Source organism: Bidens hawaiensis, unplaced genomic scaffold (genome assembly GCF_021521415.1).
Source record: "Bidens hawaiensis isolate Kalapana, Puna unplaced genomic scaffold, B.hawaiensis_p1.1 tig00014658_1, whole genome shotgun sequence".
Taxonomy (NCBI): Eukaryota; Viridiplantae; Streptophyta; class Magnoliopsida; order Asterales; family Asteraceae; genus Bidens; species Bidens hawaiensis.
In genome coordinates this window covers 416,786-553,778 of record NW_027492282.1, presented here as the reverse complement: position 1 = coordinate 553,778, position 136,993 = coordinate 416,786, and the positions used below count along the sequence as shown (strand labels likewise).

General features: G+C 37.6%; 5 protein-coding genes and 2 pseudogenes across 7 annotated transcripts; 1 reads left to right on the top strand and 6 right to left on the bottom strand.

Annotated features, from left to right (window-relative positions):
* Nucleotides 1–15,656: 15,656 nt before the first annotated feature.
* On the bottom strand, nucleotides 15,657–18,047 carry LOC143547211 (pentatricopeptide repeat-containing protein At3g63370, chloroplastic-like). The gene has a single exon (XM_077038694.1). It carries the CDS (start codon nucleotides 18,041–18,043, stop codon nucleotides 15,692–15,694), a length of 2,352 nt encoding a protein of 783 aa, XP_076894809.1. The 5' UTR covers nucleotides 18,044–18,047; the 3' UTR covers nucleotides 15,657–15,691.
* Nucleotides 18,048–20,293: 2,246 nt separating this feature from the next.
* Nucleotides 20,294–39,675, bottom strand: LOC143547227 (protein SPIRRIG-like; annotated as a pseudogene). Its single transcript, XR_013137738.1, has 19 exons — nucleotides 39,267–39,675; nucleotides 38,363–38,432; nucleotides 38,192–38,277; nucleotides 37,558–37,693; nucleotides 37,416–37,472; nucleotides 37,195–37,350; nucleotides 36,918–37,109; nucleotides 36,755–36,820; nucleotides 36,409–36,523; nucleotides 34,642–35,668; nucleotides 33,590–34,247; nucleotides 32,600–32,702; nucleotides 30,812–31,869; nucleotides 28,600–30,220; nucleotides 24,525–27,476; nucleotides 23,575–23,868; nucleotides 22,727–23,033; nucleotides 21,632–21,777; nucleotides 20,294–21,569 (listed from the first exon to the last, which is right to left on the bottom strand). The product of XR_013137738.1 is annotated as a protein SPIRRIG-like (transcript).
* A 2,552-nt stretch (nucleotides 39,676–42,227) lies between these two features.
* LOC143547210 (putative protein phosphatase 2C 51) lies at nucleotides 42,228–54,905 on the bottom strand. Its single transcript, XM_077038693.1, has 6 exons — nucleotides 54,593–54,905; nucleotides 44,225–44,411; nucleotides 43,470–43,576; nucleotides 43,272–43,382; nucleotides 42,996–43,152; nucleotides 42,228–42,646 (listed from the first exon to the last, which is right to left on the bottom strand). Exons 1-6 carry the CDS (start codon nucleotides 54,879–54,881, stop codon nucleotides 42,334–42,336), a joined length of 1,164 nt encoding a protein of 387 aa, XP_076894808.1. The 5' UTR covers nucleotides 54,882–54,905; the 3' UTR covers nucleotides 42,228–42,333.
* A 3,214-nt stretch (nucleotides 54,906–58,119) lies between these two features.
* On the bottom strand, nucleotides 58,120–64,387 carry LOC143547226 (ETO1-like protein 1). Its single transcript, XM_077038708.1, has 7 exons — nucleotides 64,366–64,387; nucleotides 63,745–63,899; nucleotides 62,262–63,057; nucleotides 61,115–62,037; nucleotides 60,254–60,545; nucleotides 59,017–59,326; nucleotides 58,120–58,375 (listed from the first exon to the last, which is right to left on the bottom strand). Exons 2-7 carry the CDS (start codon nucleotides 63,867–63,869, stop codon nucleotides 58,155–58,157), a joined length of 2,667 nt encoding a protein of 888 aa, XP_076894823.1. The 5' UTR covers nucleotides 63,870–63,899; nucleotides 64,366–64,387; the 3' UTR covers nucleotides 58,120–58,154.
* Nucleotides 64,388–66,922: 2,535 nt separating this feature from the next.
* Nucleotides 66,923–73,659, bottom strand: LOC143547209 (protein TIFY 4B-like; annotated as a pseudogene). Its single transcript, XR_013137736.1, has 8 exons — nucleotides 73,316–73,659; nucleotides 73,010–73,131; nucleotides 71,564–71,654; nucleotides 71,355–71,493; nucleotides 69,995–70,060; nucleotides 69,039–69,099; nucleotides 68,775–68,956; nucleotides 66,923–67,232 (listed from the first exon to the last, which is right to left on the bottom strand). The product of XR_013137736.1 is annotated as a protein TIFY 4B-like (transcript).
* Nucleotides 73,660–76,655: 2,996 nt separating this feature from the next.
* On the top strand, nucleotides 76,656–78,146 carry LOC143547208 (protein LIFEGUARD 2-like). Its single transcript, XM_077038692.1, has 4 exons — nucleotides 76,656–77,040; nucleotides 77,286–77,399; nucleotides 77,671–77,828; nucleotides 77,940–78,146. Exons 1-4 carry the CDS (start codon nucleotides 76,782–76,784, stop codon nucleotides 78,144–78,146), a joined length of 738 nt encoding a protein of 245 aa, XP_076894807.1. The 5' UTR covers nucleotides 76,656–76,781.
* Nucleotides 78,147–78,837: 691 nt separating this feature from the next.
* LOC143547225 (protein NETWORKED 1D-like) lies at nucleotides 78,838–92,220 on the bottom strand. Its single transcript, XM_077038707.1, has 5 exons — nucleotides 91,821–92,220; nucleotides 89,163–89,824; nucleotides 87,450–88,683; nucleotides 80,925–82,675; nucleotides 78,838–79,948 (listed from the first exon to the last, which is right to left on the bottom strand). The coding sequence occupies exons 1-5, from the start codon at nucleotides 91,921–91,923 to the stop codon at nucleotides 78,992–78,994; spliced, it is 4,707 nt and encodes a 1,568-aa protein (XP_076894822.1). The 5' UTR covers nucleotides 91,924–92,220; the 3' UTR covers nucleotides 78,838–78,991.
* Nucleotides 92,221–136,993: the final 44,773 nt, after the last annotated feature.

Sequence of the window (136,993 nt, the reverse complement as noted above, 5' to 3'; positions counted from 1 at the left end):
ATAAGGGTAAAGTTTTGCCATCCTACTAAGTGCAAGTGACGGTTCTACCCGCACAATCACGAAAGAGGAAGCAAAACTTCACACCTATTATCAACCACGTTCAAAGGTTAACTTATCCTCAAAGGATGAGGAAAACCTACACGCAGGTCAGATAAGGGTAAAGGTTTTCCATCCTACTAAGTGCAAGTGACGGTTCTACCCACACAATCACGAAAGAGGAAGCAAAACTTCACACCTATTATCAACCACGTTCAAAGGTTAACTTATCCTCAAAAGATGAGGAAAACCTACACGCAGGTCAGATGAAGGTTAAAGTTTAGCCATCCTACTAAGTGCAAGTGACGGTTCTACCCGCACAATCACGAAAGAGGAAGCAAAACTTTAACCCATTATCAACCACGTTCAACAGGTTAACTTATTCTAAACACTTGGAAAATTGCTAATCTAAACTAAGTATGCAAGTCATAAGTTTATAAAGCAAGGAACCCAAAGAAGGAAATAACAATCTCATACGCAAAAAGATTAATATTTCACAAATGAATTATTACAAGAATGGCCGGGTAACTACCCGCCTACGAAAAGAAAAATAAATACATCCGTACAAGACTATCCTAGCAATGGGAAGGGATCTTCAGGATCAAGCCTCAGGGCCGCCTCCACTTGGACCCGCTCCATCAGAAGAACGAGGCGGTTCGAGGAAGGCTTTAAGGACAGCTAACCCATCATCAGCAGCAGCTACTTGGTTCACCTTCTCCACCACTGGATACGGGAAGGCGGCGTATTGATTTACTGCCTGGTCATATATGGCTTCAGTATCAACATTGTATAAAGGGAAGTTGGAAGGCGGGAAGCCTTTCTCAACGAACCCTAGACCAAGCAGGAAGCCAGCCCGTTCCCCATCCTCGTGAGAAGCATTGAGGGCTGCACTCATAGCATCGTCGTAGGATGTCTCTGAGAAGACCCGATGCACAACCTACAAAGAAAATACAAGTGTCAAACACCTTTTCTATGTACAAAGGAAAGCGTGAAGACGTAAAGCTAAAATACCTGAGGCAACGCTTCTCGAAGAAGCCATTCCTTGGCAACCAGGGCTTGGGTGCAGGCGCGTTCGGCTTCGCTTTTATTGAGGTTGGCAAGTTGCACTTCCTTTGCAGCAGCCTCTTCAACGCCCTTAAGCTTCCGCTCGGTATGGTCAAGCACGCCCCTCTGGTCCAGGATCTCTTGGAGCTTCTTGGCATCTTCCATGGCCAAGGCATCATGAGCACGTTGGAGAGCCTCTAATTTGGCCTTGAGCTCCTCGTTCTCCACGCGTAAAGGCTCAGCAACGGCCTCAGCCTTGGTGGCCCTCTCAGTTGCGTTCCTCGCAGTCTCCTTAGCCAGCCGAAGCTGTTCGTTAACAGCTTGGGCACCCTTGGAGCGGGCCTCGAGTCGCGCTTGAACTTCAACCTCGAGGGCCTTGAAGGCCTTCTCCTTCTCCGCAGCAGCTGCGGTCAATCGTTGGTTCTCCTCCCGAAGAGCCCGCGCCTGAGATACGTCCTTGGCGCGAGCTGCTTTCAACTTGTCGTTTTCACGACAAAGCAGCTCGACGCGCGGCTGCATCCGGGCTTGGAGAACCCGAAGCTCATTGGTTAGTCTACCCTCCTGGTAGCTAGCCATGGCTTCCCCCAACGCACCATGGGGAGCAGCTTGGCGAGCCCATTCCACGCACTCCACAGGGGTACGAAGGGTTGTTCCTCGGCGTATGTTCCATCGCGGAACATACACTTCATTGGAATCCGACACTGCAAAAAACAAAAAAGCAGTTAGGAAAAAGATGATAAAAGTAAAAAAGGGGCCAAAGGAACCCTACGCACCTGTAGGGTCTATAACAGGCCGATAGCCGCCGAACCCATCACCTGAACCCAAAGGAAACCCATCCAAAAGGTCAGGCAGATGGGAAGGTGGCAAGGATTGGCGAGTACTCCCATGCGTACCTGATGAGCCGGCCGTCGGTGCCGGTGGTGGGGGCATGGTGGCAGCCGCCGCAGTCGCTGCCGCAGAATCCGCAGCAATCGTAACCGCCGGCTCGGTGAAGGACGCCGTAAAAATCGCACTCACGGCCGGCGGTGGCGTAAACTCGGCTGGAACAGTCGGCTCAGAGTGAGCAACTGAACCAGCGGGACCAGGCGCAGGCGCCTGGGTCGACGCCTCAGGTAGGCTGACCAAGCCTACCGTCATCGGCTGAGAGGTACTACTCGGTACTTCACCCTGGAATGCGTCAACATCCACGCCTGCACAAGAAGATAAGTGTTTAAATAAATTTAGTAAAATCTACAAAGATAAGGATGTTTGTACTTACGGGTTTTCTTGAGCCTGAACGTACGGACGGGCGGGGACAAGCCCGATGGGGCCGATCTCTTGACACCGGTCACCGTCGTCGTTGGTTCTCCGGAGGTAACAGTCGTAGCCTTCGGAGCAGTGGTCTTCTCACCACCGGGGTTCCCCGCCACCTCTTCACTATCTGACTCGGTGTCATATAGAAGCACCGGATCAGCTGTGGAGGCCACCTTCTCCTTCCATTTCCCGCCGGCAGCCTTCTTCTTCCGCACCAGCGGAGGACCATCTGCGGATTCCTCAGAAGAAGACAGGATGTAAGGAAATCCAGCAGCAGGTACAGCATTGAGGGGTTGAGGATAGAATATCGCCTTACCTGGCCGCCGGTGGCTCAGGATCTCTTGGCCCGGCGGATAGACCTCCACAAACCGATCCGCCGTTTGCTCCAGGATGGGCAACTCATTCTCGTCTAAAGCACGAGTGCCCACCCGCACGGGACCGTCAGCTTCCCGCGGGTACAGGAGCGACTCCAAGTCATTCCCCTCTGAAAGAAAAGAAACAGTTAGAAGACAAACTAATATCAGCAAGAAAGACAAGACATACCATAAGGAATAGAGTTCAAACCGTATTCGAGAAGGATGGGAAACCGGGACGCATCCTTCCATACCCGGCTCATCCCCAGCATCACCATCCCGGACTCCGCAAACCGTTAAACCGGAGATTGGACCCGGGATATCTTCGCGAACCATTCCGCCTCCTGGTAACTGGAAGCGTGAAGGCTCGGAAGCGCTTGACCCTTCTTAAACTTCATGGCAATGGGGATGGCGCGGGCAGAGATGTAGAAGAACTCCCGCTTCCACGATCGGAGACTGCGCTCGGTCACGCAGATCTTCAAACCCTTAATACGGGTTGTCAGGGTGTACCACCCCTGGACGCACCTCCAAGTATAGAAGGTCATCAGGCGGTCCACGTAGGGCTCAATACCCAGAATCCGGCACACCCACTCGAAGTGTCGGACCTTGGCAATCGCCATCGGATGCACCTCGGTCAGGTGCACACCGTGCCTCTCCAGGACACGGTACATAAACTTTGTCAATGGGAACCTAAGGTTCCCATAAACAAAGAATGCAGCATATACCCCGATCTTGCCACTGGGGGCATCGTACACAGTCTGGTGGGATTCAGGAAACTCAGGCTCAAGAGACTCAAGCATGAATTTCCTGACAATATACTGGTACTGATCGACAGGTAGAGCACACTGGCACTCGCCAGCAGTACTCCTATCGTCGGCTACAGCTTCAGCATCATGAGAAGACATTTTGCAGAAAGAAGAAAGTGATTTCGGGAAAATGCTTGCCTGAAAAGGGGAGTATTTGCCGGAAATCACTAAGAAGAAGAAGAAAGGTGAAAGTGTGGATTACAAAGAGGCCTCTCCCCCTTTATATATTAATCGCAATTAATGCGGTGAATTTAATGCGGAGGAGAGAGAAATCAAGGTGCAATGAAACTATGACACGTGGCAAAAAGCAGGCTGGCAACAGCTGTTGACAGGACGTATGCCAGTAATTTCGCGGCCACGCGCCCGAAAAATCGCGCCCACGCGCCGTAAAAAGCGTCTGGAATGACCATATAATGTCACGTCACCATAACTTCCTGCACGTCCTGACACAGTCAGAAGAAACTGTCGCACGACGTTTCAGAGGTTTGGACTGTTCCTATCTTTCCACCAACCTTTCGAATTTCAAAATTCAAAATTTAAAAATATTAAAAAGTAAGCGGGAAAATACCCCCTTACCTTGGCGAACAAGTAAACCGTAAGACGGATGCGGGTACAGTGTAAAGGCAAAACCCTTCACATACCTAGCACCCGCAGGGAATTGAAGCCAAGAAAACCTTGGCGAACAAGTAACCGTAAGACGGATGCGGGTACAGTGTTAAGGCAAAACCCTTCACATACCTAGCACCCGCAGGGAATTGAAGCCAAGAAAACCTTGGCGAACAAGTAACCGTAAGACGGATGCGGGTACAGTGTTAAGGCAAAACCCTTCACATACCTAGCACCCGCAGGGAATTGAAGCCAAGTACCTCGGCAACCAAGTAACTATAAGACGGGTGCGGGTACAGTGTAAAGGCAAAACCCTTCACATACCTAGCACCCGCAGGGAATTGACGCTAGGAATACCTTGGAAGTAAAGTAACCGTAAGACGAGCGCAGGTACAGTGTTAAGGCAAAACCCTTCACATACCTAGCGCTCCGCTGGGAATTGAAACCAAGAAGGATCTTCTGGGCAATGCTTGCGGAAACGGAAATAACATCCCCGCATAGCGGGAACGTCGAGAACTACGTTGTTTGAAGCTCCAGGATGGAATTGGTGGTTTTAACATAATTGATCACTATGTTCAAAACTACCAAAACCTCATGGAGAATCCACACAAGTGGGACTCAACGCTCCTGACTTGCGAGGAGGTTACAGCCTACCCGCATCATACCCAAAGACCAAGCAGGAAACTCGGGAATTTCTGCAAGTGACAAGGACTTCCGCGGGAAGAATCCCCATGGAAAACCTTAAAAAAAAAAAAAAAAAAAAAACCCCTTTTCAAAACCCTCTGCTTAAAGTCCAAAAGTTCACCTCACTTTATTAAACACTCATGAGAAGAACATTGGACTGGGGGGACTTGAAGAGGTAGGTCCCAGCAGAGCCTAGTTGGACCCGCAAGACTCACCTTGAAGAGGGACGTCTGCGCAGAAACCAACTGGATCCGCAGGACCAACCATGCTCAGAGACGTGACGTCCTTACGCGCAGTACGCAAGCTGGTCCCGCAGGAAATGCCTCCCGATGGTGAAGGACTCCGCCTGTCCCCGCAGCCTCGGATACAAGCCATCAGGGAAGGCCACCCGCGCAGCAGGGCTACACGCACAAGACACTTAGCTCTCAATCACTCAGTGTCACCTGAAGGAATGAGCGAAGCCGGGAACTATCCCGCACAAGGGCGGGAGGGGGAATACTCCCGCCCAAATAAGTCAGTCCGTACGATACAGGAAGATCTTCTGTACTGTACCTGACGAGGTATGGGAAAAAGATCTGACTAAAGATACGACAGCTTATTGACAACAGTATGGCGAGCAGCATGCTCCTGCACTGTATGTCACTATTAGCCGCTGCCTACTCACCAACTACTGCCATACCACGTGCGTAGCCGTCAGTTGGTGGAACAGGAATAGTATACAGCAGGCCTGGTCGCTATCAGCCGCTACCTACCCACCAACTACCAGCAGGGCACGTGCGTAGGCTACTGTTGGTGGAACAGGAACACTGTTGCAGCCGGCCATACCTCCTTGGAAACCTACCTTCGGCTATAAATACCACAAATGGTATGACCATCTCATCTTATCATATCTTACTACATTACCATCATATTATACCTGATATCTGCTCTAGCAATCTCTTAATATACTTTTATATTTAAAGAGCAATCTAGTCTGATTCTCACGCCGGAGGGTGGTCACAAGGAGGAACCCCCCCTTCTCAGTGACGAGCTCACGGTGTCTGTTTTGCAGGTTATCAGAAGAACCATCTTCCAAGGGTCTAACCCCTCGTGGGAAACATCTATCTAACCCCCAGGTTACCAGTAATCTGCCCGGGGTCCGGTTAGTGTTTCTTCAAACATGAATTGGGGTTCCTTGAGTTCTAAGTAACCCATAAGCAATAGCCAATCTTTCACTATGACCTTTATAACATCTCTCCGTTATCTTTCTCAATATTATACCCTCCTACCCTCTCCAAAACATCAATAATTTCACTTAATTTCATGTAAATCTCTCCCGATTCCTAAATGATTGATAAAATTTATTGAATATTTTGAAATGGTGCAATTTATAAATATCAAATGTAAAATAAATATGCTTTTTGTTTATTATAAAACCTTTTTAAGTTTTCAGAATGTTATATACTCTCTAATTATTTTGAATGAATTATTAGTATTACAAATAAGAAATTGCATGTAATTTATGCCTTTTACAAATAAGAGTAGTAAAAAATTCTTTGAAAAATTGTTTTGAATACATAAACGTTTGTCTTCCATGCCACTCAAACGTCAAATGGGGAAGTAAAATCTTTATCAGAATGAAAATTGTAGGTTCTCATCGTTCACTTCTTACTCAAGGATTCTTTATTTCGGTTATTGTTACTCGTCATTCTTGCTCAAAGATTTTATTATTATTATTTTTTTGGTTTTGGTTAACATCCATTAATTTGATGTTTGCATATAAATATATTACATGATAAATGGTTTATAAAAATTGTAATCGTAATAAATATTTGGTTGTTGAAGACTTGAGCTTTGTCCAAAAGATTTCCCGGATTTTTCTATGACATGTAAAACATCGATCTCTGCCGTGCCGTCCTTGTTTTAAAACAAGCATTGTTTATAAAGTAAAGTACTTGTATTGCCTTTTTTTTTTGTTTTCTCAAAACTCATTTAACATTAATTTTATTTTGATTTAAGTAACATAAAATAAAATATACATCAATCCTAGTTAGTTTGGATGTTTTGATGTATTGAGTATAGTCTCTTGCCAGGCTTGTAGCTTTTTTTTCCATCAATAAAATGGTTGTTAAAAAAAGTCACTAAATATTAAACATGCTTTATAATTCTTCGACTTAATTCAAATTAGAAAATAATAATAATGATAATGATAATATAATCGCAATATATATTTCATTTAAACAACTTATGTTTTAAAGACTTCAACATTTGTATGAAAATTTCACAAGATTGAAACACACACGAAGCAATAGATTGAAAAAGAATTCTAAGCAACTTTAGTGTAAAATCATATCCCAAATTTCTCTATATTTCATTTTGTTTAATAATTTCTTAACCATTATATTTCCATCATGAACATTGAACATGAACCCGAACACGAATCCCGTGGGATCCGATGAACATGTTTGGGCGGGATATACACCGAAAGATCCAAATATACACATATAGAGTAGTTTTATTTTATTATTAGTTCAAATGGTTTTATGTTTTTATTTTAATTGAAGTAGTTTTATGTTTTTTTATTGGATTTTAAAAAATATAATTTGAGTTAACTGGTAACGAGGCTTAAATGTAATTGGACTTTAGAAAATGTGGATTATAGAAACGGAAAAGGATAAAAATAAAAATTCAATGTGTATATTGGTGAAAAGTTCTTAGAAAATTAATAAAAACTCAGTGTGATTTACCATGTGACTTTCTCAATTAAAAAACGTGTTTCAGAAACTTACATGTCACTCAGGCAATCAATAGCTTTTATACACATCTTTCTTCCGTATTTTCATTTTCATGTGTCTTTCACTTTAGTTTTAACTTTTAAGGATCACAAATCTCTTTCTCTTCTATATCCAACAATTTCTATCTATCATAAATTCATAATACTATTGAATGTTTAAATAATATTTTAATAATTTTTGAAAACGTGTTTCAGAGGCCTGCATTCCCGTCAGTCAGGTAGCTTTTGTACAAATCCTTTCTTCCTTGTCATTTTCATATACCTTTCTTTCTCTTTCTTCTTTTTCAAACATTACAAATCCTCTCTTTATATATGGGATATGATCTCATACACCACTCTCACATGTATATACGGCTCGTATAGACCTATACGGCCGTATATGGTACGAATGACTGACAATGGGACAAAAAAACAGCTTTTTGCAGTCTATACGACCGTATAGACCTATACGAGCCATATAGACATTAAATGGCTCGTATTGGTCCCTAACAAACCTTAAAACCTATACGGTCGTATAAGGCTATACGACCGTATAGAAAACATTTCCAAAAAAATTCAGATTGTCTTTTGACCACTATTAATCACTGCCGGAAAACAACTATACGAGCCGTATAGTGCTATACGACCCATATAGACAGATTTTCAGTGGTGCTACACAACACATGAAAGGGTCGAAAAGAACATTTAAAATTGCTAAAAAAATATGATGCAAGTCAGACAATATATCAAAAAGAAATTCAAAAAATGTCTATACGGCCGTATAGGCATATACGACCCGTATATGGCTATACGAGGCACTAACATGACCGATAACATCAGACACAAACTGACATGATTCAGGTGCTATACGATCGTATAGCCCTATACGAGCCGTATAGGAAAAAAAATGGTGTAAGGATCATAGGTGGTGTGGGAGGATCCTAAGCATTATATATACATCATGGTGTAACCTTCTTCCTTCTCCCATCTTTACCCATCTATAATACATAATCATTTTTCTTCTTCTTTCATATTTCATTGATATGAGGTGGTTAAGTTCGTCGTGCTAGAAGGAATCGGGTAAACCATGGCGTTTGATTTCAATATTATTCATCAGCTTCCCCTTCCACTTCTCTATGATGTCTTTCTCCGCTTCAGATCATATCTTAGGTATTTCCTTTTTAAAATAATAAATAAACATTGTTTGAATGTTTGAATGTTATTACACTATTTTGTTCTTGAAATTATTGGACCATCGTAAGGTTTTGTTTATCATAATAGAAATAAAAATTAATAAAAAATTTGATTTTGTTAGAAACTATGTATGACTGTCTTGACTTCAAATCTATTATGTTAGATGAGTAAAATTAAATACAAAAGGAGACAAAAATAAGGAGTGTAAGAAAGATTTGTAACCACACAAAAACCTTTTAAAAATAAAAGAAAATCAGAACTTAAAATATAAATAAAACGAAAAATTTTTAAAAACTAAAATGTTTTAGACATCATTCTCGTTCAAAAAAATGTAAAAAAATTACAAAAAGACACAATGACGAAAATGAACAAAAGACACAATTATAACTAAAAAAAGACACAATAGATCGCAACATATAACACAATGCCGAACAAAATAATATAACACAATATAAAAAAAAATGGCACAATGTCAAGGGAAAAATTGTAACATCCTAAAATTTATAATGTTGAATAAAGAAAGTTACGTTTAGTGATTTCCGCGTTATTAATTAATTAATATCGAGTAAAGAACGATCATGGATTTAGATTAATTGAGATGGGTTAAATGAGAATGGGCTTTAGGTCCATGGGGTTTATGGGATATAAATATCCCCTAAACCAACCTAAAACCCTAAACCCTCATTTCATTTCCATCATAATCTCTACACACTCCAAAACACACACACACCACACACCGCCATATACGGCCGGCGGCCGAGGGAGAGAAACGAGCAAGATCCGAGAGAGAGTAAACGATTAGTTGTGATTAAACAAGTTAAACGAGATCCAAACGAGCACAAAAGGTATGTTCTTGACCTTTAAAGTTTATGTTTTATTGAATGTCCTTAAGCTTAAAGATCCAAGCTTTATAGTATATACGGGATATATATACGAACGAAATGGTTAGGGAACGTTAGTGGGTGATGTCAAACCATAACAAGGGTATTAAAATCGCCAAAATGCTTGATAAAAACCAAACCCGTAGCTGAACTGGGCAACTTCGCCTGCAAACTGGTAACTTCGCCTGCAAAGCTTAACTTCGCCTTCAAAGCTTAACTTCGCCTACGGCCAAGTTCGCCTAGCTGGTAACTTCGCCTAAGGTTTAACTTCGCCTAAAGCTAAGTTCGCCTAAGGTTTAACTTCGCCTAAAGCTAAGTTCGCCTAAGGTTTAACTTCGCCTAAAGTCAAGTTCGATTAGAAAATAAATTAAAAACCTAATGGAAAATGTGTTAAGACAGTTAATGTAAATAAAATTTTTCCAAGCTGACCTGGCAGCTCGACCCCAGCCAGGGGCTCTGCCCCTTGGACCCTGCTAGGGACTGCCGCCCCTAGACCCCGCTGCCAGGGGCGCTGCCCCTGGACCCCCGTTCGTTGTGGGTTGTATAAAGATAGAAATACAAAATGAGTAGCAGTAGTTAATTGATACATGTAAATATTATACAGTTAGCCGTGCACAGCTCAAGAAAGGAATAACGATTAACGGAGAGCGTAACAGGATTCAGGTGAGTTTCTAGCCCCATTTATGTGTTATGTTTTCGGGGCTGTGTGCATACTCGATGTGTTGTTAATACATTTATCCTAAGTGATAAGTGTATGCCATATGTGATATATGTGATGGATATGAATGATTGCTTGTCGGTACGCGAACGATCTTCGGATATTGCGCGTACTGTCAGGTCAAAAATAAAGGTACGAATATTATATATCGAAGATGTATAAACATTACAAATGAATACTTGTCGGGGCGTGAACGATCTTCGGATATTGCACGTATCGACAAGAGGTATGGTTGTTAAATGAATGATGTAAAGAACGCCTAGAGTGTTCTTATGCTATAATGTAATTATTGTATATGTGAAGTATGTGTATACAGGTACACGAATGGTATGTGAGTTCTACGTTCGACATAGTAAGTTAGGATGGCAAATCCCTCTAGCTTTTGTCGGACATAGACTCGGCTGGTGATGGCGTAGTTAAGGACTGCGGGCCTTATACGTAATGTAGATGATAGATCTAAACGTAGATAGGGACGGTGGGCCTTATACGTGTTACAGATAATAGACGACAACGTAGTTAATGACTGCGGGCCTTATACGTAAAGTAGATGATAGATGTAAACGTAGATAGGGACGGTGGGCCTTATACGTGTTACAGATAATAGACGACAACGTAGTTAAGGACTGCTGACCTTATACGTATTATAGATAGGCATCAGCATAGGAAAGGACTGTGGACTTTATACGTGCTGTATTTGTATTGTGGTAGCATAGGGGAGGACTGCGGACCTCGTACGTGCTATGGTTTAGGTTGCAACATAGGGAAGGACTGTGGACCTTGTACGTGTTGTGGATGTAGGATGGTATAGGGAAGGACTGCGGACCTTGCACGTACCATAAATGGAGAACATAGGTAAGGACTGCGGACCTTTTACGTGTTCACGACCTTGAGTACAGGTATAGACGGCGGACTATGAACGTACTCTCGGTAGACTGAGGTTAGTGATTGTAGATATGTATGTATGTATGGTAGTAAGTATTTATGTAGAACAGAAGGGTAACTAGTTAGGTATGGATATGTATCTTCGGATATGTATGTATGTGTATGTATTGTATGGCGTCCGATTAACTAGAACTCACTCAGCGTAGCTGACTTTTAGTATGCACGCAGTTGAGTAGAATGAGACAACTAGCTTGAGCGGGCACATGGTGGGCAAATAGGAGACTGACATTTGAAGACTCAAGATGTTTTAATGTAATTGACGTTTATTTTGAAAGACAAGAATGTTTAATTAAGGCAAGTTTGGATTGTTGTAACGTTTCATGAAAGTTTTTATATTCCGCGAAAGTTTTAATGAACTCTGATTTGTAAGAACTGTGTTTATGAGTAAATCCGACGCTAAAGTAAGGCTACCGGGTTCGGGGCCTTACAAAAATACACAAACAATGACGAAAACAAACACAAAACACAATTATAAACAAAAAAGACACGACTTTTTTCACTCACCAACGTGTGTTTTTTTAGAATGAGAAAGACGGTGGAAACATTTTTGTGTTTTTAGTTTTTTCGTTTTTTTTATTAAATTTTAAGTTATGATTTTTTTTAATTTTTTTTTTCAATTCTTTTGAGGGTTTTTTTGTATAACTACAAATCCTTCTTATTTTTGTTCCCTTTATAGAATAATTTGACCTATTTTAGATTACCTTTTATGTATTGCTTAGATTACCTCAATTGATTTGGGGAAATGTATATATTTGTTGTTTTTGGGAAAACGAATCTGATTTTTGGAAAATGTATGGAGAATATACTAAAGGCTGTTTATGGATCCCTAGGGCATTTGTTGTTCATGCTTTATTGAATCGTATAACTTTGTTCGATCATAATTTATTAACTGAATATTATCATTGGGTTTTGTTTTTGCTGTTGTGCATCATCATCATAGACTCTTATACTTGTTTATGATGTTTTGCTTAGTGACTACTTCATTCAACTTTCATGTCTATTGTGAAGAAGAAAATGAGCGCTTCTGTCAACGGGTGAACTAGTTTTTATGCATTTTGCATTGGGTTTTGTTTTTGTTGTTGTGCATCATCATCATAGACTCTTATACTTGTTTATGATGTTTTGCTTAGTGACTACTTCATTCAACTTTCATGTCTATTGTGAAGAAGAAAATGAGCGCTTCTGTCAACGGGTGAACTAGTTTTTATGCATGTTGCATTCTAATGTGATTATGAACTATGCAAAACTAGCTCACCTATTAGGAGTCTAGCAAGGAATGAAGATGACGGTTTAGCAGAAATAGAAAGTGGATGGTACAGATGAAAACAATGGCGGTGGTGGTTTTTAATCAACGGTTATACATAGGGGTGGCAAAACAAACCTAAATAGGTTGTTTTGGGTCAATATGGATAATTTTTAAAATTGGAATGGGTTAGGATGAATCAAAAGAATTTTCCAATGAGGTCAAGATGGGTTGTGGAAATGCTAGTGACTTTTGGTTATGAGTTAGAATGGGTTTGTTCATGGGTTAGAATGGACTAAAACAAACTTCATTTAACTTTGTTTTAAACAAAACCCACGAAACCGAATAGAAACGGAGAAATCGAAACCGAAATCATTGAAACCGCATAGATACCAAAACCAACCGAAATGAAAAAAAAACGAACCGAAAAAAACCCGACAAAAATCGAACCTGAACAGATACAAAACTGTTTTTTTATGAACGAGGATGACGAGGGAAACATTTTAGTTATTTTACATTTTGCGTTTTTGATTTATATTTTGAGTTATTATTTGTTTGTTAATTTTTTTGAATATTTTTTTGAGGGGTTTTTGAAACTCTTTGTATTTTAACATACACTTTGGTCAAGATGAGTTAGTTTTACGCATCTTGACTCATACCCATCATAACCCTCTATTTTAAAATTTCATCGTGACCTATACTCATACTAACTCATACCCATTCTAACCCATCACCAAAACCTAATCCAACCCACTCACATTGCCACCTCTAGTTATACATATGCAAAACCCTAGATTTGATGATGAAACAAAACATCATAAACAACAATGGAACCAACCAACATACATGTTCTTTGGATTAGTGTGAAATTGTGGTTTAAAAAAAACCCAAAAGTTGAGGTAAAACAAAACAAAACTTTAATCACAAAATCAACCTTTAGCAAAGCATGTTATTGATCTCCTGTGAAGAGGAAGAGTTGAAGCAGAACCAACAGCAGGGAGAATAATATACGAAATCGCCATTTGATTCAATATTGATAAGGGATATAAATACAATATAGTGAGCTAAGGTAAATGTGAGAATTAAGTCAATACAATTAATTGCAATATATGCCAAGCATATTGTATGGAAAATAATCTCTCTAATTGTTTGACTGTGCATGATTTTCTCCATCTTGAATATTTGGCTTAGTTATATATTTGATACCTAAAGCTTGGTGTTCACATGCAGCAACGAGCAGCTTGGAATGAACTGTGTCAAAGCGAGTTGTAGAGAGACGTAGTGTGAGAATGTCGTATGTACAACAGACGGTACTTAACTCGTAGACCAAAACTGATAGGAATAGTATCTTGTAGGTGGCGCATATATTATAGGCTCTAACAGTTATGAATTCGTTGCTAAGGCCGGTTTTCATGTATATACCGAACCGGGTATAGGGTATTAAAAAAATGGGTATTCGGGTATAGAAAAAAAAACCCAACAAATTTTCTAAATATTTGTTAAACGCGTGCATTTTTTCCCAAACAAAAAGAGGGTCTTCTTGGGTTTTGGTTGCAAATCCAAAGCAAAACATATTTTTTCAATTGAAGTTTAAGTACCTCCCGCATTCAGGTATGGGTTTAAAGCAGCCGAACAAGTAATAATGGGTTCAAAATACGTTTTAAACGTTTCTTTCATTGGCTTTATCATTTTAACAAAAAATGGACCTCTCTATTTCAAATATTCAAGTTTCGTTGCCATTATAAAAAGTTGTAACTTGTGGGATAATAAAGTTTGATAAAAACGAACCCCAATTTGTTAACTAGCTAGATGACGGGAATGGTGTAACCTTGATTTCGGTTCCAATCAACGCATGGAATGTAATCAAACTTCTTTTTGTTTTAAAGCGCTTTCAAACATATTGCAAGTCGAGTTCCATCAAGTTGGTACATCCCAATTCGCACGTAAACAACGCATACCCGACTCTTTACAATGCTTTCTATATCTTACATATATTGCACGTCTTGCTAGTCATAAAAAAATCTCTTGTTTAAACTCTTTTGTTACATCCACAATTTGACTTAGTGTGTCTTGCACGACTAATTGTTTTTGGTGTTAGTTCGTTGGTTCTCATTGAACAAGAGATGGTGTACCGGATATGGTAAAATGGTCTTCTGCTGAAGTCAAACATAAAGATTAAACGGTTAAACGTGAGATCATTTTGGACTCCCTATCCTCCCAAAACCTACAACGTCATTCCCATGTTTTGTTTTTCTAATAATCTCAACCTTCACTTGTTGCCCGGGATTAATCCCAAGTCAGGAAATGTTTACAAACAACCACAACTTTGAACGTATTTTCCTCCGGCATAATTAGTAGTGATATGATATGGTTCTTGAAGACATTTCCATTAGCCGCTAGTTTAGTGTTTGTGTCTTTGTTGAATCATGTATCAATTAATTCGGCCTTGAAATCCAACTTTGATACAAAATACTAACAAATTATAAAGTTTTAAGTTGAACATATGAAACATGATAATCGATCATTTGCGAATGATATATAAAAGTTAGACATATATGTATATATGATCTAAAGGAATATAAACATTGAACTTTATCATAATAATAAGTCATAAAATCGAGGGATCCCTTACGAGCTAACGTCCAAAGAGACAATATATGAGAGATGAGTAAAATGAGTAGCAATTGTGCAAAATGTGTGTTATCTTTGTTTCTTGAATAATGGATCTTAATCATACAAATTTTGACATATTGAATGGTGTTAAGCCCAAACTTTACAAATGCAACAAACCAGTCTCAACTTTCAACATATTTTCCTCAGCAAGTTTTTCACTAGCCGGTTAAACTCTGTTAATTTTCGTTAACGTGGACGCTTACGTGAAAAATAGAAAAATTTAATAAAAATAATAATAAATGCATCGCACCACCACCACCGACCTCCACGACTGTCGGCCCTCCACCACCTGCCAGCTAAGATCACTAAGATCACTGGTGATGGTGACGCTTGCTGATGACATGGTTTTGAAACCCCGAAGAAGACGACCAGTTCAGGGTTTTGAAAACCTCGATCAAAAGTCAAAATCTCCCTCAACACAAATACCTCTTTCTTTATATCAGGAATAGGATTACAAAAAAACGTTTCACCACATGTCTTTACAAGAGCATACTCCAAACCCAAAATGATGGAATCTATTAGTATCTCTAACAATAATTTCCCTATCAAAATACTTAGAAACAAGCTTACTAAAAGTGTGACAATCATCACAAACACGAAGATTCTTTGTAACATAAATTGGGGTTCTTTGATATCTAAGTAACCCATAAGCAATAGCCAATCTTTCACTATGACCATTTAACATCTCTCCTTTATCTTTCTCAATATTATACCCTCCTACCCTCTTCAAGACATCATTAATTTCATCTAATTTCATGTAAATCTCACCCGATTCCGGATGAGACTTATCTCTAACTATAAAAACATGAATCTTGTTCCCGATCTCAATCCAACTACAACCGGGATCTTTCTTCAAACCCCTTTGTCTCATTTTCTTTCTTGTGTGATCAAAATCATCCTTCTGGTCACATAAAGCATAGAAATTTGATACGAGAACATAATTCTTTATATCGTATGGATCTAAATCAAGAAGCTTTTTGGCTGCAAAATTGCCTAAAGTAATGTTACGATGTATCTTACATGCAGCAAGAAGCGACCGCCAAATGGAAGTGTTTTGGTTAATAATTTTCATGTTTTTAATAAACAAGATTGCGTCTTTTAATCTATTTGCACGACCAAGAAGATCAACCATACAAGTATAATGTTCGGGCCACGGATCTAGACCATAATCATCCACCATTAGTTTGAATAAAGCTTTACCTTCATCAACCAACAATGAATGACTACAAGCATAAAGAATTGCCAAGAAACTTACATGATCCGGACAAATATTCTCAACCAACATTCGATTAAATAAATCAACGGCTTCTTTCCCAAATCCATGCATCCCGTATGCGTTGATCATGCTAGTCCACAAGACCAAATCTTTGACCTCGTTCGACTTAAACATGTTAAACGAACTCTTTAAACATCCGCACGAAGAATACATATCTACAAGAGAGCTTGAAATTGGACCTTGAAAAACAAACCGTTTTCTAATTATATACCCGTGAATTTCTTTTCCTTTTCTTAATGCTGATAAGCTCGAGGCAGCTGAGAGTAAGGCAAGTAACAAAACTGAATCAGGCTCGGTTTTTGTTTCCTTCATGGAAGTAAAAACATCAAATGCTTCACTTGCAAGCCCGTTTTGTACAAGACAACACATTATACTTGTCCAAGAAACAACATTCTTTACCTTAATAAGTTCAAAAACATGAACCGCATAATCTATACATCCGCATTTCCCATATGTGTTAACGAGTGAATTCTCAACAGCAAGATCTTGTACCCTTTTTCGTATTATACGCGCATGGATTTCTCTCACAACCGAATTGGACTTCAATTCACCACAAGCTTGCAGAATGCTTGCAAGCAGTACCGAATCAGTTTCTATTCTGTTTATTTGAGCTTGGCGAAATGACGATAACGCCCTCGAATAATATCCGTTTTGGGCATACCCTGAAATAATGGTCGTCCAGGAAATATTATCTTTATATTTGATGCTTTCGAAAAGGGCCTCTGCATAGTTCATTTTACCACATTTTGTATACATATCAACGAGTGTATTACAAACCTGCAAATCAGAGATCATCATTCTTTTCATGGAGTATGCGTGAATTTCCAGACCGTTTAACAAAATCCTCAAACGACTGACTGCAGATATGATGCTTAAAATTGAATAAAGGTCAGGTTTTTGTCCCGCTTTTTGCATTTGGTGAAATAGATCCACAGCATCGTCATAAAGACCGTTTTGAACGAATCCGGATAATAAAGAGTTCCAAATAATACTTTCTTTTCCATCCATAGAATAAAAGATACTTTCAGCTTCTCTCATTTTGCCACATTTTGTGTACATAACAATCAATGCATTCGTCACATGTGTATCTTGATAAAGACCTGATTTTAAAAGAAAAGCATGAAGCTCCTTGCCAAATATCAGATACAATGACTCATCACAAGCGTTAAGAGTGGCAACGAAAGTATACACGTTTGGCAGAACATTATATGTCTGCATTTCTCTAAACAATTTTAACGCCTCTAAAGACAACCCCGAAGCAGAATAAGCTGAAATAATCGAATTCCATGATACCACATCAGTTCTTTCATCCAGTTTCTCAAACAACAATTTTGCCAAATTCGAATCCTTGCACTTTGCATACATTCCCATTAACGAATTAATAACATACACGTTACAAACAAACCTTAATTTAACAGCCATGGCATGAACTTGAGCCCCGTACCAACGGTCTTCAACCTCACCACAAGATTTCAAAACCGACGCGAAGGTACTCACATCGGGTCGAGTTCCCGACATGTTCATATCTATAAACAACTGCATTGCTTCAAAAGGGTGTCCATTTGTGATATAAGCTCCAATCAAAGCATTCCAAGTGAAAACGGTTCTTTCAGGCATTTCATCGAACACCTAGTGTGCATCCAACAAGGACCCGGATTTCCCATAAGCTAACACGAGCTTAGTGGTTAAAAACTTTGTGTCAACATCGTGGCAAGATTTGATGAGATGGGTATGAATTTGTTTGACTTGTGGTAAAGATTGTTTGGTGACACACCGCTCAAGAACTGAGGCATATGCATGTGTTTGTTGGTCGGTTGTAAGTGAAACGAAAGCTTGATTGATCGTCAATGGCGGGTTCATCTTTACAAGAGAATTAATTGAGTATAAGATTGGGGTTTATCATCATCAGTCATCACTGTAAATGGGTCTTAACTTGTGATATATGTCAATAATAATAAGTGGAGGGGTTTGTTTGCAAATATTTCCTTGTGTTTATATCGATACAGAAGAACAAGAGGGCAACTAATCGCGACAGAGAAACTGAGATGTTTGGTTGGTCATTGGTGGCCAATAGTGGTTGGCGTAGGTGTTTTTCGTCAAAAGTGATTTTATGTGATTGTATATGTTAATTGTGATGAATTTGTTTTAAGATTTTGTGATAGAGTGTGCAAGTAAGCTTTATACTCACAGTTGTGACATTATGTGTGTGAATGGAAGTGTTTTATATGGGTTACGCGAGAATTTTGCTAAATGTGTATGCTTGTGTGTTAGACATGTGGTATAGTCGTGATAAGTGTTCATGAGTTATATTATGGATGAATTAACTGAAAGATTTTTCTTGAAAGTCGAAATATTTTTGAGTAAGTACTCAGTTGACTATCAGTATATAAATGTTTTTTTCCTGTCCAGTTCAGCCGTTTGGGCTAGATAAAACAAGGTCTTGTAATATAAAAAAAGACATTAAAAATATCATATAACAAAAAAAGTACGTGAAACGTCATAAAAATGTAATTAAAATATAATATATCTAAAGTTGTTATTTATGAGTTTTCGTTTTTTGAATATAAACATAACATCATCTACTTTGACATTCTTAAGCAAGTCTCTCTCAATGGAACAAATACAAATGTCATTTAAGTTCTTATCACCCATCCGAACTAATCATGCAATCTAACCTTTGGCGTCTTTAATTAATTACATAATATATGTGAGCTTTTCTTTTTTAGTGACCAACATAAATAATATTAAAACTTCTAGCAAGACACTAGAAACCCCAAAATACAAAACGTTTAGCGGTTTAAAAATAAATTAATCTAACCACGTAAACAAACTAAAAAACAAAGTTCATAGATAACATAATCTATTGATATAATTGCAATAAACAAAGGGATCCCATAAACAAATTACATAAAAAATGAAGTGTATCTCAATTTGGTGCATAGAAGCAATAAGTATGTGTACACGGGATTAATGAGTTAATGGTGTATTGTCAATTGTCAACCTTTTCTGATTCCTTCGTATTCACTATTCACAGTTAGCTTGGTTAACTGATAGTCATAAGAAGACAAATTTAAATTTATAATGTGTGCGTATTAAATAAAAAACTTGGACTTTTATATAATATGGGCGCATTAGGTTGTCTTCTTATACTTCAATAACCAGTGTGGTGCTGGGAATTTTAGTCAAACGGGTTACATGACGTGCAAGATTAAGTAATGGGTTTTAAGGAGTGGATAATTATAAACAGTTAAATATGATTAGATTTAATTGTTAGTTATAACTATTATGTTCTATTATTTAGTAATCATAATTGTAGTCTAACGTGATAGGTTGGACTATAAACACGTGTTTTTGGTCTTTGAGATTGTAATTGAGTTTTGTGAACTTTCTCAAAATAAACGTTTTGTGTGTTTCGACCATTAACGTCCGGAGTTCATTTTTGTTCATGATAATACCTAGTACCAATTGCTTTATGAGGCACTAAACAAGACAACTACAATGTCAGTTACCACCAATGCACCATCGCTGGCCGGAGAGGCAGTGAACAAGACAACTACATCTTAGTTTGATCGCCCGTAATCAGAGACCCTAGATTGGACTGGAGACAACGGTTGACCGCTTTAGTTTGACCAAATGAACAATACATGTATGTTAGTTTGCAACACATCTCCCTCCATTGCACAAAAACTATACATGATATTCAAATTATATAATCTAAGCTTTAATTAACCCCTTCTTTCTGTATACACACACGCACGCGTGTTTATCAAAACAAATACAATAAACAACAACGTATCATGTGTTCCGATAAGCCCGTCTCATTTTTCAAGTACTCCCGGGCCAGTTCGTTTTTCACTAGGGTTAACGGGGAAGACAAAAACATTTCCATATACCTAAATTACCCCCGTCTAAAAGAACTTCTCATACTATCATCGGGCAACGTCCACGATATCAAATGACCACCCGAATCACCACTCAAAAGTTGCTTCAAATCACTCGTGAGGTGAAGGGCGGTAACTGAATGCTTGTGACCCCGCAACACCTTCCGTAGGACCAACGTGTACTCAGGCACATCACCTAGCCCTAGCCCCAACCCTAGCCCAACCGGTGGCACATTTTCACTCGAGTTATGAACCATTTGCCAAACCTTAACCGCACCACTTTGGTGACCCGACACGTACCAGTTCGTTTCCATCCAATCTGAAAACGTACACGTGGTCACCGACACTATGAAATCAGATGGAAGTTGTGATGCATTCACAACCGATAAACAGTCACCGTTTATACTCCAAACCGCTAACATAATCCCCGCACCCGTCACGATCTCACCCGTTAATTCGTTCATATAAATAGCCGAAACCGGACAAGTGAACATGGGTAACTGTCTGATAAACACCAACGAGCTGAGGTCCCATAACACCACACTGCAGCCATCGGAACCGCTTATTATAACCATGTACCGTTGACAAATATGAAGACACGTGATTTTAGCCGAGTGAGCCGAGAGTGATTTTTCCAACTGTAATGTACGCGGTGCGCGGGGCCCGTTGTAGCTACCGACCCGCCACACACAAACCAACCCATCATCCGCACCGGTTACCAAAACCTGACCATCATGGCTCGCACTCGCACACTGGATCTGATTCCCACCATGTAGATTTTCGTGTGTCAACAGGAGTTTATCTTGATCGTAGCTCAAGTATCTTAAACTACGGTCCGGAAAACCCCATGCAACGTAAGTTGCGGCGTATGGTCGGGGTTTTAACAAATTATTGGGGCCCACCATAAGAATTTTGTCGTTAGATGTCGCGATTTGCATGATTGAAGATGCACTTTTGCGAATCTCGTGTGGCACGAGATAGTTGGAATATTTGAGTGGGTTTATTGGGAACCTTTTGTTCATTCGCCTTTTCGGGTGGGCCCGTTGGAATAACTGTTTTGGGGTTTGACCGAAGTGGTTAATTTGGGCTAAAATGGAAGCTTTCATGGCGGGATTGGTGACTGCGTCTATGTCTACGCTTCCTTCGTATGTGTAATGGTAGAAGACGTTAACCGCTTCCTCTGCCGCCTGTCAAAATAAGTAATTTTGGATAACTGATTATTGTAATTTGTAAATATGTTGATATGTACCTTTCCACGTTGTTTGTAACCAAAAATGAGGTCGATCCAGTGATGCAAATTGACTGAAACGTAATCGGATTCAAGAGCTTCTCTATGTTTTTTATGAACTCTCGAGCACTACCGTTGGCCCATGGTGGTAATATAACGTCTCCAACCTGTGTTTGAAAAACATATTAGCAAGTTGTAACGGTTCGATTTGGGGTCAATGATGGGTCAAATGGTTTGAATGTCTTAACCTGATAGTAACTCGGTTTCACTATTTGTTGTGAATTCTACTATGCATGTTGAAATTTAGGGACAAGAATGAAACATATATGAAATTTGGTAACTACTTAAGTGACTAGATTTTGAAGTAAAAAAGACACTAAATAATAACAAAGTTCCATAGTTGTTCCATTTAATGAAAAAATCACAAAATGGAACAATATTGAAACTTGAGTGTTTTTTATAGTTGAAAACAAGTAGAGGTGTGCACGAAACCGCAATAACCAAACAGTAACTGAAATAACCGATGCAACCAAACCGAAATAAACAAACCCAATTAAAGACAGACGTTTTGGTTTTACGTTTTTTTAAACCAACTTTTCGGTTTAGTTTTGCCATCAACCAAAAACCAAAAAAACCGAACCGATTGGAACCGAAAACATTTTAAGTAATTAATGAGAAAGTAATATATAGTATAGCCCACAAATTTATTATCCAAAAATGTAATAATCAATTAGTTATTAATTAACAAAATAAAATTAGGCCCAAGTTTCATGCTCATACTCAATACTTTGGGCCGTTTTTTCAGCCCAAAATTTTCAAGCCCAAAAACCAAGTGAATTTACTGGAACAAAATTGAAACTTGACGACTAATTCACGATTTTATCCTTATTTTAATATGTAGTTTTGATAACCATATTTAACACATTAACTATTCTTAACAATGTATAAATATACAAAGATATTCAGAGGTAAACCTAGCCCAGCTTGTTTTGACCCATAATAAAAAACACATGTTTGACCCAGAAACTCTTTTGACAACTTACTCTAAACAGTTGAAAATTAAAGAAACAAATTTTAAAAGAAATTGACGAACACGAACGAAAAAAGTCAACAGACCTTTTCTCCTGATTGTTTCTCTCCAAGGTCAAGATCAAATCTGTTTTCCAAGAATTCTGGCATATAAAAGAATTCTGGAATAAGTTCTTTAACATCGGATGTGTTGCCTCTTCCAGCAGCACTTGACCATGTGTCCCCTACACTGTTGAAGAGGCGGTCAGCATGGTCAAACTGGCCGCCCTGCAGTTTTTGATTCTCAGTGCTAAATGGTGGCAACCTTAAAAGATAAAAAAGAACAATCCCGGCACTAGAATAGTGAGAACCATAGTGAAATTTTGGGATCTCAGGATCGTCCCAGCTCTCAAACCTGCCATAAAACACAAAAGATAAAAAAGTAAAATTAGCCCACGCTAAGATGAACGGCCCAAGCCCTAGCCCTACCTGGTTCGGCTCGAGCATTTCACAAGCCGAGCTCAAGCTCAACATTTCAGCATTTCAAGTTAACGAGCCAAGCCTGAGCCCAACCTGGCTCGGCTCGGTTCGACTTGTTTACAACCATATTCTCAAATTAACAGAAGTTCCCAACTTTCTAAAAAAGGTATAAACTAAAGCCGGAAAAATGGGCAGGGCAGGGTGGGCCAGGAGTATTATGGTACAGGTGCTACTGGGTTGATCCGGAACACTTTGTGTACAAACTTTTGATAAATAATTAGTCTGTAACATTTGATCACAAAAACTATATTATTTCAATAACAACCTAACACTCTGGATAAAATGAGTTAGGAGGTTTATATTCAGTTATTAACCTAACTAAACTTATTTACCTCATTAGTGATAAAACACAACCAGAATCAACCCATTCATTAGTAAACGGATCTACATTAGTATATATAAATGATGAATTCAACCTTCTTTTGAACTCTTCTTCTCCCTCTTCTGTTTGACAACCCATGGACTTGTTAAGTTTACGGAACGACTTTTCATTCGTTAAGTCGAGATTTTTACTCTCATAATCTGCCAAAACCCAAGGGAAGACCGGATACTGTGTAAGATCACTATATCCACGACCAGCAAGCGTGTTGAGATGCATCAGGTATTGGAAATTACTAATTTCTCCAATTTGCCACCTCTTGGAGAAAGATTTGGCCATAATCTTAAATGCATATTCTTGTTTCATTGATCCTGAAATTGTGGTATCCAACCTGATTTTAAAAGAACAAAGAGTTTCAGTAACTTCTTAACCCATTATGTAAAACCAGGTCAATTCGGGCCATATAATGGGTAAACCCGACCTGAGTCCTGGCCCACTTGATCGATAACCTTAAGCATTTGGAACCACTTAAATGTCATAATAAAAACAGGATAATCGTTCTTGTAATATTTTTTTGTAATAATAATTCATATTTCTTATTATTTACGGAAAATAAATAACAAGGTGCTGGCACGTTAACCTGACCCACTATTACTTGCCCTAAAAGTTTACACGTTTTACCAAACCACCCATGTTGCCACCTATTATTAAGATGTGATTTTAAGTAATTTATATAAAAAAATTATAAATGATGTCGCCATTATAAATGATGTCGCCCAAACTTTTTTTTAGCCTATAATACTCAATTATTCATTAACTGATAAAACAAGGCCCACAATTTCAAGCCCAAATGGTTAAACCAGAAAAACTAAAACCGAACCAAACCCTGTCTAAAAACTGAAACCGAACAGTAAACAAAAACCCAAAAAAAGAAAAAAAAAAATCATCATTTAAACAAAATTTGACTCAGTAAACCAACCCAACCCACATGTAATACTACCTCTATAGAAAAAAATAAATTAATTCAAAGGCAGATAAACGACATACATGCTGTTTCTAGGAAGATTCATGGCCAACAAATTCTTAAAAATTTCTTCCCGCTCTTTCTTGTGAAAAACCAGAAGATCATTACACCCATCCATACTAAATATCTCAACTGCAACGGGACGTAACTGATAATCACGTTTCAGCAATTCATGAACACTATTAAGCTTCCACATCCTCCACAAATGAGGAATATTCCCACTATTACTCACCTTTTCCTTCCCCCATGCGCCACCATTGTAGGCCCACGCCCTCCCCTCACTGTGTGATTTTACCATCATACCCCAACATGGTGTTGACTTTGACTGTGAGTCAATGGAGAAATCTTTTGTTACACCTAACGCTTGATCGATAACCGAAAGGTCATCTTCGGTTTCCTTCTCGCATATGCAACCCGATTCATCAATGTAGAAATTCTCGATGACATATAAACAAAGCTCACCGATAAGAAATATCCCGTCATGTTTATCAAGACCCACGACCCGTTCACAATTATATTTGAATTTTATTTTCTCGGTTGGTAATAAATAAGGACGGATCAAATACTCCCCATTGTTACTTGATTCCTTATCCACTTTATCCTCGATTGCCCTAATTTCATCAAATCTTGTTGAAGGATTCAAGATTGACTTCCTTGGAGAGTTTAATGTTGATCTTTCTTGAATACTTTCCGACATCGGTGCGGTTAGTGAGCTGGACTGGATACTGAATTCAGCAGCCGAGTGAAGACTGCCTTCATTAATGCTACTATCGCAATCATTAATATTATTCCATCCCACTTTCAAACCATCCGATACCTTAAATATCAGTTCGTCATACATCGGTTCGTTTAACAAAAGATTAGCAAACGGGTCCAGGTCGTGGACAGGATTTGGATCGATAACATTGGTTTCGATTTTCTCCTTCACGAATTCGAAATTTCCGCTTAGAATATGCTGAACCATGTTAACTTTCAATTTGCAACGTTCCAACTTCTTCCGCATTCGATATGGGCCTTCTATTGGGCAAAGCTGCCATTCAGGCTCATTGTTTGTAACCGATTTGGGTAACGAGAATATACCTTGTTCATGCATAAGTTGTTGAAGATGCGTTTGCCACTCGCTCTCGGCGTGTAGGACCCACCCGTATTTATCTTGACGAACGACTCGTAACTCGGTCGACATCACGTCACGAACCGATTCCAATGCCACTCGCCTCTCGTTAACCTGCTCCCAATGTCGTTGATCCAATGTCATCGACTCCCGTAATTTTCGCCCGATTTCCTTCTTACGTCGACCTTCCAGTCCTTTTATTCTAACTCCTGGAAACTTAATTGAACCCACAACAATCTGGACCCACATGATCGCAGCACATTGTTCCAAAGTTTTGTTAACAAGTAGTTCTGATACATAAAGCCATTCAAAAAACGCAGATACGTTTCCGGTAAGCAGAAGGTCAAACCCACCGTGTAAAACATCCAAAACCGGGCCATGATTTGGTTTTGAAACGAGCAGGTCTTCAACTGCAGCCCGCCGGTGCACCAGAAGATGCTTAAGGATGTCCACAGCTAAGTTCCGTGCACTTGGTCTTTGATCGTGCAAAAGCGAGATTAAGTTTATACAGAGACAGGAAGTTAAATCGGTGTCACGGTTACACGGGCAGAATATTATTCTGATATGAGCTACTAATAACCGTAAAACCGCACATATGTCCATCACACTGTCTTTTTGTGAATCATTAACAATCAATCTCTTTTTCGGTTCCATTTGCAACCCTAATCGTGACAGAAACTCGTCTTCCCTAATTGATATTAAAAAAGACGGAAGAAAACAGTACATTATAACCCGGTTCATGTTTTTGAAAATCGTGTACAAGTAACCCTCGAGTTGCTTTGTTCCTCTCCCGATTGACAAAATCCCTTTGCCAGCTGGCGGTGCCTGTTCAATTCTACCGTCTTTATTCGCCAGTTGTAACATCGAAAGCAAAAACTCGAGTGTTTTCAATACCGCAGATGGTTGAGGAAACGCGCCCATATACATACGGTCAACTATCAAATAACATAATGCGTCTAGATTCAACGACCAACGCATTTTATCAAGTTTTTTCTCGTCTTCTTCGTCATCGCGCAAAAGCCGTCTTTCTAGAAAGTTCATGAGCTTAGTAAGACACAAGCCTTGGAAAACGAGTACGGAATCAGGTTCGACATACAACGGGACGGTATCCAAAACAGTTTCAATAAACGGTGTTGCCTTTATCTGCTGGGTTAAAAGATCCGCAAGAACTTCCGCCGTGAAATCTAGAATGGCGGTTGCCACCACATAACACGGGCCGCCACCGTACCCAGAATCATCCACATCAAGAAGCAGTTTTGGGTTGACAGTAGCAACTGAGTTTGCTGGAATTTGGGATACGGGTTTCCATTCGGGAGTTGACCCGAACTCGCTGAAAGACACGGAAGATACCACGGAAGGCGATGCAGCGGATCCTAGCCAAGATGTGAAACTGAGAACTTGTGATGGAGAGGGTACTGACTGAAACCGAGAGCCTGAGCGCTCGGATAATATTGGGGAATCATAAATGCTTAAAGACGGAGAACGCGGTGAACCTGTTGGGTGTACCTTAATGGGAGCGATTTTGAGGTCATGGAAATTGAATTCCTTAAATTGATTACTGTTAGATGGCGGGCCAACTTCTTCGGTAGAATTTTGTGATTCGGGTGGGGACAAGATGGGGTTATTGTCAGTTTTGGTGGTATCGAGGTTGTCTGGATCAACAGGGGTGTCTTCAGAACTTGCACTTCCTTGAACTGCAGGAAAGCTTGTGATACTTATGGAGGGTTTAACAGGTTCTTCTAGATCAAATGGCATGCTGGAAAATGTGTTCTCTGAACCACTACTGTTGTCATCTGCATCATTTATGTTTTTGTCTTCCGTCTTTGCTGACAGTTCTTTTGTCATCATCACAGCATGAGCAGACCTACAATGTTATTCATGCATTTAAGGCATTAACCAAGGTTTAAAATTTTTGCAAAAAGTACTAAATATTTGCTCGTCACCAACCAGCCCAGAAATAATAATAATAATACAGATTATAAAAATAACCAAATAACATATATTATGTTTTGATAAAAACTATTATATATATATATATGTATGTATATATGTATATATATATATGTATGTATATATATATGTATATAGGGGAAGGATCAAGAGAAAACTCCTCCTTAGAGAGAAAACTTAAAAACTCCTATAGAATTATTTTTAATTAAAATAAAAAAACTATTTTCAATTTTTTTTCTTTCATTCTTCTTAAATTTTGTTACTCTTCACCGGGGGAAAAAAAGTCGATGTAATGCACATATGTAATAAATATTGTGCAAGATTGTTGTATTACATATGTGCAATAGTGTGTATTTTATATGTTCAATAGTGTTTACTTGCATATATTCAATAGTGTGTATTATATATGTGCAATAGTGTTGTATTACATATACGCACTAGTGTGCATTCGATGTGTGCAATAGTCTTATATTGCATATATAAAATAGTGTGTATCAAGTATGTGTAACAGTGTTGTATTCTATGCAATACAACACTCTTGCATATATGAAATACACCCTATTGCGCATATGCACTACACCGATAAGGTTTTTTTTTTAACAATATCAGCATATAAAAAGAATGAAAGAAAAAAAATTACAAAATATTTTTTTTTTAAAGTTAAAAATAATTTTTTAGGAGTTTTTAAGTTTTCACTATAAGAGGAATTATCCATTATGTTATATACTAAAATTATAATCAAACTATATAATCAAACTATATGTATAAACAACTTTATATGAATATCAACTAATCAATATATAAAAAACAAGCCAAGCCGAATCGAACTCGAGCTTAATAAACTACTCATGAGCCAAGCTCGAGCTTTAGAGGTAGAGCTTGAAACAACCCGAGCTTGAGCTTTAGAAATAGAGCTTGAAACAAGCTGAGCCCAAGCTCTAGTAAGCTAAACAAGCCAGACTTGGCTCCGCTCGTTTACAGGCTAGAACTTTTCCAATTAAGAAAACCAACAACCACCAAGAAAGATAAAGTAGAACCTGGCACAAGAGAAATAAAGATCCACACAGCTCTCAATAAACTCAACCCGTCTACAAACAGCAGAAAACGGAGGACACATTTTCACCAGGTCAACCATGAACCTAATAACAGAAGCTGTAGCCGCCGGAGCCGAAGCTTCACCGCCCATAAGACGTGTGGCATAAGTTTTATGCATCAAAGCTTCACCCTGAAGATCACCAGTCATATCAGTATATCCATCCACAAGCTCCGCTACAATGCCACCATCAACTTGAGTCAGAATCGACAACCTATCAAATGTCGATTTTGCCATTGCAACAACAGAATCCAGAAGTTCTAAAAACTTAAGTTCCACATTATTTCCATCATTTGGTATTAGCGCGTGAAAGTCAAGCATGCGGACTTCTGGTAACCTTGGATACACGGGCTTTCCGAATACCAAACAAAATAAAACATAATAAATATCGGGAGTATCATAAAAACTCGGGAGCACTCGCATTAACCCTTGATATCCACCACTTGTTCTAAATTTGTAAGCAAATGTAGGAGATGATGATGTAAGACAAACACCAAGAAGAGTCATGATCCATCTCATACTTGTGGGATGAACACCTTCATCAAGAAAACAAGTTATTAACTTCGATGAAACAATCTTATGCCATTGTTCAAGCAACTCTTCGGATGTAATTGTGACCAAAAGATCGATTAGCATCTCGAGCAACATGTTTCTAACAATAACATGCTTCCCCATTGACTCTCTCATTATTTGAATCCGCGAGGTCGGTTTTGGTGGGTCGAAAGTCATGATCACAAACCGAACGACGTGTTCAAGCTCAAAAATGACGAAACCGTTCCCCAAGATAACTCCTAGAAGCACAACCAGCTTTTCCAACACGGGAACCTCAACATCACCTCGTTGTAGGGTTACAAGTAGATGTTGCACAAGGTTTATTCTTCTCAAAAGTGTAAGATTATGATTTCGGTACCAATGCATCGAGACAAGATTTTCAAGAAACCCGAGAAGTGCAATTTGGATTGGGATTTCGGCTGCTACCCAAACGGTCCAGTCTAATAGCACGTGTTCAACCATATCTGGATTTGAAAGAACCATGCAATTTGATGTTTCAGTTGGCATGTCATTATCGAGCTCTGAAATAAGATTAAAAGTGTCTTTTTGCATGGCGAAATCATCCATATCTTCTTGAGAACTAGCTGAAAACACATCATCACGAAACTTAGGAAAAGTCAACTCGTCAAAGGCGGGTTCATTCTCGGTCAACGGAGGAGAAATAATATTCTGAACTTCTTCCAACTTTTTAGGTTCGGGAAACGAGGCCTCACAAGCAGCGATTTGAAAAAATATATCAAGTGAACGCGTGTCAAATATTGACATTCTTGAATGCAGAAAGAGGGCTAGTAAGTGATAGCCCCTGAATGCTTGCATGTCTCTAATGTTTTGTGGGTTTTGATTGAGTGCGCATGCGAGCAGCATAAGTGCTGTATGTAGCATGCCACTGGTTTCTGCTACTTCAATTAGAGCTAAAACAACAGCTATTCCACCAATCGGACGCAAGGTTTCACCGATTGTACAATGCTTACATACATAAACATCACCATGTAGACGTCCAAAGCGCGGTATCCCTGAAGAAAGGTTATTTATAAACTTTAGAAACCGCATACAGAGAATATAACAGAAGTATTATTATAAGGGAATTCTAGACAGTTGTTATCAGTCAAAAATTCATAACTAAAAGGTCAAAATTTCCTTTACTTATATGATATAGATTTATTATCAGTCACAAATAGAAGTGTAAACAAGCCAAGCTGCCCTTGAGCTACTCAAGATCGGCTCGCTAAAAGCTTAAAACGAGCCAAGCTTAAAAGAGCTCGAGCCCATGAGCTACTCACCCCTATGTATATATAAAATAATAAATGAGCCCAAGCCTAAGCTTCACTTATCAAGCTCCAGCTAGATTGCAAGCCTATTATTTATATAATTATTATTTAATATATTAAACATATACTTACATAAAAATAATAATTATGTATAGTTATGATAAAAATAACTAAATAATATATAATACTACATATAAATATTACAGTTCAAAAATATATGCAAAATAATTATAATTATAATATAAATTAAATTACAAATAATAAACGAGCCGAACTCAAGCTTTAGAAACAGAACTCGAGCTCATTTACACCTTTAGTAAGAAAAAATAGACAAACCTCCAATAGGGGAAGCAGCAGCTGACACATTGTCAACTAAATTGAGCATTGACAAAGTTCCAGAAGCCGGAAACGCTTCTGTAGACGTTCCATCAAATGCAAATATAAGTTTTCTTCCGGACAGCTGTAATGACAGGTACCCTAATCTCTCAAAATCCCAAACGATTCCACTCCGATCAGTCTTAGTGTTACCTAGCTTATTACCACTCTCACCCCTTTGACTAGTCAATGCCAAATCCGTTTCCAAAGAATCCAAAATGGCCATACTAACCCCGCGACACGCCTGGTTAGGAACAAACTGCAAAATATTCTGGTCTTGAAAAAGACCCCTATACCCTCGGCCCAAAATATACATGAAATAAATCGAGCCAGGTGTCAATACTTCTTCAAAAAGATAACAAGATCGTAGGGTCCACGACATGTCACTGGCACGCGAGCACGTTATTGGTGTCCCAATAATTACTTGTAGACTTTTGCCCATGGGAGATGGAGAATAACCTAATCTCCCTGTGTGTCGAAGCTTTCCATTAAGATAGACGTACGCGACACTCGCTTGGAATAACCCCGCCAAAGCATTCGGTTTGCTATGAACCACTGCAAGATGATGCCATTGATCTTCGGTCAAATCCAACCCAGAAAAAGTCAAAGATGAAGAGTTACTCGTTGCAAGGGTCAAACTTCCATCCTCTTGAAGGCGAAGTTCGGCATAGAACGCATCACCGCCGTCTGTAGCACCGACCGAAAATAGGGGTAGGGTTTGTGGGCCCTTGGTGGTGGTGGTCGGGTTCGGTTTTAAGAAATTGCGAAACTGGAACCAACAAATGAATGAATAACCTGCAGCTGGGGGCCACGAGCGCTCGCCTAATGACACATGGATCGATGCGTATCCGATTTTTCTCATATCCAATTCTACAAAGGGTGCAAGAGCGACGGTTTCTGAAGTCGTGTCTTGTTTAATAACAATCTTTTCCATCATGTTAACAAGAATGTGACCAGGATTTCTTTGTCTCGCTTGAAGAAGACATCTTATGATTGTTCTAAGTTCTGATGCTGATAACCTGAAAACAATTTCAAAACTTTTGTTTTATGAAAATTACCTAAAAAACCGGTTTTCGTATGTCACGTCAAAGGTCAACATGGTTAAAAGTTACTAGGGGTTAACAGGCCAAGCTGTTCGTGAGCTACTCAAGACTGGCTCGTTAAAAGCTTGAATCGAGCCGAGCTTAAGTGAGCCCGAGCCTAAAAATAAAACGCATATGGCTTTTAAATGTGCAAAAACTATAAACCTGTGCCGGGGCTTCACTTATTGAAATATTTATTATATATAAACTGATGATAAAAATAATTAAACAATGTATATTATTTTATATAAAAATTATAACTAACAAATAAAAGAATTATTATAAATGTATATGCATTAACTTAGAAATAATAACCGAGCCGGACCTTTAAATGAGAGATTGAAACGAGCTGAGCTCAAGCTCGAGCTCTCAAAAGTAAAACAAGCTGAGCCCAAGCTCGTTTCACCCCTAAAAGTTACCAACAGGTTGGTTGCTACAATATCATTTTAATCAGTTATGGTCAGATCACCTCAAATCATAATTGTTTGAAATTTGTTTCCTTTCAATCAACATGATAAAACCTTGAGAATATTTTCTGACCTAAAAAGGTAAGTTAGCCTTTTTTATGGATTTAGCCGTTAATAAAAGTTTCACTACATAAGACTCTTGTTTCGTGTGAAAAAGATGAGCAATTTTGATAAAACTTCAAAAGAAGATAAAGTTTAACCTGTAAGCCCCGAGTATTTCAACAATCTTTAAAGCAGGGGAAAGTACAGGGGATGAACCCGAAAGGAAGGGATATATTGTCTCCAGAAGAAGTTCCACACGGCCTGAACAAAAACACACATCGCAAAATAAGTAAGAGTTGATTCAAAAAGGAGCTGGAAAATTTTGACCCGCTTATGAGTTATGAACAGGGTATTTTTTTATATCCGACACGTCAATATGGCTAAAACAAGATTATTATAAAAAGAAACAGACCAAATCTTTTTATTCAAAGCAAATAAAGATGCTCCCTTTGTCCCAAAATAAACAGGATTTAAGATATGTGCAACTTATGCATTTTTAGTTAATAGACTGTCAGTTTTACCCTTAATGCTTCACAGATACCACTGCAATGCAACATTTACGATGAAGTTTTACTCCGCCATTTGGCAACCTAGGAGTGTAAACGAGCCAAGCCACTCTTGAGCTACTTGAGATCGGCTCGTTAAAAGCTTGAATTAAGCCGAACAAACGAGCCCGATCCGATATATAAGATTTTTAATAAACAAGCCCAAGTCTGAGCTTCACTTATCAATCTCGAGCTGGCTCGCGAGCCTAAACTAGCCTATTTTTTTTATTTAATATATTAAATATACATTTATATAATTATAATTATTATTATTGTATATATATATGATAAAAATAACTAAATAATATATATGTTATATTAAATATATAGTTAAGATATATATATATATATATATATATATATATATATATATATATATATATATATATATATATATATATATATATATATAATAACTAGAATGTAAATAAACTAATTAAAAAAAATATGCGATACTCAAGGTTTGGAAAATTACTCACAAAATAGAGCTTGAAACGAATCAAGCTCAAGATCGAACTCTCATAAGTTAAACGAGCCATGCTCAAGCCTAGTTGAACTTTAGCTCGGATTGGCTCGTTAACATATGTAAAGAAAGTTGGTTACCTGCAGATGTGAGGTTTTCTTGATTAAACAGGCTCGCATAAGCAAGCTCTTCAATAAACTTCAACAACTCAAGCTGCAATTTTGGAGAAAATAGTAACAGCAAACGAATTAAAACCCTAAGTGCCCCAGCATTATACACTCTTTCCTTCTCAACAGAAAACGAGCCGGATTGAGTAACTATAGGAAAACTAGCTGATAAGTTCCTGACAACATTCGTTTCCGGGGTCGAAAAAGGCGGGAGCACAATCTCGAGTGCGAGTTCAAGAAACAACTGCATTACTTGCCTTTCACACTCCACACTAATCAAACCCGACTCTGATAACAGATCATAAAAACTGTGAGATGAGACAACAGAGTTTAGCTTTTCCCTGTTAACAGGATTATTGCACACGCCAGCTGTCGTTACTCGCAGTAAGTATGTGAAAACTTTCATGCAAAGAGACGAGCGGAATCTATGAAGTGTTGTTAATAGAAGAGAGAACCCGGTGGCTTCACCGAATACTCTTTGAGCACATCTGTTGGCTCCTAATACACGCCATACTGCTCCAAAAAGATCACATTTTGCATCGTCTTGAAGATCATATTGAGATCCTGAAGAACTAGTGACCATCCCGCTTTTTGATATTTCAACCAGTGTGCTCAGTTCCTCGGAATGAACCTAATGAGCATATATTTGGAAGTAAATTATGGACATCTTTAAAGTTTTGAGGGTTTTTGTAAAAAAGTAATCATAATAACTTTACGGGGTTTTCTCTGCAGAAAAACAGTTACCTGAAAAAACATATATATTAAATTGAACTTTTATGTAAGTTTTTAGGGTTTTTATCAAAAAAATAATCTTAATAAGTTTACATGCTTTTCTCTGCAGAAAACCATGGTTACCTGAAAATAATATTATATTGGACCAGAAGTAGTTACTTTTTATTCCATTAACCTTTAATAGTACAGGCATAAGGGTGTTTCATGAACTGATGAAAGACTAGTAATGATAATTGAAGCTTAAAATCAAACATTAAAAACAAAACAATAATCAAATATAAAACTTAACTAACCTGAGCAGAATCTTCAACAATCAAGCACGATAACACGCGCAAAACACCGGGACGGTGAATATCCGACACCAAAAACGAAAGAGCCGTGTTTACACCATTAGCCATACGAAACGTCACTTGATTATATTCTGCTTTCTTCAACAAATAAAACAAACAATCCCACATAATGGATATCGTGCCTTCATTTTCAAAAGGCGATAACTTCCCGGACCCAGTTTCCAGTTTCCACATAATGAATGTTTCTTAAACCCACTCGAGTTTGACTTCCTTTCTGGATCATCAATGTTATTATTGTCATCAATGGGACCCACTAAAAACCTGTGTTGTTTGAGATCACCTAACAAAACTTCCAACACACCAACTTCACGTAACACTTTTTTGTAATGTTGATCAAATGATAATAATTTTATGTAGAATGATAAAATAGTGTGCTTTAATTCAGACGTGATTTGTTGTTGTAACAAGCAGCAAAGAGCAAGTAATTCTTGTTCAGGTATGCAGTTAACAACCGTCACTGCGTATTCAAGAATTTTAAGGATAATTTCTTGTAAAGAAGGTAAAAACCCGCCCATATTTAGGATCAATAACGGCACGGTTCTCAACTGCTGACACAGCATGTAGTTCTCAAGATGACTTGAAAATATTTTGAACATTCGGTTTAACACTTCAGCTTGCAGCTCTCGACAATCAGCTTTTAAACAAATGTCTTGTAATACTTGGATGGCGTCGATGTCTTTGACTTTGTAACTGTCTTTTTCCCAACCGTGGTCAGAAGACGAGGTTTGACTTTTGCGGTTATTCTTTGACTTGGTCAACGCAGTGTCAGTTGGGCCTGTTTGAGATAGACTGACTAGAACATCCAGCAACCTGGAGAGAGTGGGTGAGAGAGCTTGTGATGTCGTGGCATATGTTGCTGAGTCAGCAGTTTCATAATTGTGATATTTTGAAAGAACTAATGCAAAGTGAACGAGGTATTGGTATCTGTGTGCGTTACGCACGTCTTCCCTGAGCCTGATGTCACCAGCCTCTACAAACCATATTGTTTTCAGTAGGCATAAATGCATAATGAGAACTTTAGATGATCATATGTAATTTCTTTATAATCGTACTCAGTATATCCCACCAATAGCAATGCTATGGTAGGGTCTGAGGAGGGTAAGATGTAATTTCTTTATAAAAGTTTGAATATTTTTTTTTCTTAATTTGAGGCGAATATACATATATAAACCTTGGTTACCAATAAGTGAGAAATTCTTTTCCACTTAACTTGAAGTAGAAGGTGATACTGAAGAAAAATTTCCCTACAAATATCCTAGTTTCCTAATAGTTAAATTTGGAAAGGAAAAAAATATTCACTAAATAGTAACCAAGATTCAAATATGTTTCATTTTCCTCAATTAATTTTAAATTTTTTTAACATTTATAAAAAGATTACATAGGATTGGAAAACCTAATGAAAGTTGAGTGACTTCAAATTTCCAACATATTATAAAGACATTATTCCAAATTTCCAATGCTAGTCTGTTATTTTAATAAAAAGGATTTAGGTATGTGCAATAAAATGCACTTTGCGAGACTTTCAACCCGCTTGACACATATAACCTATTTACTCGTTTCTTTTTAAGCATGTATTTTGTAACACATTACCTAAAACAACTCATTCATCAAGTATATTAATGACTGAAAGATTGCATAAGAAATGCAGTTTGACTTTATCAAAAAGTCAAATTATGTTTAAGCTTGAAGATAACAGAAAAAACAACTGACCGGGTCTATATGACAACTCTATGCATTCAAGCAGCAAGTCCACAACGCCCATTGTATATGCAGGGTCTCCAGTTTCTGGTTTGAAGTCCCTCACACTGATTAACAATACTTTCATCTGCAAGTCACTAGTAACTGTATCACATCTGTTGACTTCAAGTGACAGAAAGAAAATGTGTACTCCCTAATAACTTAAGAAAATGAGGTACAAGGCTACAAGCTACCTAGATACAAGTAGTCTATGCATGAGATACAAGTTTATAAAACATAATTTTACAAAATCAAATATAAAGACCGCATATTAATAGAAGAACCAGTATAATTCAGTGGGATAGAATGTGATTATTACCAGCTGATGCTTCCTTATATACTTTGCAGTGCTTCCATTGTCATTAGCCAAAAGAAGACCAAGTATCTGAATAAAAACTATATAAGATACATCTATTGATGCTAAAATAATTAATACAACAGCCATATTATAGGCTACATAATTAACTAAGTTTAAAGGGCACCTGCATTGCATGTCTATGGAGCTGAATACTGTGCAAGTGTGCAAGACCTTCTTTATATCTTGAAATGAATATCAAAGATCCATTAGAAACCATTTCAAATAGTAGTTGAAGTGATGTGTCTTCAATTAAACTCTGAGCAGCTGCAGGATGATCTGCCAATGCCTTCATAATATGCACAATACTACTTTCTACCTTCAAGAATGTGATCAAATATAGTAGCATATTAATATATGTGTTATCCATATATATATAGTAGCATGTAAATATATGTGTATACCTCAAGCCGTCGATCTGGACCTGTGTTTTCTGTCTCGTCTTCAATGGAAGTAACCTTATGCCTCGAATTTTGTCTATCGGAACCCAAAAAGGCATTGAGAATATGTACGAGACAACACAAGATCTCAGATGCAAGGAGAGATTGTTTATCAATAGGCTGCCAACAACGTATATAAGTCCATATTTCAGATTAATATACTCAGGGTTAAGTTAAGAATGTACCCCAAATACAAGGTATTCAACTGCCTGCAAAAGATTTGAACCAGGTTGAATTCCATCCTACATAAACATACACACAATTATTATTACAGATTGAACAAACTTAACTCATTCAAGAAATACAGAAAGAAATTTGAAGGCAAACCTCTGTGACCTCTGAAAAATAGTCTATCAAGCTTTCAATCTCCAACAATCTTGCTTTGCTACTCAATCCTAGCATCTCAATATCTGTAACAAATGCTCTACCCACCACAAAACAAAATATGTGTGTATCTACTAACCTGCACAAAAGCTATGTTTGGTTAATTAAATATATCATTAGTTACATAAATGATATATCAATTATCATCTTCTGTATAAAGTATCAGAACAAGTGTACAACTACTTTCATGTTCATTTTCATTTAGGTTCATGATATGTTTGTAATAGTTCAGGGTTATCTTTTGTAATAAATATAAGTGCAGGGACTAGAATTGTAAATGATCCAGTTGTGTATTAGCCTAAATTCTGTTGAGGAATTATGCAAAAGTTGAAAACGAACAGAATCTAAGAGAGAGGGAAATTGTTCCGCTCGTTAACAATGCAGGTTTAATACACAACTGGATCATTTACCTAGTCCCTTCACTTTCATTTATTACAAAAGATCACCCTGAACTATTATGAACACATCAGTTTGATACATGCATATGCAATTGTTGATTTGTTGATAATGCACTATAACTTTAAATGGAATAAAGGAAAGACATGAAAACAGGTGAAGAATGAAGATGATGTCATACATAGTAATCAATTGTGCTACATTGGAATGTTGCTTTACAAATCTACAAAAGACGTCAATAGTCATATCCAAGGCCTTTTCTTTCTCCTGCATCAAGAGGTACAAATTCATAAACATGCAACAATAATATTTATAAACGAGAAAAACTAGAAATATAATTGTGCGCATGAACCTTCTCTGTAGACGATGAACGAAACTCTTCCCAATATCTCTTAAAATCCAATTCCAATTCATATTTGTCTCTGTGATACAAGATGATAATAAAGAATCACACATTTTACATCAATAATCACTTTTAGGAAAGAGCGGATAATTTACATGAATAATCACTTTTAGATATTTTAGTGGTTCAAGAACAGTAATGTTCCACTTCAATGTAGACATAAAGAATCTTTTTTAGTTTTGTGTCTTTGTAATGCTATCTTCAAAACTTTAATAGCTTAATCTAGTAATCCTAAACATTTTACTCTTAAGTAAAAGGAACTTATAAGTTCTAGCACCAAAATTAACTTTAATAATCAAATATGGACTCTTCTTTTGGACTTCATTATTTGCTTTCCAATGTTATTTGACACTAAATTTACTAACAATTTAAATCATCATTATTGTGTTTCAACATCCGCTCGCTCTCGTTAAATACAACATTTATATTATGACCGACCACACCAGAGGAATTACAGGTGCAATAATGTGAACTATAGTCAATAACTTAATATGCTTAAATGACATATACAGATAATAAGTATGACACTCCAATATACCACCAGACTTTTCAAAACACAAATCGTAATGTAGGATAATGAACAAAATCTTGTAATAACAGAGTATGTCGGTTTTACATATTATAATATTAACTGCATCTTTAATATCCAGATTATACAAATTTGATAGAAGGACTCAACATGCAAGGACTTAAAGCTAATGGATATCTGTTAAACCCACAAAGCATTCCATCACAAGTTAAACAATCTCATTATATACATACTAATATATCATCAGCAACAATAATCAGTTTGCATCACATTAATAATATCTATCTATAATAATAATATCATAAAACACAGAAGAGCCCTAACCTTGAAGACGAAGAAGGCGTCGACGAGAAGTAATCGTTTGCGGCATTATTAATATTATTGTTATCATTGAACAATGGCGATTGTGAGGCAGACGGTGATGATGATGGAGATGACGGAGAAGACGCAGTCCCTGTTAACCCTACCTTGTCCTTAAAGTCCTTAATCAATGTTACCCATTTCATCCTTTAATTAATTACCTCTCATTCATTCATTCGCCCATCAATTTGGCGCCAAACCGAATCCGATTACAATCCGAGCTCAAATATCCACCGAAAAATGCGTCCGATAAGATACGACGGACGGAAGTTAGGGTTTCGATTGCGGACATGAAATTGGAATCGAAAAATGACGTAAAATGGTAATAATAATAATAATCAACGGAGAATGATGATCGGTGCGTTTAATTAAAATTACAATGCCGTGAATTATGGTGAATTTGGTGCCCTAGTTCTTCGTGACGCGTGATTGATTATTGGTAATCTTCTGTGAAAAGGCTTAATTTGTTGGAGAAACTGCTAAACCCTTTTGATTATTATCGTTGTTCTTGATAATATGTTTTATTGTTGTTGATGATTTTGAAATCAAAGGGGGTGAAGCTAATGTTAGCCCTTTGTCTATGCAATAATGACAATCTAAGTCCATATATTATGCTTATGGTTATGGTTATACTTATACTTATTATGAATTTGATTTTGACGTTTGGTTTTATGAAAGTGCGTGTTACGTTTACGAACATCTCATGATTCGTGTATGTCGGCGTATGCTTTATGTTTGTCATTGTGTTTATTTGATGATATTTTGGTGTATTCGTGTAATAAGGTTGATTATGTTAGTCATCTTTATCAAGTTGTAGTGTTATTACGATAAAATAAAGTTTATGCTAAGTTCTTCAAATGTGGATTATGGTTTCGAGAGTACAATTATGGGGTCATGTGACAAACTGTGATCGTATTCCCTTCAATCTGTCTTTAGTGGTTACCATGATTAAATGATCACCATTAAAGTCTCGTGTATAAGCCTAAAAGTTTTCTTTTATTATCGTAGTGCATATAAATCATATTCATATCATAATTGTTTACATAATCTAATTTAAAAACCCAATAATTCAAGATTATGTCTCATATTTGTTATTCACTTGGATGGGTAAACTACTATTAGTGACTAATCGATTGCGTCATACGTTGTTTGGCCTGAAGACTACTCCTATTGAGAATATAAATCTCGGTTAGTCGGCGTAGATGACTTAAGTGGAAGTAAAAAGTAAAAAATAAATTAGCTTAGGTAGAATCAAAGGTAGGCAACAAGGTTGGTTTACCGATTTTTACTCAATTATGAGCAAAGTGAGCATAGTAAACTATATAATGTTTTTTTTATCAACTTTTAGGATGTGAATAAACATTCATAAGTAGGATACTCGTGCTCAGCACTCAAATCTAACTAAAAATCATTATCTTTTAAATTTATTCTCAAATTTTTTTAACCTTTCACATCTAACTCCTCATGTATATCACTATTCAAATTAAATAATATTTTTTATTAAAATTTTATTATTATTATTATTGTTATCTATTTTCTTCCACTCATAAAAAATATTTAAAAATGGCTTCGGAGTGAAAAGCAAAGGGTTGTTTTCCCTAAATTTTTTTAGGATGGAGATCTGGTGTAGTAATTAAATAACATTTTTTTTATTATGCCCTTATAATTTTGATATGAGGTTGTTAATGATGAGGTCATTGTGAATGTTTGATACAACCCTTTAGAGTAGATTAATCTTCAAAGAAATTAGATGAAGGAAAGAACACGAATTTGAAACAATTTTCTTCTCTTTTTTCTTTTCAATGCAGAAGTACAACTTAAATAAGAAATAATATGCACTACGATAATGATAATGGTAAACATGGGTCCTAAATTTGTGCAAGAAAGGTGGAAAATGCAGGTAGTGGTGGGACCACTTTCTAGCCGCATGCATGCAAAATAAAACTGTGCAGAAAATCAATAACAATTTTGATGAAATCAAATTCTTTAAATTGTTATTTTGTTGACCGGGTCATTAGCTGGGTCGAATTTCGGGTCAGTAGCAGGTCGGGTCTGCCGGATCGTATCAATGCTCTAAAATGACTATAAACAGCCCAAGCAAACCAATTTTACATTAAATAAATATATACCATGATTAACTTTTATTCTATTAATACATGATACAAAATAAAGATTAAATTTATGTATTTTAAATATGTAAATTAAATAAGTTGGATAAAAAATTATTTCACGTTCATCAAACATATTTAATAGCATAGATAATTTAAGGTACTATCTTTAGCATAAAATAGAAATTTATAGTTCTAGAAATAGAAGCTGCTTAATTCAATGCTAGAAGCCTAAAATTTTGTTATATATGCTCCATTGGATAACATTTTAGAGCGTTATGATTTTCTTTATTGTGAAGTCATGCCCTAATGGTCATATAACCTCATAGGTCTACAATCCATTGAGTAAAGTGTTGAAAAGGTTGTTCATCGTCTTTAGCTTCTTTGTTATCAGTTATAGACAAGTCAATTGGATACTTGGATGGATCATAATACCCTTTTTCCCACACGAGAAATGGGCGTAGAAGAGATGCAAACCGAGCTTGTAGAACTCCAATCGCTCATTCAACATATTTTCTAATGGCTTCTTGATGTTGAGCTAACAACCTGTGTGTTCTAAAGTTGTGGAAACATTATCGACTTGATAAAGGCAGCACATGAAGAATATATGTCATCAATGAGATAATATGCCATGTTATTTTCCCGACCATTCACATAATTCATATTTGTTAGCACGACGTTCGGATCACCCAACTTTCTCGGTTACAAGTATAACCAATCTTTTCTTGCAACACGTGTGGGCAAGAGTGACTTATAGACGACGATATCATATATCAAAAATAGAAAGTTATAAAATTACATAAAAAAGCTGCTATACTTGTAAAAGGTTAACCATTACACTTTACTATAACTTTCAAAATAATCAACAGTATATTCTTTTTAATGACTATATCAAGTTTGATCTTATATTTCCCCAAGTACTGTCACAACTCATCCTTGTGCACCAGGGCTTCACCACATGCCTGTGCCAATGGAACCACAATAGCACTTAAATTATCAGTACTACCCCTCTCCAATGCTGTTTTCACAATGCAGTTTGCCAATGAAGACGAGGGTAAAAAGGGAAATCTATCATATGAGGAAACATTCTCTTGAGTGTCTTCATCTTCAATAAGTTGACAAACATTTTCAGGTGTCAAACTCTCGAAAACACCATCACTTGCAACCACCAAATACCGATCTTTAGCAGTTATGTTTCGCCAGCCCACCACTTCTGGTTCAGCAATCACACCATACCTAAACGAATCCGACCAATTTTTGTTTAAAAAAATGAAGAGTATCATGGTCGGTCGGATTTTATATAAATGGACACTATTGGCCTCCATATGTATTTACCAAAATGGTGTTTGGTTATTTATTATGTGTTTTTTAACAAACATATTTGGAAATCGTATTTATCTTTTTATTCAATCAATCCATTATCTGTTTTTTTAGTACAGGCTTATTGAAAAAAGTTATAATGATTTGGTCAAAATAAAAAAGAACTATAATGGCTTGATTAAACTAAAGATGCAATTAAGTTTTTAAAATGTTTTACATGACATCTTAACTTTATAAAACTTGAGTGAAGGCTTTAAAGGTTTACCTTTTAAGAGAAACATCACCAATGGCTCGAGAAACGGCCAATATGCCATTGACACGTGGCACATCCCAATCAAGAACAAATCCACCTGCCCCTTCGATTCGGGCCCGTTCATCATCTCTATTGGGATGATGATCACGAGTCAGTTGCTCAGCATTACCTGCAGATTTTAACCGACAATAAAAAAATAATTATCTTATTTTAATTCTTGAAGTAACGAATAACAATAATCACTTTTATATAAATAAACATCCAAACACCATGTAAGTGGGGTCTTACCTGAACATAAGATGACTCTAGAATCACCAACATTTCCAACTAGAAATTCTTCATCATTCAACAAAAGAACAACACTGGCCGTTGATCCTGCACTATACTTCTTCTTATATGCTTCCTGCATTCTCAAAAACAAATAAAGAATACATGTTTAAGAGATTGGCTTTAATAAAATCTTGAAGAACAAGTTAATTACGGTACTTGCCATTGAAAATTTCCGATCAATATCGCGAATCGCGCCCAATAGTGCTTCTTCCAAGATTTCATGCAAAGTTTTGTCATCAATTGCTAGTAAAACTCCATGAGAACTACACCAAACCAAAGAAACAAGTTGACCTACAGCAAATCTTGCTGGCAGCAATTTGTACATATTTACACATAGGGTTGTTTAACAAACTCGAGGCTCGCTCAAAATTTGCCCGTTTGTAAACGAGCTGAGCCAAGGTAAGCTCAGCTCGTTGGCTTGCTTGTTAGGCTTGTTAAAAAGCTGGTTCGTTGGCTCGTTTGAATAAAAGCACAAATTCTAATATGTACAAATTATAACACAAAAGTATAGCAGTATAATTCCTTTCATTTAAGCGGACAAGTTGGCTCAACGAGCCATGAGCCTAGCTTGAGCTCAATATTTTAGCTCGTTAAGATAAACTAGTTGAGCCAGCTCGACTTGATTTGTAAACAAACAGATTCCAAGCCCAACCTGGCTCGGCCCAACTCGTTTATAGCTATTTACACATGAAAGAGAATGACATAAGTGTAATTTAATGCATACAACCTTTTAATCTTATTTAATCACTTACTAATTAAAGAATATATATTTTTTTTGACAAAATGTGTTTCAGGTCAACCTAACTCCACTAATACCACAAATTTCCCATTATGGCTCGTTATCCATCCTATCTAACCCGTTTATTATACAACCTCTATCATTGATCCTATGAGCATTTCATGGAGCATACTGTTGTGTTGATGTAACTAAATCATGGTGATTATCAAGAGTTGATGCTTTTTTAAAACCGCCTGCAATGACATGCACGAGAAAGTAATCTAGCAAGTGTTGTTTAGCCGTTTCACTCGCTTCTATACCTCCATGACCATCAAACAATGCAAGTAAATCGACCTTAGCTTCATTCATTTCATCTTTCCCTGCAATCGTGTAATCGTGCCCTTTTTCATTCATCATTAACATTTAATTATATATACATACTGAAGAAACACTAACCGGACCCCTGACAGATTACTAGTAACCTGGGGGTTAGATAGATGTTTCCCACGAGGGGTTAGACCCTTGGAAGATGGTTCTTCTGATAACCTGCAAAACAGACACCGTGAGCTCGTCACTGAGAAGGGGGGGGTTCCTCCTTGTGACCACCCTCCGGCGTGAGAATCAGACTAGATTGCTCTTTAAATATAAAAGTATATTAAGAGATTGCTAGAGCAGATATCAGGTATATTATGATGATAATGTAATAAGATATGATAAGATGAGATGATCATACCATTTGTGGTATTTATAGCCGAAGGTAGGTTTCCAAGGGGTTTAGCCGGCCCAACACGCTACCAACTGTAACCTATGCACGTGCCCTGCCTGTGAGTGGTGGATAGGTAGCGGCTGACACAGAGCAGGCGTGTCGTGCACTCTTCCTCTTCTGCCAACTACAGGCTAGGCACGTGGTATGGCAGGAGTTGGTGGGTAGGCGGCGGCTATTGGTCACAGTGCTGTGGCGTGCTGTCTGCCATGCTGCTGTCAGTGAGCTGTCGCATCTCTGATCAGATCTTTTGCCCATACCTCGTCAGGTACAGTAAAAGATCCTTCAGTATACGGACTGGCTTATTTGGGCGGGAGTATTCCCCCTCCCGCCTCTGTGCGGGATTGCTCCCGGCTTGGCTCATTCCTTCAGGTGACACTGAACGATTGAGAGCTAAGTGCCTTGTGCGTGTAGCCATGCTGCGCGGGTGGCCTTCCCTAATGGCTTGCATCCGAGGCTGCGGGGACAGGCGGAGTCCACCATTGGGAGGCATTTCCTGCGGGACCAGCTTGCGTACTGCGCGTAAGGACGTCACGTCTCTGAGCATGGTTGGTCCTGCGGATCCAGTTGGTCTCTGCGCAGACGTCCCTGTTTAAGGTGAGTCTTGCGGGTCCAACTGGGCTCTGCTGGGACCTACCTCTTCAAGTCCCCCCAGTCCAATGTTCTTCTCATGAGTGTTTAATGAAGTGAGGTGAACTTTTGGACTTGAGCAAAGGGTTTTGAAAAGGGTTTTGTAAGGTTTTCCATGGGGATTCTTTCCGCGGAAGTCCTTGTCACTTGCAGAAATGCCCGAGTTTCCTGCTTGGTCTTTGGGTATGATGCGGGTAGGTCTGTAACCTCCTCGCAAGTCAGGAGCATTGAGTCCCAGTTGTATGTATTTTCCGTGAGGTTTTGGTAGTTTTGAACATAGTGATCAATTATGTTAAGACCACCAATTCCATCCTGGAGCTTCAAACAACGTAGTTCTCGATGTTCCCGCTATGCGGGGATGCTATTTCCGTTTCCGCAAGCATTGCCCAGAAGATCCTTCTTGGTTTCAATTCCCAGCGGAGCGCTAGGTATGTGAAGGGTTTTGCCTTAACACTGTACCTGCGCTCGTCTTACGGTTACTTTACTCTCAAGGTATTCCTGGCGTCAATTCCCTGCGGGTGCTAGGTATGTGAAGGGTTTTGCCTTAACACTGTACCCGCATCCGTCTTACGGTTACTTGTTCACCAAGGTTCTTGGCTTCAATTCCCTGCAGGTGCTAGGTATGTGAAGGGTTTTGCCTTAACACTGTACCCGCAGCCGGCTTACGGTTACTTGTTTGCCAAGGTTTATTTGGCTTCAATTCCCTGCGGGTGCTAGGTATGTGAAGGGTTTTGCCTTTACACTGTACCCGCATCCGTCTTACGGTTACTTGCTTGCCAAGGGGTAAGGGGTATTTTCCCGCTTACTTTTTAATACTTTCGAACTTTGAATTTTGAAATTCGAAGAGTTGGTGAAAAGATAAACCTCTGAAACGTCGTGCGACGGTTTCTTCTGACTGTGTCAGGACGTGCAGGAAGTTATGGTGACGTGACAGAACATGGTCATTCCAGTCGCTTTTTCAGGCGCGTGGGAGCGATTTTTCGGGCGCGTGGCCGCGAAATTACTGGCACACGTCCTTTCAACAGCTGTTGCCAGCTTGCTTTTTGCCACGTGTCATAGTTTCATTGCACATTTGATTTCTCTCTCCTCCGCATTAAATTCACCGCATTAATTGCGATTACTATATAAAGGGGGAGAGGGTTATTTGCAATTCACACTTTCCACTTTCATCTCTTCTTCTCAAGTAATTTCCGGCGAATTTTTCTGTTCAGTAAAGCATTACCCTGAAATCTCTTTTCGTCTTTCTTCCACCATGTCTTCTCATGATGCTGATGACCAGAAAACTGCTGGTGAATGCCAGTGCTCTCTTCCTGTCGATCTGTACCAGTATATCATCAGGAAGTTCATGCTCGAGTCTCTCGAGCCTGAGTTTCCTGAACCCCACCATACTGTGTACGATGCCCCTAGTGGCAAGATCGGGGTTTATGCTGCATTCTTTGTCTACGGGAACCTTAGGTTTCCGTTGACAAAGTTTGTGTACCGTGTCCTAGAGAGGCACGGTGTGCACCTGACAGAGGTGCACCCCATGGCCATTGCCAAGGTCCGGCACTTTGAGTGGGTGTGCCGGATACTGGGCCTTGAGCCCCTCGTTGATCGCCTGATGACCTTCTATACATGGAGGTGCATCCAAGGGTGGTACACTCTTACAACCCGTATCAAGGGTTTAAAGATTTGTACCACCGAGCGGAGTCTTCGCTCATGGAGAAGAGAGTTCTTCTTCATATCCGCTCGCGCCATCCCCATCGCCATGAAGTTCAAGAATGGCCAGGCACTTCCGAACCTTCCCGCCCTCAACTACGAGGAGGCGGAATGGTTCTCGAAGATTTCCCGGGTCCAGTCCCCGGTTTTCCGTTTTCCGGAGTCGGCGATGGTGATGTTGGGGATGAGCCGGGTGTGGAAGGCGGCGAATGCGGATAAGGTTCCGATCGTCCTTGAATATGGTTCGAACTCTGTCCCTTATGGTACGTCTTGTTTCATTTTGCTGACTTCGATTTTTACTAACTTTCTTGTTGATTTCAGAGGGGAACGATCTTCAGTCGCTCCTGAACCCGCGGGAGGAAGATGGTCCCGCGCGGATGGGTACTCGTGCTCTGGACGAGAACGAGTTGCCCATCTTAGAGCAGACCGCGGGTCGGTTCGTGGAGGTTTACCCGCCAGGCCAAGAGATCCTGAGCCACCGACGGCCAGGTAAGCCTATCTTCTACCCTGAACCTCTCAATGCTGTGCCTGCTGCTGGAGTTCATGACATTTCTTCTTCTGAGGAATCCGCAGAAGGTCCTCCACTGGTGCGGAAGAAAAAGGCTGCCGTCGGGAAGGGCAAGGAGAAGGTGGCCTCTACGGCCGACCCGGTAATCCTATCTGACTCGGAGTCAGATAATGCAGAGGTGGCGGGGAAGCCCGGTGGTGAGGAGACCACCGCTCCGGAGGCTGCAGGTGTTACCTCCGGGGAGGCAGCGACGACGACGGTTACCGGTGTCAAGAGGCCGGCTCCATCGGGTTCGCCCCCGCTCGTCCGTGCGTTCAAGCTCAAGAAACCCCGTGAGTACCCCCATAATTCTTGTCTAGATTTGTTGTTTCAAATAAATTTTTCTAACACTTTTGCTTGTGCAGGTGTGGATGTTGACGCATTCCAGGGTGGAGTTGGAGCAAGTATTCCCCCGCCAATGACGGTAGGCTCGGTCAGCCTTCCCGAGGCGTCGACCCAGGCGTCTACGCCTGCTTCCGCTGGTTCCAGCCTTCCTGAGGCTGTTCCAGCTGAGAAGGTGTCTCCGCCGGCCGTGAGTGCAATTTTTACAGCATCTTTCACGGAGCCGGCGGTTACTGTTGCTGAGGAGGTGGCGCCAAACATGGCTACCACAGCGGCTGCCACTATACCTGCGCCACCGGCACCGACGGCCGGACCATCAGGTATGCGCCAGGCTTCCCGCCGATCTATGCCACCTTCCCGTCTGCCTGACCTGTTGGATGGATTTCCTTTAGGTTCAGGTGATGGGTTTGGCGGCTATCGGCCTGTTATTGACCCTACAGGTACGTAGGGTTCTTTTTCCCTTATATATTTTTATCATCTTTTCCTAACTGCCTTTGTTTCTTTTGCAGTGTCGGATTCCAATGAAGTGTATGTTCCAAGATGGAACATACGCCGAGGAACAACCCTTCGCACCCCTGTGGAGTGCGTGGACTGGGCTCGCCACGCTGCTCCCCATGGTGCGTTGGGGGAAGCCATGGCTAGCTACCAAGAGGGTAGGCTAACCAATGAGCTTCGGGTTCTCCAGGCCCGGACGCAGCCCCGCGTCGAGCTGCTTTGTCGTGAAAACGACAAGTTAAAAGCAGCTCGCGCCAAAGATATATCTGAAGCGCGGGCTCTTCGGGAGGAGAACCGGCAGTTGGCCGCTGCCGCAGCCGAGAAGGAGAAGGCATTCAAGGCTCTCGAGGTTGAAGTCCAGGCGCGACTCGAGGCCCGCTCCAAGGCTGCCCAAGCTGTGAATGAACAGCTTCGGCTGGCCAAGGAGACTGCGCGAAACTCAACTGAGAGGGCTGCCAAGGCTGAAGCTGTTGTTGAGCCGCTTCGCGAAGAGAATGAGCAGCTTAAATGCAAATTAAAGGCTCTTCAGCATGCTCATGACGCCTTGGCAATGGAAGATGCCAAGAAGCTGCAGGAGATCCTTGACCAGAGGGGGGTGCTTGACCGCACTGAAAGGAAACTCAAAAGCGTCGAAGAGGCTGCCGCCAAGGAAGTTCAACTTGCCAACCTTGATAAAAACGGAGCCGAACGTGCTTACAAAGAAAGTCAAGCTACCCTCCAATGGCTGCTTCGAGAAGCGTTGCCTCAGGTATCTTTTTCTTTTTCTTTACGCTTTCCGCTCGTAATTAGAAAATGTTCTAACTTGTATTCTTTTGTAGGTTGCGCGTCGGGTCCTTTCAGAGACCTCTTATGACGATGCGATGAGCGCAGCCCTCAACGCTTCTCATGAGGATGGGGAGAAGACTGGCTTCCTGCTTGGTCTAGGGTTTGCTGAGAGAGGCTTTCCGCCCTCCAACTTCCCTTTATTCAATGTTAATACTGAAGCTGCTTATGACCAAGCTGTGAACCAGTACGCTGCCTTCCCGCATCCAGTGGTGGAGAAGGTGAATGAGGCTGCTGCTGCTGATGATGGGCTAAACATCCTTAAGGCTTTCCTTGGGCAGCCACGCTCAGACGGTGCTGGTCCAAGCGGAGGTGGCCCTGAAGCCTGATCCTGAAGATCTCTTCCCACCGCTAGGATAGACTTAGCTTTGTATAGATTTCTTTTAGGCGGGTAGTTACCCGGCCACTGTTGTAATACATCATTGAAATATTAATCTTTTTGCGTATAAGACTGTTATTTCCTTCTTTGGGTTCCTTGCTTTATAAACTTATGACTTGCATGTTTAAATTAGCAATTTTCCAAGTGTTCAGAATAAGAACCTTTGAACGTGGTTGATAGTGGGTTAAAGTTTCGCTTCCTCCTTCGTGATTGTGCGGGTAGAACCGTCACTTGCACTTGGTAGGATGGCTAAACTTTAACTTTTATCTAACCTGCGTGCTGGTTTTTCTTACTTTTTTAGGATAAGTTAACCTTTGAACGTGGTTGATAATAGGTGTGAAGTTTTGCTTCCTCTTTCGTGATTGTGCGGGTAGAACCGTCACTTGCACTTAGTAGGATGGCAGAACTTTACCCTTATCTGACCTGCGTGTAGGTTTCTCATCTTTTGAGGATAAGTTAACCTTTGAACGTGGTTGATAATAGGTGTGAAGTTTTGCTTCCTCTTTCGTGATTGTGCGGGTAGAACCGTCACTTGCACTTAGTAGGATGGCAGGACTTTACCCTTATCTGACCTGCGTGTAGGTTTTTCTTCTTTTGAGGATAAGTTAACCTTTGAACGTGGTTGATAATAGGTGTGAAGTTTTGCTTCCTCTTTCGTGATTGTGCGGGTAGAACCGTCACTTGCACTTAGTAGGATGGCAGGACTTTACCCTTATCTGACCTGCGTGTAGGTTTTTCTTCTTTTGAGGATAAGTTAACCTTTGAACGTGGTTGATAATAGGTGTGAAGTTTTGCTTCCTCTTTCGTGATTGTGCGGGTAGAACCGTCACTTGCACTTAGTAGGATGGCAGAACTTTACCCTTATCTGACCTGCGTGTAGGTTTTTCTCATCTTTTTAAGAATTTTGTTTTGAACCGTTCGACGCGCGGTTGTCGATAGGTTAGTGTTCATTTTCCTTTCATGATTCATGCGGATAGACCGGCACTTTCATTTAATGGGATGAACTCTTTCAACTGACCTGCGTGAAGGTTTGCCACGTTATTGGGTTCGTGCGGGTAAGACCGCCTTCCCACGCAACGACTTCACGTAATGTGAATGTCGTCACCAGTGTTGGATAGTTTTAACCGTTCGACGCGCGGTTGTTGACAGGTTATTATTCAGTTTCCTTAATGATTCATGCGGATAGACCGGCACTTTCATTTTTGGGTGCTGAACTTTTTCCCCTTCAACTGACCTGCGTGAAGGTTTGTCACGTTATTGGGTTCGTGCGGATAGGACCGCCTTCCCATGCAATGACTTCACGTAATTATGCGGTGAAAACCGGCATATTAGTGTCCAGAAAAGTATAAATGTAAAATCATCAGCTTCGATATTCTTAAAGAGAATCATTTCCATTAGAAGTGGCTCTTGGCCTTCTCTTTACAAATTGGAATTGATTACATGCAAACTGTGTAATTGAACTCCCTTCCATGTTGGGATGGGAGTGCCATCGAGCCGATACGCACCAGGTTCGGGATCTCGTTCTTTACGCAGCATGTAGTCTCGATTTTGAAGCTGGAATTGGTTCGTGTTTTCCCCAGCTGGGGTTCTATACGCACTCGCCTGCCTAACTTTTATTTCGCCACGAGGTGCGCGAGCGTCCCATCTCTGACGAATGTTTCGACCATGTCTTTTACGTCTATGCATTCTTCAGTGTTGTGGCCTTTTGTTCTGTGATAGTCACAGTACTTGCTCCGATCAGCATCGTGACGATGCCGGATTACTGGAGGCTTTGGCCATGGGAGCTCCTCAGTAGCAAATATGTCAGTGACGCTTTTGGTAAGTGGCGTCCATCTGGAGTTCCGGTGCGGCTTTACATTATCCCTTTCACCCAATCGGTGCTGTAAGCCGGATGAGGTGTCAAAGTTTACCCTTGACTGCCAAATGCCTTGCTTCCGTTTTTTGTTCAATCGGGCGGTGAGGACGTTGTCCTCTCTCGTCCTCTGGGTGTAAAGGTTTGTGTTCTGCGGAAGGTCTCTACCCAGTTGCTTCTCCGTTTCCGCATAGCGTTTGGCTGCTGTCATGATGCCATCCCATGTGGATGGCATTCCATCTTTACCCGTTAGGGTGCGGATAAGCTCTGGGTCTTGCGCGCCCTGGATGAAGGCTGCGCGAACAAGATCCTCGCTGATATTGCCCAAACTTAACTTCTTTGAGTTGAAGCGAGTGATGAAGTTTGGCAGAGATTCATCTTCTTCCCGTGTGCATTTGAGGATTGTCCATTGCTCCTCGGTATACTTTCGCTGCTGGCTGAAGTGTTGGCTAAACTTCTGCTGGAAGTCTGCCCAGTCGTAAATGTGGTTAACCGGTAAACGATCAAACCAAGCCCTAGCAGCCCCTACCAGCGTCATTTGGAACATGTAACACCACGTGGGTTCCGTCCAATTGCTAACGGTTGCCCCCGCTATGAACCTGTTCAAATGATCGTCTGGATCAGATAGGCCGTCATATGTGCCTATGTTAGGCATTTGTTTAGCACTTTTCGGGGCAATTGCTTCAGCAATGTCCCTTGCAAATTTGGACGTTCCTGCATTTGTAACGTTTGGTCTGAACGTTTTAGAGAAGTCTCGTGGACTTCCATCTATGCTTTTTGGTTTGAAGGCTTGTCCAAAATGCCTTTTCGGTTGGGTTTCCGTTTCTTTACGCTTCCCTTTTGCTTTATGACGAGGGTTCGCGTCGGAGTCGGATTCCTCCGAGTCATCCTCCCAGTATTCGAATTCGTCGGCCTGTTGCACGGAACGCAAGCGTTCATTTAACTCAGCCTGGAATTCCTTTTGTCGTGCCTCCGCCCATGCCTTGACTTCGTCGAGAGTCTGGCGGGGGAGTCTTCGTTTTTCGAACTGGGTATCGGTGGATCCCAGTAGGCGGTCATTTACTGCACTTGCCCCTGCTTTAGTAAGTGGGGTAGTGTTCGTAAAATTTACTTCACTTGCTCCGGCTTCGGTAGCCGGAGTAGTGTTTGTAAAAACTGTGTTGCCGGTATTCCCCCCAATAGCTGGGGTTGTGGTTACCGGAATTTCTCTAACCATCTTTTGTATAAAGTTTTTGAAAAAACTGGAGAAAATTGTAGTTCTAGCTTTATGCACGGATGGCGCCAATGAAGAAACACTAACCGGACCCCTGACAGATTACTAGTAACCTGGGGGTTAGATAGATGTTTCCCACGAGGGGTTAGACCCTTGGAAGATGGTTCTTCTGATAACCTGCAAAACAGACACCGTGAGCTCGTCACTGAGAAGGGGGGGGTTCCTCCTTGTGACCACCCTCCGGCGTGAGAATCAGACTAGATTGCTCTTTAAATATAAAAGTATATTAAGAGATTGCTAGAGCAGATATCAGGTATATTATGATGATAATGTAATAAGATATGATAAGATGAGATGATCATACCATTTGTGGTATTTATAGCCGAAGGTAGGTTTCCAAGGGGTTTAGCCGGCCCAACACGCTACCAACTGTAACCTATGCACGTGCCCTGCCTGTGAGTGGTGGATAGGTAGCGGCTGACACAGAGCAGGCGTGTCGTGCACTCTTCCTCTTCTGCCAACCACAGGCTAGGCACGTGGTATGGCAGGAGTTGGTGGGTAGGCGGCGGCTATTGGTCACAGTGCTGTGGCGTGCTGTCTGCCATGCTGCTGTCAGTGAGCTGTCGCATCTCTGATCAGATCTTTTGCCCATACCTCGTCAGGTACAGTAAAAGATCCTTCAGTATACGGACTGGCTTATTTGGGCGGGAGTATTCCCCCTCCCGCCTCTGTGCGGGATTGCTCCCGGCTTGGCTCATTCCTTCAGGTGACACTGAACGATTGAGAGCTAAGTGCCTTGTGCGTGTAGCCATGCTGCGCGGGTGGCCTTCCCTAATGGCTTGCATCCGAGGCTGCGGGGACAGGCGGAGTCCACCATTGGGAGGCATTTCCTGCGGGACCAGCTTGCGTACTGCGCGTAAGGACGTCACGTCTCTGAGCATGGTTGGTCCTGCGGATCCAGTTGGTCTCTGCGCAGACGTCCCTGTTTAAGGTGAGTCTTGCGGGTCCAACTGGGCTCTGCTGGGACCTACCTCTTCACATACTTTCACAATATTATTAATAAATACCAAGAATTGATGATATAATGTAACATTCAATTCTTTGCCCACAGTCAAACAAGTTCTTATCAGATTTGAGATTGCACACTAAAATTTTAGTCAAAGATGCATGAATTTCATATTAATGCTACAAAGTCAAACTTATTTCTAACCAAATCTAAATTCAAATTTATGCACTTAAATTTCATAGATAAAAGATGATTCCGTGTGAAACTAACATGAAACTCATGGCTTTTGGTTTGGCGTAAACGGGTTTGGGTCGAACCCATGAACATATAAAACGTGTCATATTCGTGTCAACCCGACAAGTTCGCAGTTGACCTGTTTAACCATTAATTTATTTTATTAGCTTTTTAAAATGCTTTTTTTAAATAATAGGTATTTTTTATGCGTAATCTAAAACTTTAAAAATAAATTTATGTTTTAAACATAATTGCTTCAACACAAAATAAAAATAACATTGTAAATATTGAACTTTAAACTTTAAAGCATTAATATATATAAATCCTTCAAAAATTAAAAAATAAAATAAAATGAACCATTCGAGTTTGTGTCGGTTCGACCAGTGAACCCGCAAACACAACCCATTTATCAAAAACCCACGAAATTGTTAGTATTTTAGTGTAATTGGATTAACTGGGAAGTTCGGGTTTATTTGGAGAACCACCGAAAAAACTTAACTTTTAATCTGAAAGTTTATCTCTGAATAATGAATTTCAAAATCAGCAACAGAAATCACAACGTTTAAACCAGCGTTCTTACCAAATAAAGGTAAGCGTATACCAAGATTGCAGGCAACACGATCCTCTTGGTACTTCCTATGGCCTTTAATACTCGCAAATTCACAAACTTTAGTCGAATTTTTGAGAGATTGGAGCCATTCGGCAGCACACTCAGGAGACTGAACAACAGCAGGAGCACCACCCTCGTTGTAAGCGATCATACACGGTGAGCCATTAGCTGACACCACAGTTCCATCAATGGAGGAGTTTAATAATAATATTATTATTAATGTTGGAATTGCTGCTAAAACCCCAATTTTGACTTTCATTAGTCAAATATCCAGTTTGGGAATAATAATAATATAACCGTAAGACTTTTGGGAAGATAAATTGTATATTATATTACACAGGATTTGTCAAAATAATAAAAATAAAAAGATTCATTATTTAAAAGAAATGAACAGAATTATAGGTAAAAAGAAGATAAAATATATATTATAAACAATAAGAAGTCTAAAATCTCATATTTACAAATTTGATTTTTTTATATACAACATTTGCAAAAATTGTTTTGACCAATTATCCATGGATAACTATGATAAATGAGATGAGAGATTAGATAATAAAAGAGAAATTATAACCAATTTCTCAAAACTCTTTTGTCTCATGACCCATGGATATATAGGATATATAAGATGAGAAATTAAAGAATTGGAAATGAAATTATAACCCATTTGCCAAAATTATTTTGGCCTATGATCAATGGACAATTGAGATGATAAATTAGAGAATTTGAAAGGAAATTATAACTCATTTGTGAATATGGTTTTGTTTCATAACCCATGGATATGTAGGATGAATGAGAGGAGAGATTAAACCTAAATGAATGTGGGATTGCCACATCATCCTTATTATTTTCTTTTATTAGTATAGTTAGAAGTTCAACAACATATACATTAATTAATTTTATTTTTACAACAGCAACGTTTTTGTGTTTAGTCTAGTGCACTTTAAGCGGGTGTATGGGATTGTTTATTTTGGCCATTTATAACTTTTTAAAAAGTGAAATGATGTTTGAGAGCCCGTATGATGTGAGTAGATGAGTTGGATAAGTTACAACTTTGTAACTTATGACTTTTTATAAGTCAAAAGGAGGAAAGGAATCCCAAACACCCCCTAAATTTGGAGTATTTCGTTGTCCCATTATGGTTAGACTATGTTGTCTTAATCGGGCTCACGTTGGCTTCAGAGTTTGGCTTGGGCGTTTCCTCAGGAAACCATACATATGGCTGTCACTTGACAGTCGTTGTGCCGGCATATGAGCGGAACTTTTTGGTGTAACATACGGTGAGACGGAAAACCGGGTGGGCTCGGGATTTGAACTGACAACGTTACGCAAGTCATAACTCAAATCAAATCATTCATTGTCATAATCCACTAAACGTAACATAATTGAGGATTAAACTTGAGTCTCCACTAAATAATCCAATTCTTTTGCTGTTTGGTCATAAGTGATGAACATATATACATTAATTAATTAATTATAAATGTTATTTAATTTTAAAACTTCAAAACTTTATTTCTTATAATTTATATAAAACACGTCATCGTGAATAATTTTTACTGTTTTTTTCCGTGCATGAGCATGTCAAACTAATTCATAATGTATATTATGATTCCCTCGCAGGTAGTTTATAGAGTTGTTTTATTATCATCCTTTATCATTCTCCGATCTCTGGTTGATCTTTTTTTCCTCTTTTTTCTTTTCTTTAGATGTGATATGGTAAAGCTTATGTAGTTCAAATGTAATTGTTTGAGCATGGCAGACTTTTATAAATATTTGTTGATTCGATTCGTATACGCAAAAGGTAATTTTTACCTAAACAACATATCATATCAACCCAATATTTGTTATTAACCTAACATATTGTTGGGCCGAACAATAGGATATATTTCATAATGGGAAAATTACCGAAATAGACAAGTTTAACCAATAATTTATCAAAATAGACATGTCTATTTAGTCTACATCTCTCCAAACATTGGTTTTTTAACCAATAAACAACTGACACGTCACCGAAGCCGGCTAAGGCGGCTAAGCCTTAGCCTCCACTTTATGGGCACGGAATTTTATAAAAAGTAAACGGGTCCCACCTTTAACCAATAAAAATTCGACACGTGTCAAAGGCGGCTAAACTTAGCCTACATCTATGGTTATTTAGCCGGCATCTCTGACTCTTAGCCACCTTTGAGATACGAGTCTATTTAGTTAGCCGGCTTCAAATATTCCTTCTTAGCCGGCTTCAACTCGGCTTGTAGGCTAAGGCTTCTTAGCCGCCTTCAATTTTTTTCATTTAGCCGTCTAATTTTAGCTGCCAAAATTGAATATTTTACCAACCTTATTAAATATTTAGTCGGCTTCACTTAGCCGGTGTAAATTTAGCCTCCAAATTGAATATTTTACCAACTTACCAACTCTATTAAATATTTAGCCGGCTTCACTAAGCCGTCTTATTAGCCGGTGTAATTTAGCCCCCAAAATTAAATATTTTACCTAATCAATTATTTAGCCGGCTTCGCTCAGCCGCCAATTTTTTTTCTCCTAGCCGGTATGTTTTAGCTATCAGCAGCTAAAACATGTTGGTAAAATATTCAATTTTGGGGGCTAAATTTACACCGGCTAAGAATACGGTTAAGTGAAGCCGGCTAAATATTTAATAGAGTTGGTTAGTTGGTAAAATATTCAATTTTGGCGGCTAAATTTACACCGGCTAAGAAGACGGCTAAGTGAAGCCGGCTAAATATTTAATAAGGTTGGTAAAATATTCAATTTTGGCAGCTAAAATTAGACGGCTAAATGAAAAAAATTGAAGGCGGCTAAGTGAAGCCTTAGCCTACAAGCCGAGTTGGAGCCGGCTATGAAGGAATATTTGGAGCCGGCTAACTAAATATACACGTATCCCGAAGACGGCTAAGAGTCAGAGATGTCGGCTAAATAACCATAGATGTAGGCTAAGTTTAGCCGCCTTTGACACGTGTCGAATTTTTATTGGTCAAAGGTGGGACCCGTTTACTATTTATAAAATTCCGTGCCCATAAAATGGAGGCTAAGCCGCCTTAGCCGGCTTCGGTGACGTGTCAGTTGTTTATTGGTTAAAAAACCAATGATTGAAGAGATGTAGGCTAAATAGACATGTCTATTTTGGTATATTGTTGATCAAACTTGTGTATTTATGTAATTTTCCCTTTCATAATCCTACAAAATACTATTTATTAGTTTGTTATAAGTCAATTAAAATCAAGTTCAAGTCAAAGTCTGTTGTACATGGCAATGCTTGAGACACCAAGTTTTGTATTTGACTCCTTGGTATAACTTTGTTGTTCTAATTTTTGGCAAAAACATAACATGATTTAGATAAGGGGACTATTTTTATTTTTTAAAGCAAGCAATGGATTATTTAACACATATTAATGCACAGACATTAATGTTTACAACTTACAATATACTCATCAAGTCGTTACATTTTCAACATACACAAACCAAAAAACCTATCTTTGTGTAACATTGCATATAATTATAAACTCACTAATTTGTTTAATCATTAGGGTTCTTGGCAATTTACACGGCTTCGAAGTTGAAGCATTTCTTGATGATTCGGGTCAAAAGACAGGGCGGCCCGACAGTCCCGCATGGCACCCAATACATCCCCAATATGTTCATGAAACGCTGCCCGTAAATGCAATAAATGCAGGTCTGCTTTGAATGCAATCGCCCTTGATAGCTCGGCTGTCGCTTCTTTCTCCTTATAATTGTCCATCAAGACTGAAATTTGACCACAACCGAATTTAAGCGGGCCCCACAAGAATATTAAAAAAAAATCTAAGGGGTTTCGTATCTGACATGGTAATTTTTTAACGAAAACAGGTCAACAACCTAACCCGACCTGTACCAGATATTTACATGTTTTGACTAGAGGTGTAAATGAGTCGAGCCCAGCCCGATTAGGCTCCAGCTCAAGCTAGGCTCGTTTCAAGCTCTATTCCAAAGCTCGAACTCAGCTCGTTAGTAGTTTTTCAAGCACATGTTTGGCTCGTTTATTATTTCTTAATTAATTTATATGCAATTATAATCATTATTATATATATTTTAATTATAAGTTTTTATTATATATATATTTTTTAATTATAACTTTTCTAGATAACAAAATATGATAATAAATATCATTTAGTTATATTTATAATAACTTTATATAATAATATATTAAACAAATATTATGTAAATAACAAGCTTATTTAGGCTCAAGCTCGTTTAAGCTTTGGCTCGACTCTTTAGAGAACCGATCTCACGTAGCTTACTAGCAGCTTGGCTCGTTTACCCTTACTTTTGACCCGTTTAACAAGTTTCCTTTTAGGCTCTTTTTTATTTATTTAACCAGCCGTTCAAAAGTAAATGACCGAAATAACCTGCTGCGCGATATCTGTAAGGATAAACCCGAAGAGGATCCAAATGAGTGACCATTTCAAGATCGATCTTCGTCTGTTCACGTTCACAATACTGGGATCTCTTTTCATATGCAGACGCATTATTCCACGCCTTCTCAATTAGTTTTGTCATTTCCTCAAAAGCAGCAGACTTGTCATTTCTTAAATAATGAACCCGAGCAAGACCCTGGTGGGCCCGTGTGTGCCTTATTTTAAGCGCATTAATGTAGCAATCGGCTGCAAGGTCTAGTTTCCCAGAATCTACATAAACGCTTCCTAGATTGTTCAACGCCTGCAATGTGTTAACTGTCAGTCTTCAAATGTCAAAGTTAATATTAATGATAAATCATACAAAAATCTTGAAGACCCAAATTATTATCTTTAAGTACTGCTAACCAGTACAGGTCGGGTCAACTGTCAAGTTGGTCTGACCCGTGAATACTTCATCCATTCTTTTCATTGAAATAATAATTAACTTGTTTATTGAAGCAAATCAAAAGGGTTTTTAAACATTTTATGATTTTAATACACTTCAGATGACTTTTAATCCGTTTGACCATACAACCCAAATCGGCTCATTTATGTGAGCGGGTCAAAAATTCGGGATAAAGATTGTTTATACATATAATACACTTCAGACGACTTTCAACCCGTTTGACCCATTAAGGACAACACATAACCCAAATCGGCCCATTTAGGTAAACGGGTCAAAATTTAGGGATAAAGATTGTTTACACATTAAGTAATGCACTTCAGACGACTTTCACCCGTATGACCCGTTAAAGAGAAAACACACCCAAATCGACACATTTAAGAAAACGAGTCAAAATTTAGGGATAAAGATTGTTTGTACATTAGAATACACTTCAAATGACTTTCAACCCGTTAAAGATAAAACACAACCCAAATCAACCCATATAGGTAAACGGGTCAACCTTTACAGATAAACATTGCAAAAACCTGGACTTTCATCCCGTTTAACCCTTTAGAGACAAAACACAACCCAAATCGACCCATACCGGCAAACAGGTCTTGGATTATCAACTCATTTAACCCGTTAAAGATAAAACAATCCAAATCGACCCACCAAGGTAAACGGGTCAAGTTTTAGAAATAAAGATTGTTAAAACCTGGACTTTCAACTCGTTTGATCTGTTGAAGATAAAACAATCCATTTAACTAAACTAGTCAAAAGTTAAGAGATAAAGATTGTTCAAACCTGGCCTTTGCGAAGCCTATCGGAAGGGCATTTAAGAGCATCTTGAAGAAGTGCTACAACGGTTGAAGAACAAGTAGGATCTTGGCTAGAATCTGCCAAAGCATATGCTTTTAGAAAAAAGGCTTCAAAAGATCTATTCAACTTAATAGACTCGTCGGCTTTTTTCAACCCTTCATCACAATGGCCCGTGTCATATAATATCCAACCCTCATAAACTAAGCGTTCATGTTCAGTCGATGCATGTTGGCGAGCCAACTGTAAATTCCGCAACGCTGCTTCAGGACAATTTAACCTGAATTAAGATTAACAAGAAATTTAACATGCGCCACAGTTGTTTTTTATGATTAAGTTGTATATTAGAACAAGAATAAATGACAATTAGACACAGTACATTATGACATCTTTTTTTGTATGTAAGGCGTCAACTATTTCCAAAAATTAAAAACGGACAAATGCGTGTGTGGATCAACCCGACTAAAGATGTTCAAAAACCTCTTAACCGATCGCACCACCCAAACCGAGCTACCCCCGTCGGCCTAGGAGTAATACGATTCACTTTACAGTTTGAAACCAGGTTTCATGGTTCGGTTTAGGGTTTTGAAACTTGCAGGGTAAACCAAACCGGCCAGAGATGTTAAAAAACATATATATACTTTTTTAATTTATATAATTTAAAAAAAATAAAATAATTTTGTCACGTATAGAAATCTAACAATCATAACATGTATTGTTAACTGAATAGAAACCGAAGCCAGTTAGAGATTTTCACAGAGGAAGCGGTTATAAGTTACAACCTGGTTAACAGGTAACAGAGTCGCCCGCCCTCCCGCACACGGTATAATAATAGCGATAATAATATACCTGAGTAGAAGCAAAGACTGTCTAAAATACAAGACCCCTTTAGCCGTTTCAGACTCCAACATCTGATATATCACAGAAAGTGACCCGATGTCATCAACAGCTGACCACCGATCATACAACTGTAACCAACAATCTGCACTTGTCCAACTTACAACATGCTCACGAACCAACGTCTGAAACTGTGTCGCCGGGACCCGCCCTTCAAACATCCTATAATCAGGACAGATAGTAACAATCGCTCGCACATCACGAATCGCCGATTCATAATCTTCAACAACCAAATTAAAACAAAACCTCAGCTCCAAACACTCAACTGTAAGCTTAAAACCAAGAATCTTGTTAATTTCCGCCATCGAATCTTGAACATTTTGCTTTTTCATTAATGTAGCCGCGCGGTACATGTACGGGTACGTTAAAGTCGGGTCCAAGTTTGTTGCTTTTTCAAGATCTTCCAATCGTTTTTCATTATTTTCACAGTATAGCGATCTTTCTTGATACATCCACCCTAAAGGTGTGTAATTTGAAATAATCTTGCTGAGTTTGTTATAAGATTCAACCTTTTCACCCTTGATTTGACCAATTCTGGTCAAACCAGTGATAGAATAAGCGTGCCCTTCGCTCAATGCAGCCTGAAAGAAACTCTCGGCTTCGTTATACTCCTTCTTGAGTAACTTCACACATCCCAGCATGTGACACGCCACCATTTTTTGTTGACTTTTTTCTGAGGAGTTGACTAACTGTTCCAAAAAGCGGGCAGCTTTATCGGACCCCGGATCAAGATCCATAGCAACTTGGCTTAATAAACAGTAGAGTGAAAACGAAGAGGACCCCACCATAACCGATCTACGCAGACGGTTGACATTAGTCAACAAGTCAACTACGTGTTCATCATTAAGAGAATCTGGAAGTTCTTGAAGGAAAACCTGTGTAAAAGAAACTGGGAAATAAATATCTGAAGACTGTGTTTAAATGAGTTGTGTTTGCGGGTTGGCGTGTTCAACGGACACCAACCCGAACATGACTCAAACCCGCGAATTTCATGATGTGTTTTCGTGTTGTTTTAGTAATTCACACCTCTATTCAATATGAAACCAGAAACCTTAACAAAGTAAATAATAACGACTTGGAATAATCTTTAGTTAACAACCTGCAAACAAGAGGCAGCAAGAACCGGGCAATTATCTTCTAGAGCATATTCCATAAGCTCAACCACATTGTTTCTTGATAAAACGAGTGTTGCAAGTTTCCTATCACAGGAATCTTTAAGATTCTCACAACAAAACTTACTTGAAAACACCAAGATTTCTAGTAAAAGATCTGTTGGTAAATCAGGCAAAACACCCATTGAGCTAAATTCACTAATCACCTTCATACCCGTTGGTGAAATGTCGTTTTTCGACAAATCAATAACCTCTGAAACCGATTCTATAAAACACCCGTTAAGCATAGAACGAAATGGAGGTGAAAGAGCCGCCATTTTTTGTCTGTCACACACTATCTTTTCATCCCCGATTTGAAACACAACAGTTCCCAATAAACAATTCGTTTGATTCATCATTGTACCGTCAGGAAAACCAGGGTTTGCTACAGACGGGAGCTCAGAACCAATGTCTATCAATCCAAACTCGTTTGCACATTTTCCACAAGAAGAGAGTATATCCGATATAAGTTCTTCACCTCGTTTTTCATATTTCAACCATGCCCCGAAAACGAGGCGTTCATGAACTGTGCTTGCTTTGAGCCAAGCTAATCTAAGGCTTCGTCTCATTAGTTTAACGTCACCGAGGCCTTTAAAGACTTGAAACCGTAATAAATAAAGGTTTGACCGCTCATGCGGAGAGCATGATTCGAGTTCTTTGTGGATTTGTGCTAACACTTCTACATAATCGATAGGTTTAAAATAGGGTAGAATTGATGGATCAGGGACTTTGATTAGAGATTCTCTGCAAATAACATAAGTAAACACAATTAAAAGCAGGCCTCTAAACGAACAGAACGTTCAGTGTACAATTTGTGAACCGTTCAGTGGGAAGTTCATTTATTTAATAAACAAGCGAATATGAACAAAAAAGTTTGTTCATTTAGTTAAACGACCAAACACGAGCACATGTTTTGTTCGGTCAATTTTTTTCGTGAACGCATGTTTACATTCATATATGTAAGTTAGCTTACGCTTGTTTTAGTTTAATCAGTTACGTTCGTTAATGTATTCATTTTAAATTGTTTGGCACATTACAAATAATATAGTTTTAATAACTTTTTAGGCCAACGCACTGTTTTTCACATTTCTTTTAACTGGTTTTAGCTTCGTTCTTTTACATTGTGAATTGTTTGTTTATATTGTTAACAGATAAACATAAACAACACGAGCATGTTAATTTTCTTAGCGAACACGAACACCCCATTCATTTAATTGTTTGTTTTCAATCATTTGTGCAGTTAAAGTTAAACAAACGAACGAACACGAACATGCTTCGTCCATGTGTGTTCGGTTCCTTTACAAGCCTAAACAAAAGAATGAATATATACATCTATCTATAATCAAAGGGTGATTGGATTGACATTTCAAAAGTGATTATATGACATTGAATATTCAAAATTACCATCAAAACAGCAAACGGAAAGCTTACAACGAAGAAGGAGAGTGAGGTGAAACTTTTGAAAGCTTTCCTCTTTCAACTTGCAGCCATGATTGCGGATTCAAAGCATTTAGATGTGATTCTTTACAAGATTCAGGCGGGAAGAATGTCTTCATGGGGCATAACAGATGAACGATTTCCAAGAGCTGGTTTTTCGAGGAAATTTTGCAACTGGAATGAATCAAGAACTTTTATAAACTCAAATTTCCCAAATTTGAATCCTGATGATAAAAAATATCCCACTTTTCCACAATATCCAAATTAGGGTTTTTGAGGCTAATTCTGCAACTTATATCAATCAAAAGCATTTATAAGCTCAAAATTCCAAAAAACCCATTTTATCTTAACTTGATTAAAATCTCTCAAATCTTCACAATGTCCAAATTAGGGGTTTTTCAGGCAAAATTCTGCAACTTGAATAATAAAGAAAAATTAAAATCTCAAAATTCCCAAATTTGAAATTGGGATTATCTTATCTTGATCATAATAAACATCAAATTAGAATTTTGAGGGAAAATTCTTAAAATTGAATAAATTAACAACAATTAACCCTCAAAATCCCTAATTTTAAAACAAATTCTCTTAATTTGCTGATGATTAGAATAACTATACCAAAAACAGTGGTTTATGTTTCCTTAAATTCCTTAAATAATTACACAGGATCTCTGCAAAACAACAAACCAAAACCACATTAAACTTACCAAATCTTTGAACCTAATAAAATACAAACAACAAAAAAACAAGAAACAGAGGGAGATTGGTTACTAACCTTGTTTGGATTACAGTAAAGATATAAAATTTCTTCACCAAATAAATGAATTACAAACAAACAAAACAAACCCACTAATCTAGTGATTTGGATGAACAAAACCCACAAGCTCAAAGTGAAAGAATACGAATAAAAATTCAATCTTCTTTTTTTTTGGTAATTTAAAAGGTTTCCCTTTCCTTTTTCTCTGTTTTGTTTTCTATTCAATTTCCCACTGCCTTTTTCCCGTTGGAAAACATAAAGATTGCAGCTGAATTGCATAGAGTTGAGGTGTTTATTAGTGCCAGCAGAGAGTACAAGTGTTGAGCACGTTGTACACGTTCAAGATGGGTAGAAAGATTGGGTTTGTTAATGACAGGACTGGTTTTATATCAAAGATTTGAAGAACCAATTCTACAGTTAAAAGTGAATACATCACATAGGACTGAGGAGTGATTGGTGGGGTACATTTATTAATGTATTGCTTGAGTTTTATGTTGATTAATGTGACTAAAATGTATATGTACTAAGAGTGCACATGACTGATATTTATGTATATGTTTTTCTAAAACACATTTTATAACTTTACTTTCAAATTATATATATTTTAAAAATTATGGACAATAACTTATATAACACATTTTCTACTTACGTGTACATTTTAATTAACATATATAATTGGTGAACATATAAACTAACTAAACATTTTCGCATTCTTCTTTTTTTATTTCAACATCTTTCATATATGTTTCAACTGTCAGCTCTATATGATCGAAGGGAACATTTTGCTAATGTGAAGATCGAATGCATCTTCGCACGTCATGGATGGTACACAAATAAAACATATAATTCATTTGTTGACTCTAGCTGTGTAATGATTCATGTCTTGTCTATATTATGTTAGCATCTCTAAAGATATTATTTTTTCTTGATTCAAAATACAACGAACAATGTAATTCTTTTTTATTTTTTTACCATATTATAATTTGTTTGTTTTACTAATTTGACAAGGCACAACTCAACATTGTAAGACTTTTTGTAATGAGCTTCTGAATCAATACTACAAAGATTTAATTTAGACCAAGTCTTTTAACTATTTACTACGGTGAGCGATCAAAGAGGTGATATCTCATGCTGACTGTTCTTGCAGCCAAAATGATAAGTAAGTCAGAGCTTTGAGACAAGTTAATGAAATGGATCAAGAGGATAGAAATGAAGTTGGAAAAATAAGGAAACCAAACTTAAATGTTTAAAATCTCGCAACTGAATAACTTTGGAACATTTGTTAATATATATTTCATATATACCCGATACAAATATTAAAATATCATATATACTCATGCAGAATTAAAAATATTATATATGTCCTTACAAAGTTATTAATATATATAATGTATACCTAATTCATTAAAAAATTAAAAAATGACAATATTACTCTAGTTTGTTCAGATACGATAAAAAGTTTACAATGTAGATCATTCGATGCGATAAACCTTCAAATGACTTGTAACTTTGAAGAAGTGACAAGAGACGATTTGGTTATCGTTAAATGTGAGCAACGTCGATTAAAATGAAAATAATAACATAGGGTATAAACACATTATGTAATGAAAATGAGTAAAATGGTCTATTCGTTAAAAAATGGGCATGTATGAAAGTTAAATTTTTTGAAAAATAACGGTAAAATGGTCATTTATTAAATTATTATTAATAAATAAGAGTATATATGATAATCTAATTGTTTTATAAGGGAATATATGATATTTTAGTTACTTTGTAAGGGCATACATGATATTTTAAGTTTTGCTTGAGTATATATAATACTTATAATCTTTGCAAAGGTATATATAGGGTTTGGATTAAATACAAATGAAATTAATTTGCTAAACATGAGAATCAAATAGAGTTTTATACATACAAGTAGAGTATAATTACTCTACTTGTATGTATAAAACTCTATTTGATTCTCATGTTTAGCACGTTAATTTCCTTTGTACGTTAACCTTCCCCATATGAGATTAATCCTAGTTTTTATAATTTAATTTTCTTAAATCAGAATTATAATTCAATGTTACTAGTGACACTCTTATATTTCACTTCCATTGCAAAAGACAATTCCCACTCTAACGTGAACTAACTTCGTGAATTCATAACTTTCCATCATGTTGTTTCAGAACAATTTAAAGCATAGAACAATTTATTCATTGTGGGCACACGAAGTTACATTTATGTAACGAAAGAGAAATTTATGAATTTTATTGGTCAAATACTTGGCCAACGATCCCCAAAGCCTTCATTTAAAAAAAAGGAGGTTTTTCTAGGTTCAAGTTCTACCTATGACAAAAAAAAATAAAAATAAAAATAAAAAAATAAATGGGTTTTCTCAACCATAATTGGTTCCTCCTTAGAGTAGAACGGAGATGATGAGGTGTTCAATGACCCGTCAGTGTTTCAAATAGCCGTTTTTTTTAAGGGTAGCGAGTCACGGATTATTAAAATCCAATTCTCAAACTTAGAAACATAACTGACTTAAAGTTATGGGAATATATTTGAAGGAATTAAAATCGATTAAAAAAATAGAATTTAAAGAAATCTGAATCTGGCAAAACTATGAAAGCAAGCAACAACCTCCAGAAATCCTAAAAGCATTAAACTAAGGATACTCCACTCTATTAACTATGTATCCTTGAAAGTTTCTGGCATCCTTCGTCATCTTCAAAGGAACGAGCACCTGCACAAACTCAAAACATGTCATTTACAGGTTGACTGCCCAACGCTTAGGTCAAACGGGTTGAAAGTTGCCCAGGATTGAAATCCAATACAATGTAGGGGGTTACAAACACAAATTATGTCATGGGCTACTTTTTACCAGCTCAACCCATTTTACTCGTTTCCTTTTTTGGTAAGGTTTTAAATGAACACATTTGAACCGTTCACATTAAAAGAAAACCAAACTCAACCCGTTTTCACATATGTGAGTTGAAATTGCCACCCTTAGGACTAGGTGATAGAGCTGCTTGCCTGAACATGTTCGTGAGGTTGGCGGGTCGAACCCGACACGAACCTAAACACGACGCAAACCCAAAACTACTGTCACACGCAAGACCACGAACATGGGCCCATTTAACCCGACAATTTATCACATAATAATCCTTAAAATTTCTAACTTTTACAAATTATTTTTACTTTTATAAAGCAGTTATGCTTAAACTATTGGCAATTTATTTTTAAAATTTTACATTTTAACAACAAAAATACCCAAATAGTTAAGTTATTATATGAAACACATTTAAAAAACTAATATATATATATATATATATATATATATATATATATATATATATATATATATATATATATAGGGTTGGTATCATTTAAGAACTCCAAAAAAGTTAAGAACTGTTAGGAACTCTAAACAATCAAACATTTTTTTAATTTTTTTATATACTAACATTATTTAAGAGTAGTTTTATCATATTTTATATAAAAAATTTTGATTACATATATAAATCACAAGTTTACATATGTGTAAAATTTATGTATTAACAAATTTACATAGGTGTAAAATAAAACATAGATATGTATAAAAACTAATTTTCAAAACTATAATTATAAATATAGATGTACAAAATGATGAAACTACACTCAAATAACATTAGCATACAAAAATTTTTATAAAAAACGTTAGTTTTCAATGGTTCCTTCAAGTTCTTAACTAATTTAAGGGTTCTGTAATGATACTCATCCTATATATATATATATAATGGTTACACGTGTCAGCCCATGTACCAGGTTGACACGAACGCGACTCGCTTATCCAAACATGTTCACGGATTCAACCCAAAACTGGCTGACCCAACCCCGTTTAGACTAAACCCAAACCCACTTCGGGTTAGGTTCATGTCCTATCAGAAATTCACACCCCTATGGAGTAGATCCGTACATGGATTATCCAGATTGTTAAATAACCATATACAAGTGATTAGCAACATTAGGTGAAAAATGTGGTATAATCAATGTAATATGCAAATAACACAATGTTAATAACTTTAAGATGTGATGATATACATAGAAACAGAAAAATGGGTGGGTCAAGCAGGTTGGGTAACGTGTCAAAACAGATCATCAATTTTTTTTAACTTAACTGTTTAAAATGTTGTACTCCGTATGCATTTAAAAAATAAACATTGGGTGATATTCAACCCAATTAACCAAACAAATCATCTGTTTATTTAATTAGCATAATTTTTTTTTATAAAAGCAGTTCTGTTACCTTTTGTCAGCAAGGATGGGAAAGAGACTTAAATTTAGCTAAAGTGGTTAGAGGTGTCTGGTGGTCTGACAAGTGGCGGTGGGGAGCAAGTGGCACTCCTGCTCGACTGCTCATTTAGGTTATGGTTCCCGATCTGAGGATGATTACCATAAACATCTCCTGCTTTTCTCTTGCTCTTCAACCTTCAACTAACAAGAACGTGAGAACCAAACCAAAAAAATATATTGGAAAATAAAATGATAAATTAACAGATTTTTAAGATACCTGTCTTTTCGCTTCTCTAGATACCTTTGAACTGAGGCTTTTCTGCTTGATGAACCTTCAGCTTAGAAATTTTAATTGAAAAGTAAAATAAAATTGTTAAAAGAGGAATAATATTATTAAAAGTGATAAGTCAATGAATTATAATCAAGTTTTCTAATTGAGAAGATGTAGTAAGTATTCATGCATTTTAAAATACACTTTAGTCAACTTTTGATTTGTTCAACCCACTTGATTAACTACCTTTAAGAGTGTGCATGAAACCGAAATAACTAATCCGTAACTGAAATAACCAACATAACGGAACCGAAATAACAAACGGTTTGGTTTGATGTTTTTTTCAGTTTTGGTTTTGCATGTACCGAAAACCAAAAAACCTGAACCAACTTTTATAACCAAATCAAACCAGTAAAAACCAACTTTTATTATTGAACTTTTGGATTATAACTTTCATTTTTTAAAGTTAAGTAATTTGTGAAAAACTACTAAACAGTGTAGCCTCAAAATTTTAGTCCCATATGTGTAATGATCAATTAATCATAATTTAAAAAAAAAATTAGGCCCAAAGTTTAGACCAAGATTCACTTTTTGGGCCATTCTTTTCGACCCAAAAATTCCTAGTCCAGATGGCAAAACCAAAATACTAAAACCGAACCAAACCCATTGTGAACCAAAAACCAAAACCGAACAGTTTTCAAAAACCTTTCGGTTTTTGGTTCGATTTGAGCCCAAACCCATCCAGGCAAACCCTTAGCTATCTCTTAGTTCACTTTTTTATGTTATTTTACTCTTGGACTAGTTAGAAATAAAATAATCTTGATACACAAACAAGTTGATGATTAAAGCAATCGATATGCAAGGCTTGAAACATGAGGAATTCTCTTAAAAATTAGATTATGCAACATTTTTTTATATATAAAAGGCAAGAAGAAATATTATTATAAGATTTGCATAGTTACCGGAGGTATCTTCACGCGATATGTTGCTTTCTTCTTTGTGCAGGCGATAATTGTCTGTCATTCTCACTGTAAAGCAAAGATGTTACAAATCAGAAATAATGCATGAAGTACACTCGTAAACACTTTTATTTGTTTAATTAAAATATCATTTCATAATAATTACTTTCTGAATTAAAAACTTTTATTTTTATTGCGACCAATCTGAACATGGTAATACCTCTAGGGCCTCCGAAACAATTATAGTTATAATTATTAAATACCAATTGTTCAGCATAATTAATTATAAATTCCCATGTACCACACTTGAACCTAGGAAACCGAACGGACATGAACGAGGCGTGCCCGTGTTCGTCGTTTAACTTTAACCAAACAGACGATCGAAGAAGAATAAGGTTTTCTTGTTTGTGTTCATTCGTTAAAAAATGAACGTGATCATGCTCGCTTATGTTCGTTCTTTAATAGTATAAATGAATAAGTCACGAACGTAAACGAACATATATAATTGAACATAGATGAACTATTACAGACGAGCATAATTGAGCAAACACCAATTAGAAGTAAATGTAAATACTAATCTGTCGGGCTTAAAAAATTAATAAATCATCATCATCATCATCATCATCGTACTCAGTATATCCCACCAATAGCAAAGCTATAGTAGGGTCTGAGGAGGGTAAGATGTAGACAGCCTTACCTCTACCCCATAAGGATAGAGAGGCTGCTTCCGGTGAGACCCCCGGCTCGATAGTAGTTTTGCATCAAGCCTTGGACATAAGGCACATAGCACTCAATCATCGGGACCGGCTGATCGGTGCATGTACCCTTGTCTTTCGGCTATCAACGCCACTACATGATGCCTGATTAACCGTCCGTCACTTTTAACGTTATTTTCACGAGATTAGTAAAATAACGTCAAAATTAGTGCAATTTCACTTTTGCCCACCCGAGGGTTCACACATCTATACATCATATGTGCGCACCGCAAGCAGGGCTATTAAAAAATTAATAAAATATAGACAAAATCGTAATGTGTCATGCATGATATTTTAATATATTAAAACTAGACTAAATTGTAACGGGCCTGACAATTTAAATGAATACATAAACAAACACACTTAAAACAAACGTAAACTAACAAACATAAAATGAACGTGAACGCATACAAACGTTCACAAACAAGACAAGCGTTCATATTCGTTCGTTTAACTAACTGAACAAAAAGTTCTGCTCATGTCCGTTCATTTATTAAATAAACGAACACAAACAAACTTCCTAGTTCCCGCCAAACGGTTCACTGAACGTTCAGTTGTCTGCAGGCCTAGTTGAACCATTGAATATAATCAACGACAAATTAATCAACCTCTTTGCAAAACTGGAGGGAGCAAGGGAGAGAAATCCGGGCCCACGTTAATGCTTGGAGCTTGCAACATGTTCCCATCAAATGGATCTTCTTGAGGAAACTGGAGTGGACTTGCAGCAAGCCGGAATAGTGCCTGTGCCTGAATTCGCTCAGTTAGTGACATCAATGTTTAAAACTGGAGTTTGTATAAGATACATCAAATCATATACCTTATCAGCTGGGACATCATCATATACATTCACTTTGCCACTATAAAATATTGTCATTTGCCCTTTTGTCTCTTCTGCCCCGCCATTAATCCTGAAAGATTCAGGTAAAAAGTTAGCAACATGATACTTTTCCGCTAGTGTTATACTGTTATGTAAGTTTATTGTGAGTGACAAATGGACGTGCGTATACCATACACATAGATATGAAAGTTAATCCATGGACATCATTAGTACTATTATAAACAGTGCACTTAGTCTCATCAATGGGTTAGAAGCCTACATATGCTACTACAGAAATTAGTAACTTTAAGCATTAAATTATAAATTGTGAGATAAACTTGTCAGATGCAATATATGATAATGACTACTGTAATATATGAAATTGACTAAGAATCAGATTCATGTATTCACCCAAATGGGCCTCGTTTATGATTCTAGGTTTCAGGCTACTTGTTGTATTTTAATTCAAATGCAAATATAGGAGACATGTTTAATAACCCTTTCCAGATAACTATATGATGTAGATCTATTGAAACCAAATCTTCAAACATGGTTAAATTTGATAAAAAGAAGAGGTGCTGCAACTAATGCTGTATATCTTGCAAGTCTCTTAACTTAGGAAGGAAACATATGAGGATATGAAGTGAATCTTTTTTGTTCTACAACCATTTACAATTAGTTATAATATGTGATCCTCCTCTAAGTGAGTAACCCACTACCTAATTGTTCAATGCAAAAATCAACTTAATGAGAAAGACGCGATATAGATTAGATGTAACCTAATTTCTCATCGTTCCATATTACTTTGTAGCTTTTGATGAACAAAAAGGCACATAAAATCCTTCTCAAACATATTAAAGTAAAGCTGAATCATCAGAAGCAAGTTTGATTTCTAGATCAGTTGGGATTAAATATAGGTATACTGATAAGGTTTATGAAAAACTTAGATTACAGGTCAAAAGGCTCCAAACCAGTTAAACATGATCTAGTTATCTCACAGGTCTATCTTAAGTGAAACCAATGAGGGAAATTTCAGCAGTTGATAATTTAGGATAAGATTTGAAACTAGTCAAACTAGTATCTTCTAATGAATTAGGTCAGCTATCTTTTCCTTTCATATATATATCATATGTGGGCAAATTCTTGCACTCTTGAAACAACAGTAAAAGAATATATAAGCTCGGTTGAAACTGTTCACTTTCTATCTTTAACTAGCATTCCTAATACTAACCAACAATCAAGAAAGGAAAAAAGATGAAATGAAGTTAATAGAAATCATAAAACTAACTCATTTGTTAATGGAAGCTAATGATGTCTAGCTTAAACAAAATCCACTAAAAACAGTAATAATAAAAGTAAAGCTTCCTTCGCACACAATCTAGATCCGCATCATGAAACATGTACAATCATTACACTTAATAGCCATAAGATGATTTAACAAGTTACCGAGGCGGAGCAGAATCATTATCCCCCAAATAATCAGCCTTCTCGGTATCATTCCTGTGACAGGGAACTGATTCTTCCGCTGAAATCGAGATCTCCGTTTCGGCACTTGTTCCTTTCTGGACCTACATTTCAAAGCTCCACATAATTAATAATAACCTAATCACAAACAAACAGTTAAATACTATAATATAATATATCAATATAATATACAAAAGCATAAAGCACAGCAATATTATATTAACAATTAGCATAATAGCATCCACTATTTCCTAATAAAAAATTAGGTAAAAGTTAATTAAACCGTACACGAGCGGCGACCGGAGTCCGGGAACTAATGTACATCTTCTGGCTAGCGTCTTCTGATTCCGGTGACGGTTCGAGTAACGCCTTGAGCATAATCACTTGCTGGATCGCCTGATATTTGTCTCATACCTAAATTTCAATAACCGTAACACATCAAAATTCAGTCACTAATAATAATAATAATAATAATAATAATAATAATAATAACAGGTGACCTTTTAGTTTGAGGTAACGGCGGCAGTCTTCGCGAGTGAGCTGCGAAATGTCGTCTTCGGTGAGCTGATGAAGCGGTTTATCGAGCGCGGAGATGGCGGAGGACGGTGGATCCTCGGTTGTTGACATGGTGGAAATTGAATTGAAGAGGTTCAATTTGAAGGAATTAGCCCCAATTTGATAATAATAATAATCATAATTGTAATTGTGTTGTGAGAATGAATGAGAAATTGGGGGTGTTGTCGTTTGGGTTTGGGACAATAATAATAATTTAATTTAAGGTGAGTTTGTTTGAAGGTCTTGTTTATCCAATGGGAAGCCTGCAACTTGCCACCCCGTACTGCCACGTACTCTATCTACCCTTCTTTTTCTTATTATTATTATTATTATTCTTTCCATATTATTAAATAATTAAATATTTTAAGATAAATCGGTTTTAGTTTTAAAGGTTTTATACAATTATGTAGTTATAACTTATAACTTATATCGTCATGGTTAAGTTTAATCACATGATTTGGGAGCATATGTTTATTTAGCGTAATAGTAATGTATGGCTTCTTATACTGACTCGAGTATTGAGTTTTCGGTTAAGAATTAAAAAAAACTTGTAAATGTAGCATGTTCGAAAAGTACATGTGATTACCATGGATTTGTTTAGCATTCTATTTTGAGAAATGAGATAATAATGATTCTTTAGTTAAGATTAAATGTTATTATTTAGTTGTAAAATAATGTGTAATCCCAAATGATGATGATAATTATTGTTTAAGGAAATAACAAGAGTTGATATTATGAATATCAAAAGTAAAGAAACGTTATTTGCGGTAAATGACGTTTTCTTAGGTTTCATGCTTAAATACACGAGTATATTTGTATAAATTTGGGATATGATCATTGTGTTATTCGTATACTTGATGTAATGAAATGAGTATGATCATTACGTTATTCATATACTTTATGTAATGAATTAAGTTTTAGTTAATATGCAGTACATATGTATATGCATGCATATACAGGATTATGACGAAATGCAATATAAACTTGGCATTATGTTCTATACGTGTTTAATATATATGATCTTGCAACTAACTCATGATAAAAGTTTTTATTATATGAACATGATTTTTTCTTTCAAAATCAAAATCATCACACACTATATATATAAAAAAAATGATATTTGTTGTATAAAGGGTAGTATCATTTGTTTATGGGAAAGGTCCATGCTTTAAGTGTGACATTGAGTTGTATATTTAACGTGCCATATCATGTCCTTTCTTCCTTATACCTTTTCGCAGCAATGAATAAGTTGTGATTTTGTCCCTTCATTAACCAAGAACACATGTCTGATTGCAAAGAACACATGGAATTCATAATTGTAATATAAATCGTAACAACCAGAGGGGATTACTATTTGATTGGTCTCAAACTAGCGTGCACTCCACATATGTTAACTCATACAAAAGTTTGATCCGATTTATGTTGTGGTTGTACATAAATCCTAACTAAACTGTAATGACTCGACGAAATTACAATCTCGAACATAAATTAGTTTATAAATAATATGCAATCAAGTCATGTCTATACGGCTACCTTTATGCTCGTTCAGGGTGGATTTCACACGAGGTAATGATAGCCTCAAGATTCAAGGTGTAGCAGTAGTTACAAGCTTAATGAGAACATGATGATTCAATACGGTAAGTACATTTACAGGTGACGATTATTCATTAGTTTAGTTGTGATGTTGGACTGATCGGATAAGAAAAATGGGTTTCTCTTTCTATTATTGGACTTAGTTTGATATTATATTTAGGACCTTTTATTTAAGAAAAATAAACTCTCATTCCGTGATTTAAACTCGGGCAACTTCTTTAAAATCAATGTATGCTTACTAGTTAATCTACATAACAACAATGGAGTTAGTTATTTAAATGTAACTAGCGTAAAAGTATTAATACTATAACCATTCAAATGTCACAGTAACACGTTCTACTATGAACTCCATAAATTGGAGTCTATATAAAACTTGCAAAAGTGTCATTGTTCGATTTTCATACAATCCAACAACCATAGTAGCAAAAAATCAAAAATTTAAGGTTCTTGGACGGTGTTGGACCACGTTGAAGCATTAGATCTTGCCATCTAGTGTCATCACATGTTACCCTCAAGTACTTGGATCTTAATCGGGCATATCAATTAACAAATCATATGATAGCATTTATGAATGCAAGTCCTATTCATATATTGGACCATATAGTCACAACATGACAATTTTCGATCCATGTCAAGGCATGATTTTCAAGCATTGACGCCACATGTTATGCTATCTTTAAGCATATATGATTAAAATCTTAAATGAAGAAATTTATCACATGCAAAGATGACATTTTTGACGTACTTACGATGAAAATAGTACTAACTAAAATAGGTAATCGTTTACCTATTTTACATGTAATAGTTATTATATTAACCAATTAAGTATGCAAAAAATACTTAATTAGTACGCCGACACACAAACATTAACCTCTTTTTGTCTATATAATATAAAAGGGCACATTTGCTACAGACTCTTGAGTAATCACGAAAATCATGTAATACCGTCTATATAAAAACTGAATGACGTTAGTGTCTGATGCGATCACATAAGTGTTGGAAACCATTAAGCATATATTGTGCATTTTCAAAGTTGCTTTGGAGCATTATTCAATCATGGGTTAAGTTGGCAACACTAAGAGACCGTCGATCAATTCAAGAACTTTTAAAAATCTCGCCAAAAGCTGCAATTGCCCAAGAAGGAGAGTTATGTAACACAACGAGCTGGTGGTGGAATGGTAAAAAAAAGATTTGGTGCTTCATATGACCCATGTTCAATTTCTGCCCCCATCATTTAGTTTCAACGTCACTAAGTGATGATAGGAGACTAGGCGAGTAGGCGACGTTCAATAGTTGGATCGTTGAACTGAACAAGTTTTATCTCACAGCGTTGTCGTGTCTTCAGGCGAGTGTTCACGAGCCATGGTCTTAGGTGAGGGTTTTCCCTGGATTGGAAGATGAGTGTATCCCGATATGATGAATTTAGTCGGTAGCCTCATTTGAATATTTTATATTATTTCATTAAACAATAACACGGTAAACATGCAGCAGGTTATTTAAGTATTTAACGACGAAATGACCGGTAGAGTTTAACCGCCGGTAACCGGAATACGTCGTCGTTTCGATCTCAAAACCTTTAATTCAATAATAATAATATCATTCAATCATGTGGACGCAACATCCGTTTCTGAAAACGGACCTTGAATCCGGATCATCCGATGAACCGCTGTATCCGATCATGTCGGAGTCACCGGAGCTCCGGTGGTCGTTTATTCGTAAGATATATTCAATCGTCGCCGTACAGTTACTTCTAACGGCAGCCGCTGGTGCTATTGTGGTGACGTATCATCCTATCGTCACGTTTTTAACGACGACTAACGCTGGATTTGTTTGTTACATTCTTATTATCGTCGCTCCGTTCATCAGTACGTTATATTGTTTGTATAAGGCATTGTTCGTGTTCGTCCGTTATTGAACAAACGAACTGTTTTAACTTTTATGTTCAACGTTTTATTATATTTGACATGGTCAGTGTTAACGATTCGGTGTTAAGTTCCACATGTTCGTTCATTTATTAAATAAATGCCGAACAGTTTGTGGGACGTTTGGGTAGTATATATACAGTTGTAATAATTTGTGTTAATTAATGATTGTTGTGTTACTTCTACAGCTATGTGCCCGTTGTCTTATTATTATCAGCGGCATCCGGTTAACTATCTGCTGCTTGGAATCTTTACAATATCTCTTGCTTTTGCGGTTGGTTTGACATGTGCATTCACTAGCGGTAAGTCCATGGTGAAAGGTTTCGTTACGAATTTGTTGCTGTTATGCTTTGTGTTTCATATATGATCACAATTAGATTTGTGGTCCAAGTGATTTTCAAAACTTTTATAAAGTTTTTGTGTGTTAAATATTATTACAAAGATAGAACAAAACATAACTGGATTCGCCCATTCATAAATAAACCAGTTAAACATTACCACGTCTATTATATGAATTCCTTGTACGTTTATTGTTACAGGGTAATTGTATTGATTTCTATTAAATTTGTACAGGAAAAGTCATTTTAGAAGCAGTTATTTTGACAGCTGTGGTGGTGGTGAGTCTTACTTTGTTCACATTCTTCGCTGCAAAGAGAGGTTATGACTTCAATTTCTTGGGGCCATTTTTGTTTGGTGCTGTTATGGTGCTTGTTGTCTTTTCCTTCATTCAGGTTTGTCCCATGTATTTTTAACTTAACATGTTTGAGCCTTAGTAAAACATAAACCAATTGACTCGTTAAAATCAAATGGGTCAAAATTCATTTGTGTTAATATTTTTGCAGGTTTTCTTTCCTCTAGGCGAGCTTTCAGTAATGATATACGGGGGTTTATCAGCATTAGTCTTCTGTGGCTACATTGTGTATGACACCGACAATCTAATCAAACGATACACCTATGACGAGTACATATGGGCTGCCGTGGCTTTATACTTGGATATCATCAATCTATTTATATCATTGCTTACTATTTTACGCGCTGCCGATAATTAATATAGTTAAAAGATTCAAGGCCTCTTACCATCTGCTCATGAGCTTATCTTAAGTGAAGCAAGTTTGGGTCAAATGTGTTGATTGCTAAAAGAGTCGAGGACACTTATTTTATTTTGTAATTTCATAAATAATTATGTGTCAATACATGTTTAATAAAGTGTTTCTTGCATCAGCAACAAAGTCAAAGCTAAATTTCATGTAATTGTGAAGCATAATTTATAATTATCTTAGTCTGCAAAAGCTAAATAGTAGATACTATCTAAAATTTTAATTTAAGATCTATTTTCCCATTGTAAACATAAATTTTTCATAATGTAGAAAAACAATTTCTGAAAAAACACATGCCAGCTGTGCATGAGAACTATGTAGGCACAAACCTGAAGCGGTTTGTGTAAGCAGAAACCACACGCGCGAACATGCAGCCATGTGTAATGAAAGGAAATTAGTTGAAAACCAACTTTGCTGCACATGCGAATATAAGTTATGAGTAAAGGCATAGAACACAGTAAAATGAAAAAAAATAAAAAAGTAACCGTATAAAAATATCCAAAACCAAATTGTAAAAATCTCAAATAAATTATAAACTTCAGAATATTTTGAAATAATGTTGAATAGAGATTATCTTATTGAACACAATGGTGATAGGTAATTTAACCATTTTACACTATTCCCATTCAAAGTTCAAACACTAGACCAGTTCCAAGAGAAAAAAACAAGCTCTCCAAAAAATAGCCTCTTGAGATCATATGGGAACATTTACATTCTCTCTAAACTCAAATATATAAATATTGTTCATTACTATATAAAAAAGACACTAATAATAAACCCGTAAACGAAAAACTCGATTAATCTCCTTTAGTCGAAGGCTCGGCACAAGCACAAAAGTGACCTTTCTTCCGCCTGTTGTTTGCTGCTCTTGTTCTTCCACCACCATAAAGATAATCTTTCAAAACCACCCGTTTTTTGGTGTCGAGAAAACGTTTTCTTCCACTCGGTGCGTTTACATCATCAAGTTTTAACAGCTTAAATTGTATCTTTTGTATCTTTACTTGCAATCGACCGATTTTTTCAGACACCCTTCTCGCTTGTCCTGACACTTTATCTCTTCTTGCACTTTCACTTTCTCCCGATTCCGAGTCACCTTCAATATGTTGTACTAATCGCGCGTTGATTTCGTGCAGCTTTTCGATGGCGGATTCAGCTTCCGTGAGTTGACCTTTGACCAACTCGCATTCGATCATTGGTTTTCCCTTTCTACTTGTTAATGTCGTCTCGACTTTCCGTTTCAAATCATCGATTGTGATTTGAAGATTCGTTAACTTTAGAACATCGGAATTGAGTCGTTCTAGAACTTTTGTCTTGTTTCCATCTTCACGGGGCTCCTTGAACCTTCTAGAAACTTCTAGAATGTCATCGAGAGACGCGTCTGAAGCGGTGGGATGGTGTTTGGACATAGGTTTGGAATCATTCGTGGTTTCCCATATCTCGCCTTCTGTTAACACTCGTTTGCTTACATTGTATGACGAGCATTCGGAGGCTTTATCGAGCATTATGTCTTTTGGGTCGGGTACTGAGATTTCAGGTGTTGACTTTCTTTGACTGTTTGGTCTACCTGGATTCTTTTGCTGACTCAATTCTTTAATCTGCATCATTGTGGACTCCAGCTTTGCATCTGAATCTAACTTTTGTTGTGTTGCTAACGTTTGCATCTTGGTTACAGCTGCTTCAATAAGTTTAACTTTAGTTTGAAGATCCTGCAACTCGACAAATGCATCTCGTTCCACGGTTGCAAATTCATCACCCTGAAAACATTCGTTACCAAAAAACTTCATTAAATTAAAAAAATATATCGTAACTATTACAATATAGATTCACACACAAAATAACAGAGAATCGTAAATTGTTTTATTTAATATAATTTATTTTATATAGAGATAAGTTTAGGGACCCAACTCCGACTCGTTCTGACTAAAGGTGTAAACGAGTGAAATTGCTCGTGAGCTACTCGAAATCGGATTGCTAAAAACTCGAACCAAGCTGAGCTTACATGAGTTCGATCCCAAGCTTCACTTATCGAGCTTGAGTAGGCTCGCGAGCCTAAACGATATTAATAGTGTATACCTATAATTTAATGTTTTAAACACATAGTTACATATATTAATTAATTATATGTAACTTTATGATAAAACTGACTTAATAATGTATATTATGTTATATATAAAAATTATACTAATAAATAAATAAATACAAAAATAACTATAAATCCAATAAACTAATTAATAAAATAACTAACAAATAAAGACCCGAGTCGGGCTGAGCTCGAGTTTGAAAAACTGCTCACGAGCTGAACTCGAGCTTTAGATATAGAGCTTGAGTAAGGTAAACGAGCTCGGCCCGGCTACACTCCTAGTTCTGACCACGTACAAAAAATTATCAGTTTTTGACTTCACACGACTGACCCAATTTCCCACATCTACACATTCAAAAATATTGAAATCCACAGGTCAATTCGGGTATGCTATATCTCTTCATGTCAATGGAAAATAATAGCTTGAAAGAAAACGGGTAAAATGACACCCAAAGTGCAATTTCAATGCAGAAAACCTTCTAAATTATGTTTCAAATTTTAAAATACTTACTGAAACAACTTATTTGAAATCATATTTAATACGCCAATAGCCTTTTCAACAATGTTCAACAAAAAGTGTTCCAGGTCAGGTCAGGTCAACCCAACCCACACAAAAAAATATCAGTTTTCGCTAAAAGGTTAAGCATTACCTTCTCGTTTTCGGGCTGTGAGACTTTGATTTTGACACAGGTATGATTTTCCAAGGATATGATGCTATCCCTTAAAGATTCAACAACCGGACCATACGCATCCAAACGATCTTTAAGATCCACATTCTCACATTCCAAAATGTTGCTTCTTTCTTTAACCGACTCATTATTTAAATCTTTGAAATTAATTTCATCTTCAAGATTCAAACAAACTTCAGTAAGCTCACTGACCTTCTGTTCTAACAACACTTGACAAATAACGGAAGTCTGCAAATCCTGATAGATTAACGACCCCTCGATTTCAAGTAACCGCGTCTTTTCCTCTGTTTTTTCAAAATTTTCTGACAATTTCTGAAATTTAGCCTCAAAAACCTGGATTTCTTTGCTCAAATGATTATTATCTTCTAAAAGTTTGAGAATCTTCTCATTGTTTTTTCGCTGCAGGTCCTTCTTCTCATTCTCTAAAATCTTTATTTCCCTTCCTTTTAACTGCAATAAATTATTTCCATTCACTAAATCCAAACTCAATCTCTCACAAACAGATTGAACCGCTCTAAATTCTTCGTGTTTCTCATTAATGCAATTCTTCAAAATTTGCGAGAAGACTTCTTGACTTAAAACGTTATTTAGAATGATGTCATTTTCGTTTTCTAGAACACGAATCTTGTTCTTCATCTGAACATTATCTTCCAACAAAGATTTGTTTTCTTCAAGAACAACTGCATTCTCCATCTGCAAGGTTCTAGAAGCTTCTTGAACAGCTGACAACTCATGTTGTATATTCTCCAGCTGAGTTCTTAGACCCGATTTACTAATATCTCCTTCGATTACTTTCAATCTTAATTCTTCATTCGTTTCTGAAATTCTCAACACCTCGTTTTGCAACCCAAGAATCTTTTCAGCACGAACACTCGATTCCTGTTCAATTGCATACTTTTCCAATTCAAGATCCGCCAATTTTGACTTGAGTTGACTCAAAAGTGTGACTAGAATCGTTGTCTCAACAACCAACTTCATGCTTTCGTCTTCGTTTTTAATCAGTGTGCGGTTTTTGCCTTCAATTTGTTTCTCAATATTATTGAAACATGTTTGTTCTTGCCCGTTTTCACACTCAGTGTGTAATGAAAGACCAACAGATTTCAACAACTGATGCACCCCATTCGTTAATCTATTGTTTTGATCAGATAAAGATTTAATCTTCATCTGGTTTTCGGTTTTTTCTTGTTTCAAAACATGAATCAAACTTTCTGACAATTTGGATGCTTCTTGAAGTTTATGACAATCATTTAACAGAGAAAAGTTGTTCTCTTCAAGATCTTGAACACAGTTTGACAATATTAAGATTTCGATTTCAAGACCGAAAGATTTATCAACCTCTTGGTCTAACTCTTTGCTTTTGTGTTGACTTTCTTGTTTCAGAAGTTGAATTTCACTTCTCATTGCTTCCATTTGTTGGTTATTTTCTTGAGCAAAAGTAACATGTTCTTGAGATTGTAAATCCAGTGATACATTCAACTCTTTCACCCTTTGAAGTGTAGATTCTCTTTCCTTTTCCATTAATGAGTATTTATCTTCTAGATCTGTGTATTTCATCTCAAGATCTTTTAACTTGGTTTCAGTAACTTCTATTTTTGTGACCAAACTACCCTTTTCAGTTACAAGTACCGACTTTTCATCAGCAAGCAACTGACACGAATCTTCAAAATTTTTTGACTTTTGCTTCAAGACCTCAAGTTTAACATGAGCATCAATCAATCAATCATGCCTAGTAAAATCCCGCCGACAGCAAAGCTATAAGTAGGGTCTGGGGAGGGTGGGATGTAGGCACACCGTACCTCTATCCAAAGGAATAAAGAGGTGGCTTCCAGAGAGACCCTCGGCTCTAAGTACATGTGTATGAAGCAAAATAAAGGAAATCAAAGTTTAACAGTTATATAAAAACTACTACTAATTATAATAATATTAATAATATTAATAATAAGATCACAGTTTAACAGCTATATAAAAGCTAATAATAATTATAATAATAATAATAATACTATAAGTAAGGGAAATACCATTATGGTCATCATCATCATCATCATCGTACTCAGTATATCCCACCAATAGCAAAGCTATGGTAGGGTCTGAGGAGGGTAAGATGTAGGCAGCCTTACCTCTACCCCATAGGGATAGAGAGGCTGCTTCCGGTGAGACCCCCGGCTCGATAGTAGTTTTGCATCAAGCCTTGGACATAAGGCACATAGCGCTCAATCATCGGGACACCGGCTGATCGGTGCATGTACCCTTATCTTTCAGCTATCAACGCCACTACATGATGCCTGATTAACCGTCCGTCACTTTTAACGTTATTTTCACGAGATTAGTAAAATAACGTCAAAATTAGTGCAATTTCACTTTTGCCCACCCGAGGGTTCACACATATATACATCATATGTGCGCACCGCAAGCAGGGCAGGAAATACCATTATGGTATGTAACCTAAATAAGTTAAGTCTAAGCCCTAAGGTATTCAATTCTCTCTAAAAATCCTTAACTTTAATTCTACTTCTCCACGAATTCCTATCCTCAACCATGTCCTCGGAGAGGTTTAGGTCTATCAAATCATGCCTAATCCTCTCATCCCAGGTCAATTTCGGTCGTCCTCTACCCCTCCTCCCCTCTATAGCAATGTTTTCTACGGATCTAACAGGATTCGTCGTCTGTGATCTCTTTACATGTCCAAACCATCTCAATCTCCACTCTCTTATCTTGTCTGCTATGTTCGCCACCCCTAATCTCTCGCGAAACACAACGTTTCTTATTCGGTCTAGCCTTGTGTGCCCACACATCCAACGTAGCATTCTCATTTCTGCTACCTCCATCTTCCGCACTTGTGCCTTCTTGATGGCCCAACAATGTGTTCCATATAGCATTGCAGGTCTAACTGCCACCCTATAGAATTTTCCCTTTAGTTTAGTCGGGAAACTCTTGTCGCACAATATACCTGTGGCTGCTTCCCATCTACACCATCCTACCTGAACTCGGTGGGTCACATCACTGTCTAATTCCCCATCGCTTTGTACAAATGATCCTAAATACTTGAACTTCATTACCTGCGGGACCACCTGCCCTTGAATTGTGATCTGTGCGTCTTCATTGTCGTTTATCCCACCAAAATCACAGTGGAGGTACTCCGTTTTAGATCGGCTAATCTTTAAACCTTTTGTCTCTAAGGTTGTTCGCCACTTCTCAAGCCTCATGTTTAGATCTTGTTTTTTCTCAGCAAGTAACACAATATTGTCTGCGAACATCATGCACCACGGGAGAGTCCCCTGAATCGACTTTGACAACTCATCCAAGACTACTGCAAAAAGAAACGGGCTCAACGCTGATCCCTGGTGAAGACCTACCTCTACAGGAAAGAAATCAGTATCCCCCACTGGCGCACGGACACTTGTTTCACTCCTGGTATACATATCCATAATTATCTCTATGTAATTCCTGGGCACTCTTCTACCCTCCAAGCACTCCCAGAGCACCTGTCGTGGCACACTGTCGTAGGCCTTTTCTAGGTCAATAAACACCATATGTAGATCACGCTTCTTCTCCCTATACTTTTCCATTAATCTTCTTATAAGGTGTATTGCCTCTGTGGTGGAACGCCCCGGCATGAAGCCAAATTGGTTGACCGTAACCTGAGTTTCTCGTCTAAGTCTAACCTCAATCACTCTTTCCCATAGCTTCATAGTATGACTTAGTAGTTTGATTCCTCGGTAGTTACCACAACATTGGGCGTCTCCTTTGTTCTTATAGATAGGAACTACAACGCTGCTCCTCCACTGGTCTGGCATCTTACCTGATTTGAGAATACTATTGAACAGAGTAGTTAACCACATGACTCTTTCCTCCCCCAGACACTTCCACACCTCGATGGGTATGTTGTCTGGGCCAACCGCCTTAGACCTTCCCATCCTCCTAAGTGCATCCTTCACCTCTTCTCGTGTGATCCGTCGGCAGTAGCAGTTATTCGATTGTTGTCGTTGAAAGTTTGTGTTGTCATGTTCTTCTTGGTAAGCTCTCCCATTGTTAAAAAGATTGTGGAAGTAGGTTTGCCATCTTAGCTTGATGTCCTGCTCCTTGGCCAGTACATGCCCATCTGTATCCTTTATGAACTTCACCGGTCCTAGATCTTGCCTTCTACACTCCCTGGCTTTGGCAATCTTAAACATAGCATGTTCCCCCTCTTTTGTTTCTAGACTTTCATACATCCGTTTAAAGGCCGCCTTCTTTACTTCCGCCACTGCCTTCTTCGCCTCTATCTTGGCCGTTTTGTAGTTGTCCCTCAATTCCGCTCGCTCCTCCTCATTCGTGCACCTCATTAGCTCCCTAAAACATCCTTGTTTGTCCCTTATCTTGTCTTGCACTGCGTCATTCCACCACCAAGACTCCTTATGCCCACTTGTCTTTCCTGTTGTGACCCCGAGAGTCTCCTTTGCTACTTGGATGATCTTCGTCTCCATAGCTTCCCATATATGAGTTGAGTCCCCATTTAGTCGAGCCCGCTTATGCAGTATGAGTTTATCATTAAACAGTAGGAGATTTTCGTCCTTCAAATTTCCCCATCGAATTCTCGGTGTACGTTTCTTCTCTCGAACAGTCAGCTTATTTCTGAAGGCTATATCTGTCACTAGTAGTCGATGTTGAGTCACAACTGCCTCCCCAGGTATGACTTTGCAGTCCTTCCACCAACGTCGGTCTCCTTGCCTCATCAAAAGGTAGTCAATTTGCGTGTCGCGTCCGCCACTGCTAAAAGTGATTAAGTGAGAATCTTGTTTCCTAAAATAAGAATTTATAATACCTAGGTCATGTGCCACCGCAAACTCTAGAAGATCTGTTCCGGTCTCATTCCTATCACCAAAACCGAAACCCCCATGTACGGCTTGAAAACCATCGTTAGCCTTACCAATGTGTCCATTAAAATCACCTCCTATGCAAATCCTCTCCCCCCTAGGTATGCCCCCTACCACTGCGTCTAGGCAATCCCAAAATTCTCTCTTTTCCTGATCCCCTAGGCCTACATGAGGCGCGTAGGCGGATACTACTGCCACTACTTCCTCTCCTAGTACTAATTTCAACACCATAATCCTGTCATTATGTCTTATCACCTCCACCACACTAGTGTGTATTTCCTTAGCCACTAGAAACCCCACTCCATTCCTAGCTCCATCAGACCCCGAGTACCACAACTTATACCCATTACACTCAGCCCCTCTATGTCCTTTCCACTTAGTCTCCTGGAGGCATGCTATCTGAACCCTACGTCTTTTAAGCACATCTACCAATTCTAGCAACTTACCATTTAATGTTCCTACATTCCAAGAAGCCAAACGCAATATACGCTCCCTATCTTTACTCTTTCCTACACCCCTAGTTTCAGGACATGGTCTCAAGTAATAGTCATGGTTCCTACGCTCTATGGTTGCAACTAATCACACAAACACAAGCAATAGAACACCAAATCAATAATAATAATAATAATAATAGTAACAAAAACTAATAATAATAATAATAGTGTGTAGCAATAACAATAATAGTTAAGAGATCTTAAAATGAAAATAAACTCCAAAGATCCGGATCACGTATGTTCTAATGATAATAATAATAATAATAATACTAATAATAATAATAATAGTGAGAAAGGAACGAGTATACCGTGAAGATGATGAAGGCAGATACAGCTCAACGGCAGCCAGGTTACAAGAAGCTCACTCTTTTGCTTTGGAACCCCCAACGGCAGCAAAAAATAATAATAATTGCGCACACAAAAATAATAATAGTAATAATAATAATAATAATACCAACAATGATAATAATAATAATAATAATAATAATACTAATGGGTAGTAATTATAAATAATAATAATAATAATGATGGGTAATAATAATAATGAGCACAGTGAAGAAAAGTTGATGGAACGGCAGATCTGTTGGGTTTCGTTTGCCGGAAAAGGAGAGCCGGTGGAGGAAAAGGCCGGATCACCAAAAAAATCCCTCGAACGGTGACAAAAAACAACCGCAAGGTTCTCCTTTTAGAGCGACAGATGCTTCCTGCCGGTTGAAAAGTCGTCTGAAAACTTGGTCGTCTGGATCTAGCTTGTTCGTACGACCTTGATGCTTCGCCGGAACTATCTTTCTGGTCTGGAGATGGTCCAAAGATCACCTGAGCTTAGAGACCTGCACAAACAAGACCCACCTACCTTTTGCCCTGTGAAGCTTCTGGCCGACTCAAGGTCCAGCCGGAGAAGATGACAGTAACAAGCTCTAGCCGTAGTAGAGAGTCTTAGCAAGCTCTATCCGACGCAAGCTCTAGCCGTAGAATAAACCTTCTACCGGAGAAGATGGCCGGAGAAGATGGCCGGAGTAGAGGGTTGAACGGTCGTATGTACGGAAGGGTAGAACTGTTAGATGTACGGAGAGAAAAAAATGTAGAGAGAGAAAAAGTTTATTCGTATGTACGGAAGATAAGTTTAACATGAGCATCAAAAAGCGAATTTTCAAGAACCGTGTTTTTCTCCGATACGTGACTCAAATTTTCGGTTGTTACTTGTAATTGACCTAACAAATTCGCCTTTTCAACCGCAAAATTTGACTTCTCTTCTAACAGAAACCGATATGATTCTTCAAGTGACTTCAATTTACCCCTAACCCCATCCAGCTCAGCACCCAAATCTGATAAAGAGTTTTCCAAAACGACGTTTCGTTCAAGAAGTTGCCCCATGATTTCCAGTTTCGTTAAAAGACGCGCTTTTTCAGTTTTTTCTTTTTGCAATTCTTCTTTTAAATTAAACGTCTCGTTTTGTGAATCTTTCACAGATGAACCGAAGTTTCCCGGGTTCAACCCGACATAAACAACTTGCTCCAAAACTGACTCGTGCTTCTTGTTTAACTCGTTTATTTCCTCTTTTAGACAATATATCTCTTGCTGAAGCGCGTTTCTTTGGTCAACTCTAAGGTCAACCTCTTCCTCAAGTCTCCCGTTAGCTTCTTTTAACTTACCGATTTCTGCCTGCATTTCGTTTAACGAAATGACGGACGATAAGTTGACCTCGCTGAGCTTCTCGTTCTCCTTGATTTTGTTCTCTATCTCTCCCTCTAAAACTCGGTTACGAGCGTTAATATCACATAAAACTTGAGCTTGGCTTTGCAACTCGCTTGCCATTGATCTTAACTCTTCTTGAGATTGAGCGTGCAATTGTTGTAATGTTTGGAACACGGTCTCGGCTTCAACAAACCGTATTCTTTCTTCTTGTATGCAAGTCCATAATCTCCCTAATTCCTTCTGTTTCTCTGTGATTTCTTGACATTGACTACTGATTTTGACTTCCTTAGATTCCAGTTCCATGCGTAGATTCGTGTTTGACTTTTCTAACATTAAGCGCCGCTCTTCAGCATCTTTCAAAAGTGAAATTCCATTATCGATTTCAGTTTTCAGCCTCTCGGTTTCTTCTTGCGCACACACGAGTCTAAGTTCGAGACTTGAAATAGTCTCCATGCATTGTTGGTATAAAACATCTTGTGCCTTTTTCTCTTTGGTTATTTTAACAATTTCAGAATTTGCTTCTAGAAGTTTCTTCTCTGCTTCTAGAAGCTTCTTTTCCAAATCTAATTGCAAGTTTATAGATTGTGTGTACTTATCATAAGCAGCATCTCTTTCATCTACTAACCTTTTAACTTCTTTCAAATTTTCCTCATTGATTTCTTCAATTTTCTTTTGGGCCTGATGGTAAAGCCCAATACTTGCTTCCTTTTCAACTTCTAATCTTTTAATTTCTTTCAAATTTTGCTCATTGATTTCTTCAATCTTCTTTTGGGCCTGATGGTAAAGCCCGATCCTTCTTCCTTTTCAACTTCTAATCTTTTAATTTCTTTCAAATTTTGCTCATTGATTTCTTCAATCTTCTCTTGAGCCTGATGGTAAAGCCCAATACCTTCTTCCTTTTCAACTTCTAACCTTTTAATTTCTTTAAAGTTTTGCTCATTAATTTCTTCAATTTTCTTTTGAGCCTGATGGTAAAGCCCAATACTTTTTTCCTTTTCAACTTCTAATTTTTTAACTTCTTTCAAATTTTGCTCATTGATTTCCTCAATCTCCTTTTGGGCCTGATGATAAAGCCCAATACTTTCTTCCTTTTCATCTTCTAACCTTTTCATTTCCTTCAAATGTTGCTCACTGATTTCTTCAATATTCTTTTGGACCTGATGATAAAGGCCAATGCCTTTGTCCTTCTCAACTTCTAAATTTTTTAATTCTTCCTTCAATTTTTGGGATTCAGCTTCCGCTCTGCTTGCACAGTCAGCAAGTTTTCTAGAATCTTCTTGCAATTTCAAAATCTCCGACTCGAGTTTTGATGGTTTATCCAAACTCTCGAGGTACTGCTTCATTCCAGCTTCTTTTTCATCTTCTAACTTCACTAAAGCCTCTTTTAATAAAAGAATTTCTTTGTCGAATTGAGACCTGTGTTTATTATTAATACTGTTGGCATCTTCTGAATCAGTGAAACTGAGGGCTTTTATTGCAGTTCCAGTTGACCAATCTTTCTGAAAGTCAACATGGTCAAAGGAAGGTATTGTGATGGTTCTTGAATCTGGGGTTTGAGGATCAGAATCATAGGGAGAATTAGAAGCTGAGTCATCGGGTACTTGATTTGGAAATGCTTCACTCATTGTTTTGTGAGCCTGGCGGAGGGCCCCGGTTGCATGATCATATCTTTCGGCTAAGGCCCGATAAGCCCGGTATAACTCTTCTACTAGTTTTATAAGCTCGGGGCGCTTTTTGTAGTACATTTCTGCCCTTCTGGCAAATGAATCCGCGTCTTCTTCGATGAGTTTTATCATTGCTTTCACTTTTATGTCAACATCTGTTCATGCAACCAAGGAAGAATAATTAATAAATGATTAAACATACAAGTAAATTAAATCTACAAGTTGGTTTGGATAAAAGCAAAACCTAGCTTCTTTCCTTCAATAGGAAACACAGCGCGATTAACTATAGAATTAATTATCGCTTGGTCCTTGTGTTTTGACATATTGCAACTTTAGTCCCCAAGTGTCAAATATTACACCTTTAGATCAGTTGTTTGCACGATTGTAACTGGGACTGTGCAGGAAACTGAAATACAGATCCAAAACCCAAAAAAAAAAAGAAACTTAAAAAACCTAACGAAAACACAGGACCGAACTGAATTTATAAATTTTTATTTTTTATTTTAAGTAATTGATAAGAATTTAATAAACTGTATAACCCATATATTTTAGTCCTAAGTGTACAGTAACAATTAGTTATTAGTTAACAAAAAGATTTAGGCCCAAATTAATTATTTTGAGACAATTTTTTCGGCTCAAAATTTTAAGCTCAAATGGCAATACCGAAACCAAACCAAAAACGGAACAGTTTTCAAAACTTAAGAAACCGAAATTTCAGTTTTTGGTTCGATTTGGTTCAACTTGTTCCGTTACATGAATGTGAAAATGACCATAAACCCCTGTAATAATTAACTTGTTTTTATCTGCAGGTGCACCCAACAATATGAAATATTTGTTTACGTTCTTTACTTCTTTAATATAGAGGTATTTTTGTCATTTTAAATTTTAACGAGAACAAATGAATACCGATCCATTCTAGGGACCAGGCGACCAGCGGTGTTACGTTCATGCGAACAATTTGTTTAAAGTTGTAAAATTTAAAAACTGGGGACTAAAGTTGCAATACGGCCAACATAAAGCATCCGCGTAATTAATTATTAAATATTAAAAGAACCAAAACCTAAATTCTAGTTGGAAGATAGGGAAAGCATTGAAGGCTATGAGATAATTACAAAATACCCTAATGTATTAAATACGCTCTATATAAATATACCAGCAAATTAAATCATAGCCAGATTGAAAGGGAAAGAAAAAGAAAACATTGATTCATTCCTCCAGTAGAAAGCACTGTGCACGATTGACTATACAAAGATCCGAAGCCTAAATTCTAGTTGGAAGATGTGAGAGCAATAATGGCTGTGTGAAAATTACAAAGATACCTAACGTATCCAACAGCCCTATGCCCCTATCTACCAAGAAAACAAGTGAAGCCGCCCGTGAGCTACTCGAGATCACCTCGTTAAAAGCTCAAATCAAACAAATCTTAAACAAGCTGGAGCCTAAAAATAAGATTGTTTGATAAATGAGCTTGAGCCCGAGCTTCACTTATCGAGCTCAGGCTTGAACGAGCCTACTATTTATTGAGTCTTTTATTCATATATTAAAGATATGATTATAAAATAATTATTATTGTGTTGCAATTATGATAAACTCATAAAAGTAACTACATAGTATATATTAAGTTATGTAAAATCTATAACTAAAACGCATATAAAAACATAAAAAGTGTATGCAATATTATAAATAATAAACAAGCCGAGCCGAGCCCGATTTTGAAAAACTACCCACGAGCCAAGCTCGGCTCGTTTAAACACCTAATGGCTCGTTCAAACCCAGTGCTCTTGCGTAATCTTACCATTTTACCCTAGATACGAACTGATATATTCTCAAAATTCAGTAAGATCCAATTCTAAAATAAGAAATGGTAAACCACACACTGAGATGTTATAATGATTATAACGTATCATTATAATCATTATAACATATATAATTTAGGCCGCCTTTTTAAGTCAAGTGATTATAATGAGTTTCTATTTAATTCTAGAGTTCCAACTTCCAACAGAAAAATGAAATTGTGATGTAATTGTAACCTAGGCAGCTACCATTCACTAAAATCACTTGATTTTGCATTATCATGTAAAAAACCAGTAATACCATTACTCCTAAAGTAGATATCGACTTTCAAGATGACCAATAGAAAGAAAGCTATACCTGAAAGATTTTCATGAAGCCATTTTGAATTCTTGGGGCTAATGTGGCTGTTCCACCACCACGAATACATACGCCTCGAGTCCGCCTTTGACAAAGTCACCATGGTCAACCTTCCGGTAAACCAGAACTCCTAAAGTTCAACACAGACGTGCGACTTATTTAGACCTTAGAACAAACAAGTACGAAACGTTTCAGGTTTTGATGACCATATAACAATCAGAGAAGTAATCAACTCTTCAAGATCAACACGGAACAATCATGAGTTCATTTAACAAAAGAGAGAATAACAATGCATCAGACAACGATTTTCAAATGTCAATCAAAGTTTTTCATAAATGCCATAAATAGAGTTGTTATACTATTACATCAACTTTATAGCAATATTTCATTTTCAACAAGCCACACCTAACTCCAAAATAAAATAAAAAAATATTAAAAAACCTAAAAAAAAAAAACAGTAACCAGCCCTAATTTTGAGATCCCAAACACCTCATCATCATCACACACAGCCACAAACAAATTCAACAAAATTACAAGCTCTAACCCTATCCATCATTATCAAAACACAATCAACCAATAATTAACATATCAGCATTCAATCACAAAACATTGAACCTACAGAATCAATAATTAACAAATCAAATCGAATCAAAAGTAACTTACAGAGCAATTAAAATTCAGTTGCGATTCCGATTCTGCAACTCTATAAACACAATCATATCGAATTATGAAGCTCAGAAGCACCGATTTCAACTCATTCGAGCTTAAATTAACGGCGTTAACGGCGTTAGTTTCTAGACCTAACTGTAGTTAGTTTAGTTCTTTTGCTGTAGACGCGACGATATGTGCTTGAGAATGAAAGAAATGAATTATTAATAAGTAAATGAATAATATAACGTACACAACGTACACAAGTGGGACCAATAAACATAAAAGTTCAAAATGAGACAAATTAGTTAGGATAATTTTTTTTTAATGGCCAACTAAGTAACGCCGGGTATCCCGTACGTGGCCTCCATTGGCTAAAGGTAGCCCGAGCCGGCCACTAGTCCGGACGGACGGAGCCCCTAGCGGTCCACCTGTTGAGGGATTCACCGGATAAAACCCGACCTGCACGACAGCGAGGAGCCGGTAAAACCGGGTGAGATCAGGACTTGAACCCTGGCAAGCCAGGGTCATCCCTCATATCTCCCATATAAGTTGGTGGTAGTGAGGTTTGATCCCCCTACCTCTCACTTATAAGTGAGTGCTCTACCATTTAGTCACAACCAACTTATAATTAGTTAGGATAATAAATGGTTATCTAATAGTCTAAAGATATTATTAAATATTAAATGCTTAAATTATTATTTTTCTACTTTTATCAAATACTTGTATACGATTTAGACAGGTGTAGTTTAGGTGTAGTTTTGGGCCTGAGAAATATTGTGTAGGAAGCTTTGAACATGAAAAGGAAATATTGTATGTATAAAATTTAACGTGATAGTTACGCTCATTTGAATGTTTTTAAGATTGTTCTCGTTTTGGATTTTTCTTTATGTGACATGGACTTATGTTTTAAGGGGGCAAGACTTGATGTGACTAATATTGTCATTAATCAACATCATATGTTATTGAACTCTTATGAAGATACATTTGTTTGTTTATAGTGTGATAGTTTGAGTTTGGCTTTATTCATAATATTCTAACATTTTTTTTATATATAGTTGTATGTTATTAGTTTTAAGTATTGAATGGTAGATGGATAAGCTTGATGGGTCTTTCTAATTTTATGAAAGTCAAAGGTGGGTAGTTGGTCAAAAGGGCATTTTGGTCTTTGTAATTGTTGAAGTAGAAGGAAAAATGGCAAACTAAATATTTAAAGGGCATGTGACTCAAGCCTTAATTTGGTCCTCTCATGGTGACAGTGAATTATCTATGCTACAAGGAAATAAAAGATATGGAAAAGATTATCATACCATATTTAGATGAAGGAATTTAGCCCTGCTTGTGGTGCGCACATATGATGTATATATGTGTTAACCCTCGGGTGGGCAAAAGTGAAATTGCACTAATTTTGACGTTATTTTACTAATCTCGTGAAAATAACGTTAAAAGTGACGGACGGTTAATCAGGCATCATGTAGTGGCGTTGATAGCCGAAAGACAAGGGTACATGCACCGATCAGCGGTGTCCCGATGATTGAGTGCTATGTGCCTTATGTCCAAGGCTTGATGCAAAACTACTATCGAGCCGAGGGTCTCACCGAAAGCAGCCTCTCTATCCTTATAGGGTAGAGGTAAGGCTGTCTACATCTTACCCTCCTCAGACCCTACCATAGCTTTGCTATTGGTGGGATATACTGAGTACGATGATGATGATGATGATGATGATGATGATGATTTAGATGAAGGAATTAGAAGTTTTCCATTAAAGAATTTAAGGGGAAGATGTAGATATTAAGTATTGTACCTATTTTGACTCAAATGATGTAAGAGTAATTAGGTGTCAAGTTGTCAACTTTAGGCATAAATTTGGGTGGATGATGATTATAGATGATTCGGTTATTAATGCATGAACATTTTTTTAATTAAATTTGGATTAAAGGCATAATATGGTAATTTTGTGTTTCTTTTAATCAATTATAAATGATCAAGCTATTATGACGCGTTGCTACTTGAAATCTTACTATGAATCTTCATTTTTATTTTCGTAAAACAAACAACACCCCACATTTTACAAATTAAGAGAACGAAAGTTTCAAAAAAATTAAGGTTACTTGACTTTTTTTTTGGGACATTCATTCCCCTAAGTAAAGTCAAAATTAAGACAACTATCAAGATGGACGCCAAACAAGCGAGTAGAGCGTTTGGTCCGCCCACGAATGCCTTGCCATCACATGGTACAACACGACAATATAAGTCCCAATAGTGACTGGAAACATAGCAAGATTTGTTACCAGTCCAAAAACTGGCCGGTTGGCAATGGCGAGGATAACAAAAAAACCAAGCCAACTATTTGTACCACGACCTCATTGCTCTCTATATCTTAGCAATTAATCAGGTCCACTTATAATATTCGAATCCAGAAGTTTACTGGGTAAACTTTGAACTTCAAAAGCTTCAATCCTACCCAACAAATTAAGGTTTAAGCACATGTTTAATTTGTCAAATTGACACTTATGATATATCCGTCAACAAATTAGCAAATACAGTAACCGAGTTCTTTAATTCAATATAATTGCTGTTAATTTTATTTTCTTTAAAGCCACATGATAAAATCAGCTGAACTCACAATAGTAACAAGAAAATTGTCAAATTGGATGAAATATAAATATCCTTTTTTCTTGTGCTAAAATTCTTTGGATTCACAGTGAAGTACGTTAAGACTCTTAACACCAAATCAATTGCAATTCACTAAACAAGTACAGATCGAGTTGTTTACGTGGAAAATAAAGTCACATTTTATTAAGGACACAAGAGGTGTCTATTTACAATTACAAGTTACAATATCGCTTACGATATATCTAAAAGACTACATCACAAGCGTCACATAGTCTACTAATAACTAATCTGGCTAGCTACATCACAAGCGTCACAGCTTGATGATCACCAGCCTGGACTGAAATGTGAAATCTTCTCTGGACTGGACCGGCTTGATGCTTTAAAGTTTTTCCGATGCCACGCAACAAGCTGATATGTGGTTTTTGATCTCTTCATGGATCCTTTTATGCTTGAAGTGTGGATTTCAGTACCACTATTTGTGTCCGCCAAGATAGATTCTATGAACAGTCAACATGTCATCATCCAATCCGATCCGAATAGACTGTACGTGTTCAAAATACAAACAATATTAAGCTAGGTCAGAACTCAGAACACAAAACACTCAAAGCAACAATTACAAGATCATAATAAATATATAAAGGGCGAATTGAAGGTTGAAATTTCTTACATGAATCAGATATAATTTCATCGATGGACCTTCAGGTTAGAGCGGCGCATATGTTACGTACAGCGGCGATGAAATGAGTTAGAGATCGATGATGATAAACATGCGTATGTATGCCTTCCAATATATAGTGCAAAACTAGGTTAAATCCTAAACCGAATTTTTTATTATAGCCCCTGAAATTGTTTGTTTTTTCATATAGAACTCAACTATTTAGGTTTATATTACGTTTAAAAGGGAATCTAAGATAATGGGAACAACGATTCGATCTAAATAAAGTAAACATTCTATTTATACAGCGCGGGTCAACTTGCCACGCAAAATATATGGTTGGCATAATCTCGTTATGGAATGACTAGCTACGAGAAATTCCACCATTTGTTTTAGGCTAGTATGGCAAGCAATGTTTTATAAACCGGTATTTTATTTGTACCTGATTTGACTAAAAATGGTACAATTAACCGGTTGAACCAGGTTGTATCGGGAGGTTTAACTGGGTTGTATAGCTTACCTTATAATATCATATAAATGTAACTTTAACTCAAAAAAACCAAAAAATATATGATTCCATAAAAAAATATCATTCAAAAGTTAATCCATATTCAAAAAACAATACAAAAGCACTTGATTTTCAAAATAAAAATTATTTTAAATAAAGGCGTGTAATAGATTGATGTCATCCGCGTGTTGCATCGAGTTCACGATCGCTTAAAAGATTAAATTCACTCTCATCATCATCCTCATCAACAAGAGTATAAGTACTTTCATTTCAACAATAATAAATATGAAGTTTTAGTTACAATACAAAAATTACATGAAATAAGTAACATTTAAAAAAAATGAGCCTCAAACATAAAAAAAATATGGTGGCCTTTTAAACCGGTTTTCATAGGTTTTCTATGAAAACCGGCCAGTTTGATGTTCCATAAAACCGCTCAAATATATTGGGAACAAAACACTGGGCTGCTCACCAAAATCGGTAATTCAACCGGTTGAACCGGCCGGATTAAACCGGTTTTTAAAACACTTATGGCAAGGGACGTAGATATATAAAATTTGAACGTCGAGTAACATTTATTTTTCATTAGTTATGATTTATAATATGTGTTTGATATCTCCTAGAAGATAGAGTGTGATTTATGAAATTATTATTGGATAGAGTTCTATTAATAATAATTGACAGATTGCTCGCGTTACATATGTTAACAACACACTAGTTACATTAGATATGCTCTCATTAAGCCGCTACTAATACACACACACAAGGAGAAGATGATAAACATACTTACATATACGCGTACCCAAAACTCACTCAAATATAATATATATTTTGTTTCATGTCTACTAGATTATGTGTTTACTCAAATATAATATATATTTAGCACAACGCCGGTTTTTATTTTGCAATATATTGTGGTTGCTTGTTAAGTTGGTAGACAATGTTTGCGTTCTATGTAACTTATGAGGTGTGTAGACTGTAGATGTGATAATTCAACTCTAGATCCCTAATGAACCGATTGAAGAAGAATCACTTAAGTTTCTGGAACACCGATGATTGGGCAACTATAGGTGGATTGGTGAAGACTGATTGGTCAAAAGAGTTATTTGTGCAAAGGCTTACATAAATCAACTAATTAATTCAACATAAATGTTGTATTAGAAGAATTGATTATATAAAGTTTTCGGTTTTCATGGTATATAATTCCACTAAATAAATTTTTGCATTACAAGAACAATACTACACAATCATGGAATATACATTTGTTGGGCAAAACATCAAACTCTATGGAATTATATAAACCGTATGCCAATTTTTAGTTTGAGGTAACACACATTTGTTTCTAATTAAGGGGTATTAAAATTTAGAGTTTCAAAGAAAATTAGGAATCATAATACGTAAGTTTTCGTGTAACAACTACCTAGATAGCATTTTGCATCATACTAGCACATAAATGTAGTTTTAACCCGTTTCAGGATGACAAAACCAAGAATTATCAACTTTGTGAGTTTGAGAGGGAGTTATTTGCTTTTTTTTAATAAAATATACGATGAGAACAAACTAACAAGTGAAAGTTAAATTAGTAGTTTGGTTTTAGTCAAACTAATAGTATACAATATCAAATCGTATCATATGAAAATATGTTAAATCGTATCATATCATATTATTTATATATTGTATTTTATTCAAGATATGCTATATGATAAATTAAAGAATATCAAATCATTTAATATCTTCAATTATAAATATATATTTGATATATTATTTAAAAATCGTATTTAATTGTTTTACTAAAATTAACCCTTTTAGACCTTAATTTCATGATATCAAATCAATCAACTTTATATTCATTAACTCGAGCTTACACCCCCTATCTTACATAATCACTCAAACGTTAAATCAACTCTCTTGTTTAAATAGTGCAATGTTATAATAAGAAGTAGATTTTTCTTAAGAAGTGTAAGAAGTGTGTTTTCACCATTAGATCTAATAAAACATACCGCACAATAAATACACAGCAACTAAAATAAAACACATCGCACAATAAACACTTTCCATATCGATCGTTAGATCAAAATATCTACCGCACCATATTACTTCTTACAGTTTTTAGACACACTCCACTTCTTGTTTTAATCTCACCATGTTTAAATATGTATGTACGTGTGTGTGTGTATATATATCTTCTCTTTTAGAATTTATTTTACATAAATATAAAACTGAATGTATGATTTTGAAATAGTTTAACATATTTTTTAGATAAATAAAATCAAGATGACTTTATACTACAATTAATGCTTTTTTCACACATGTAGGTCCCGTGACCAGATCAAACAACAAAACAAACTAAGATACTAGTTGTTCTTGGATCAACCTCACAACTAGTTGGCGGAAACAACTAGTTGGACCGAGATCTCGGATCTTGTATGTGGTAGGGGGAGGCCGAAAACTAGAAGGTGGGTGAGGGTTGGAGAGAGTTTGGGGGTTAGAGAGAATATGGAAATATTTAGATGAAAAATGCAAGGGTTGGTTGGTGTATTCCATACACACACATTATATATGTGAGTATGTTATACACCCATCTCATTACTAACAAGCCCAATAGGCACCAATTACATGAGGCCTCGGGCCCAAAACATACAACCGTAAATAGAAAAAACGTAAACTAATACGAGTTACAAATACGAAAGACTTAATAACAAAACCGGGCCTTACAATCTCCCTCTAGTCTTTGGTATTTGCTTTATTTTCTTCTCACCACTCGCATTTGGATTCACAGTCAAAAACACCATCTGGATCTTCTTCAAAAGGTTGCTTTTCAACAAGAAATCTAACAAACTTGTTGAACTTTCCAATGATGGTGTCCGTGTTGTCACGACGGACATCTTCGACTGTGAAAAGGGGCGACTATACGAGTTTCCTTTGGTCGCGGAGTCCAAGTCCAGCCAATTCATGCTCATCAAAGAACGTGAGCTCGTGACTGCGAGTGCAATGCATGATGACATCACCAACTTTGTTGTTGACTTTGACCTTGCTTGCATGCTTCCCAATATGCTCATGCTGAAGTATTTGATTCTTTTTCTTGACCGACTTTTAGCAGGAGCGACAACATGCATGTCAACAATTGGCTCAACATTCTCCCAGTTGGTGGTGTGTCGGGTTCAGGAGAATAGTTGATGTCGTCATCATCATCTTTATCCTGGGTGACAGTTCCTGGGTGACCGATTGATCTCCTGGCAATGCAAGAAACAAGTCACCGTGTCCACCTCCACTGCTGAAGCGGAATACATTGCTGCCTCCGCTTGCTGTTCTCAAGTCATTTGGATCCAACATCAGCTGTTGGATTATGGTTTGAATTTCTTTAACACCCCAATTAAGTGTAACAATGAAGCAGCTGTGTGTATTGTGAAAAACCCGGTCCAGTACTCTAAGACAAAGCATATTGACATCCGAGTACATTTTATTCGTGATTGTTATGACCGAAAGCTTGTCACAGTAGAACATGTCAAAATTGATTACAACTTTGCCGACCTATTTACCAAAGCCTTTGATCGTGCCCGATTTTTGTTTCTAGTTGAGTCACTGGGCATGATCTCTTTTGTACAAAATTAAGTTTTATTTTTACTTTTATTTTATTTTTTACTTTAATTTTATTTTTAAAATCATTTTGAGTCTAGTTTGTTTTATTTCATTTAAAAAAAATCATTTAAAATCAATTTTCTTTTCTTTTGATTTTTTAAACTTTTAAGTTTAAATTTTATTTTTTATAACTTTTATTAAATTTTAACTTAAAAGCTTAACAATTTTAAACCTTAGTTTTTGATTGTATTTTATTTTTCATTTTCATTTCACCTTATTTCCAAATTAAAATTTTTATTTATTTATATTAGCTTTATTTATCTTTTTGTATATAAAATTATAAATATTTTTCAAATATGCCACTATTTTAGAGGGAGATAATGAGTTAATTTTAACTCACCAGAAAGATTTTACCTTTGTTAAGAAAATCAAAAATTAAGTTACTTGACTTTCCAAAAATATTCTATATTATTGTTTTATTTTAAGAAAATATGAAAAAGACATTAAAAATATCATCTCTTGTTTAGAGGGAGCTCCTGCTTAGGGGGAGTCGGATAATATAATATTAAAATATCAGAAAACTTTGAGAAATCGATCCGACCTTTGGAAAATGATAGAAAGTTGTCTTAGGTGATCCTAGCACATGAAAAGAGTAGATCAAAAACCTACAAGATCATTGCTTGATGTGTAGATAGACTTAACAAATGAGTAAGTATCATAGTGATATAAACTTAAATATCTGCCTATGCTAGTAGTGACACTTTTATGAAGCGGTTGCCGACTCCAATTAAGTCATATTTATGACGAAAAAAATCTTAATAGTCAGTCATACACGAGCCCGTTAGTGATTGGTCACAATGAAAATTATTTCTTGCTTTAGCTTCAAATATTGAAAACTATCAAAAAAAATTATTGAAAAAGCAGAAAAGCTGCAAAATACTCAAAAATATTCAAAAATCAACAACAAAAATGTTGATAATTTTATCAAACAAAAGGGGGTATATTAGAACCACGTAACGTGAGGCAAACAAGTTCCTAAACACTTTATATGAAGGCATAAGTCAACAAGGCTAGTAAGTCCATGGTTCAACCTTTATATATTGTTTGAAAGAAAAGTTTGCAAAATGTCTATGAAGCTCAAAATGTTTTGAGCAATCATTAGGGGGTCGGAGTCAATTCGGGGTGATACTGATGAACACAAACTATGCCCGAGGTATGATGGAGTTTGTAACATGTTAGACTAACAGGGGACCACACAAGTATTGTGCCTAACTAAACCTTAACGTATCACGGTGAAATCAAAATACTTGTTAAGTTTAAAGTGGACCACCAACATATCTTCAATCTACTTTGGGTTCTTGGCATAATAATATCCAAATATAAGTGTGATCTAGGACACTGTAGATAATATGATTCAATGTCGTGATCTTTCTCACAAAAAACAAGTATTAATAGCTTATTTTGTAAATTAATTAATATAATCTATATAATATTAATTTTTCTCTTCATCTTATTTTAGTTTTTGTTTTACCGTTATTGTAAATCTTTAAATTTCAATTTTATTAACCTTATTTTAAAAATTTTAGTTTAACTTTATTTTTGGTTGAGGTCATTTATGCAAAGTATGCTAAGTTTGAACCGACAAAAATATATCGTGTATATATTAGTTGTACTTGGATTTGGTGGTTGAACATTTTACGAGATTGAAATTGAAAAATCTTTCAGAATTCGGGGTCGGGAGTGAAAATTTTGTTTAAATCTCGGGTTAATTTGACCATATCACGATATTGGGTGACAATATAAATAGTTTTCTATTTTTCTTTTTGGGAATATCTCATAGAATAGTAACCAACTTTCAAAAGTGTTCCAATTAGATCACTCATGCATATTTTCCTCATATCGGGTCACTAAATCTTCAAATCGAGTCTCACCGATTTTTTTGTTTGTCAAGAAAGAAATGGAGGATAAGATGTGGGGGTCAGAATTTGCAATATATGTAGTTATATTTTTAAAAAATTAAAAAACGTTAAATATATTAAAATTCAAAAATAAAAAATAAAATTCACGTCGCCACTCAACGTTAACATCAACAAAAAGATAAAAAAATTTCTTATGTGAAACAAAAAATAAAAACGTTAAAGAAACATGTTAAAACTTTTAATTTAATAAAATATGAAAGTTGAGTGACCCAATTAAAACACGTTTTAAAATTGAATGACTAATTAAAACACCTTTGAAACTTGGTTACTATTATATGAAATTGACACTTTCCTTTTCTCTTATCCACGCAAACTTTCCTCTCTATCTCTGTTTTTTACCCCATCGCCGCCCCCTCTCTAAACCCTAGATCCATGTTCAAACTTCACTAACACAGATCTGCAAAATTGTTCTTCTTTAATCATCATATACATCATGGATAACTTTCCAATGGTAGGTTTTAACTTGTAAATCTCTGGTTCAGTTTGTCCCGGGCCGTGAACAGTGGCAACGGTACTATTGTTCATCAATCGGCCATCCAAGTGTTGTTCTTATTGAAAATTGATGATTGTTACTGGTTTACGAGGTCTTAAAGTGTCTGTGTGCAAAGTTAATTGAGTTTTTGTGTTTGATTTGTATAGTTTTCTTATATTTTTTTTGTCGGTTTTGGATAGAGTTCTATGAACACAGATTTCTGGTGTCATTGATATGTGTTTATGAAAGTCGATGTCCTTCTCAGTTAGTTGTGTAGTGTCTTTAGTTTTGATGATTGTTTTAAGTCAAGTTCTAAATTTTATTCTCATTAACGAATCACAGTGGTGTCCTTGAAACTCATTTTGTGTTTAAAGGCTCTACTGTTATGTTCAGTTTTTGTCCAGATCTTCAAAAAGAAAGTTTGTCTAAATCTCAGAATTTGTTAAGTCTTTGTATTAGACGATGGGTTTTGGTCAATTACAGTTGAAATCGATCACATTTGAGATAAGTTACATTTGTAGATGTAGGGGTATGGTACTAAACCCGGTTTTACGACCCTAAATTTGTTATGTTTGGCTTATTTTATTATATGAACTAATACAATGTTATTGGGCTGAGGGGGTTTTGTGGAGGTAACCCTAACTGGGCTAGGCCCATTAGGGTACCATGATGGTGGCCATGAGGCTCCCTATATAAGGAGGTCTCCACCTCCTTATTGTGGGTTGGTGATTCTCAGTAAGAGCCACCATCATACTATTTTTATGTCTGTAAACAAGAGATCCTCGAGATTTCTTAGCAGTCACCTCCACACCCCCGAAAAGCCATTGCAGGTCTCAAGCAATCGGAGAAGAAGATCAAGTCGTGGTTCGTTCATCTCGAAAATCCGTGGGAACATCGTCATGGATCAGGTCAGATTCGTTTCATGTTTCGACATTGGCGCCATCCGTGGGACGGCAACGAGCTATCCTCCGATCTTCATCTCGGTTCTCAGATCTGTTCATCCATTATTCTAGATCTATGATTTCTTCTTTCAGATCTGTTCTATGGAAGTCCAAAAATCCGCAGATCTAAAAATATTTCTGGATCTAGAAATATGCAAGGAGAAATACCACCAAAACTTTGGGGAAAACCTTTAGATCTGTGCTTTTCTAAGTGAAATATACCAGATCTAGTTATGGTTTTTTCAGATCTGGGTTCGTTTGAGCAATAGTCACGTTTTCATATTCATAGACCTATAAATCCTCTCAGATCTGTTGGTTTTTACATAAAACCTACCTGATGTGGATATTCAAAATCTCTAAATCTATGAATATATCTTTGGAGCATCTTCATAAACAGCTTCAGCAAGCAAAGCTCCCCGCGAGGCGCAATCAAAGCCTTGGGGGTCAGCTTCAGATTCTGCATGCGCGCTCCCGGCGATTACTCTCCGCCACAGCGGGTCGCATGCGCGCTCCCGGCTACGCGCCAAATTTAAAGGTTGGGAATCCTCATAAACCCATAAGGCCATGCGCCAAACTTAAAAAGGTTGGGAATCCTCAAACCCATAAGGCCACGCGCCAAACTTAAAGGTTGGGAATCCTCATAAACCCATAAGGCCACGCGCCAAACTTAAAGGTTGGGAATCCTCATAAACCCATAAGGCCACGCGCCAAACTTAAAGGTTGGGAATCCTCATAAACCCATAAGGCTACGCGCCAAACTTATAAGGTTGGGAATCCTCAAACCCATAAGGCCACGCGCCAAACTTAAAGGTTGGGAATCCTCATAAACCCATAAGGCTACGCGCCAAACTTATAAGGTTGGGAATCCTCAAACCCATAAGGCCACGCGCCAAACTTAAAGGTTGGGAATCCTCATAAACCCATAAGGCCATGCGCCAAACTTAAAGGTCGGGAATCCTCATAAACCCATACGGCCATCGGCCGCGCGCCAAACTTAAAGGTTGCGAATCCTCATAAACCCATACGGCTTCGCGCCGAATACAAGACCGAACGCGGCTCCGCTCCGCTCAACACGCCGTCATAATTAAACCTCTTATCACAAGCCACGTCGCATGCGCGCCACCGCGGATCAACCATTCCGCCACTCTACATGCGCACTGCCATGATGCTTGCGCGCAGTCGCGTATCACATATGCTCATGCATCACATGCTCATGCATCACATATGCTCACGCATCACATATGCTCACGCATATTACATATGCTCACGCATCACATGCTCACGCATATCACATCAGCGCATGAAACATCTGCGCGTGGTGCATGACACAAAGCCTATGCGCACGCGCATGCAACAACTGCGCGTGGCGCATGACACAGCCTATGCGCAAGCACATGAAACATCTGCGCGTGGTGCATGACAAAAAGCCTATGCGCACGCGCATGCAACATCTGCGCGTGGCGCATGACACAGTCTATGCGCAAGCGCATGAAACATCTGCGCATGACACAGCCTATGCGCAAGCGCATGAAACATCTGCGCATGACACAAAGTCTATGCACAAGCACATGAAACATCTGCGCGTGGTGCATGACACAAAGCCTATGCGCACGCGCATGCAACATCTGCGTGTGGCGCATGACACAGTCTATGCGCAAGCGCATGAACCATCTGCGCATGACACAGCCTATGCGCAAGCGCATGAAACATCTGCGCACGACACAGTCTATGCACAAGCACATGAAACATCTGCGCGTGGTGCATGACACAAAGCTTATGCGCACGCGCATGCAACATCTGCGCGTGGCGCATGACACAGTCTATGCGCAAGCACATGAACATCTGCGCGTGGTGCATGACATAAAGCCTATCCGCACGCGCATGCAACATCTGCGCGTGGCGCATGACACAGTCTATGCGCAAGCGCATGAAACATCTGCGCATGACACAAAGCCAAAACCTATGCGTAAGCGACACAACAAATGAGACAATAGTCTAATCCAAATCAGGATAAGGACAACCTTATTTAGCAGCAATGAACTAGGGGACTATCGTGGTATACTACCACTACATTATCGCGATGGAAGACATCCGAATCTTAGGGCGGGAGCCTAATAATATCCCAAACGGCCACGCGCCAACGTAGGTTGGGCACACCTCATAATTTGCCCGAGGATGGGAACCTTGTAATACATCCACTTTTAGTTGATATGTTTTTGCAGGTTCGGCTACGAGTCGCACAAGCACCTATGACATTATTATTATCTGGCCGATTGTGCCTCCATTATTATTTTGAAAACAAGTTGGGATAGTCATCCTGCGTAGAAGAGGCCCTTGTGGGCCAGTCATTATCATCATATTATAGCTCATAAGCCGCAACGCGCGCAAGCTTCATTATTTTTATAGCTCGTAAGTCGCCTCGCGCGCAAGCTTCATTATTTTATAGCTCGTAAGTCGCCTCGCGCGCAAGCTTCATTATTTTATAGCTCGTAAGTCGCCTCGCGCGCAAGCTTCATTACTTTTATAGCTCGTAAGCTTCATCGCGCGCAAATTGCATTATATTATTATCGAGATGCGCGCTCTATCTTTTATCAGGCCCCGCGCCACTATTGTTATGATGCGTGCTATATCTTATTCATGCCAGTGCACCATTATTATCATAAGGATCACAACATGTCACCATCATGGAGAAAACCTCTCAAAACTCAAAGACAATAAAGAAAGGGCCGAAGAAAAGGGAAAAAGCCGCCTCATATCCTAACACACCTTACGAAGTCCAGCGCTCCACCTAAACGCTTGCACGCCTAGGAGCAACACTGGACTTGGGGGGCTTGTAGGGGTATGGTACTAAACCCGGTTTTACGACCCTAAATTTGTTATGTTTGGCTTATTTTATTATATGGACTAATACAATGTTATTGGGCTGAGGGGGTTTTGTGGAGGTAACCCTAACTGGGCTAGGTCCATTAGGGTACCATGATGGTGGCCATGAGGCTCCTTATATAAGGAGGTCTCCACCTCCTTATTGTGGGTTGGTGATTCTCAGTAAGAGCCACCATCATACTATTTTTATGTCTGTAAACAAGAGATCCTCGAGATTTCTTAGCAGTCACCTCCACACCCCCGAAAAGCCATTGCAGGTCTCAAGCAATCGGAGAAGAAGATCAAGTCGTGGTTCGTTCATCTCGAAAATCCGTGGGAACATCGTCATGGATCAGGTCAGATTCGTTTCATGTTTCGACAGTAGAGTTCATGGGCTTTGAAGGTGTATTTGATGGGTGATCTTGTTTGAACCTGATTTCGATCACAACTGAGTCATATTTTTGTTACACTAGATTAAAATTATGATCATAGATCACTTTCTGGAACTCGATCTCTTTGGATTACAATTGGATTTTTGACAATAATTGTCATTGATTATAAAAGTCATCGTTTTTAAACTCATCGATCTTCAAACCCATCGTTTTTAAACCCATCGATCTTCAAACCCATCGATTTTCAAACTCATATCGATCTTCAAACCCATCGATTTTCAAAACCCATCGATTTTCAAACCCATCGGTTTACAAAAACCCATCGGTTTACAAACCCATCGATTTTCAAAACCCAAGGATTTACAAAACCCATCGTTTTGAAATCCCATCGGTTTGAAATCCCATCGTTCTTGAAATCTCATCGTTTTTAAAATCCCATTGGTTTTGAATTTTTTTTTTCTCCATCCTTTTTATTCAAAACCCATCCTTTTCAAAAATTATTCGTTTGAAGATATTGCGAAAATTGGCTAAGTACAAAGTAATCTAAGTATTCAAAATGAACTTGTGAAAATTCTAAGTTTAAGGTAATCTAAATCACTTGCTTACAAATTTAATAATCTTCAAAATGACAAGTCAAAGGAGTCGTATTTAAATGCTTTGAATAGAATACATTTAACTTAGAAATTTTTCCTCAAATTTCATCTCATTAGAATACTTTATACTTAGAAAATTTTCTAGTCTTGAGTCATTTTTGTAAATATTCTTTGTATAGTTCATTTTGTTTAATCATTGTACATAGTTTGCGTTTATCAAAACTCAATTAACAGCACCAATGATTTCTTTGATGTATACAGAGTCATAACAGTTACTGTTCATTAGAGGTCCTGAAAAGAAGGAAGTTCAAAGTTTTTGTCTCAATGATCAAGGGTTTACGAGGTGATGACGGTGAGGATGAAGATAATGAGGACGATGATGACGAGTCAAATGGTGATAACGAGGAGGATTATGAAGAAAATGATGACGAGGACGATGACCACTATGACAGTCATTATGAACCTCGTGGTGGTGGAAATGGTGATGATAGTGGTAATGGTAATGGAAGTAATGGTGGTAGTGGTGATGCCACTGGAAATAAGACGGCTGATGCTGAGCCGTCAAAGGAGGCTGAGAAAACGAGGGAAACGAAAGCTGCGGTGGAGGCCGAGCTCGCCTTTTATTTAACGTTTGTTCTTTTGCAGGTACTGTTCCTTCAGTTCAGAAAGCCGGTGAAGAAAATAAAGATGATGATGACGACATCAACTATTCTCCTGAACCCGACACACCACCAACTGGGAGAATGTTGAGCCAATTGTTGACATGCATGTTGTCGCTCCTGTTGCTGCTCCTGCTAAAAGTCGGTCAAGAAGAAGAATCAAATACTTCAGCATGAGCATATTGGGAAGCATGCAAGCAAGGTCAAAGTCAACAACAAAGTCGGTGATGTCATTATGAATTGCACTCACAGTCACGAGCTCACGTTCTTTGATGAGCATGAATTGGCTGGACTTGGACTCCGCGACCTGAGTAAACTCGTATAGTCGCCCCTTTGCACAGTCGAAGATGTCCGTCGTGACAACACGGACGCCATTGTTGGAAAGTTCAACGAGTTTGTTAGATTTCTTGTTGAAAAGCAACCTTTTGAAGAAGATCCAGATGGTGTTTTTGACTGTGAGTCCAAATGCGAGTGGTGAGAAGAAAATAAAGCAAATACCAAAGACCTAGAGGGAGATTGTAAGGCCCGGTTTTGTTATTAAGTCTTTCGTATTTGTAACTCGTATTAGTTTACGTTTTGTCTATTTACGGTTGTATGTTTTAGGCCCGAGGCCTCATGTAATTGGTGTCTATTGGGCTTGTTAGTAATGAGATGGGTGAATAACATACTCACATATATAATGTGTGTGTATGGAATACACCAAACAACCCTTGCATTTTTCATCTAAATATTTCCATATTCTCTCTAACCCCCAAACTCTCTCCAACCCCTCACCCACCTTCTAGTTTTCGGCCTCCCCCTACCACATACAAGATCCGAGATCTCGGTCCAACTAGTTGTTTCCGCCAACTAGTTGTGAGGTTGATCCAAGAACAACTAGTATCTTAGTTTGTTTTGTTGTTTGATTCGGTTACGGGACCTACAATTGGTATCAGAGCGGGTCGAATCTCATGATTCAACTTTGCTCTTGATATATTTCCGCTATTACCCGAACCGAGACGTTAAAATTCGTTGAATAGATCTAGAAACAAAGTTGGAAATAAAGTTGGAAATAAGCGTCTTTGAAGCATTCTCCTTGTAGATCCGGATGTTTGGGATCTACAACTGCTCGATCCGGGTGTTTCGAGAACCGTTTTCTGACGGTAGTGGTGGTGGTTGCGTTTTTCCGGCGTTCGAGTTTTCCGGCAGTGGTTACCAGCGACTGTTCATAAAAAAAAGAAGAGAGTGTGGCAGTAGTGGTTGAATTTGATGGCGGCAGCGGCAACATCAACGACGCACGGCGAATATTAGTCGGATTCTTTTTCGGCAGCTGTGTTGCAGTGGCCAAAATGGTGGAAGACGGTCGGCGACGGCAGATGTGGTGACCGGAATAACGATTTTCCGGCTGTGGGGTACGTTGGTGGTGGTGGCTAGGGTGACAATGGAGGTAGATTGAGTGGGAGTAGCCAGAGGTGGAGTGAAAATGACGACGGTAGCGGCGTTCGAAATGGTGGCGTATGGGGTGGCCGGAATCTGATTTTCCGGCAGCCGTTCACCGGAGCGCGTTTTTCCGGCGAGTGACTTGTGTATTCATCTGGCGGCTATCTTAGATCTGCTAGGGTTTCTGTTTGTTTTGTTGGCAGAAACATCAATTTGGGCTTGTTTTGTTAATGCTGGGCTTTTTTTTTCTATAAACCTGCATTCCGGTCATATGTGTATGGGCTGCTTTAACAACTCAAGACATATTCTAGCCCACTACTTTCATTTTTGGGCTGCATGAAATTGATATTCGACGTTGACCAAACTGAAGAAAGTCAAAAACGTTCGGGTTTTCGTCATTGTTGGACCGTGTTCAAAGCATGTTATTTTTATGTTATTTTCGAGGCGTTCGAGAAGTTGAGGAACTTTGAACAAATTCGATACGAAGTTGGACTTAAAGAGGAAATAACAAGTTTTGTTCATTTTATCGTTGTCCCCGGTAGATCATACCTTTAGGGGGTGATTGAAGAAGTTTCGGCTTTATCGGGTTGATTCGTGAAGATGCGAGACACGGTTCGACGATGTTTTGATATCACAAGCCAAGGGGGTGATTGTAAGGCCAATATTTGTGACTTGCGATATCAAATTACGAAACCGTTAATTATATTATGGTCAAGAATATAATTAAAGCCGACGAGAAAACCGGACACGAAACGAGAGCTTCGGGAACGCGCGTATAACTTCAACGGGATTAGGCTTCTAGAATGTTTGTATTTGGCTATATATATGCCTTATGTATATCATTTTAGTGTGTGTGTTTTCAAGTATGTAAATCACCACCCAAGGGGAGCTCACCTTGGGTGGGTCGGTTCTTTAATATTATCAATATTTACGGAGTCATTCACTATACTTATTATCTTTATATTTTTGTTCGATCGTTTGATTTACCGCACTCGTCTCGACACGTTTATCGAGAGCAAAACCGTTCGGTGGTCGTTTTGGGACCTACAATACAAAATGTGAGTTTTTAATTTTTATAGTATTAATAACTCGCTAGACCAGGAAAAACAAACGGACTGGTTGGGCGAGGTAGCATGTTAGAATGGGCCATTATTGTAGAAAAAAAGGCGATATTGTTTCTGGTAGGATTTTGGTTTGGATCAGATGCAGTTTGACAAAGATAGGCATAAGTTAAAACGTGCCGTTCTAAAAATGTTTGAGCGGTTGAAATATATCATTACCAGGCCTAGATATACTATTTGGTTGCAATATATATTCACCTAGCATGACCGTGTTATTTCATTATTTACCTTTAAACATGTCTGTGGCCGTTTAGAGCCATCAGAACCCAATTTTAAGTTCATTAAAACCCAGTTTTATTTGGATGGGTAAAATTTATCATTTGTACTTTTATAGTATAGAGTATAAACCCCATGGAAAAACAAAATATTAAACTACCAATTAACTCAGAATGTCAAATGATGTTGCAACATAACCAAAACAACTGAGAAATTTTAAAGTCAATCATATATTTCATAGTTTGCAGCACAACATAAATCATCTATTAGACGTACAAAAGGAAAACATGAAGTAAAAAAAAAAACTAATCTAATACATATGTTCATATCTAACTAAGCTAGAAGCCTCGGAAATTCTGTGCAGGGATATCATCTTCAATATGCATGGTCAACCATCTTCCATACTTGAAGCATATTATCGTCTGCGACACTGGCAATGATCCTGTCATCTCGTCCGTACACCATGGAACAATCAACATGTTATATTCCCGCCTGCTGCATCCTCCTGGTTTTGTTGTTGCCCAATCCTACCTTCATTAAAATATGAATTCATCATTAAATCATCTTAAAATACATTTAACAACAATTACTAGCTTGATTAATTTTACAACAACAAATGAACGTACCTTGTTCTGCAGCCAGTCCCATGAATAATCAACATGTTATAGTCTGATCCGATCCAATCCTCACAGCTCACTGTCAACAGCCTTCAAAACACAAACAAATGATTAAGATGGTCATAACACAGCTAGCTAGCAACAATTACACTAATCAAATTCAGAGAAGTATATATAAAACGAATTGAAGACGAAGATTTCTTACATGGATCAGATTTCTCATCTATCGATCTTTGGGGACGTAAATAGATTAGAGCGGTACTTATGGTACAATGCCGATGAAATGATTTAGAGATTGATGAGATGAAGATAACAAGCGTATACGCCCATATATATATATATATATATGTATAGTAGAGAAACTAGGTTAAACCATAATTCAAAATTTGTATTTTAACCCTTGAAATTGTATGTTTGTTCATATAGAACTCAACTATCTTTTGATATATGCATTTTATATGTTTCAATAATAAAACGAGATATAATATATGAGTTATCATATCAATTTGGGTTTACCAAGTCAATATGAAAACTAAATATAATACTAAGAGTGTCTACTAAAAGATAGTATATTTTACTTCGAACTCGAAAATCCAGTTAGCATTGTACTTGTTTAAAGTATTGAAAAATCTAGTAAAGTAGTGTACGTATTTAGGTTAATATAGCAAATACTCATATTTAGGAGAGAATCTATGATAATGGGGACAACGATTTTAAATGAGGTAAACATTCTACATATTCAATGTGGGTTAGCTTGTCACAATAAGTTTGTTTGGTTTAATCTCGTTATGTGACTATTAACTCTGAGAAATTCCACCTATCTTTGTTTTATGACTAATAAGTGGCAACACATGTAGAGAAAATTTAAACAAGGTGGAATAGTGCTTAGTCAGGGTTTATATTAGGTGTTCGATTATCTACTAATAGAAAATAAAGTGTGATATATTATTGGATAAATTTCTATTAATGACAACTAACGGGCTAATGTAACATCCGGCCCCTCGCACCACCAATAGTGTCCGCTTTGCCCACGAAGAGCTCACGGATTTGTTTTTGTTGCCCAGATGGAGACTTCCCAAGAGTCACCCATCCTGCTACTACTTCCAGCTGGGCACGCTTAACTGTAGAGCTCTCCTCTCGTCCACTACCGTTAAGCCCAAAACACGTTGGTGATTTAAGAGGCAGGGCAGGGAAGTCTCCAAATGGGCAACCAAATACAAATCCGTAAGCTCTTCGTGGGCAAAGTGGACAATATTGGTTATGCGAGGGGCCGGATGTTACAGCTAATCATTAACATTACACATACAAATGATGTTAGATATGTTCTCAATAATGTAACTTATGGAACAATCGAATTTACTTGTAACTCCGTAAACACAATCTTATCTAATTACGATTGATTTGAACTCAATTTGTCGGCATTAGTTTCTAGACCTAACTGTAGTTAGTTCGTATGTCAGCTTGAGAACAAATGACTTGAATTGTTAGTAAGTAAATAATAATAAAACGTACAAGCATAGACCAATAAACATAAAAGTTCAAAATGAGACAAATTATTTAAGATAATAAATAGTTATCTAATAGTCTAAGATATAATCAAATATTGAATGCGTAATTAATTATTTTTCTAGCGTGATAGTTACGTTCACTTGATTGTTTATGAGATTGTTCTCGTTTTGGATTTTTCTTTATGTGACATGGACTTATGTTTTAAGTGTGGCAAGACTTGATGTGACTAATATTGTCATTCATCGCCATAATATGCTATTGAATTCTTATGAAAATGTATTTGTTTGTTTATAGTGTGATAGTTTAAGTTTGGCTTTATTCATAATATGCAACAATTTTTTTAAAACTAAATATATAGTTATATGATATTTGTTTTAAGTAATTTGTGGATATTGAATGGTAGATGATAAGCTTGACGGGTCTTTACTCTTTATAGACTATATATGTAATAAAATATATAAATTCCAACTTTATGAAAGTCAAAGATGTGTAGTTGGTCAAAAGGGCATTTTGGTCTTTGTAATTGTTGAAGTAGAAGGAAAAATGGCAAACTACATATTTAAAGGGCATGCAACTTAGAAGCCTTATTTGGTCCTCTAATGTTGACAGTGAAGTATGTGAAAGAGTAAGGAATAAAAGATATATATGGAAAAGATTATTATGCCATATTTAGATAAAGGAATTAGAAGCTTTCCATTAAAGAAATCAAGGGGAAGATTAAAGAAATCAAGGGGAAGATTAGATATTAAGTATTTCACTATTTTTCCCATTTTGACTCAAATGGTATACGAGTAATTAGGTGTCAACTTTAGGCATAAATTTGGGTAGATGATTATTATAAATGATTCAGTTATTTAATGCATGATTTCATGAACATTTTTTTAATCAAAATTGATAATATGGTAATTTTGTGTTTCTTTTAGTCAATTACAAATGATCAAGGTATTCTGACACAACATGCTAACTAGGTAGTTGCTACTTGAAATCTTACTATGAATCTTTTTTTTTTCCTTTTTTTTTTGGGGAGAGGGGGGGGGGGGTAGTAAATCGAACGACATCCCGCATTTTACAAATTTAGAGAACGAATTTCATAAAAATTAAGGTTACTTGACATTTTTTTGGAGACATTCATTGCTCTCTATATCTTAGCAATTGATCAAGCCCACTTATAATATTGAAATCCAGAAGGTTACTGGGTAAACTTTGAACTTCAAAAGTTAGAATTCTACCCAATAAAGGTCTAAGCACATGTTTCGTCAAATGACATTTATGATATATCTTTCTTCAAATTAGCATATTATCAAGTTCTTTAATTCGATATAGTTGCTGTTAATTTTAATTCTTTAAAGCGGCATGATAAATCATTTGAACTTGCAATAGTAAAACTGTCAAATCGGATGAAATATTAATATCGTTTTCTCCTGTGCTATAATTCTTTGTATTCACAATCAGATGTCGGAAAACGGTGACCAATACTAACAGTGAAGTCTAGATTCAAATACCAAAACATCAACTGCATGCAATTCATTAACAAAACAAGTACAAGAGTTGTTTACGTGGAAAATATAGTCACATTTCATTAAGGACACAAGAGGTGTCTATTTACAATTACAAGTTACAATATCGGTTATTATATATATATCTAAAACACTACATCACAAGCGTCACATAGTCTACTAATAACTAATCTGGCTAGCTACATCACAAGCGTCACAGTTTGATGATCACCGGCCTGGACTGAAACGTGAAATTTTCTCTGGACTGGACCGGCTTGATGCTTTAATGTTTTTCTGATGCTACTACGTACCAAGCTGATTTGTGGGTTTTGATCTCTTCATGGATCCTTTTATGCTTGAAGTGTGGATTTCAGTACCACTATTTGTGTCCGCCAAGATAGATTCTATGAACAGTCAACATGTCATCATCCAGTCCTATCCGAATAGACTTTACGTGTTTAGAATACAAACAATATTAAGATGTATAGGCCAGAACATAAAAACACTCAAAGCATAATCTCGTTATGGAATGGCTACTACGAGAAATTTCATCATTTGTTTTCAGGAACGCACACGTAAATATATAAAATTTGAACGTGGTGTAACATTCATTAGTTAGGATTTATATTATGTGTTTGATTATCTACTACTAGAAGATAGAGCGTGATTTATGAAATTATTATTGGATCAAGTTTTACTAATAACAATTGACAGATTGCTCACATTACATATTAACAGCACACTAGCTAGTTACATTAGATATGTTCTTATTAATCCGCTACTAATACACACGCGCGCGCGCGCACAGAGAAAGAGAGAGAAGAAGATAAACATATGTAAGTCTGACTCAGATATAATATTTATTTTGTTTCATGTCTAATTGTCTACTAGCTTATGTGTTTACACAATCTTTATATTTTTGTTGTATAGGGCCGCCTTTTTATTTCTCAAGATATTGTGGTTGCTTGGTAAGTTGGTAGACAATGTTCGCTTTCTATGTAACTTATGAGGTGTGCATACATGATAGTTCAACTCTAAATCCCGATCAAAGAAGAATCACTTAAGTTTATGGAGCGTCGAGAATAGGTGGATTGGTGAAGACTTATTGGTCAAAAGAACTATTTGTGCAAAGGCTTACATAACTACTAGAAAATAAGCATAATGCGACCTTTTAGAATAAGTAATATTTGATAATAAATCAACTTAACTCAACATAAATGTTGCATTAGCAGATCTTACTAAATAAAGTTTTTGGTTTTCATGGTAAATAATCCTACTAACTAAACTTTTGCATTACAAGAAGAACAACACTACACAATCATGGAATATATATTTTTTGGACTAACCATCAAACTCTATGGAATTATATAAACCATATGCCAATATAGTTTAGTTTGAGGCCTGTAACCCACATTAGGTATCAAACTTTAGAATTTTAAAGAAAATTAGAAATCATAGTACCTAAGTTTTCGTGTAACAAACCTAGACAACATGTTGCGTCACCCTAGCACATAAATGTAGTTTTAACCCGTTTAGGGCGGGCAAAACCAAAAATTATCAACGTTGTGAGTTGTAGAGGAACTTGATATTTGTTTTTCTTAAATAAAATATACGATGAGAAACAAACTAACATGTGAAAGTGAAATTAGTAGTTTGGTTTTAGTTAAACTAATATTATACAATATCAAATCGTATCATATCATATTATCGGCATATTGTATTTTATTTTAAGATATGGTTGAATATCAAATCATATCATATTATGATAAATTATAAAATACTGGGCCGTCTCCGAGAATGATAATAAAAATATAGGCCTCGTGCGAAGAAAATTTTTCGGCCTCCTCCTTAAAATATAAACTCGTCAATTATATATAAAAAAAATCACAATAAGAATACAATTAATTCTAACTTTTAAGTTTTATGTTTACCTTTAACGGTTTAGCCAATGGGGGTCGCGTACGGAGTAGTCGACGTTACCTAGTTAGTCATTTAAAAAAAATATCTATAAAATTATATCATTTTAAAACTTTCAAAAATATTAGTATACTTTAACTTGAATATATACTTTCTTAAAAAGTGCTACAAAAAAAACAGTAAATATAATATTAATATTAAGATAACTTTTTACTTTTGGTAACTTATTTTAATATATTAGATATAATAGGGGCCTACAACAAAAAGCAACCAAAACCTAATCCTTTATCTGCTGCTTTCTTCTTCTCACACAAAGCAAAAAGAACAGAGCTCCAATGACTCCAATGCTGCCTGCTAGATTCGTCTAAAAAAAACTTCGATGGTGCTTCTTCACCCTTGGGCCCCCTTTCATTTTGGGCCTCGTGCCTCTGCACGGTTTGCATAGCCCTAAAACCGGGCCTGATAAAATATCAAATAATTTAATAACTACCATATCACATTTAATTGTTTTACTAAAATTAATCCTTTAAACTTTACTTTCTTGATATCAAATTAATCAATTTATATTCATTAACTTGAGTTTATGGTCCTTTATTTTACACAATCACTCGCACGTTAAATCAACTCTCTTGTTTAAAAAAGATATTTTTTTCTCTTTTATAAATTTATTTTACATAAATACAAATTTGAATGTACTATTTTAAAACAGTTTTAACCTATTTTTTAGATAAATAAAATGAAGATGACTTTATACTACAATTAAAGTTTTTTCATACAATTAACGCTTTTTCATACTCGGTTGATGATGGCGCTCAAGTGGCGGGGTTGGTTGGCGGTGAGTATATTGGTGGTGGTGGTGGTGGTGGTGATGTTCAAGTGGTGTATTCGAGCAAAAAGTGTGACTTTTCCGGCCAAAAACGTTTTTCTGACGACCTGTAACTAACGACGTTAGGATTCTGTTAATCGCAGACTGTTAGGAACAAATACGTTAAAAGTTGGGACCGTCAGCAGCCAATTCGTTAGTTGGGACCGGTAGTGACCAAAAGTTAATAGTTGGGATTAATAAAAACAAATAAACCTTATATTTATAGTACTAACTAACTTGACCTGGAAAATCAAACGGACTGGGTTAGGTGAGGCAGCGTGCTAGAATGGCCATTTTTATTAAAAAAAGGTGATCTTGTTTCCGTTAAGATTTTGGTTTGGATCAGATGCTTGAGTTTTGACAAAAATAGGCATAAGTTAAAACGGGTTGTTCTAAAAATGTTTAGGGTGTTGAAATATACCATTTCCGCTGCTTAGATATACTGTTTGGTTGCAATATATATTCACCTAGCATGACCGTGTTATTTCATTATTTACTTTTAAACATGTATGTGGCCGCTTAGAGTCATCATAACCCAATTTTAAATCCATTAGAACCCATTTTTATTTGGATGGTAAATTTTTTCATTTGTATTTTTGTAGTTAAGAGTATAAACCCCATGGAAAAACAAAATATTAAACTATGAATGTAAAATGCTATTGCAACATAACAAAAACAACTGAAATTTCAAAGCCAATTGTATATATCTGCAATAGCAAAAACAACTATGAAATTTCAAAGCCAATTGTATATATCATTTATAGCACAACATAAATTATACATTAGACAAGAGGAAAACAAGAAGTAAAAAAAAACTGATCTATTACATATGTTCATATGCTAGAAGCACAACATAAATTATACATTAGACAAAAGGAAAACAAGAAGTAAAAAAAAACTAATCTAATACATATGTTCATATGCTAGAAGGCTCGGGAATAGTTTTATTTCCGCAAGGATACCAACTTCAATATGGCCCGCCATCTTCCATACTTGAAGTATATTTGTCTGCGACACTGGCAACGATCCAGTCATCTCGTCTGTCCATCATGAAACAATCAACATGTTATATTCCCATCTGTTTCCCAATCCTACATTTCATTAAGATATGAATTCATCATTAAATCATCTTAAAATACATGAACAACAATAGTTAATTGATTAATTTTACAACAAATGAACGTACCTGGATCTGCAACCACTGCTATGAATAATCAACATGTTATAGTCCGATCCGATCGAATCCTCACAGATTGTCAACAACTTTCAAAACACAAACAATTAAGATGGTCAGAACACAACATCAATTACACTTATCAAATCCGGATATATATAACGGATTGAAGACGATGCTTACATGAATCAGATATCTCATTGATCAATCTTGGGGGGGGGGGGGTCGAGGTAAATAGATTAAGAGGCGCTTATGCACAACGGCTATAAAATGATTTGGAGATGGACGAAGATAATTATGAGAGTATGCGTCCCCATATATATAGCATAGAAACTAGGTTAAACACTAAACCAAAATTTGCATTTTAACCCCTAAAACTCTCTTGTATTTTCTTACTGAACTCAACTACTATTTGATATAGAATAATAAAACAAGACATTTATTATATGAGTTATCATATCAATTTGGGTTTACCAAGTCAACATGAAAACTGAATAGTACTACGAGCGTCTAATTAAAGATAGTTGATTATACTTCTATTTAGAAAATCCGGTTAACATTGTATTTGTTTAAATTATTGGAAAATCTAGTAGACCGGTGTGTACGTGTTTAGGTTAATATAACACATACTCCTATTTAGGAGAGAATCTATGATAACGAGGATAATTTGATTCTGAATGAGGTAAACATTCTATATATCCAATGTGGGTATGCTTGTCATGCTAAATTTGCTTGGCATAATACCGTTATGGGATGATTAACTATGAAAAATTCCACCTAACTTTGTTTTCTGACTACTAAGTGGCAACACACTTAGAGACAATTTGAACATTGCGGAACATTGCTTAGTCAGGATTTATATTAGGTATTTGATTATCTATATTGCTAGAAGATAGAGTGTGATCTATTATTAGATAAAACTAGTATAATTACCCGCGCTTCGCGGCGGGGCTAAAAATGTTTGGCGTTTTATTTTTTATACGTTCCAGTTGTTTCTCTATTGCTTGGCAAAGGGAAGAAGTAACAAATTTCAATAGTGGCAATCTATTTAGAGAGTTGTAAACTCTGGTTTATTTTATTAGATGTGAATTAACTCGGGTGTTCAAAATGTTCATGTTGGAATGCTTTTTTGGAACTTGATTAGAAGCCATTATAATTTATAGATATACTAAAAAACAGTGCAAAAGTAAAGCTCTACATAAACGTAAACGTTTAACAACAATTCTTAAGATGAACAACCCCAAACAATTACTAAAGATTTACCTAACTGCAAATGGCAATCACATTCTACAACTAAAGTAAGTAACGTCGAAACAGAAATGCTTGTTTAACCTACCTACCTAGCATGAAGATAAATTTTAGAAAAACATACACTTGTGATCAAGAAACCGAAAGGTGCAAGTGAAGTCACTATGCCTCCGATATTGTTAATACAAAAATAAAGCTCCAAGTAATTTTCATGATAGCATAAACTTATTATACAAATCTATAGTTATAGCATACCGACCCCATATATGATGGTTTAATCGGGTTAATATAGTAAAAGGGAAAAGAAACTCATTTTTGGTTTTCTAGGGTCGGGTTGTTCGGGTTTCGAGTTTTTTCGGGTCAGCTTTGGTAGCTTTTTATGTTTCATTGGGCCATTCGTCGGGTTTCAAGTTGTTTTGGGTCAGGTTTGTTAGCTTTCTATGTTTAATCGGGCAAGTCAGGAGTTGTTTAATCAAATGTTGTTCATGTTCACTCAGTTTCGGACTGATTAAGGTCGAGTTGGGGTCAGGTGGATTTTGGTAATTGATTAGGGTGAAAAACTTAAAACGAATAAACAATTAGGCACAAACACCTGACCTTAACACTTAAAATAAACAATGTGTTAATCCTAATTCCAGTTCAATAATTTTTAAATTTGATAATCTGCTCAACCCATATATATATTGGCCTCAATTTAGCCCACATTGAAAGGATGACAACTTTCTTCCAGTCACATTATAGCACTGTGCTAAGTTCGCATCAAACCTAAGTAACAAATTATCCTTCAATCACACAGAAACTTTGGGCTACGGAACTACAAAATCCTAAACCCTAAATAAAAAGTTAGGGCTAATAGACAATGAAAGTCGGTTCGTAAACCTGATACTAAGTTTTGACGATGTGGCAACGAAAGTGTTCTCGAAGTTTGATCGACATAAGTTTACCCAGATTTTGGCGAACAGAGGAGACGGACAGAGCGATTTGCGTCTGGATTTGGTGGGGATGATGGATTTAGTCTTTTTTCTTTCTTGATACGAGAAACGTATTGGTGAGGATCATGAAGAAACAGTGAAGTTTTTTTAAAAGCAGGTGTGGTGCCAGGGAGATGAAAGAACATAAAGTGTGTAAACAATATAATAATAAATTAATTATAACTGTCATTTTGAAATTGGTGATGCATTGAACACGCGTCAGACTTTAGTAGGATTGTTTGATGAACAGTATGTTTATGTGAGTAAACGGAAACTTACAGATTAGTATATATATAATTCTATTAGTAACAAATGACAGACTACTCATTAACGATACACTAATGGCGCTAGACATGTTCCCAGTGATGTAACTTACATAAACAATCGAAATTCACTTGCAATTCTTATTCTGCAACTTTATAAACACAATCTTATCTAATTATGATCGACTTGAACTCAATTTATCGGCTTTAGTTTATAGACCTAACTGTAGATAGTTCATTTACTGTCTTTGCGCGACGATATGTCAGCTTGAGAATGAATTATTAATAATAAAGCGTACAAGTATGGACCAATAAACATAAAAGTTCAAAACGTGACAAATTAGTAATGATAATAAATACTTAATTAATAGTTTAAGATATAATTATTAAATATTAAATGCTTAATTAATTATTTTTCTAGTTTTGATAATGAATATCAGTCTTGGAATATGTGCCCTTGCAAGACTTAGGCCATAGGGTATATTCTAACGCCCAATATAACTTAATATGAAATGACACTTTAAAGATGTATTAAACCATTCCCCAATTATGTTGAAAAGTTTCATGGATTATGCTTTTAACGGGTTATAAGACAAAGAACAAAATCAACAATTAATAAGAGTGAGATGGAGTTAAATGGATTAAAACATTTCCTTTGAATGAGATGGAGTTAAAACGAGAAGAATGAGTGATGCGATGCTTATGCGAAGTTAAGATGGGTTAAAGTATACTCCATGACCTCATGGCACTGCCTTGGATACTATCCTTAAAATTGGTATAATTTACGCCAAATATTAAAGGCTAAAACTAAGTCCTTAAATTCTTTAATATAAAAAGACATTTAAGACTAATTATTAGTTAAGTTGATCTATTTAGAGAATCCTAAAAGTTATTTTCAAGAAACCACAATATCTTGAGAAGAATTACTTATCGAAATTATGATTTGGAGAGTGATTTGTTAGTTGTTTTTCTCAACCCTAGATCCTTAGATCCCTCTTCAACCAACCAAAGAAGAATTACTTAAGATATGGAACAACACCGATTGGGCAACTAGAGGTGGATGGGTGAAGATCGATTGGTATAAAGAACCATTTGTTGTTGCATATACAAAGACATCCATCGCTTCTAGAACATGAGTATCTGATTTAATAAACTTTTCAATTTTTCACGGTATATAATTATACTAGCTAAATAAACTTTTGATTACAAGAAAAAGAACAACACCACACAATCATGGAATATACTTTTATTGGGCAAACTCTATGAAATTGTACACACTCTATGTCAATTTTTGGTTTGTGGTAACACACATTTTTTCCTAACAGGGGGCATCAAAATTTATTTTTTTTAAGAAATTAAGAAATCATAATGAGTTTTCGTGTAATTATCTAGTTATCATGTTGCATCACACAAGCAAATTAATGTAGTTTTATAGTATGTTGTGACAAAAACCAAGAAATATCTAATTTATGATTTGGAGAATGACTTGTTAGTTGCTTTTCTTTAAAAAGAGAAAAAAAAACAATAAGAAACAAACTAACATGTACGTGAAAGTGAAATTATAAGTTGTCTGGTTTTACTTAAACTAATATTATACAACATCATATTTATAATATTACAATTTTGGCTGAAATTGTACATCACAGGTTGTACATGATGATGCTTTGGTTACAGAGCATTTGCTACGTGTCCTTCCCTGCTTTGCTTTGTCACCTCCCTTTCAAGTTTCAATGTGTTGCCTCAATTATGCCAGTTTGTTTCTCTCATCTAAAATGAACGGCAACTTCGCCGATGATGGTGGTGTTGTGGTCAAATCTCAACCCTTCATGGTGGTAGACGGCGGCTAGGGTACAGATAAAGTATTTTGACAAATGCTGTCTTAAAAATCAAATTAGGGTTTTTACAATGTGATCAATCCCATGGTTAATTTCATATTCCGGTTTCTAACAATGCATTCTAATACTACTCTTGATATGTGATTGTAGTGTAGTCGCAGTTCCATTTTTCAGTGACTCTTTCTTCCGTCGCTGCTCATACACAGGTTTCTTCATTTACCTATTGGGTGAGAAGATCTGTTGAATTCCCCTATTTCAATTTGATTTTAACTTATGTGCCACCTAATGACAGATTTTTTTTATTTTGCTTTTGTTTCTTTGTGATTTTACTCACTGCTTTAATAGAATTCTACACTTCGCTTGGCTTTGTTCGGTATGGTTAGGTTTTGATTTACTGCTTTCAATATACACTCTTATTTTTATGTCACAGTAGGCAATTTTCAAGTTTGGTAATACTAAAAATTTAGGGGGTTTAATTAATTACATGCTTTCATTTTATCCAATTTTAATTATATTTTTTTTTATCATTTATTGCTTGCTTTTGATTATCATGTTGTATTGTTTAGATTTCTTTCATTGATATTGCTCTAATATATTGGCGTTTTTTTTCGTGTTTTTGTATCACAGGTTTCGTTTGCAGAGTTACGTATTTGGATGCTAAGGTATTGTTTTCTACTCATGTTATTTTACATTTTACAGATATAGATCATTTTGTTTATGGCTTTGATTTTGACTGTTGTCGGGTTCCATTTAGACAACGGTTGTCTTTGCTTAACTTGAAATTCTTATTCTATTAGCACCTTGATTCATGTTTATAGCTTATATATGATTTCTTAGGAGGTAAAACAAGCCATCGTTAAGTGTCACGGGTAGATTCACTGTCCCTTTTGTTTGGAATTAATTATAATGTCTTGATCCATGAAATGTTTTAACAAATAATAAATGACAGCTTTTATTTTCATATAGAACTTTCATATAGGATATTTGTTTTTTCAGTATGTGCACATTTTTTTTGCTGTTTTGCATTAACGAATGAGGTTGCTCCTTTGCCTACAAATATTGGCTGGAAATGAAAACAACTTTTTGAAACTAAATACAACCTTAAAAACAATTACACTCATGTTTATGATCGTTTGATGAATTGAGGTTCTTACCTTAATTAATCAGGGTGTTTTAGGTGTCTGCTGTTGCATTGTGTTATTGATGCCATTTTGGTGCTTTTGATCTACCTGACATAGTGACATGGGTATTCGTTTTCATCAAAGAAGATGTAAGATTTATCATTACCTTTTTAATCATTATATCATGTTGCATTTCTCAGTTAGAGCCAACTATGTTATTGACTCACTCGACCCTGTGTTGAAGCAGATGTCATGTGAGACCAAGATGTCATGTGAGACTGATGCATGAGGCTGGTTAGGAGCAACGAAACTAAGATGTCACCTTGATTCTTCAAAGACCAAAATGGCCCTCATAAAGAAGCCATCAGAACTAAGATGTCACTTCGATTCTTCAAAGACCAAAATAGCCCTCATAAAGAAACCATTAGAACTATCAATCTGAAAGCTAGCTAAAGCACATGAGAACGTTGACAATCTTTGAGAAACTAGAAGCATTGCAGCTCAAACAGTTGTGCTTTTGATGAAGAACACAAGTCCTTTAAAACACAGGTTTTATAATGTGTAAGAATTATCATTGCTGCATCTGCATCTTTGTATTAAGGCTCAGAAATTGATGTGAACAATAACTGATTTGCTCCTTTAAGGTGATATGATTGTCATTTGATCTCTGCTTGCATGTAAGCATGTTTTATTTTTATAAAAGTTGGTAGCTTATGTGGTCATCATGGATTATGGACAGAGATAAAATAATAGATTATGTTAAACTTGATTGATAAGGTGATATGTTGTTAACAGTTATTTATATACACTCTTTCTGACTACAATATATATTTTATGGATACAGTGTTATGAGATATGTGTGTCTATACGTGTATTGATGCGCCGCAACGCGGCGCGGGTCTTGCCACTAGTTGTATTATAAAATTATGTTATATCAATATTATATTATAGTATGTTGTATTTTATTTAAAGATGTGATTAAATACCTAATCATATTATATTATTAATATTATGTTAAATTATAAAATATCAAATCATTTTACATCTATCTACCATATGAAAATATCTTATTGATTTATTAATTAATATTAGGTAGCGTTTGGTATGTAGGAATGAAAGACATAATTGAATGACCCATTGTGAGGGAATGGAAAATAGTGTGTTTGGTTGATCAAAGGAATGGAATGACCCATTACCTAGTCCATTCCATTCCCTCTAAAATACTCTAATTTCATTTCATCCATACCCCATGTTTTTTTTTCATTCCATTCCCTCCTTCACCCTACATAGCCTCCACCACCCTCCCAACAACACCACCACCCAACATCAACACCCACCACCGCCACCAACCACCGCTGCCACTGCCACCGGCCACCACCATCGCCGTCCACCGCCACCCAGCGCCGCCACCAACCATCGCCATCGGTGGCAGCCACTCAGCACCGCCAGCCACCCGCCGCATATATCAACCATCACCCCACCATCACACTTGCCACCCACCGTCACCGCCGCCCACTGTAACACCTCGACCAAATGCGGATTATACATCGGGGCGCCACATATTGTTTCATTACTCGTGACACTATTGGGTGTCAATATTTAATAAATACATTCATTCGCGCACGCGCAAAGTAGACATAAGATAACATAAATCATCATAAATCAATATATTATAAATCATAATAATCGAACAGCAATAACTTGTCTTGATACATTTTAATCTAGGTCCAAAATAAAGAAAACTTCCTACGTGTCCACAAGCTCCAAAACAGCTACTGCAAACCTGAACATGTGTTAAAATAAACGTCAAACACTTGCGTGTTGGTGAGAAATCAAGTTTAATACAATACATAGGTAACAATAAATCTGCGCGCAACACGTGTATGTCTGGTGTTTAACAAGGGTGCAATCAGATTGTGATCAAGCCTAGATAGATCATAGCTCATAGTTCATAGTTCAATCCGTGCTCCCAATTGAGCACAAAAACGAGAAAACATCTGTGCAAGTGTAAACAAAGAAAACCGTAAACGATAGGTCTCCCGTGTTCATCTAATGGATCCATGAAAACTTCGGAATAGGCCGAACAAAGCGGTTAATGATACACACATACAAATAAACAGCCAAGTAAACGTCCTCAACACATGGGATACTGCGCGACTAAAGTTCATAAACAAGTTTAAGACTCAAGTTTGTACGAACACATGAACATCCCAAACATTAAAAATAAGCCAGTCCATACCAATAATAACATCAAAACTTCCAAGAGGCATGGGGATGAGGTCGATCAGAAAATCGTTTTTGTTAAGGTTAAGCGTGCAATCTTTAATCACTGAGTTAATTAAAACAGTTTCGCCATTAGGCAATTCAACTGAAAAATTTTCTTTTAAATCGTTGCGCGGTCGCGCAAGCTTCTGCTCAAACGCGCGAGAAATAAAACTTCGATCGGCGCCAGTATCAAAAAGTACAGAAGCATAAAATCCGTTAAGCAAAAATGTACCATTAACTACGTCATTATTCGCTTGCGCTTGGTGCGCGGTTATGTTAAAAGCTCGTCCGCGCGCCACTTGCTTCGAAATTTGGTTCACCGGATTCGCTTGCGTAATCTGAACTTGTAGTCTCGGGCACGCGTTCCGGAAATGACTGGGATCACCGCAGTTGAAGCACGATCTGGGTCGTGGGTTTTGGTAGGTTGGTTGTGGGTTCTGCGGGTAGACTGGTGGTGTTGGCGCAATTGGATTGGCGGGAAGGACTCTACAGTTTTCTGCAAAGTGACCAGCGCGGCCACATCGGTTACAAAGTCGACATGGGACTTGAGGTGGGTGGTGGAGTCTACAGGTTGGGCAAAATGGATGGTTTCCTGTATAAGGTTTCTTAGGTGGCGGGGCAGGGAGTGCGGGATTGGTTAGGGCATAGTTATGGACTACATGAGGTGTTCTGTAGGCTGTCAGTGGGTTAGGCGTGTAAACTGGAGGTTGGTAGATGGGTTGCTGGACAATGGGCGGGCTGGTAAGCGCATAAACTTGTCTGCGCCTACGCTTCGGGTTGTTACGGTTTGAGGGTTCAGGTTTGGTTTCTGTTGGTTCAGGGACAGTCTTGGTGAGTTTGGTTTTCTCAGTTCCCCGCAGGAACAGGGTTCCTGCTCTGACATGGTTGTCGCTGAGCACAGCGGCCAACTCAATGGCGTCAGAGAGGATTGCTGGGTTTCTGGCCCATACAGAATCTTGAATTTCCATGGGGAGACCCCCAAGGAATTTCTCTATGGCTCGGCGGGAAGGGGTAACAAGGTGAGGGACAAGCAGGCTTAGTTCATGGAAGCGCGTCGCGTACTCGCGCGCTTCGCCACTGTATTGCTTAAGATTCCAAAATTCTTCCTCCAGGCGCTTAACTTCGTTGGGAGGGCAGAATTCTCGCGTCAGAATTTCCTTAAATTCCTCCCAGGGCATGCTAGAAGCAGTTTCTGCGCCACGCGCATGAGCTACTCCATTCCACCATGTGAGCGCTCTAGATTCCAGGACACTGGAAGCATATAAGGTTCGTTTGTCCGGAGGGCATTGGGTATGGAGGAAAGTGTTTTCAATCTTCTCGAGCCATTGGAGCATCACGGTGGCTCCTTCAAGACCTGTGAACTTTGGAGGGTTACCCGCGTTAAAGGACTTAATGTTGTAACCAGAGGTGTTAGCATTGTTTTGGTTTAAGGCTTGGGCTATTGCGGCGGCCATTTCCTGGGAACGTTGCTGCGATCGTCTGCGCGAGGCTTCTCTCCTCTGATGGCGGCGAGATAGCGGAGGCATTCTATAAAAGTTTTAATTTTAGTTAATATCTTGGTTTTAGCGCAAAGTATAACCTCGCAAAGCTTGGTTTCGCGGAGTCAGTTACTGTCAAAAGTTAAAGTAAAATAAATGACCCTAAATGCAGACTTAATAAAGGTAACAAATTCGAATCAAGAATCGACAATTCATGTATCACCATGACTTTTCGAATTCCCAATTTAAAATATACGAGCAAACGAGTATTGGGGATTGACGATTCATGTATCACCATGACTTTTCAATCTTCAATATAAAATATACAAGAAAATGAGTATTGGAGGTTGACAATTCATGTATCACCATGACTTTTCAAGTCTCCAACCTCAGAACATAATCGTAAATGGAAATTGAAAATCAACTATTCATGTATCACCATGACTTTTCGGATTTTCAAATCCAACAAACGAATATGTAAGAAAAATCAATAAAAATCGAAATTCAACAAAAATCGAAATATCGCGGAATAAAACATAAAATCATATACTGCGTCTGCGCAAGCATATTCATAAATAACGAGTAATTAACAATAAGCGTGCAATCATGAGATTTCTCTCATGCGCGAGAAGGGACTCTTAGGTATTCTAGGCCGTTACGTCTAACCACCTATCCTAAAGTCACGTAGCTCTGATACCAATCTGTAACACCCCGACCAAAGGCGGATTATACATCGGGGCGCCACATATTGTTTCATTACTCGTGACACTATTGGGTGTCAATATTGTAACATCCCGAAATTTTTATATTGATAAATAAAAGAAAGTTATGTTTAGTAATTTCACGTTTTAGTTATTTAATGTCGAGTAAGGAACGGGTCTTGGGCTTAGTTATTTTATGAACTCGGCCTGTCTCGACCCGTAGGAAGCCAACCCGAGCCTAACCAAACCCGTAGTATATAAACGAAAGTTCTTGACACTTCCACCATTTTCACCATCTTCCTTCACTTACACCCACCCAAACACTCTCATTTCTAGAGAGAGAAGCTAGAGAGAGAAAGTTCTCAAATCACAAATCCGAGTCCACAATCTAGTTCCTAATCGTTTTTGGTAAGTCCCTCTCGAAAATCATCCGTTTTCATAACCATTTTCGAGCTCAAATCGAGCAAAAACTCCCTATTTTCGTAACTTGAGTTTTCGGGTCAAAAACCGCCTTGTTTTGATGTCAAAATGCAAGCTTTTGTGTTTAAAAGTACTAGGAATCGATAGCCCTTTCAATCCCGAGCATTTCCATGTCAAAAACTTCGATTTTGGGTCAAAAATCTGGAAAATCTGGAAAACCCGTGGGTTTCTCCGTCGCCCAGCTTGAAGGAGTCGAATCAGACTCATTCGATCGAACCAGTCGATCGAATCAGTCCATTCGATCGAATGCGTAGATCGAACAAGTCCAGTCGACCGAATAGGGAAGCAACCGAATGGTCTCCAACTCATTCGATCGAATGAGTTTTGTATTCGATCGAATGAGTGTTGTATTCGATCGAACGTGTTCCTATTCGATCGAACGTGTTCCTGTTTGATCGAACGTGTTCCTATTCGATCGAACGTGTTCCTATTCGATCGAACGTGTTCCTATTCGATCGAATCAAGCCAGAACCAAGCTGTTTCCGAGTTCGCCTAAGGTTTAACTTCGCCTGAAGCGAAGTTCGTTTATAAAATGAATTAAAAACCTAATGGAAAATGTGTTAAGGCAGTTATCGAAAACGAGTAGTAGTAGTTAATTGATATGTGTAAATATTATACAGTTAGCCGAGCCCAGTTAAAGAAAGGAATTTCAATCAACGGAGAACGTAACCGTATTCAGGTGAGTTTCTAGCCCCATTTCCTTGTTATGTTTTCGGGGCTGTGTGCATACTCGATGTGAAGTGTGAATCCACTTACTTTAAGTGGTAAGTGTATGCTATAGATGTTATATGAGGTATATATTTATAATGCTTGTCGGTACGTGAACGATCTTCGGATATTGCACGTATCGCCAAGGATAGCGATTGCCAAGTGGTTGATAGTGTGTATGAATGATGTGATGTGACTTGTTCACTACGTAAATACTAAACTAATATGAGTGTGACCAAGGCAGGTTGAGGTAGAGTGTGTTAGAGGTAGCAGGAGTCTAGTAAGGGTGTTAGTGGCATAGCGTGAGTGCGTGATAGGGAAAGCCTATACGTGCCTTCGTTATTAAGTGGCATAGCGTGAGTGCGTGATAGGGAAAGCCTATACGTGCCTTCGTTATTAAGTGGCATAGCGTGAGTGCGTGATAGGGAAAGCCTATACGTGCCTTCGCTATTAAGTGGCATAGCGTGAGTGCGTGATAGGGAAAGCCTATACGTGCCTTCGTTATTAAGTGGCATAGCGTGAGTGCGTGATAGGGAAAGCCTATACGTGCCGTTGTAATTAAGTGGCTAAGCTGTAGGGGTAATTAAGTGGTTAAACAGTGGCATGTTAGACAGTGGACTATGTGTCTTCGGATACGTATATATATATTGTATGAAGTGGTTGTATGATAAGTTGCTTGATTAACTAGAACTCACTCAGCGTAGCTGACTTTTAGTATGCACGCAGGTGAGCTGATTATAGAGTTAGCATGAGGATGACACACGGCATGGATTGAACGGCTGGCATCTGAAGAAAGAAGTAAAGATGTTTTAAATATAAAGTTTTGTGTTATGGTATCAAAGAAAAGGTTTAACGTTTTGTAACAAATGATTGATGTTTTATATTCCGCGAAAAGTTTTAATAAACTCTGATTGAAGAACTGTGTTTATGAGTAAATCCGACGCTAAAGTAGGGCTACCGGGTTCGGGGCCTTACAAGTTGGTATCAGAGCATAAGTTCGAGAGATTTAAGCATCCTACATGCTTAGACTCGAACAGAAAATGGGATTTAAGTAAGAAAGGAAAGAAGATGCCAGTTCAAGAATGCCATGTGTCGCTCAAGCAAGATCAGTAAAGGTAAAGTGTATGATTAAATGATATATGTTAATGAGAAAGAAAAGATACGTGAACGGCAGGGATAGGAATAATTGATTGTTTGACTTGACTAACTGCTTAAGTAGAACCAGCACAAATAGACTCATAAAGGGAAGTGTATAGGACACGGAAGGTAACGTGATCAGCTAATCACAACTGGCCACTGTTATTACCTGTTAGCCTTACTATCCTTGTACTAAATAGTTCCTTGAGTGATGATGTTTGTGTTTTTCCCTTTTAGAATACGGATGGCTGGAGCTGGAGAATTTGTGGGAACTGGGGGTCGCACAGGACGTCGTGGCAGGCCTCGTCTTGTCCGGCAACCCTCGGTAGAAGAAGCTTCCCACACCGAAGATGAAGGAAGCGCAGCTGGAGGAGACCAGAACAACAATGAAGAAGTTCAACTTAGCCCTGCAGTTCAAGCAGCCATTGTTCAAGCTGTAGTTGCTGCTGTGAAGAACCTGAATCCCGAAGGATCTGCTGGAAGCCGTGAGCGAACTGCTGAAGGGGCAGGGGGTGATGGTAAGGAGGTTGGGGAAGGAGAAAGAGGGGCCTCGAGCGAGGATAAGTCTGTGAAAGTCGATGATAGGAGAAGAGGACAAGGTGGGTGCAGCTATAAGTCCTTCAAAGGATGCGACCCGCCGAAGCTGACTGGGTTGGGAGACGCAATCGCTACTCTCCAATGGATAACCACTATGGACAAGGTTATCCGCATTAGCGAATGCCGACCCGACCAAGCTGTGGGTTATGCTACTCAGTCATTTGTGGAAGAAGCTATGTATTGGTGGGAAAGTGTGGAGCAGAGAAAGACTAGGGATGAGATCAAGGCGTTGAGATGGGACGATCTGAAAGAGTTGGTGATGAAGAAGTTCTGTGCAGATGCAGAGGTTGAAAGGACGGAGATGAAGTTCCTGAATTTGAAGGCCGGTATGATGACGCATCGTGAGTACACCACTGAATTCAACCGCATGTCTAGGTTGGTACCTGACATGGTGAACACCGAGGCGAAACGGATCAAGTGCTACGTTAGAGGACTTCCCCAGAAGGTCCGCATGTTGGTCAGGGCCAACAAACCTGTTACCTTTGAGTCTGCGGTCGAGTTGGCGGAGATAGTCTATGATGATCTGGCGGCGGATGATGTGGGAGTGGAAGATGAGGGAAAAGGGAAAGGAACTAAAAGAGCTGGGGATATCGTGGAACATGCAGGGAGAAGGACACAGAAGATGGCAGGGAGTGGAGCATGTAAGGTGTGTGGAAAGATGCACTTGGGGGAATGCAAGGCTGGTCCAAACCAGTGCTACCGATGTGGGAGGGAGGGGCACCTCTCCCGTGAATGCACCGAGGACCAGAAGTGTTATAGGTGTGGTAAGTCAGGTCACATAGCTAGGGAGTGTAGAGAAGCCGTGGCAGTGAGGGAAGGAAGAGGAAACGCGTGAAGGGATGGTCTATTAGCTGCTGAGGAGGTTGCAGGAGAATAAGTGGCATGTCACAGTTGTTTTATGTTTAGTAGTTAAAGAGTGTTTTATGTTACAGTTGAACCTATGTTGTTTAGCAAGCTTGAATGATTTCCTTTTATGTTATGAAGTACTTGTGACTTCTTGTGCTTTAGTATGAACGATCTATGAATTTAACTTGAATGCATGTTGGTTATAATAAATAGTTGTGTGATGGTAAAGCGTGTAAATATAAGAAGTTTTCCGTTTATAGGGAATAAGTTAGGTTTCGGGGGCGAAACCTCTTTAAGGAGGGAAGACTTGTAACATCCCGAAATTTTTATATTGATAAATAAAAGAAAGTTATGTTTAGTAATTTCACGTTTTAGTTATTTAATGTCGAGTAAGGAACGGGTCTTGGGCTTAGTTATTTTATGAACTCGGCCTGTCTCGACCCGTAGGAAGCCAACCCGAGCCTAACCAAACCCGTAGTATATAAACGAAAGTTCTTGACACTTCCACCATTTTCACCATCTTCCTTCACTTACACCCACCCAAACACTCTCATTTCTAGAGAGAGAAGCTAGAGAGAGAAAGTTCTCAAATCACAAATCCGAGTCCACAATCTAGTTCCTAATCGTTTTTGGTAAGTCCCTCTCGAAAATCATCCGTTTTCATAACCATTTTCGAGCTCAAATCGAGCAAAAACTCCCTATTTTCGTAACTTGAGTTTTCGGGTCAAAAACCGCCTTGTTTTGATGTCAAAATGCAAGCTTTTGTGTTTAAAAGTACTAGGAATCGATAGCCCTTTCAATCCCGAGCATTTCCATGTCAAAAACTTCGATTTTGGGTCAAAAATCTGGAAAATCTGGAAAACCCGTGGGTTTCTCCGTCGCCCAGCTTGAAGGAGTCGAATCAGACTCATTCGATCGAACCAGTCGATCGAATCAGTCCATTCGATCGAATGCGTAGATCGAACAAGTCCAGTCGACCGAATAGGGAAGCAACCGAATGGTCTCCAACTCATTCGATCGAATGAGTTTTGTATTCGATCGAATGAGTGTTGTATTCGATCGAACGTGTTCCTATTCGATCGAACGTGTTCCTGTTTGATCGAACGTGTTCCTATTCGATCGAACGTGTTCCTATTCGATCGAACGTGTTCCTATTCGATCGAATCAAGCCAGAACCAAGCTGTTTCCGAGTTCGCCTAAGGTTTAACTTCGCCTGAAGCGAAGTTCGTTTATAAAATGAATTAAAAACCTAATGGAAAATGTGTTAAGGCAGTTATCGAAAACGAGTAGTAGTAGTTAATTGATATGTGTAAATATTATACAGTTAGCCGAGCCCAGTTAAAGAAAGGAATTTCAATCAACGGAGAACGTAACCGTATTCAGGTGAGTTTCTAGCCCCATTTCCTTGTTATGTTTTCGGGGCTGTGTGCATACTCGATGTGAAGTGTGAATCCACTTACTTTAAGTGGTAAGTGTATGCTATAGATGTTATATGAGGTATATATTTATAATGCTTGTCGGTACGTGAACGATCTTCGGATATTGCACGTATCGCCAAGGATAGCGATTGCCAAGTGGTTGATAGTGTGTATGAATGATGTGATGTGACTTGTTCACTACGTAAATACTAAACTAATATGAGTGTGACCAAGGCAGGTTGAGGTAGAGTGTGTTAGAGGTAGCAGGAGTCTAGTAAGGGTGTTAGTGGCATAGCGTGAGTGCGTGATAGGGAAAGCCTATACGTGCCTTCGTTATTAAGTGGCATAGCGTGAGTGCGTGATAGGGAAAGCCTATACGTGCCTTCGTTATTAAGTGGCATAGCGTGAGTGCGTGATAGGGAAAGCCTATACGTGCCTTCGCTATTAAGTGGCATAGCGTGAGTGCGTGATAGGGAAAGCCTATACGTGCCTTCGTTATTAAGTGGCATAGCGTGAGTGCGTGATAGGGAAAGCCTATACGTGCCGTTGTAATTAAGTGGCTAAGCTGTAGGGGTAATTAAGTGGTTAAACAGTGGCATGTTAGACAGTGGACTATGTGTCTTCGGATACGTATATATATATTGTATGAAGTGGTTGTATGATAAGTTGCTTGATTAACTAGAACTCACTCAGCGTAGCTGACTTTTAGTATGCACGCAGGTGAGCTGATTATAGAGTTAGCATGAGGATGACACACGGCATGGATTGAACGGCTGGCATCTGAAGAAAGAAGTAAAGATGTTTTAAATATAAAGTTTTGTGTTATGGTATCAAAGAAAAGGTTTAACGTTTTGTAACAAATGATTGATGTTTTATATTCCGCGAAAAGTTTTAATAAACTCTGATTGAAGAACTGTGTTTATGAGTAAATCCGACGCTAAAGTAGGGCTACCGGGTTCGGGGCCTTACAAATATTTAATAAATACATTCATTCGCGCACGCGCAAAGTAGACATAAGATAACATAAATCATCATAAATCAATATATTATAAATCATAATAATCGAACAGCAATAACTTGTCTTGATACATTTTAATCTAGGTCCAAAATAAAGAAAACTTCCTACGTGTCCACAAGCTTCAAAACAGCTACTGCAAACCTGAACATGTGTTAAAATAAACGTCAAACACTTGCGTGTTGGTGAGAAATCAAGTTTAATACAATACATAGATAACAATAAATCTGCGCGCAACATGTGTATGTCTGGTTTTCAACAAGGGTGTAATCCGATCGGGACCAACTATAAGATTCATAGACTGCCAGTGCTCACAATTGAGCTCACAAACAAGAAAGACTGTGCAAGTGTAAACAAAAGAGAAAATCATAAACGATAGTTCTCCCGTGTTCATCTAATGGTACCATGAGAACTGCGGAATAGACCGACAAGACGGTTAATGATCCACACATACAAATAAACAGCCAAGTCTACATCCTCAACACATGGGATACTGCGCGACTAAAGTTCATAAACAAGTTTAAGACTCTAAGTTTGTATGAACACATGAACATCCCAAAACATTAAAAATAAAAAGGGATTAGGTACGAGATTACTCACTTGACAAACGATGCGGTGTATGATAAAGCAAGAACCAACTTTAAACAAGCACAAGTTAACCTATAAATAAGATTATTGTTTTAATGATTGGTTTTAAGTCTTGATTATAAGTTAGCATAATTAATAAGTAAATTATATATATAATATATATTACCGGAAAAGCAGGGCAGAACAGGGAGGAAGACGGAGGCAGAGAGGAAGACGGCAGAGAGAGCAAGGAGGAGGTTAAATTAAGTGTTTGTGTGTGATGTGTTAGGAAAAATAAGATTATTATTTATAGAGAAACCATAGGGAACACAATCCCTAGAAAAGAGGAAAAGATCTCCAAAAAGCAAAAGATTCCAAAAGCAAAAGATATGGCAGCTGCAGGAAACAAGGAAAAGCTGACAGGTAACAGTAAACAGGCATGGGCGGGTCAGATAAAGGTATTGGTCAAGCATGGAAAAAGCAGATCTCAAAAGATTATGTCAGTCACTTTTTCTGTCAACCAATGGGGTTGGTGCGCATGCTGCGCCAAACGTGGCTTTTCAGACATAAGACAGGTTAGGTCAACAGCACAAAAGATAAGACAACACAAAAGCAAACAGGCTGGATAAAACAGAAGAAAAGATAAGTCTAGCGCGAGAAAGCTGCGCGCGAGAAGGCTAAGGCGCGCCGCGGGAAGAATCACATTTTTTAGCGCGCCGCGGGAAGAATCACATTTCTTAGCGCGCCGCGGGAGGAACTACAATTCCTAGCGCGCCGCGGGAAGAACTATAATTCTCCGCGCGTCGTGGGATGAACTACGATTCTTAGCGCGCTGCGAGAAGAACTACAAATCCTTAGCGCGTCGCGGGAAGAACTACCGTTCTTAGCGCGCTGCGAGAAGAATTACAATTCCTTAGCGTATCGCAGTAACAGGTGGTCTTCACGCAGGCTTCCTTGTAAGGAGTCTGGCGCGTGGAGCTGCGCAGACAACCTTAGTCGGGAAGAAACAAAGGACAGGGAGAGTTAGGAGAAAAAGAGGGAAACAAGTCAGAGGGGTTAAACAGGAGGGCGGGACGGCGACAAGAGAAAAGGAATGCGGAAAGAAAGAGAGAGAAAGAGGCGGGAAGGAAAATATATTATTATTATTAAAAGTAAAATATAAGTATAAATAAATATTAAATCATAAAAGAAAGAGATCGGATCAGAGAAACGGGTACCTGGGTCGGGTCGGATCGGTGCAGATGTCACAGTCTCCCCTACTTTAAGAAATTTCGTCCCGAAATTTATCTCGAAGTAGGTTGCGCAGAGAACAGGTGCGGGTACTTGATCTTCATTTGATCTTCCCTTTCCCATGTAAACTCGGCTCCGCGCTTGGACTCCCAGCGAATTTTAACAATAGGGATACGACTGCGCTTGGTTTGCTTAACCTTGCGATCCGTAATCTCAACAGGCTTCTCAACGAAATGCATGGATTCGTCAACTTGAACTTCATCAAGTGGAATGTGAAGGTTCTCGTCGGCTAAACATTTCTTGTGATTGGATACATGGAACGTTGGATGCACATTACTGAGCGCGGGCGGCAGGTCAAGTCTGTAGGCAACTTTTCCTACACGCGCGAGAATCTTAAATGGTCCAACATATCGAGGAGCAAGCTTACCTTTCTTCCCAAAGCGGACAACACCCCTCCAGGGCGACACTTTGAGGAGAACAAGATCACCAACTTGAAATTCGAGAGGCTTTCGCCTGCGATCTGCGTAACTCTTCTGTTGGCTTCTAGCAGTCAGCAGATGATCACGGATCTTGGCGATTTTATCGGTTGTCTCTTGAACAAGTTCGGGTCCTGTGATTTGAGTTTCACCCACTTCGCTCCAACAAATCGGGGAGCGGCACTTACGACCGTAAAGTGCTTCAAATGGGGCCATACCAATACTGGAATGATAGCTGTTATTATAAGAGAACTCGATCAAAGGCAGGTGTGAATCCCAATTACCTCCAAAATCAAGAACACAAGATCGGAGCATATCCTCAAGAGTTTGAATAGTTCGCTCAGACTGACCGTCAGTCTGAGGATGATATGCCGTACTCATGTCCAAGCGAGTTCCTAGCGCAGATTGGAGAGATTTCCAAAAGCGAGATATAAAACGGCCATTGCGATCGGATATGATGCTCAAAGGAGTACCAAGGCGGCAGACAATCTCTTTGACATAAAGCTGCGCGAGTTGCTCAACACGGTAGTTTTCACGAATGGGCAGAAAGTGAGCAGACTTAGTCAAACGATCCACTAT

What these genes read in the sequence shown, in the direction of transcription:
- LOC143547208 (XM_077038692.1), top strand. Translation starts at nt 76,782, where the DNA reads ATGTGGACGCAACATCCGTTTCTGAAAACGGACCTTGAATCCGGATCA. An exon ending in TATCGTCGCTCCGTTCATCA is followed by an intron (nt 77,041 to 77,285) that starts GTACGTTATATT and finishes TTACTTCTACAG; the next exon opens with CTATGTGCCCGTTGTCTTAT. An exon ending in TTGTCTTTTCCTTCATTCAG is followed by an intron (nt 77,829 to 77,939) that starts GTTTGTCCCATG and finishes ATATTTTTGCAG; the next exon opens with GTTTTCTTTCCTCTAGGCGA.
- LOC143547226 (XM_077038708.1), bottom strand. Translation starts at nt 63,869, where the DNA reads ATGAAGACATTCTTCCCGCCTGAATCTTGTAAAGAATCACATCTAAAT. An exon ending in CCTCACTCTCCTTCTTCGTT is followed by an intron (nt 63,058 to 63,744) that starts GTAAGCTTTCCG and finishes TGTTATTTGCAG; the next exon opens with AGAATCTCTAATCAAAGTCC. An exon ending in TTACAGATATCGCGCAGCAG is followed by an intron (nt 58,376 to 59,016) that starts GTTATTTCGGTC and finishes GTCAAATTTCAG; the next exon opens with TCTTGATGGACAATTATAAG.
- LOC143547210 (XM_077038693.1), bottom strand. Translation starts at nt 54,881, where the DNA reads ATGAAAGTCAAAATTGGGGTTTTAGCAGCAATTCCAACATTAATAATA. An exon ending in TTAGTTACATCAACACAACA is followed by an intron (nt 43,577 to 44,224) that starts GTATGCTCCATG and finishes GGTTTGGTGTAG; the next exon opens with TTCTCATGGAGTTTTACTAG. An exon ending in GGTGATGTTTCTCTTAAAAG is followed by an intron (nt 42,647 to 42,995) that starts GTAAACCTTTAA and finishes GGATTCGTTTAG; the next exon opens with GTATGGTGTGATTGCTGAAC.
- LOC143547211 (XM_077038694.1), bottom strand. Translation starts at nt 18,043, where the DNA reads ATGCAGTTGTTTATAGATATGAACATGTCGGGAACTCGACCCGATGTG.
- LOC143547225 (XM_077038707.1), bottom strand. Translation starts at nt 91,923, where the DNA reads ATGGTGACTTTGTCAAAGGCGGACTCGAGGCGTATGTATTCGTGGTGG. An exon ending in GCTTCATGAAAATCTTTCAG is followed by an intron (nt 89,825 to 91,820) that starts GTATAGCTTTCT and finishes TTGCATGAACAG; the next exon opens with ATGTTGACATAAAAGTGAAA. An exon ending in GCATTGGCCTTTATCATCAG is followed by an intron (nt 88,684 to 89,162) that starts GTCCAAAAGAAT and finishes CTTTACCATCAG; the next exon opens with GCCCAAAAGAAAATTGAAGA.